The sequence below is a fragment of the Phascolarctos cinereus genome, unplaced genomic scaffold, assembly GCF_003287225.1.
Source record: "Phascolarctos cinereus isolate Bilbo 61053 unplaced genomic scaffold, phaCin_HiC Scaffold_4;HRSCAF=312, whole genome shotgun sequence".
In the NCBI taxonomy this organism is placed as follows: domain Eukaryota; kingdom Metazoa; phylum Chordata; class Mammalia; order Diprotodontia; family Phascolarctidae; genus Phascolarctos; species Phascolarctos cinereus.
The window spans coordinates 622,301,514-622,436,509 of record NW_027555847.1 but is presented as its reverse complement, the minus strand read 5'-3'; the positions used below and the strand labels follow the sequence as shown (position 1 = coordinate 622,436,509).

At 40.6% G+C, this 134,996-nt stretch overlaps 1 protein-coding gene, 1 non-coding gene and 1 pseudogene across 6 annotated transcripts; 2 read left to right on the top strand and 1 right to left on the bottom strand.

The window, feature by feature from the left end:
* The first annotated feature begins 15,605 nt into the window (after positions 1-15,605).
* Positions 15,606-15,678, top strand: TRNAM-CAU (transfer RNA methionine (anticodon CAU)). The gene has a single exon. It is a non-coding gene; the product is annotated as a tRNA-Met (tRNA).
* Positions 15,679-20,517: 4,839 nt separating this feature from the next.
* On the bottom strand, positions 20,518-93,660 carry TBC1D31 (TBC1 domain family member 31). Of its 5 annotated transcripts, none has more exons than XM_020964940.2 (22): positions 93,454-93,657; positions 81,951-82,097; positions 81,045-81,160; positions 76,999-77,177; positions 69,784-69,935; positions 69,203-69,362; positions 68,444-68,644; positions 65,081-65,254; positions 64,682-64,761; positions 64,456-64,602; positions 62,431-62,564; positions 56,020-56,153; positions 55,373-55,552; positions 53,680-53,912; positions 50,108-50,260; positions 48,888-49,023; positions 45,897-45,989; positions 40,730-40,867; positions 35,287-35,481; positions 28,942-29,068; positions 26,716-26,823; positions 20,518-20,877 (listed from the first exon to the last, which is right to left on the bottom strand). In XM_020964940.2, exons 1-22 carry the CDS (start codon positions 93,528-93,530, stop codon positions 20,720-20,722), a joined length of 3,222 nt encoding a protein of 1,073 aa, XP_020820599.1. In that variant the 5' UTR covers positions 93,531-93,657; the 3' UTR covers positions 20,518-20,719. The 5 variants fall into 5 exon arrangements, 4 of the variants coding, with proteins under 4 accessions (XP_020820599.1, XP_020820598.1, XP_020820600.1 ...); XM_020964939.2 differs by having other exon boundaries at positions 40,730-40,870; positions 93,454-93,655; XM_020964941.2 differs by lacking the exon at positions 45,897-45,989 and having other exon boundaries at positions 40,730-40,870.
* LOC110193272 (actin, cytoplasmic 2 pseudogene) lies at positions 50,935-52,640 on the top strand (annotated as a pseudogene).
* Positions 93,661-134,996: the final 41,336 nt, after the last annotated feature.

Sequence of the window (134,996 nt, the reverse complement as noted above, 5' to 3'; positions counted from 1 at the left end):
GGCCGAAAAATTGCGTGTGTGTGTGTGCATGCGTGCGTGCGTGTAGAGGGAAATGAGGCTGGAAAAGTAAATTGATGCCAGATTGTAGAGGGCCTTGAATGACAGGATCAGGCATTTCCCTCTTGTGTGTACCTGCGCAGTCTGGTACTTTCTCTGCACCTTCTAAGTCTGAGAGAACTGCCTTGGGTTAGAGTGACTTGCCTGGAGTCACACAGCTACTGAGTGGCTCAAGGCAGATCTGAAGCCAGACCTTCCCCGCTTTGAGTCTAGTACTTTATTTATCATGCTGCACAGCCTTTCCTGTATATAGGATGAATTTCTTGTATGTGGAATTCTCCACTGACATACATATGATACACACGAAATGTATGGCTCCCATTCCAAGAAGAATTAAGGAACAAATTGTGTTTTTCAAGTTCACTCAATGAGGACTGCGGGGCTAATAGAATACTATGATGACAAGCCATTCCCCTTCTCCATCTGCAGCTTAGGGGCAGTGCTTGGAAGCTGGAGCTCTGGGCTGCACTTGAATATAAGGGAGGACAGCCCTCTCTTGCCCTCTCTCCTGGCTCCTATAGGGATTCCCACTGGTTTTGTCTCTTCTCTTCAACCATCTGCCACCTCAGCCCTGGCTAGGTTGCTAAGCAATGGGGTTAAGTGACTTGCCCAGTGTCACACAACTAGTAAGTGTTATGTGTCTGAGGCTGGATTTGAACTCAGGTAGTCCTGAATTCAGGGCTGGTGCTCTATCCACTGCGCCACCTAGCTGCCCCTAAGGGCTCATTATTCTTGTCATAGCCACCACCTAAGTCAACTTGGGACATTAATATAGCATTTACTATGTGCCTTATGTGGTTTGTCCTTCATTCTTAAAGAGGACCGTGACATTAGGAAGGTGATGCTATGACTTGCAAGTGAATTAGATTTAAGTGAGGGAGGGCTTGCAAAATCACCAGCCTCGCTTTCCCCTCTGGAGCCATCTGGGTCCAATGGCAAGATATGGATCAAGACAACTGGAGATGGCCCAGGTTGTAGTAGGAGACCTTGGCCTTTTTAAACTAAGGTCTTTCCTAGGTCTCCCTTTGAGTGAGGCAATGCCCATTCAGCGAACTGGCCTGTTTAAGAAGTGAGTCAAGGGACAGTCCGTGTGCTAAGCTCTTTACAAATATCTCATCTGGTCCTCAAAACTAACATGCAAGGTAGATGCTATTATCCCCATTTCATAGTTGAGGGAACTGAGGCAAACAAAGGTTAAGTGACTTGCAATCCCACCTGGGATCGCCCTTCCTGTTCAGGGAAGCCTAGGAAGAAGCCAGCTAAGTTTATGGAATAATAGCCTCTGCCTCACAGGGTGATTTTAGGACCAAATGAGATATTTGTAAAAAGCTTAGTTACCACAGTGCCTGGCACGCTACACAAATATTCCAAGTGGACTTAGGGACTATTACATTACCTTTTAGGTTTAAGATGAGCTAATTATTATTTTTAAAGTGTTACAAATAAAATCAGCGAAATGGAATTTTGGGTTTTCTCAAGATTTCCTTTGTCTAAGCCACACAGTGAATAAAGTGCTGACTTATAGTCAGGAGAGAACTGACTTCAAATCCAGGTTCTGACCCCAAGTTAGCCGCATGACTTTTTTGTTGTTATTGTTGTTCAGTCATTTCAGTCGTGTCCGACACTTTGTGACCCCATTTGGGGTTTTCTTGGCAAAGATACTGGAGTGGTTTGCCATTTCCTTCTCCTGCTCATTTTACAGATGAAGAAACTGAGGTCAACAGGGTTCAGTGACTTGCCCAGGGCCACACAGCTAATAAGTGTCTGAGGTCAGATTTGAACTCAGGAGAGGAGTCTTCCCAACTCTGGGCCTGGCGCTCTATCCACTGTACCACCTGGCTGCCCATGACTTCCATGAGCCTCAATTTCCTCATCTTCAAAATGGGTATTATAAGCTCTCCTTGCATGTTTTTCCCCTTGGGCTTACAGAATGGAATGCAGTGAAGGGAGTGTGAGCAAGGCCTTATTATTCCCATGACCACCCAAACAAGGAGCAGTATGGGTGACCCAGATGGAGAAGCAAATGATGGTCTATGGTTGTCCAGATGTCTGGAGAGGAGAATTTATGTATTTTGAGCTCCTAGCTGTCTTCTGCTTTTTCTTTTTTCTTTTCTGAGCACAGGTCAGAGACTAGAGTTCCTTTGAAAGGATGTTTCCACTCTTGGAGTGTTATCTTTTGGATTCTCTTTTTTAAAATAAAATTTTATTTTTTGCCAAATTACATGTAAAAACAATTTTTAACATTTTTTTTTGTTTTGAGCTCCAAATACTCTCCCTCCTTCCTCACCCTTCCTCCCTGAGATGATGAGCAATTTGATATAGGTTATACATGTACAATCATGCAAAACATATTTCCATATTAGTCATGTTGTGAAAGAAAACAGACCAAAAAGTCCACAAAAAATAAAGTTAAAAAAAAAGTATGCTTCGATCTGCATTGAGACTCCATCAGTTCTTTCTCTGGAGGTGCACAGCATTTTCCATCATGAATTCTTCAGAACTGTCTTGGATCACTGTATTGCTGAGAAGAGCGAAGTCTTTCACAGCTGATCATCCTTACCATGTTGCTATTACTGTGTACAATGTTCTCCTGGTTCTGCTCCCTTCACTTTGCGTCAGTTGTCTTGGATTCTCTTGAATTTGAGAGTTCCCAAATTCCAGAGTTCCTCAGTTGGAGCATAGCCTCTGCTTTTGGAAGCTCAGGTTTCCAGAATGCATGGCACTAGATGTTCTGGGAGAAGACTTCACAGGCTGCCTACCCATGAATGTGCAGCACTGGGGTTGGTTCACAGAGATTTCTGTGAAGAAGCTGGAGGAGGAGGATGTGCGGAGTTTGAATGTTCATCTTGAGAAGGGGACTTGTAGGTTGTATCCATGCCTCTGACAAGTCCCCCCAGCCCCTGCCTCCAGAAAGATTATAAGAACAATTGCTAGCAGAATGGATGCTGTGCTCCAAATGTCAAACTCTAACTAACTGAGCAAGACATGATCACTTCTCCCACCAGACTACCACACAGAAAGGAAGGATTGATTGTCTTTCTTTCTGAGCAGTAATCTTTCCTGTTCTGGAAGTCAGAAAGCCTCTGGCTCACATACTTCAGTGTCTTCATGGGTTAACTTTTTTTCCTTGTGATCTTGCTTGCTTGCCTTCTACAGATACATAGACCCGTACGTACATACATATGGGTGTATGTATGTATGTATGTTTAATGGCTTTAGCACACAAACCACCTGGTAACTGTGCAGCATCTGAGGTAGAGAGGCAGAGCAGTAGTGGGATCAAAAGAATCTTACCAAGCTGTGCTAAGGGGATAGAGGAGCTAGAGCCCTCGTGCTTTGTAGAAGGACAACGAGCAGTCTCACAGAACAATGGAACCACCCACTATGTTTTTTAAGCAGGCTAAGGAAGAAGTGGGAGAAAGAGGAAGAACAGAGACAGCGACTTAGTATACAACCCAACCATTAACCCCCAGACATAACATGAGTCCAACTTAATAAACATGGCAGGATAAGGAGGGAAAAGGTCACCATGAGGAGCCATGCTTCTCCATCAGTACACAGATTCCTTGCTTCCCCACTTGAAATTGTGGTCCTTGATCTAGAGTGCTACAGGATAGATTCCCAGCTGCTTTGCCTACGCTTCTGCTTCCTTTGGGAAGCCATCTCCTCTAATCTCTGCACACAAGGCTAGGTAATCTATCCTCCTCTTTCTTTATGTAAGATATGTATGGCACCATGTGAGGTGGGTCAACATGGGTTGTCTAAATGTATAGAAATGGCTTTCAGGTGGCATGGATAGTTATCTCTGGAATCTGGCTCACTCCTCTCCAAGGAAGACAGTGATTTCTGCCTTGAAGAGAATGTCTGGTTTCCTTCTCTTTCCTTTTCCCTTACCCTTCCCTTTCTTCTCTTTCCCTTCCGTTTCCTTTTCTCTTCCCTTCCCTTCTTTTTCCTTCCCTTCTCTTTCTTTCTCTTGACTATCTCCAAGAGGTGGTGTCTGACTACAATTATATCTATCTGCTTCCTCCCTCCACCCCAAATATTGCTGGTCTAGGAATACGAAAGTTTCAAAACAAAAGTCACTTCGCTGGGCATCCTTAAATGAAGAGTAGCCCTTAGCTTATACTTGCCAGCTTAGCTCCTTCCAACCAAATTACACAAAAGACCATCACATGTAGTGAATAGAGCATAAACCCATTTATCCAAGCCTGCAGCAAACAGAAATTGGAGAAATTATATAGATTAGAATAGACTAGAAAATGTGCAAAAGCAAGGTCTTTAGCTGGGAGGGAGATGACTTCTCAGCTCAAAACAATCTTACCCAGAGAGTTCATTTTGGCAGTCTATAGGGAGGCAAGGAGGAAATCAGGAACATGTTGAAGAATCAGCTTCCTCTACATGTTTACTTCATTCTCTATGCGTCTTATCCAAAGAGTTTCTAGAACCACTTTTGTTTTTATATGTCTTTCTCAGGAAGGAACATGTTTAACATGCTTTGCCAACTCAAAGTGCCACTTAAATACTAGCTATTATTATCCCCTCATGCCATGCTCACTCTTACTGACTAGTGAGATTCCAAAATATTATGTCTCCTCATGGCTCAAGAGATGTAGCCCTGAGTTGTTTCAGGGATGTCTTATGTAGCCCTAAAAAACTCATGAGCCCCCATCAGTGTGCTTCCTAACATGATGATAGGTTGGTTATCATTTAGGCGGTCCTTAGCATGCTGCCTGTAGAAGGTACTTGATTAATTTTATTTACTGATTGATTTTTGAATAATTTAGTTATCCAAACTTAGTTAACTTTTAGAAAGGGATATTTAGCAAGGTGGTGTAATTGGTACAAAACATCCCTCCCAAAAGTCTGTGACACATTCTCCCACTAGTATATACAGAATAGAGGGGAAAGTGGGCTCAAGCTTAGAAAGCAAAGAGAAAACTGTCATATTCTAATTGTTGAGAATTCCTTTCTCTCCTTTGTGGTACATTTAAGAAGTACCTTTAAGGCATGATGTAGCTTCTTTGCTGCACTCTTTATAAATCTGCAAATCCATGACCAGTCTGTTCATTGTTACCAATGCAGACACTATTGCCATCCATTGCTATGGGAGCAGGGGAAGAGAACAATGCTAGGGTGCTGATGGAATATCCAAAATCCTCTGAACTCTTTGAAGCTTGCAAGGTGTTCCTTTGGCCAGGGAGTGGGAAGGGGGAAGGAGACCAAGGCCAAAATTGAAGTGCTCTCCTCCCTCCAAATCACTGCTTCTCACAGGGCTTGGCTAGGATGCTCTCTCCAAATCTGTTTCACAATATTCTTCTATTTTATAGATAACCCAAGAGCATGACTAAAGTGCTTCAGCCAGTCTAAACACTGTTCACGTTAACATCATTCCAGTTTATCCAGTGGCTCATCTGAGACATCTAAATTGATCAGGCCTTATCACACTTAGTTAGAATGCCTTTCAATTGATTTTATTGAATGAAATGCTGGTTAAGTTACCAGGCCAACGCATTTTATCACTTACTTTAGGTGAGACAATTTAACTGATTTACTCAGCTGGACCCTACTCTTACATATTTTGCAAAATAGATAGAACAGGGGACAGCTAGGTGGCTCAGTGGATAGAGCACCAGACTTGGATTAAAGAGGACCTGAATTCAAATCCGGCCTCAGACACATAACACTTACTAGCTGTGTGACCCTGGGCAAGTCACTTAACCCCATTGCCTAGCCCCCCCCCCAAAAAAAAAATAATAGATAGAACAGGCACCCAAAGTCAGAGTTCAAATAAGGCCTCAGACATTTACTAGCTGTATGATCCTAGGCAAGTCACTAAACCTATCTGCTTCAATTTCCTCATCTGTAGAATTGGGATAAGTTTTTACCTCCCTCCCAGAGTTGTTGTGAGGATAAAATGAAATAATATTTGTAAAGTACTATATAAATGTTGGTTATTATCATTATTATTTTATATCTCTAGCATGTAACACAACTCCTTGTGCACAGTACACACTTAATAAATGCGTACTTGCTATCACCTCCTTATTCCCAAAAGCTATGACTCTCTTCATTCAGCCCAAGGTCATATTAGCTTTGTTAGCTGTGATATCGCCTGTTTACTTACAATGAGAGTTTGTAATTCACTAACCTCTCCCCCAACCCCAAATCTTTTTCAGACAAATTGCTAACTGATGACTCCTTCATCTTCATCTGATCCATTTGTTCCCAAGTGAAAGACTTGACATTTTGCATTTCATCTCATCAAATTTGAGATGACCTAACTCCCTGACCCCTATTCACACTTTCTCATCTCTGTAAAATATTTAGGAAAATAATCTATTCATATGTCCTTCGTGGGAACGTGAAAAGACAGACTTTCAAAAATTATTTTATACAGTAAGCGACATCTTCACTGTCATACAATTGTAACTGAAAGCTGCAGAGAATGCAAGATTGCCACCTTCTGCAGGAGACCTTAACCACTTCCCTGCCCCATGACACCCTTAGCCACTAGAGTCTTCCCCTTGCAGGTCATATTCTGGCTACTTAGTGTATTTATCTTGTATATACCTACTTATGTACAATGTTGTCTCCTCAGTGAGGATGTAAGCACCTCGATGGCAGAAACTGATTTTGCCTTTTGTTTATCCCTGGTACTTAGCACAATGCATGGCACACAGTAAGCACTTAATAAATAAGTGAGGTTGTTGCATCTGCCAGGCAAAATTCAGCCTCAAAAGCTCTCCCCTAACAGAGGGTCTCTCACACAAATGTTAAAATCATACAAGCCCAGCCACAAAGAAAATTTGGTTCCAGTTCGAGTTTGATTAGGGTTCTAATCATCAACATTAAGGGAGGTGGCCCTGGGCTGAGCTGTAGCAGAGGCTATGGATGCCCAGAGGAAGGGGAGGAGGAATCCCCTTCCAGGCATAGAGAATGGTCTAAGCAAAGGTGGGAGGGCTGAGAGTGGAAAAGTCAAGCTCGAGGAATAAGTTGGCCAGGTTGGCTGAACATATAGAGTATGTGAAGGACAGTAATGTGAAATAAGTCTTGAAAGATATCACGAAGCCAGATTGTGAAGGGCTTTACATGTCAATTGAGAAATGCACTTTTTCCCCTAACATGAATAAGAGACCCACTAAAAATTCCTAGGCATGGAGTGATGTGATCAGACCTGTGCTATAGGATAATGATCTTAGCAGCAGAATAATTGGAGAGGGAAAGAGACTGGAAACAGGGAGACCAATTAGAAGGCCACTGTGATAATCCAGACAAGAATGATGCCATGCAAGAAAATGAAAATTGGGGGGATGCCCATCAATTAGGGAATGGGCTGAACAAGTCCTACTATATGATTGTGATGAAATACTACTGTGATGTAAGAAATGCCAAGCAGGATGATTTCAGAAAAACCTGGAAAGACTTACATGAACTGATACAAAATGAAGTGAGCAGAAGCAGAACACCGTACACAGTAACAGAAATACTGTGATGATCAATGATGAATGACTATTCTCAGCAATACAATGATCCAAGGCAATTCTGAAGGGCTTACGATGAAAAAATGCTCTCCAACTTCAGAGAAAGAACTGAAGGAGTCTGAATGCAGATCAAAGCTTACATCTTCTTTCACTTTTCTTTTTCATTTTTTTTTGGTCTGTATTTTCTTTCACAACATAACCAATATGGAAATGTTTTGCATGACTGCACATGCATAATCCATATCAAACTGCTTATCTTCTTTGGGAGGGAGGAGGAGATGGAGGGAAGAAGAGAACTTGGAACTCAAAATTTAAAAAAACAAATTTTCTTATATGTAATTGGAAAAAAATAAAATATTAAAAATAATGTTGCCATTATCTGGGGTATTGGTGAGGGGATTCTTGTTCAGGGACAAATTGAAGCCAATGAGCTCAGAGGTCTCTTGCTGCTCTGATATGCTCTCAGTCTATGATTCTAATGGCATCCTATTTGGGCATGTTCCATGAGCAGCTCCACAAAGTGGGAAATCCAAGATCAAGGGGACTCATGCATGTGTTTGCCTTGTCTTCCAATACCTACCTGTGTGACTTTGAGGAAGTCACTTTATCTCTGAGGGCCTTTGTTTCTCTCTCTGTAAAATGAGGGGGTTGGCTTAGATCTTAATTAACCTGGATCCATCAACTTGTTTTTTTTACATTTTGATAGCAGGGTAGGTAGGTGGTAAAGCGGATAGAAGGCTGGGCCTGGAGTCAGGAAGACCTGAGTTCAAATCTGGCCCCAGACATTTACTAGCTGTGTGACCCTAGGCAAGTCACCTAGCCCTGTTTGCCTCAGTTTCCTTATCTGTAAAAATGAGCTGGAGTAGGAAATGGCTAAATCATTCCAGTATCTTTGCCAAGAAAACCCCAAAATGGGCTCACTAAGAGTCGGAAATGATTCAACAACAAACTATGTTTCAATATAATTAATTTCCTTTCTAATCTTGAGTATTTTATTTTATGCATTTAGAAACATTCTTCTGAGAAGAGTAGTTCAGAGGCTTTATGAGGGCACCAAAGGGTCCGCGATACAAGAAAAAAGGCCTGGTCTCAATAACTTCCAAGGACCTTCCTGAGCAATGAGTTCAATGATCTGAACTAGGGACCTGTTTGACCTTTATAAATGACTTTTCCCTCCAGTAAAGGAATCAAAAGATGCACAAATTAATTATCCAGCAACCTGCTAAGTGCAATTAAGTTGAAAATTCATTGACATAATTAATTAGACAGGTAAATAACTCCCTGTCAACCTCAATAAATCCAGTTTACATAAAATCAACTCGGCTCTGACAGGTAGAGACTGCTCCCGCTGGTTTCCTCTTGATGGGGTAGTGAGAGGAAGAAGGTGGGGTTAGGCACCTCACTGGGTCATTTTTAAAAGCTTTAGAGAATTTCTGAAATGAGCTCCCCGTTTCTGCAGAGCTCCCTAGTTTCAGGGGCTAGGGAGCTTGATTCGAGAGAAATAAATTAAGTTGGGGTGAGAGGTATCCATTTATTTTCTTGCTTCCTCCTTTTTTTCTAACCCCAAGTACACAGCCCCAGGAGGGAGTGCATTCCAAGTGTGGTCTGTGGACTGTGTGAAGGGAGAGGCCTGTTAAGCTCAGTGAATGACCAATCATTCAGTTTAAGTGGAACATTTGAGTACATGAAAAGAAATGAGAAATTAGATTGGAAAATTAGGTAAGAGTCAGATCTGGGAGTTTCTTAAAAGCCAAGTTAAGAAGGTCATATTTTATCCCCAAGGCAACAGAAAGCCACTGAAGATTTTTGAGCAGAGGAATCATATGGTTAGATCTGTGCCTTAGGAAGACTATTTATTTTGGCTAAATACAGGAAAGTGGGTTAGAATCATCAGGGAAGTTGAACAAAGCTTTTAATGACCTCAGGTTTTTCCCTGAAACAAAGGTCCATCTTTTCATCATCTTACAGAGATGCCGTATGACTACAAAATACCAGTCTCTGAAGCGGCAATTCAGAGGTCACCCAAATGGCAGTGGCATGGTGGGTGCAAGACTGAGCCATAGAAATAGCATAAGAAATATCAGAGAAAAAAAATTATCCCTTGGAAAGGAGAGAGAATGAGCAAGAGAATGTAGAATGAGCAAGAACTAATTCATTAACGGTTTGTAGGCTCCATTGCTATCCATACAATGTCAAGAGAGCCAGAGGGAGGTCTCCAGAACTTAGGGTAGAACCTCTTTGGAGAATCTGCAGAAGGATATGGATAGGACAGAGACTGTGGGTGGGCTCTGAGCTGTCCAATTGGAATAAGTACCCTCATCACTGAGATGTACAGATGCTTGGGGAAGGAAGAGAACAGAGGCAGGGAAGCCAAGTAGGAGGCTATTACCATGACCAAACATTGAGCTAATGGCGGTGGCGGTCATTTATTAACTGCCTACTGTGTGCTAAGCACTGTGCTAAGTGCTGTGAACACAAAAAGAAGCAAAAGGCAGTGCCTGCCCTCAAGGAGCTCACAATCTAATGGGGGAGACAACAAGCAAACAAAAATGTACAAACAAAGCTATAATCAGGATAAATAGGAAATAATGAACAGAACAAGGCACTAAAATCAATTATGAATGGAGGGCCAGAGAAGCCAGATTAGATTAGTTATATGTGACTCCAGATTGCAAAACTAGGACCAAAGGGCGGAATTTAAGGGAAAGAAGAACTTTCTAACAGAACTATCCAGAAATAGGAAGCGCCACCTTATAGGAGTAGTGAGTTCCCTGTCACTGGAAGTATCCAAGATGGGGCTAGATGACCAACTGTCCAAAATACAGTGGAGGGGATTACTTCCCAGGATGGGAGGTTAATCAAGGCTGCCTTCCTCCTCTAACACTGTCTGAAGCAGACACTCCATTCTAACTTGTGAAACTTAGAGAACGTTTCTAACTAGGAATTCTAGAGAAATTTTCTCCAGGATTGAACTGGGAGTGGAGGCGAAATTGGCCATTTCCCTGTGTGAAAAATGAGGGGGTTGGACGGAATGGCTGCTGAAAGTCCCTTCCCTGTCTCCATCCAAGCCTTCGTGGGTAGGTGGGTGGGGCTGGTTTGCTCACATTCCAGCAGCCCCCACTCGGAGCAGCAGCAGCAGTTGGCTATCTCAGCATTTGGCCGATGCCTGCTGACGGGCGAAGGGGGTGGACAGAGCAGCTGCACAGGTCGGGAGTGGGGAGGCTGAGGGCACAGGCACTAACATGCACAGTCTGACTGTGAGATGTAGGATGCCTTCCTCCCGCCCAGTGTGTACCAGAGGGCAGAGAGCAGCCAGGCTCTGGAGAGTTGAGGCTAACACCCTACTTTGGTTACAGTGGCCCAGCTGTTCTGAGAGCTTGATAATCAGCTTAAAATCTTTTGGTATATAGCTTCCTTTGAGCTAGTGGAGGGGTGTGTGTGTGTGTGTGTGTGTGTGTGTGTGTGTGTTGGGAAAAGTGAGAGGAGAGAGGTGGGGCCAAAAGAATGGTTTAGGGTATGCGAAATAGGAGCAGGGCCCCATATTCCCAAAAGATACGGAGAGAAAGCAAGACTGCCCCTGTCAAGCACTGGGCTGGGGTCAGGAGACCTGAGCTCCACCATCAGTAAGGATGGCTCTCATGTCTAAAGCCCTTAACATACTTTGCTCACAACTACTCAGGACCAACTCAGGATCATAGAACATCAGAGATGGAAAGACCCCAGAACTCACCCAATGCAGTCCCTTTTTACAAAGAACAGCATGAAGGTTGGAGGAGGGAACCCAGTGATGTGCCCAATGAAGCGTGGGTAGAATGAAGAGCCAGGCCCTTACTCTTTCCACTGCACCTCAGCCCCATCCGTCCTGGCCTTGATTCTGTTGCTAATTCACTGCTCGACTTTGCACAAGAACCTTCCAGTCTCTAAGGCCCTTCCTCCTTTGTAAACTGAGGGGGTCAGACTTCATGACCGCTGAGCTGGAAAGGCTGAAGATTCAATTTCTGCTTATCCGAATGAAGAAGGGGCGGGTCACTGAAGAGTTAAAATGCTCTTTGTCTTTGTCTTCCTTCTCTTTGCCAGCTGCTCACAAAGGATTCTTTGCTAAGTCCAAGAACAACAATTTGACTCATGGCCGTGTAAGCCCTGCTGAGTCAGAAATCAGAAAGGGGAGGGCGGCTCTTGGAGCCCTTGTACAGACGACCCCTCACCACAGGGGTTTTGCAGAGGTCAGGGCCCAGGGAGAAACGGGACATCCCAGCAAACAAGCGTCTTGGCCCCAGGGGTCTCGGCAGAGACTGGCACCCCATGCCCCTCAAGGGTCGGAGATTCGGACAGGAAGCGTATCCCTGAAGCAGGGATGCCAAATCGGAGATGCTAATGCTATAAACGTGGCCTCTTTGCTAAGGTCCAGGGGCTCCTCACAGCAGAAATAATGACATTAGACACCTCGGCCCCTCCCACCCCCTCTGAGACCAAGGGCTGGTAAAAATGCTGAAGTTTTTACATATTTATTAGTGAAACGGGAAAATCTGCTCGACAGATAGTGTGATGAAGTGGAAAGAATGCTAGAATTAGGAGTTAGCGGATCCGGGTTCAGTTTCCAGCTGTGCTACCTATTTACTACTAGGTGACCTTGAGCAAGTCATGTCTCTCAAGACTTTATATTCTCCCCTAAAAAAATCAGGTCCGACTGGAACATCTCAAAGGTTTCTTCAGCTCTAAATCTTCTTTTTTGTTTGTTTGTTTTTTGCTAGGCAATGGGGTTAAGTGACCTGCCCCAGGGCACACAGCTAATAAGTGTCAAAAGGCAGATTTGAACTCAGGTCTTCCTGACTCCAGGGCCAGTGCTCCGCCCACCGTCTAGCTGCCCCCTTCACCTCTAAATCTTGTGGCAAAAATCCTCTCCTCCCTCACTAGGCAAAATAAAGCAGTTCAGGCTTTGATGAGATATTCAAAAGTATGAGTTTTCTGAGTTATCTTTCTAATTTTCCAAGTAACTAGGGTTAGGAAGAGACCCTGAAGGTGGGCTACTTTAATGCCCCTCATTTGACAGAAAAATAAACAGGTCATTGAGTCCTAGACTCACCCCTTATTTTACAGAGGACACAGACACCCAGAAACTAGCACAGTGACTTCCCAAGGCCACACAGCCATTTAATGACAGAGCTGGGATAAGACACCTGGTCTTCAGACTCCTGTCCCAGTGTGCTCTGCACTGCCGCCAATTTTCTCCCCCTTCTAGAGGTTCTTAACCTGGTACCCATGTTTAGATTTGAAGAGGTACATGGACTTGGATGGGAAAAATGTTTATTTTCATTAACTTCTTAATGAAATTTGGCATTTCCTTTTATTACGAATTTTAAAAAATTATCGTGAGGACTCCACAAACTTCACCAGGCTGCAAAGGGTCCGTGATGAAAAAAAAGGTTAAGAATGTTTGCCTTATTTTGAAAGCCACCTAATGGGAGTTTGAGTACTCTCCACCCCGAGCTCATGGGTGTAACCTGGAAAAAAGCAATAACCAACACTAGAGGATCTGAGACTTATTAGGTTCATGGCCTTGGAGAAATTGTTTAGCCTGTCTGAGCCTCAGTTTCCTCATTTGAAAAAGCCTCTGAGGTCCCTTCTTGCTCTTGATCCATGTTAATCTTAATTTTCAATTTCCTTAGAAGGAAGGAGGAAACAATCAACCAATTTCCTTCCCTATTGAAGCAAATTCCCAAGCTGTCCTGGAAAGGAATGTTAACAGGCCCAGTCCCTCCTGGTCTCTTTTCTACTTGGAGAGGTGACTGGAGAGCACTGTTGTTAGAAACAGCCGGGGCTGCACATGGTGGCCAGATCAGATGGGACCTACTCACACTGTCCTAGTTTCGGACATCAAAAATCTGGTTTTAATATGTACAAATATGTACAGAGAAGTGAGCCATGGGTGGGATGGGAGAGCAGGCAGAGGTCAGAAGTGGAAAAGGACAAGACATAGCTGGCAAAGTGAAAAGAGAAGTGGGGATGTTTATAAACTTTAAAGTGACATAAACTTCTTGGCTTGACATTCAAGGCCCCTCTATTATTCTTCTCTGTGTACATGCTGTAGCCACCCCCAGGAGAATAGAAGGGCCCCCCCCCACAAGGGTACACGCTGTTTTAATTTTGCCTGTAAATCTGCAAGAGCAAATGAGATAATATTTATAAAGTACTTGGCACAGTGCTTGGCACCTGGTATCCACTTAATAAATACTTCTCTTCCCCTTGCCTTCCCTTCCCTTCTCTCAATACTTGGTGCCTTGCATACAGTAGGGGCTTAATAAGTCTTTGTTGAATTGAATTGAATTATCTTCATTTCACAGAGGATGACCTGAGGCTGAGTCAAAGCAACTTGTCCATGGTACTCAAACTCAGGACCCTTGACTCTAAATCTAGGGCTTCTCCCACTATACCATGCTGTGAGCTCATCTTTGCTTTCCATTGAAAATGATTAAAATGCTGAAGTGATTAGACAGTGTGTGTTTATGTATATTTCAATGACATTAAAGATGATCCAGGACTGGGACTGGCCAGGCAAGACCCGGCAGGAGAGAAATGTTTAGGATGTTTGGGCAGTCGGGTGGCAGGGGATCTGAGGGTCCAGGGTCCTGAGGATCAAATGAGATCATCACTGTCAAGGGTCTGGCACATAAGTGCCATATGTTTTTGTTGTTGTTGTTCAGTTTATATATGATTCTTCATGACTCCATTTGGGGTTTTCTTGGCAAAGATACTGGAGTGGTTTGCCGTTTCCTTCTCCCACTCATTGTAAAGATGAGGAAACCGAGACAAAAAGGGTGAAATGACTTGTCCAGGGTCACACAGCTAGGAAGTATCTGAGGCTGTATTTGAACTCAGGTCTTCCTGACTCCAGGCCCAGGGCTCTATGTAGCTTACTACTACTGTTACTACTACTACTACTACTACTACCACCACCACTATTACTACCGCTACCACCGCTGCCACCACCACTACCACTACTACTACTACCACTACCACTACCACCACTACTACTATTACTACTACTACTACCATTGCTATCACCACCACTAATACCACTACTACTACCACTACTAGTGCTACTACTACTACCATTACTATTATTACTCTACTACTTCTACTACTACTACTACTACTACTTCTACTACTACTACTACTACTACTACTACCACTACCACCATTGCTATCACTACCACTACTACCACCACTACCACCACACAAGTCTGCCTCCTTGGTTCCTCATCTGTAAAAGGAGGGTAACAATAACACTGCCCGGGGTGGTTGTGAGGATATAATGAGATAATCCTGGTCATGTGGGACATAGTAAGAGCTGTATAAATGTCAGCTATCATCATTATTATGACCACTACTTAACCTATATCTGCCTCAGCTTCCTCATCTGTAAAATGTGGGTAATAGTAGCACCCACCTCCCAGGGTTATTGTGAAGATCTACTTTATAAAGCTCTTGGCAAAACCTTGAAGAGCTTTATCACCATCACCATCATCACCATCATCATCACCATCATCATCATCACCATCACCATCATCACCATCATCACCACCATCATCACTACCATCATCATCATCATCATTTCCGGTCAAGGCACTGCTAGCCTATTGCCTATAGCCTCCTGCACTACGAAGCGCGCTCCAGCCAACCAGGATGCTACCCCGCTGCCCTGCCTTTTTTTGGTACGCCTCCCCTCCTTCAAAGCCCAACTCAAACATCTCCTCCTCCAGGAAGCCTTCCATGATTGTCCTCCCCCTGCCCGCGATTTGCATGCCCCTCTCGCCTTTACCGAGGCCTGGCTGTCTCTGGGTCGCGCTCTTTAATCCCGGTACTGGAGTATAAGCCTCGAGAAGTCAAAGGCAGCACGCGCATGGGCTGCGGGCGCGCATGCTCCTGGCCCAGACAAGGGAGACTTAGTTTCTATCCCGGAGGCGGGGAGAAAAACCGGATGGAACGGAATGTCTTTCCTTGACTGAGCATGCGCTAAAGTTCCGTAGTCTCCATTCAATACCCTGAAGCCGGAAGAAGCCGTCAGGTGCCTCGTTAGCGCAGTAGGTAGCGCGTCAGTCTCATAATCTGAAGGTCGTGAGTTCGATCCTCACACGGGGCACAATACTTTTGTCCGTGACACAGACTCCCGGGATTCGTAAGAAAGTAGTTTTTACGCTTCTACAGGCTTTGCAGATCCTGCAAACCGAGGCCAAGATCCTGGCCTGCCTTTGCTGTAGGCAAAGAGGGGACTGCACCCCAGCCCGGGGCGTCTCCTTGAACTCTTTCCTCCCACCGGAAAATGCTGGATCTGAATCAGCTGAAAGGGACCTCCGAGGCTGAGGAGACCCACCACTCATTTCACAGAGGAGGCAACTGAGGCCCAAGGAAGCTGGCTTTTCATTTCAATCACTTCAGTTTCAGACATTTCAATCAGCAGACATTCAGTAAAGCCCCTTCTACGTGAGCAAAGCTCTGTATTAGGCGCTCGGAACTCAGAAAAGAAGCTGAGCTGCTTTCAAGAGGCTTACATTCTACTGGGGGACGCAGACAAGAATATCTTATTCTTATAAGGAATATATTATAATATTAATTATATTATTTTAATTATTTAATTAATCATATATAATCAGTAATTTAATTATATATTGATAATATGTAATTATATAATATATAAGAAATTCTTATAAGAGGAGACAGAGAAAGAGACAGAGACAGAGAGACAGAGAGACAAAGACAGAGAGCTCGTATTCCAGGCAAAGGCACGGAGGCAGGAGATTCATTGAGTTGATTGCGTATTTGGCTAATACAGAAATATGTTCTGCATGACTTCACATGTATAATGGATATCGTCATATTGCTCGCCTATTCAAAATGGGGCTGGAGGGAGGGGGAGAATTTGGAACTCGATAAAAAAATGAATGGGAAGGAAGAAGGGAGGAAGGGAGAGAGGAAGGAAGAAAGGGAGGGAAAATTTATTGCCTGCTACATAATACTATGTTAGTCGCTGGGTGTACTAAGTCAAAAGTAAACAGTCCCTAGCCTCCAGGAGCGTCCATTCTACTGGAAGGGAATAAAGATGTTTGCAGAAAAGTAGAGCAATAGAGATGTAAAATAAATTCAAAGCGAGATCCGGTGCCGAGGAGGAGAGCACCGAATACCTGTCCCCGGGTGCGAGGCTGGGGCTGAATGCACCGATGCCGTAAATTCACAAACACCCAAGAGAGGCCCAGCCTGCCCGGGAGGCTGGTGTGCAGAGCGTCTCGAGGGCGGGGTCGAAGGGTCCGCAGAGCCCACCTCCTGCCCCCCACCCCCACCGCCACCAGACTTGGCCCACACCGCCGGGCAGTGAGATACCGTGACCTCATTTGATCGTCCCCACCCTTTTGTGGGGTAAGCGCTGCGGGAATATTTATTCCAACTTTACCGATGAAGAAGCCGAGGCTCAGACAGGTTAAGTGACTTGTCCACAGTCCCACAGCCAGAATGAGAGGGGAGAGGCGAAGCCCAGACGTCCCCCACGTCTCAGGAGCAGGTCCTGGCCTTCAGAGCTAGCTCTCGGCTCTTTAGCAGGGAGATCAGGTCAGATCAGGTGGAAGGATTAGAAGAGGAGAGGTGGGGTGTGGCGAGGTCCGGCACGGTCCGGCACGGTCCGGCACGGTCCGACAGGGAGAGCTGGCTAGCTGGCCGGCAGGGGATCAGGCGCGGAGGTGGCAGGTAGGTCGGGTTAAATCCAGGCTGATGGTTTGCAAGCAAAGGAAGGCAACCTCTTGCCCAGTTTGCGAACTGAGGAGCAAACAGAACTCAGTATTTTCCCAACAGAAATCATTCTGATTTTTTAAAACATGTTTCCACATTACTTGTGTTGTGAAAGAAGAATTAGAACAAAAGGGAAAAACCACGAGAAAGGAAAAAAAAGCGAAAATAATATGCTTTGACCTGCATTCAGACGCCACGGTTCTTTTCTCTGGATGTGGATAGCGTTTTCCATCATGAGTCTTTTGGAATTATCCTGGATCCTTGTACTGGTGAGAAGAGCTAAGTGTATCAGAGTCAGTCATCACACAACCTGGTTGTTACTGTGTACAACCTTCTCTTGGTTCTGCTCACTTCACTCAGCATCAGTCCATATAAGTCTTTGCAGGTTTTTCAGAAATCCGCCCCCTCATCATTTCTTATACAACAATAGTATTCCATTACATTCACGTACCACAACTTGTTCAGTCATTCTCCAATTGATGGTAATTTTTTTCCTAACCCCTCCCTTCCACTCTTCCTCCACCCTTATATCTGCTGAGCACACCACCACCATCCCCTCCGGTCTCCCAGGTTCCCAATCTAGGAATCCTCCATCCTTCCCGTCCCCTCATCCCCTACAGCCAATCAGTTTCCAAGTTTAGTGGTACCTACCACTGTGACCCAGCTCATCTCTACACTGCTCTCTTCTCTTGGGTCCCCTGCCCCTTTATGGTATCACTATTGTTCCCACCATGATGCTTTTGCTCCTAATACTTGTACCGCTGAAATGAAGGTGGAGAAATTCATGCCTCTGCTCTGATGGGGTCCTCTATAATTTTTTGTTTTAGAGCCTCCACAGGGCCCTCGCTGCTGCTAGGCAATCCTTCTATACCTCCTTTATCAACTTACTGTCCCATTCTCCACAGGGATTCTTCCAAAAAGTTTTGTCCCTCTAAATCTCCCCATTCTCTCAACTAAGGCGCTTGTCTTACATTTTACAGGAAAAAAAATTGAGACCATTTGCTGTAACTTCCCTTCCTTTCTTACCTCATATCACTCTGATATCTTCTGCCCTTCTCTCTTCCTTCATCCCTGTCTTGAGTGAAGAGGTGACCCTTTTCCTTGTCAGGACAGACTGTCTGCCCTCCCAATTAATCCCATTCCATCCCTTCTCCTCTAAGTGATTGCTACGCCCACCCCAACCATCTCCACTCTCTTCTCTTCAATCTCTCCCTCTCTATTGGCTCATTTCCTACTGCCTTCAAACATGTCTGTCTCCCTCATCCTCAAAAAACCTCACTTGTTCCACCCATCCTCACTATCTGTCATCCCATGGAAAGACTTGTATGGACTGATGCAGAGTGAAGTGAGCAGTATAAGAACAATTTATGCTCTGACATCGATATAAAAAAATGAAAAAATTTGTGGACTTTTAGAAATAAAAAATGAAATAAGCAAACGAGAGAAATTTATACAACAATTAAAAAAAACCCCACAACTTTGTTTTTGGGCAATTGGGGTCAAGTGACTTGCTCAGGGTCACACAGCTAGTAAGTGTCAAGTGTTTGGTCTGAGGTCACATTTGAACTCAAGTCTTCCTGACTTGAGGGCTGGTGCTTTATCCACTGCACCACCTAGCTGCCCAAAACCACAACTTTAAAAGCTGTAAGAACTATGATTAATGATCATCCATGATTCTGAAGGACTGATGACGAAGCATTGAAGTGATGGACACAGAGGGAAGAATGAGACATATGTATATATGGGTGTCTGTGTATATGTAGGTATGTATGTACGTAGTCATTGAGGGAATTTTTTATGTTTGACTCCATAGGTATTACAAGGAATTTGTTTTTCTTTTTTTCCCCTCAGTGGTACTGGGGTGAGGGGGAGAAAAAATTTTCTGTTAATTAAGAAAAATAGAGGAGGGAACTACAGATGTGGAAAGTTTCCTGCAGTTTCAGATGAGATCCCTTCATTAATAATTTTACTTGTTTTACTTTGATATTAGAGACCTCTCATCAAGTGGAGATAATCTGCAAATTCTGTTATAGAAAAACAACACATCAATAATTTTTTAAAGATCTATGTTGTATCCCTCTCCCAATAGAATGTAAGCTCCATAAGGGTGGGGAATTCTTTTTTGTCTTTGTATATCTAGCTCATGGCATAGTGCCTTGCACATAGTAGGTGCCTCAGAAATATTTTTTAACTTTATTGATTTATATTATTATATATTATATATTATATATATATTATATATAAATTTATATTAATTTATTTACCTCTGCTTTTGGCAATGATGTCTCTTAGTAAAAGTCCTGACAATTCAAATTCCTCATAACTACCCTATTATATTTTTCTTTCAGCTGGTCTGTGGTATGCTACTTTCACACTGTGGGGGCAGGAAGGGGTGTGACTGGGGTGGTAAGGCACAGAGCCAGTAGCAGCAGCATAGTACAGATGGCTCTAATGTCAGAGGAAGTAGGGATGGGGCATCCAGGTGGTGCAGTGGATAGAGTAGTAGCCCTGAAGTCAGAGGGACCCAAGTTCAAATTCAGTCTTAACACTTACTAGCTGTGTGACCCTTGGCAAGTCACTTAACCTGGATTGCCTAAGGGGGCAAAAAAAATTAACTGCTTTAAAGTGAATTTGACCTTCTTGATTTACCATCAAGACCAGGCCTTGTGAGGATGGGTAAAAAAGTAAAATAAAAGAAACAGAAGAACTTATTAATAAAGCCAAATTTTATCTAAAAAATTTCATCTAGGGGCAGTTAGGTGGCGCAGCAGATAGAGCACTGGCCCTGGGGTCAGGAGGACCTGAGTTCAAATCTGGCCTCAGACACTTAACAGTTACTAGCTGTGTGACCCTGGGCAGGTCACTTAACCCCAACTACCTCATAAAAAAAAAAAGGTCATCTAAAAGGAGCCCAGGTGGGAAGGTATGTGGCATAATGGGTAGAACACTAGCTCTGGGGTTAGGAACCTGGGTTTCTTTCCTGACTGTGACAGGTGCTATTAGATTCATGTGACCTTGAGCAGGTCTATAACCTCCCTGGGCTTCATTTCCTCCTCTGTAAAAGGGCTTCGGATAGAGGGCTAAGAGGTGCCTTCCAGCTCCTGATCTGAGATCTTGTCATCCTGCTTTTATGAAGATTAAATTTTTTTTTGTTAGAGATTTTTAAGGAGAAGTAAAATAATTAAACCAACGGCAACTTAAATGGTTTCAAAATAAAAAAGATGATTTTATTTCAAAAAGCACAAGAAACTATTTACAAATAAACCGTCAGAGCTTACACAAAGCATACATTATTTTTCTTGGACACCACATTTCTATATACAAAACGGTTAATTTAAGCAGAATTTAAAATGATCTAAAATCAGTTTCTTTGATTGCAAAATAAGCAGGGATCTCCGTCTAGTTCAGGTAATTAGAAGGTCTGCATCATCAGGCTGGCGGAAAGGAGGGATGCGGTATCTCTGACGAGCCTGCTGGGCATGCTTGTATCGAAGTCTCCTTATTTCTGACATTAGTTCATGTTCTTTCTTTTCTAGCTCTTCTCGTTTTCGATCCAAAGAAACTTGCAAAAAAAATTTAAAATAAAAAATCAGGCTGACTTACACATACTAGCAATATGGGTACCTTTATTTTCAGGGACTGATGTGTTGTAAAATCAATAAGGCGGGCAGCTAGGTGGCGCAGTGGATAGAGCACCGGCCCTGAAGTCATCAGGAGGACCTGAGTTCAAATCCCGCCTCAGACCAAACACTTGACACTTCCTAGTTGGGTGACCCTGGGTAAGTCACTTAACCCAATTGACTTAAAAATTTTTTTTAAAAAAAAATAAATAAAATCAATAAGGCAAAGCATACTTTAAAAAAAAATCACCTTTTACTGAACAATGATGGAGAATGGCATTCTAATCGTAGTTATTCGGAATGTCTAGAATTCAAGGATTTTCCATTCTACAAATTGGCAATCAGGTCTGTTGAGGAGAGATTTTAGGCCCATTCTACATAACAGGTAACTAGGAGGATTCTTCAGCCTCCCCATTTTACTTATCTTTCCCCTATACCCAGACCGCCTTCAGGGTAGCTGGGCAGGAAAAGCAATATAGTTACCCATACCACTTGAATGAGTTAGAAGTCATCAATTATAATCCTCCCAGTAAATCAGCAGCCCACCAGGCTTTCCTTTCTGCTCTGCTGTCATGTACTTCAAACCCCTGGGCCTTATCATCCATCCCCTGAAAGTGCAGCTGAACCTTTTTTCTATATATTGTCTTCCCAAATTAGAATGTGAAGTCCTCGAGGGCAGGCACCCTCTCATTTTCTTGATATTTGCATCCCAAGACCTTTGCACAGTGTTAGATACATAGTAAATGTGTAATCGATGCTTTTTTAGCCCTTCCCAGCTCTGGCTATAGCCGAACTCAAGGCACCTTAATCTCCTGTTCCTTGCTCCCATGACCATTTTTCTTCTCTCCTTCACTGTTTAACTTCTAGAAAGATGAGTGTACATTCTATTCTCAATATACTGCAATCTGGCTTCTATCCTCACCACAGGCTGCTCTTTCTACCATTACCAATCAGGACTGGCAAATCAAATGGCCTTCCCCTTCCCTCCCTGCCCCCACCCTAGTCCTCACCCACCCAACCCATTCCTTTGCAAAAATAAATCAGATTCCTTGAATCTGGACCTTCAATTTGCACACCAGCTCCCTCTCTGCAATGAATACTACAACTGCTTTGCTTGCCAGCTATGTTTACTTTTATGTCGATACTTTTTAACAATTCCAAATAATTGGGTGGGAGGGAGCTGGGGGCAGCATTCCAAATTAAGAGAATCCCTGAAATTCATCCCCTCACGTAGTCAGCCACATATGAATCCTCAGAGCCTTCTGGTACCCCAGAACAACCTCTCTGCCTGTTTTCTGCTTCTCAGTGGAACCAATGCATGTGTCTTCTTATGGGGGGGGGGGGAGACAGGGTGATGCAGTGGGGACAATTGTGAATCTGGATTCTGGAGCTCCAGACTTAAATGCTAGGTCTGCCAGCCCATGCCAGTGTGAGCACCTGTTTTGGGCAGGGCATCCTTCTCCTCCAATTAATCACAGCACTATGCCTGGGCCACTCCTACGCATTTATCACCTTCCTGGTCTAACACTTGTGTCCAAATTTTATTCCCCCTAATTATGTAGGGGCAGCTAGATGATGCAGTGGATAGAGCACTGGGCCTGGAGTCAGGATCTGAGTTCAAATACATCCTCAGACACTTCTAGCTGTGAGACCCTGGGCAGGTCATTTCACTCTGTTTGCCTCAATTCCTCATTTGTAAAATGGGGACACACTGGAGAAGGAAATGGCAAACCATTCCAGGATTTCTGCCAAGAAAACCCTATGGGCAAAGTCCATGGGCTCACGCAGAGTGAGGCACAGCTGACAACCGAACAACAAATCATATATAATCTCCTTGAGCCTGAGATTGTGCTGCCTTTTATTTTTGTAAACCATTGAACCTCTTCGGGTCTCTGTTTCCTCATCTATAAAACAAAGGGGTAGAACTAGGTGACCACTCAATAATATTAACTAATGATGGGAAACATTTATATAGCACTTACTATGTGCCAGGCACTATGCTTTACAATTTTTATATTGTTTGGTTCTCACAACAATCCTGGGAGGACGATGCTACAGGAAAACCCCATTTTCCTGGTAAGAAGACTGAGGCAGAGAGTAAGTGACCTGCCCAAGATCACATAGTTAGCTTCTGAGGTGGGATTTGACCTCAGATCTTCCTGACTCCACGCACACAGCCAGCTGCTCTAGATAGCCGCCCCTTTACAGAGCACCCAGCCTGCGTCTCCATCTTCGCCTGGATGGCCTATCAGTGGCACCCCAAATTCACCGTGCCCACACCTGAACTCAGCTCTCTGCCAAACATGTCCTGACTTTTCATTTCTACAGATACTTTTATTCCTGACTCTCATCCACCCTGAACTTGCCACATCCTAAGTGCTCAGTTAAGTTCCTGTTATTTCTCTCTCCTACATTTTAAACCATCCCACTACTCCCCTTTCCGTTACTCGTGCCACGGTGCCTTATAGGCCCTTAAACCCTCTGTTATGGCCTCCTACCCTCTAGTCTTTTTCTCTTCTTCACCCTACCCTTCAAGCTGATGTTCAGAGGGAGCTAGTTGCTTAACCGATATAGTACTGGACTTGGATTCAAGAAGGCCCAAGTTCAAACCCTACCTCAGACACTTACTAGCTATCTGCCCCAGGCAAGTCACTTAACCTGTCTGCCTTAGTTTCCTCACCTGTAGAATAGCACCTACCTCCCAGCACTGGTGTGAGGATCAAATAAGGTAATATTTGTAAAGGGTTTTTAGCACAGTACCTGGCACACAGCAGGAATTTAATAAATGCTTGTCCCCTCAGGTCCTTACCCCTACCTCCCAATAACCTTCCTAATGCACTCCTCTGGTCATACTACTGCTCTCCTCAAAAGCCTTCAGAGGCTCTCCAATGCTTAATGAATAATGTAAAACTTCCTGATCCTAGCATTCAAGGCCCCTCCATAATCCTTCTTCAGTTTCCCTTCCCAGATTTATCTTATAGTAGTTCCCTTTATGCACTTTACATTCTAGACAAACTAGACTATTATCATGCTGATCCCTGCTGTGCCAGCCACAAGCTGAAATCCTCCTTTCCTCACCTTGGGTAGCAATTCTTCCAGGAAACTCCTTCTTTCTGGTGCTCCGAACCAAGGGGGAGCTTTCACAATTTGGTCTAGCAAACATTTAGTAAGTGCCTACTATGTGCAGGGGGCCCTTGGCACAACTGATCACACACAAGGGTACTGCCCCTGAGGCCGAGGCCGAGTGGCCATCTGACCCCATGCCTCCAGGGCCAGGGGCAGAGCTCCTGTAAGGCTTCTGAGCCATGGGCACAACCAGAGAGGGTCACCCCTCCTGTCACTGGCTGGGAACGCACATACTTTTAAAGCTTCCCAAGGGGCCACAATCACTCCTACGGCATACGCCCTTGCACATGCACCCAAGCAGTTAGCTACTAAACTGGGGAATGCCTGAAGGGTATGCCTAGAGACAGCCACGGTGGCTGTAGTATGTGCTAGAGTTAGCAGAATGAGGATTTTCCAAGATTCCCAGATGAAAAGTCTGTAAAGATGCACAGGGCAGCCAAAGTGAAAAGTGCGGAGGTGAAATCTCTGTAAAGCTGTGTTTGCCTGTCATAGGAATTTCCCCCTCGTTCATCTCATCGCTTCTCCCCTGGACCAGTGCAACAGCCTGACTGGTCAAGTCTCCCCACTCTAGACCATCCCCTGCTCAGACGCCAAGCACAGGCCTGACTATGTCACCCTCATGTAAAGCCCTCTGGCATTTAAAACTCCTCATGGGCCCTTCTGATTTCCAGTCCTGTGACACTGACATAGTACCTGCCTCTGCACACACTTCAATACAGAAAAACGAGTCAGCTTGCTGTTCCTAACACACATCACTCAATATCCCATCTTCGTGCCTCTGCCGTGGCCGTGGCTGTCATCCTCCAGGCTCACCTCTGCCTCTCACAATCCTGGGTTTCCTTCAATACTCAGCTTAGATTCCAGCACCTTCCACCAGAGGCCTTTTGTCATCGTCCAACCTCCTCCACTCCCCAAGCTGCTAATATCTTCTCTTCTAACGTTACCTTCTACCTGCTCTGCTCTGGAGGTATCTGGTACGTACCTGGACGCACACATGTCGTCTCCCCCATTACAGCGTAGGGTCCTTGAAGGCAGGGCCTGTTTTTTGTGTTTTCTTTGTTATCTCTAGCACTTGGTACAATTTATAGCATGTAGTAAGCACTTAATAAATGCCCGCTGATTCCCTACACGACATGCCATCTCACATCTGGGCCTTTGCTCAGGCTGTCCCCCCCATGCCTGGAATGCTCTCCCTCTTCACCCTCACCTCTTTGAATCCTTTTTCTCCTTTAAAACTCAGCTAAAATATCACCCTCTACATGACGCCCTTTCTGATCTTCCCAGTCACTAAGGCTCTTTTCTACAAATGACCTTGTTGCTCTCTGTGGATGTCATTTCCTCCAAAAGAATGCGAGCTCCTCAAGGAAGTGATTATAGTTTACTTTTGCCTTTATCACACTGCATACACTGGCACATAGTAGGTGCTTAATACAAGCTCTAACATTATGATAGAGCAGACAGTTAAGAATGTCAGTTATCATTCCCTTTAAACTTATCCCTCGCTGTGTTCAACTCTGGCTGATAGCTAACTTGGGGGAGCATGCAGCTGCCTGGTGATGAAGCCCTGAGCATCACAGAAACATTTCTACCTGACTGATCGACTGACTGATCACAGAGGCTGTGAAAGGGCTGATTCCATGGCTGGGATGTATTCTCTCCTCCTTCTGTCTGGTACTTCATGTGAAAGGAAGCTTGCTTTGATCCCTCAACTACCTTATATTTATTCTTCTTGTACATATTTGTTTTCTCCCCCAACAGTGAGCAGGGAGTGCCCATGCATCGTTGTAACCTCCATGCCAAGCACTGGGCCTGGCACAGGTAGGCCCTGAAGAAAAGCCATCTGGTGAGCGGTCCCCCAAAGTACTACTCATGCACGTGTCTCTCAGGCCCACAGATGGAGTTAAGAGGAAGCACGTCCAGAAAGGTTTGCATCTGTTTCATCCATCAAAAGAATTTCAGTTAGAAGGCATCAGGGCAGGGGGAAGAGCCATTCCTTTCTTAGGCTCCTGCTTTTCCCCCATGACCACAAAAGGCCGCTTCCTCATTTTGATAACAAGGAAACAAGTAGAAGCACTTGTCCCCAGGGAACAAAGTCAGTGGATCAAATGTCGACCAATCAGCAGGAAGCTGCTTTCCTTTCAGAAGGCCATCTTAGCTGTCCCAGAGGTCCACCAGAGAGCTTAGAGCAAACAAATGGGGGTTGAAGCGCCCAGTGCCGACAGACAGATTGAGAAAACAAAGTAAAGAAAGGAGAGACCATAACATGTCTGAAAAGCAACGCTGAGGCTGTTTTCCACCAAGCGGTCAAAACGCTTTCATTAACATCCGACCATAATTTTGATAAACTGCAAGTGTGTGATAGACTGACAGCCTGGCTGGCCTGAGGAACAGAAAGTGAGCCTGGGGAATAATGTAATTAGTGTTTGGCAAACAGTCTCCCCTCCAGTTTTTAAGGCTGTAACGAGTTTCTGGACATTTCAGAGAATGCCACTATCTCCATTTTAAGACTTCTGCCCTTCAGACCTGCAGCTGATGGGACACAAATTCAAAGTCAAGTCTTGCTGAAACACCAATCCACTATGATGCTCATACCCAGTACTGCAAAATTAAAACTCATGATAAGAGGACTCTCTCTCCTCCATGTGACAACTTACAATGTGTTTCAGGATCAATCCCAGGAATATAATTGAGATGGCCTTCAGGAAGGACTGCTGAAGGAACAAGTTTCAGTGGACTCTTGGCCTTTAACTCCTGAAGCCTCTCTGTTACAAAAGGGAGAAGGGAAAAAAAGAGGGCGTGTGTTTGAGTGGGTATGAACCAAATATTAACACTGAGAATCATAAAACACAGTCTTGTGGATTTCAAGGAGAAGGCTGACACCTTCTTGGAGGCAAGAAAAGGACAGTTCAAAGGAATACAACTTAGTCTTAAAAAATGGACCAAGAACGCAGATCAAAGCATATCTTTTTTCTACTTTACTTTTTCTTTTTTTTTTTTTAAATCTGTTTCTTCTTTCACAGCTGTGACTAACATGGAAATATTTTTACATGATAGCACATGTATAAACTCTGTATCAAACTAGCTACCATTTTAGGAAGAGGGGACAGGATGGAGGGAGAAAAATTTGGAACTCAAAATCTTATAAAAATGAATGCTAAAAATTTTCTTGACATGTAACTGGGGACAAATAAAATACTATTAAAAAAGTAAAAAACTAAAAACTAGACTGCCACAGCTCCACTGGGCTTGGCTTCAAGCTATCGTGACAGATGTCAAACTCTTTAAACTGACCGCCCACCCAAACAAGCTGCAGCTTCCCAAGTTCTCTTAGAGGCTGCTCCAACACCATCAACTGCAGCTGGCGTCCCTGACTGGCCTACAAGGCTCCATGTACCTGACGATGTGATACACTGAGCGGGGGGCTCTGAAGAAGAAGGGGGAGAGAAGAAAAGCATACAGCCTCCAAGGGAGGAGGAAGGCTTTCTAGATACAGAGCCGGCTTGAGGTAAAGCTTCAAAACAGGTTTTTGGAAGCACCCCACCTCCCTTTCTCTCTCTCTCACTGCCTGATAACTCTTGTTCCAGGACTCAAGGGCCCTCTTCCTGCCCACTGAAGCATGCCTACTCTGAAAAATTAGACCATAGCCCTGAAAATAACATGTTGAATTTGTTATACAGTTGAAAAGCAGACTGCATGCAATACAGATTTGCTGGTTCTCATGACTCTTCCTGTTCTCCTTTGCTCATTTTCTTTGTTGTTAAGTGCAGAAGAAAAGAAAATTAGTGGAAAAATAGGCCTGTCCAGTGCCTCAAAGCGCAACATGAATTAAATTAAATTTCCCATTTGCCCCAAACCCCCTTTGGGCTGGAGCAAGAGGAGGAAAAACATGGGTAGGAGAGGGAGGGGGCACATGGGGAAAAGAGGAGAATAAGGTCAGGCCGGGAGTAAGGCCATACTTGGCCCATTTCCCCACATGAAACAGAAGGATACCTTGACAGAAAGAGCCAGTGATTAGTGAAGTGCAAAAACCATCCTATGGTGAGCCCATACATACAGCAGGCCTACTATTGAAAGATGTCCCCGGTTAGTTAGTGCATGGGGACTTTTTTACCCTAGATGGCTGTATTTGTAAAGGGCACCAGCTACTTGTTTACATCTGGTTATACACAAGTCCCAGAGTTCAAGGGTCATTCGTAATTGGTCTGCAGTCTTGGCAGAACTGGCCAGCTCCAGACTGGACCATGCATGGGCTGTGGCAAAAAGAAGACCTCTCTCCACACTCCCCACAAGGCTATGACACAGGCTGAGACAGGGCCCTCATCCCAGGCTTTGTTTTAATACCAGTAAAGTGTGAGCTGCTTCTCCCTCCTGTGAAGCAGAACTGGACGAGTTGGCCAGAGGTTCTGCCCCTGCGGACTCAACCAAGTTGTTTCTGTACTTTAGCTTCTTCCCTTCTGCCCCTGCTGAGCCCACAGAGTCTCCATACGTCCCAAATTTTCTTCTCCCTCTAATGGAAACATCAAAAGGGGCCCTGGATGAGGGACACTAAAAGCTGGGCATGGCAGGGGGGCCTGTTTCTAAATACTGGCCATTTCCAGGTCAGGGAACTGCTGCTTTACAGGAGGAAAGAGCTTTTAATATTCAACTGATACACCCTGTCATGGAGCCTTTACTGTTTTTGTTTCACTTACTAATAAAATGGTGGTGTAAACAAGTAAGGCTGTTCGGATGCTGCTTGGAACCAGCTGCAATCTGAAAGGACTATGGGACAACAGGAGGCTACTAGGGGGCTGTGCTTTTAAAAGCGGGCTCCTTCATCTGGCCAGGGAGCAGCAGTGATGGGCAGTGCAGAGAACAGAGAAGAATGGGAGTGTGCTCACCAAAGTGTTCATCCTGGTTTTGCTGGTAATCATCTGTGTCAAAATTAAAACATTTCCTTCTGATGCGATTACATAAAGCAGCAACTGAATGTGATGACTGCAAAGGGTCCTCTTCATCTTCTTTCCCCTAAAGAGAAATGAGAGGACCAAGCAGGACCAAGTAGGGGTGAGCAGAAGGTATGGCCGGTGCCCAACTGAGCTTAAGACAAGCTAATAATACTTACTCCCATGGTCACCATAAGCCCTCTATCCCTGCTATCTGAAAATACATTTCAGAAAAAGTTTATACTCTGTGATCTAGGAACATTTTAGAAATGGTGAGGAGGATTTTAGAACTGGAAGGGACCTCAGAGCTTATCTGTTCCAGCCTCTTCACTTTCTAGATGAGGAATTTGAAAACCTGAGCACTGAAGTGACGGGAAGGTCACACGACTGAGATTCCAGCCCAAGTCCTGATTTCAAAATCCTGTGCATTTTAAGATGAACATATGCTTTGACAGTTAACAATAGTACCACCATCATCATATAAATAGAAATATTCTGGAATATATGGAAAACCATGATACCACAGACTTGACTGATTTTTTTACGAAGACAAATTATCTTTTTAAATCTGTGCCTGGATAGATGTAAGGTATATCAGGGACAGGCCTCTGATTTAATTGACATTTCAGTGAATTCTAAGCTGAGGAAACTCCCTCTACCAATATAGGTCAGCACCTTTTCTGCAATCTGCAGTCTGAGAGAGTTGGTGGGGGCCCTAAAAGGTTAAGGGACTTGCTTTAGGTCACACAGTGCCAGAATCTGTCCCAAGTGGGCGTGAGTCTTTCTGTCTCCAAGGCCAGCTTTACCCATGACCCCTCATTGCCTCTAGGCAAGGTATTCCACCTAACATTTGGATCAGGGCTTGTAAGAAAAAATTTCTCCTTAACAAGTACTTTAGGTGCTTAATAAATCTCTAGTATAGTATACTTTCAACATACTTTACTGTCACACACAAAATGGAAATAAACTGTACTGGATTTAGAGTTGATATTTATTGTTTGGGATTACCGTACATAAAGAAAATTACAAACATGTAAGAAAATACCTTAGTTTAACCAATATGCAAAAACAGCTATGAACTAGGGCTACATACAAACTATACTCTCCCCCACAGGCCTCCCAAAAATGACAATCAAAAAATGTGAAGCATGTAGGAGATCAGATAGAAAAAAGCATATGTTTCATGTGAAATTTAACAAAAAGGTAAAATGAGGCAATTCTCCATGCAAGATATAATTTATTAACAGAGGCATGTGACCTGATAATAAAGGATGAGTCAAATGGCATTGCCTCTGACCAGAAGTCTCTAAATTAAAGATGCAACTCATTTTTATAATCGCAGAAATCATATCATTGGTTACAAGACTGGTAGTATCACAGGGCCGGGGAATCATGACTGGTTACATCAAAGAAAGCAGGCACAGTCCCCATGTGGGGTGAAGACCACCTTTTTCCACCTTTAAGGAATGCTTTTGGGAATTGATGGGTCATGGCTATAGCCTGAGATTACTCACAGAGACTCAGGTACACAGACTCGCTGGTGCCTGGGGAATCAGAATCAGAAAAGACCACCTTAACTGCTAAAGATGGGACAAGGTCAGTTAGTCCAGCTTCTCAAGGATACCACACAAACCTTGCAGGAAATGTTGAGATAATGTTTTATGAGAGTATTGAAAATAAGAGTTTTTCTTTAACCAACACCAACTGGGGGAAAGCTTAGCCTTGAAATCTAACTTCAGAGAGGAGGCAGCTGAACTTTAGCACACATGAGCTTCTTCAACAGAAACAGAGAAGAGGAATATGGTAACAGAATAAAATCACTTACAGAGTAAAATCAAATATAAAATACAGGAGCAGAAATTCTCTCACATGTGAGTAGCCCCCGAGATGCAGATAGCAGCTAAAACTTCTAAATTTCAGCAAAGTGTGATGTCCTAGACTGAATTTGATTAAGAACTAGATTATTTTTGGAAAAGCATGGAACTTGGTAGTTAGAATCCCAGTGGTCTTGGGCAATTCACCTAATCTCTCTAGATTTCTTTCCTCGTCAACCAAATGGAGATACAAATGCCCTCCACCTACCTCAGGGAGCAGTAGTGAGGAAAGCGTTTTTTTATAAGCAAGGGCGGGGGGGCTATTAAAACAGATCTTCTTGACTCCTTGGCAGCCCACAGATAACTCAGGAAGACCATGAAAAAACAAGTTTTATCATAACAAGTAAAATCATCTGTATTACAGGATGTCTGAGCTGGAAGGGATCTCTGTACTTGTCTTAGAGCACTGTGTGGCTGAGAAGAGCTGAGTCATTCATAGCTGATCATCACACAGTGTTGCTGATACTGTGTTACAGCACTTTCCTAGTTCTGCTCTTTTCACTTTCTGGAGGATCTTTTAAGGCCTGCTGTAGAGGGGATTTCCATTTGAATGTGGATGAGATCAGATGGCATCTAAGGACTCATGAAGGAAACCACTTACCCACATCCAGATAAAGAACTGATGGATGCTGAATGCAGACCAAAGCATATGTTTTTCACTTACTTTATTCTTGTTCATGGTTTTTATCCTTTGGATCGGTTTCTTCTTTCACAACTGTGACTAATATGAAAATATGTTTTACATGATAGCACATGTATAACCTATATCAAATTGCTTAATATTGTTGGAAGAGGGGAGGGGAGGAAGAAAAATGTGGAACTCAAAATCTTATAAAAATGAATGCTAAAAATTGTCTCGACATGTAATTGGGAAGAAAAATAAAATACTATTAAAAAAATATAAAAGATCCTCCAGCCTCCACTTGAAGACATCTAGTAGTAGGACTGCTGCCATATGCAGCAGCTCATTCCATTTTTGGATAAGGACAGCTTTAACTGTCAGAAAATTTTTATTTCCTGCAAGCCAAAATCTGCCCCTGCAAGTTCAAATGCTGCTCTTAAAACACCATGCCCACCATTTCTTAATGCATAACATTCCATAGCATCCACACATCACAGTTTTCTCACCATTCTTGCATCGATGGGCATCCACTTTGCTTCCGGTTATCTGCTACTACAAAGAATGCTAGGGATAATGTGGTACATATTGGTCCTTTATGGTCTCTGACTTCCTTGAGCTATGTGTCCAGGACTGAAATTGCTAAGTCAAAGGGTATGGCAGATTAAGTTACTTTTCTTATATAATTACAGAGAAAACACCAGCAGAGTCAGGCCCCTTCAGAGCTTTGCCAACAGAGCATCAAGGTACCTTGTCCACAGTTTCTCCATCACTGGCTGTTCTCATTTTCTGTCATCTATGCCAAACTACGTGATGTAAAGTAAAACCTCAGAGTTATAGTAATTTGTGTCTCTTCTTATTTGTGATTTAGAGCACGTTTTCATGTGAGTCTTTCCAGTTTGCAATTACTTTTCTGAACATTGTTCATATCCTTGACCATTTATAAAAAGATTTTTTTAAAGGTATACTGGGATAGAGGGGAGTGTGCTCCGAGTGGATAAAAGATCTGAGAGAAAGAAGAGTTGATCTCCTCTTTGCTTCTGTGTTTTTGTTGTTAGGTTTTGTTTGGTTCTTTGTTTGTTTTTTTGCCAAGGAGAATGGTCTTAGGATGGGAAAGGGCAGAAGGAAAATAGCTAATAGAGAGTCGATACACGAGACAAGTAAGTTATCCCATTATCTAAGTTCCCCTGACAAATCCAAGGCATCGAGCTCAGATGAACTACATCCTTGGGTACTCAAAGAATTAGCAGATGGAATCGCTGAGCCAAAGATATCTGAAAGCCTGTGACTAACACTGGGGTCACCCCAAGGCTCTGGCCTGGCCCTCTCTCTTCTCATGCTATACTCTTTCTTGGTGACCTCACTGGCTCCCATGTTTCAATGTATCTAGCTCCAGCTGGCTCCTGAGCTCCATTCAAACACTCCTAACTACCAACTGGACGTTTCCCACCAAATGCTTCATTGGCATCTCACACTCAGCCCAATTACGCTTCCCCTAAAAGCCACCCCTCTTCTAAACTTCCTTGCTTCTGTGGAGGGCACCTCCATCCTTCCAGTCATTCAGGTTCATTCCTGACTCCCCTTTCACCCCATATATCTAATCAGCTGCCAAATCTTGTTTTTCTGCCACGTCTCTTATCTCTGTCCCCTTTTCTCTACTCACACAGATATCTGCTGAATTCAGGCCCTCATAACCTCTAGCTTTATGAGGTCATAGACTACAGCAACAACCTCTGAATTAGTCTCTCTACCTAAAATGTCTTTCCTTTTCTGTTTACTTCCTACATAGCTGCTAAAACACAGGTCTGACCTAGTCATCGTCCCCTCACCCACCACTCTAACTCCAGTGGCTTCCTATTGCATCTAAGATCAAATTATAAACTCCTTTGTCTGACATTTAAAGTCCTTTCTGATTTGACTTCAACTTACTCTTCCAATCTTATTACATTTTACCGTCTTTTACCACTCTACAGACCAACCCAACAGACCTTCTTGCTGTTCCTCACAAACATTAACACTGCCCCTTAAAATAGGCTAGGGCTTGCTAGGTGATATAGTGGATACAGTGCTGGGCCTGGAATCAGAAAGACTCATTTTCCCGAGTTAAATCCAACCTCAGAGACGTTAATGCTGGGTGACCCGGATTAAGTCACTTAACCCTGTTTGCCTCAGTTTCTTCATCCATCAAATGAGCTGGCAAAAGAAATGGCAAACCATTTCAGTATCTTTGCTAAGAAAACCCCAAAAAGGGTTACGAAAAGTTGGACATGACTGAAGAATGACAACAAAACTGCACAGGCTATCCCCCTAATGCCCCACAGAACTCCCTCCTTACCTCTGTCTTTTAGAATCCTTAGTTTTCTTCTATGGTCAGTTCAAGGGCTACTTCTTACATGAAGTACCAACTGCTTCTATCAGCCTACAAAGCACTAAAGCACTGCTTCTAAAGCAGCACAGAAATGTGAACTGTTATTACAAATTGGAGGAAAGAATACTTTTTTAAAAAAATCACCTAGACAAGTTGCTGAAGCTGAAGAAATTGGAGAAGAGAAAAGGACAAATAAGATATTGCAGATTAAAAATTGGTGGGATCTAACTGTTTTTTTTTTCCTGACCTCCCCCTCCCCACCCCCTCCTCAAGCTGCTAGGAGTTGCACTGCTGACCCCCACTCCCAAACTAACATACCTATTTTTTTATACACTAAGGATCATAGGACCACAGATTTTGAGCTGCAAAAAGACCTTAGTGGCCATATCTGGTATAGCCACTCCAGCTTACAGATGAAGACCCTTAGGCCTGGAGAAGTAAAGTGATCTGTCCAATATCAAATGGGTTCAAACCTAGGGCCTCAGACTCCAAACTCCAGTACACTTTCCACCATACCAGGCTGTCCATGTTGATTTTCCCCAAAAGAAAGTAAAACGCTTAAGGGAAAGAAATGAATCGTTTCTGTCTTTATAGCTCTAGTTCAGCCAGGTGGGGGAGATGAGTAGGTGTTTAATAAATGCTTACTGATTGCCAGGGTGCAACAGTTTAGAAAACACAGCAAAGCATGGAGAAATCAGCCAGGATGGTGCAGAGCCTTTGGTTCATGTCATCTGAGAAGTGGCTGAAGGAATAGAGGATGTTTAGCCTGCAGAAAATATTTGAGGGGCTGCCACCTGGAAGAGGGATGACATTTACTAGGGGCAGAACAAGGGGCAGTGGGTGGGAGGTGCGAAGTGGGAAGTTTGGCCTTGTTGTCAGGAAGTTTCTTCTTCATGAGAGCTCATCCCAGAGTGGAATGGGCTACCTTAGATAGTTGTAGATTTTCCTTCCGGAGAGGCTTTAAGGAAAGATTGTATGACCACTTGTTGAGTGATGCAGAGAACTCTTTGGGTGTACAGACTGAACTTGAGGGCCACTGAGGTCCTTCCCAACGTTAAGACCGTGAGATTCTCTGACATCATTGCAATATTGGTCAGACACACTATCAGAGCTCTAGAGCTGGAAGGGAACTTAGAGACACTTAGTTCTACTCCCAGGTTCAACAGGGAGGCACTGCTGGTGAGATGTGAACCAGAGCCAGTGTGCTTCCTTCCCACTGTTTCAAGGTGCCGCTGCTCAATTTCGTCCCCAAAACCACAGGTGAGCCGCATGGCCCTTTGTATGACCACAAAGTCACCAGTGAGCCTGGATACACTACAGCTAACAAGAAAAAGGTTTACTAAATAAATAAGGAATACCATCTAACTCTTAAGCACCATTTCAAAATTTAAATAATTTTAGGAAAACATGTAACAATGCTCAACAAATCAAGTCCTTACCTTTTTTATTTCTAACCCCTTCAATGCATTTAATGCATCCAATTCTCTAGCTCTGTTGTCCCGAAGAAGCTTTGCTATCTCCTCATAATGCTCTTTGCGTTCTGCCTCATCAAACTGTCGTTTAAGTAAAACCTGGATTTGCCAGTCGGTATCAATGCATGCTTGTTCAGCGTTTGCCAAAGTTTCTTCAACCAACTAAAAGTAGGAAATACAGAAACGCAGTCAATATTTTGAACTAAGTAGAAATCCCTAATATGAGAGGAAGCCACAGCCAAGTTAAGCTGTTTTCAAAATATTTCATGAATAACATATCACTATACAAAGAGAATTATGTGAAGTGCTTCGCAGAACTTAAAGTACTACGTAAAAGTTATCGTGTAGTGTTTGAAGGTTGGCAACGTGCGATGTTCCTCATAACAACCGGGTAAGATAAATGACAGTGATCGCTCCCATTTTCCAGATGACAAACTGCGGCTCAGAATTATTTGTGGTCATGAAGCTATTTCGGAAACATTATAAAGTATCATCAATTCTGTAATTTCTTTTTGGTAATTTCTTTTCTTCCTTACATTTTAAGTTCCAGACTGTCTCTCTACTCTGCACTAGAGAAGGCCACCATCTGACACAGATACACAGATACACACACACACACACACACACGAATATATATCTAATATATATATATATATATATAAGATACACACACACACACACACACACACGAATATATATCTTATATATATATATATATATATATATATATATATATATATATATGAAAGTGTGTGTAAATATACATATATATATCACACATACTATGCATACTTCTATTTATCAGTTCTTTCTCTGGAGATGGATAACATCTTCCTTCATAGGTTTTCTATAGTTGATTTGAGTATTTATAATGCTCAGAATAACTTAGTCCAATTATTCTTTGAACAATACTGATGTTACTGCATACAATGTTCTCGTCATTCTGCTCATTTCGCTCTTCATTATTTCATGTCTTTCCATGTTTTTCTAAAATCAATTTGCTCATCATTTCTTACAATTTTGTTATTTTAGAAAATACACACTCACACACACCTCTCATTTACTGTGTTTGAATATGTATAGTCATGCACACCTCAGAGTCAAATCTATGGAAAATAAAAGTTAATCTACTTAATGACTTCCCCAATATACTCCAAAGGACGTTGCCTAAAAATTAAAGTCTACACTAACCATAGATATGCTGCAGACTACCTAACACAGAGCTATCTGGCCTAAAGATCTTATCCATTTAAAAATTTCATTCCTAAATAGTCTCTAGTTAAAAATAAAATAAAAGGCGATAGTTTCCAAATTAAAAATGTTTAAAATTAAATGTGTTTAAACATAGCAAATGTTTTTGTTCATTGAAATACTACTGGAAAGATCTGGTTGGCTTCTTTATTAGGTAATGAAATAGCACAATCAATCATTCCAAAGTTGGTTCTGAATGTGCTAGCTACAGCCCAGAAGTATAAAAGGATGTCATTACTAACAAAGAAAGTTTGGTTTCCTTTATGTTTAGAGAATCTGTATTATAAGACTGTGTCCCAGATTAGACCCAGATGGGCTATACTGTCAGGTACTAAGACAACTGGTAGACGTGACTGCTAAGCCACAGCTGGGGATCCCTGAGAGACTGTGAAGAATGACAGAGGACTGAAGAAGGGCACACAGTGTTCTGGGTTTCAAAAAAAGAGCATGGAATCCGTAAACTATAGGCCCAAGTACTTGGCTTTGACACATGGCAAAATTCTAGAACATATCTGTTAAAGGGATGGTTAATGCACTTCTAGAGAAGGGGCAATCACAAAGAGCCTGCCCGGCTTCATCTAGCACAAGACATGCCAGACGAACCCCATTTCCTTTCAAAGCGGGTTACCTGATAGAGAGATCAGAGAAATGCTGAAGATACAGTTTATCACATCTTAGCAAAGCATCTTATTAAGGCTTTCTTATTATTCTTGTGAAAAGAGATATATGGGCCAGACAACAGTACCCATAGATGGGTTCGAAGGTGGTTGAATATTTTACCCAAAGAGCAGTCATGAGCAGCTACAAGTCTCCAGCAGTAGACCAGCATTTGAGCTTGGCTCTGTGCTACTAAACATATTTATATTTTGTTGGATAAAGGCACAGAGGACACAGATCAGATCTGCAGGTAACACAAAGCTAGAAGAGACAGATGACAGACCAAAGGGCAGTGTGTATTTAAAATGATCCTGACAAGCCAGAACACGAAGCCAAATTAAGATAAAAATTTAACACGAATTCTTTTTGTGGTGGAAAAGAATTGGAAATTCAAGGGATACCTACCAATTAGGGAATGGCTGAACAAGTTGTACTATACGATTGTGATTTCAGAACATCTTGGGAAAACTTTCATAAACCGACACAAAGTGAAATGAGCAGAACTAGGAGAACATTGTAACAGTAACAGCAATATTGTAAGGATGACAACTGTGAATGACTTAGCTATTTTTAGCAATACAAAGATCCAAGACAATTCCAAAGGAGCTATGATAAAAGGCACTATCCACCTCCAGAGAAAGAACTGATGGTGTCTGAATGCAGGTTGAAGTACACTTTCTTAGCTATTTTTGGCCTGCATTTCCTTTTGCAGTACAGAATTAACATGGTTATGGAAATGTTTTGCATTACTGTACATGTATAATCTATATTAAATTACTTGCCTTCTCAAGGAAGGGGGAGGGAGAGAATTTGGAACTCAAAATTTAAAAAAAGGAATGTTAAATTTTTTTTTGTTTACGTGTAACTGGGAAAAAATAAAATTTTTTAAAATAAACTGCAAAAAAAAAATTATACAAAAATTAATGTACAGCCAGGGTTTTGATCAATTTTTGTGTCATGGACCCCTTCGGCAGGCTGACGGAGCTTCTTCTCCAAATCATATTCTTAAGCGAATATGATGAAACACATAAAATTGCAAAAGAAAATCATTAAAAAAAAAAAACAACTTCACAGATCCCAGGTAAAAAAATCCCCAATGTAAAGTTTTACATTCAGGTTAAAAAGACACCACAACTTCACAAGTGTAAGAAGGTGGAGACATGACTGTGAGCAGACTGTCTAAAAAAGACCTGGAAGTTTTAGTTAACTATGAGTCAATAAGTCAAAAGTGTGTGATATGGCAACCAATAATAGCTAGAATTTATACAACGCTTTAAGGTTTGTAAAGCATTTTACAAATACTACTATCTCATTTGATCCTCACAACAACCCTAGGAGATAGGTATTATTACTATCATTCTCATTTTACAGTTGAGAAAACTGAGGCAGAAAGAGGTTAAGTGACTTGCTCCGGATCACACAGCTAGTAAGTATCCAAGGCCAGATTTTAACTCAAGTCTTTCAGACTCCAGGCCCAGCACTTTATCCACGGCACCACCTGGTGCCTCGAAAGAAGCCAAGAAAGCTAATAGGATCTTAGGCTAAATAAGAAAGACAGTGCATCTAGAGAAGTGGTGGTTAGACTATACTCTTCCCTGCTCAGAACAACTGTCAGAATTGTGTGCAGTTCTTGAGACTATATTTTAGGCAGGACAATGATAAACGAAAGTGTCTGAAAGATGGTGACCAGGACAGGGAGAAGCATCAAGTTCAAGCCATATGAGGACCACTGGAAGGAAATGGAGGTATTTATCCTGGAGAAGAGAATGTTTGGGAGGGGAGGCCCATGACAACTGTCTTCAAACATCCAAAGGATAAAGGTATTAGATTTGTTCTGTTTGGTTCTAAAGATCAAAACAAGAGCAGTGGGGTGGTTGCAAAGAGACAAATTTAGGGTTAACATAAGGGAAAACTCCTTCACAACTAGAGCTAGCTAAAGTGGAAAGGGCTTCCAGCTTCCTCCAGAGGTAGTGAGTGTTCCATCAGCTAGGTCTTTAAGCAAGGCTGATGACCATTTGTGGGATATGTCATAATAATAGATCTTCTTCAAGTATACATTGGTTAAGATGACCAACAAAGCCCCTTCTTACTCTGAAATTCTGTGATTCTAACTTCTTTTAGCAATTTGAAAAAGATCTGAAGGGCCATCATGTGGGAGTCTCATGATGGTGGAGCCTCGCTTCCTAGAGGGCTCTGAATCCCAGCGATTTCCTCATTCACCACCAGCTGTTCTGCCTGGTCGCCACTCCACTGGCATTATCACAACTCTGTTGCAAGTACCCTCTGGTGTACACCCCGTTCCACTCCGAGCTTTTGTGTTTTATCTCCCCCCATTAGACTGTCTTTCTCCCTTTCTTATTGGTATCCCCAGTGCTTGGTACAGCTCCTGGCATATAACAGATGCTTAAGAAATGTTTACTGTATTGTAGCTTTAAGAAAGCAAATAATCACTATTAAATTGGGAGGGAGCTCATAATGGCTGCTGGTTACAAAGGGACAGGCACACTAAGGGGCCATGAAATAACATGATGGAGAACTGCAACTTCTTCCGTAAGGGCTGGAATTGTATCTCCATGATGCCACCAGCTTGCCATCAGCTTTCCCACTGCATATGTTCCTCCCCACTACACTTTTCACCTCTTAGCTTGGGCATAATAATCACATCAATACAACCACTGCTTCTGGAAAAGGCGCATCTGCTGGTCCATGGATCGACTCACCATCCCTGTGACTGACCAGACAAAAGCTCCCTTCCTTGGCCTCCAGGCCCCTACATATGTTGCCTCTTCCTATTATACAGTGTAAGCCCTTTGGAGCAGACCGTCTCATTTGTATGTAGCTATTCCTGGTGCCTACTGTAATTCCTGGCACGTTACTGATGTTGATGAACCATTCCAATCGTGTTCGACTCTCCATGACCCCATTTTTGGGGGTTTTCTTAACAAAGATATCTGAGTGGTTTGCCATTTCCTTCTCCAGTTCATTTTACTGATGAGGAACTGAGCCCAACAGGGTTAGGTGACTTGCCCAGAGTCACAGAGCTAGTAAGTATCAGAGGTTCTCCTGACTCCAGGGCTGGCACTCTATCCACTGCACCACCTAGCTGCCCTAGTAAGCACCTAATAAATGATTATCTATCCATTCATTCAACCCTAAAATCTGGAGAAAATGAGAATAGCGACAAATAATCTCGCCGTTCCACAAATAAGACTCTCCCATCCACCCTCTCTCTGCCTCTGCACAGGACATTGCCCGTGCCTGGAATGCCCTCCTTCTTCACCTCCATTCTTCCTTTCTTTGAAAGCCTTGCTCAAGCATCACCTTCAGCATGAGGCCTTTCCTACTGCCTTCCCCCACAAATCACTCTGTCTCTAAGGCAGGGACAATTTCTGTTTTTTTTTTATCTTTGTACGCCCAGGATCCAGCCCAGTGCCTAGCTCTTTAACTGCTGTGTAATAAATGCTTCATGGCTGAAAGAATGGCACAGAAGAAACATTCTTACCTTTTGCGTTTCCAGGCTGTGACACTCATTCCTTTCTACAGCTTTATGAAACCTGCGCTCTTCCAGGTCAATCTTTCTTCTATAGTTATTGAGATCTTCCTTCATTTCTTGTGTAGCAATCTCTTCATTTTTGGCAAGCTGCTGCAAAGGGTTTGAATAATCAATCAATCTTTTTAAGATACATCTGGTAATCAACTCACGTGCATGACTTTTATTGTACTTATGGGACTTCAATATACACGGCAGAATACAAAAATGTGACCCAAACTATCCCTACTTACCCTCCAATGGATCTGTGAGTTAAGTAATGTGGCTTGTCCTTCCCCACCTGTGATGTCACAGTTCATCCCTGCTTTCTCATCCTATGCAATTTTTGTAACGTTCTCCCAGAGACCCTCTACATTCTATCCAATGTGACAGACCTTCTGTCTAGGTCTTTTTCCATTTTGAGAGCATTAGAGCACCATTAAGGCTGTCCATCTGCTGTCCCTTGAAATAGCTACATAACTGGCCCATCTCCTTATCCAATCATACATCTGATTGCTGACAAGTTGTCAGTAGTGCTGAACTCAAACAGAACTGGATCCCTGCTGGCCTTATGTTGACTCAGAAAACCTCAAATTAACACAATCAGTGTTGTACTGTATTTTTAAAATTTTGTTAAACATTTCCCAATTACATTTTAATCTGGCTCAAGCGGCCCTCTGCACTGGGAGTTTTGCCACTTCTGTAGAGTAGGTCACTGCTAGAAAAATGCTAGAAAAGTGTACCTTTCCACTGCCCTTCGGGTTACCCATAATTTCAATTACTTTGGAGTCTTCAGTATTCCAAGTTTTACAACCGTAATGTATTATGGGAAGAATGTGCTAAGAAGATGAATTTGATGTGCCAAGGGGGAGTGCCTAGGTCAGAGCCTGGAATCTGGTAGTCAATCTGTCAACAAGCACTTATTAACTGCCTCCTCTGTTCCAGGCACTCAATGATGCTTCTTGATTGACCAGGATTGCTGAAAGCACTGCACAATTTCCCAAATGCAATGCAGCACTTGCAATTCCTTACTCCTATTCAATTAGAAGCTCAATTTACTATCTACCAGCAGTCCCTGTTCCAGATAAATGTAATGATGTATTGCACAGTACCTCTCACATAGTAAACACTTAATAAACGCTTGTTGACTATTAACTTAATGGAAAGGCCATGCAACTGGATATCAAAGTTATTTTATTCATAGGAACCAAAGGAGCTTTTCATTCATTTAGTTTTTCTTGATTAAATAATTGTTGGTCTAACCTCTTGAATATTCGTGATAACACTGTGCACAATACTATCCATGAAAAAGATAATCTGGAGAATCACACCATTAACAGGAAATACTTCCTCTCTTCCATTTGGACCCTGCATAGGACACCCTTCCTGAAAGTGGTAAACACCTTTAGTGAACACACACCTCCATCTTGTGCCTCATTTGAAGTTAATGACTGGAAAGCCATTGAGCAGTTATTTCTGTGATCCATTCACCAAGTAATTTTGTATGAACTTAGCATATACACATGATCCTTGTTTAGAAAGCCTTCCCTTGTACTTTGCTTTAAGTAAAATGCAGCTTTGTAATCAACAAAATAATAGAACCCCAGGGATCTTCTACTCTTCACCTTTCAGTCAACTGTGTCTGTAAAAATGTGTTCTATGGCAGAAAATGATACAGGCTGCACTGCTGACTCACCTCCATAAGACTGTCTACCATGTCACAGAAACCTCTTCACTATGGAAGTTCACTTCGCCCCTGGACTACTTCTCACATGTAAGTACTCGCTGCCTTCTGATTGGCTGATTCCTTCTAGAATGTCCAATTTAAAGAGGTGTCTATCCTAGGCCAATAATGTCTTCATTTCTCTCCAGGCTGCACTGCTGATTCTACTCCTGGACTTTTTCTACAATGCCACCACTCCAGGTACCTTCACCACTGTTCTCTCCCTTTTCAGCTCCCTTTGTTGTTGTTTTTTTTTTTGGGGGGGGGTTGCCTTTTTTTTTGGTGAGGCAATCGAGGTGTGCCCAGGGTCACACAGCTAGTAAGTGTTATGTGTCTGAGACTGGATTTGAACTCATGTCCTCCTGACTTCAAGGCCAGAGCTCTATCCACTGTACCACCTAGCAACCCCTTTCAGTTCCCTTTTATGTGCTGTCTTCCCTCTTTAGAATATAAGCTCCTTGAGGGCAGAGGTGATCTTTCTTTTTGCTTAGATTTATATTCCCAGCACTTAACACAGTGCCTGGCACACAGTCCACATTTAATAAATGTTTGTTGACTGCTTGGCCCCTTCTTTTTCGCCTCCATTCAGAATACCTTCATATATACGAGTCATTCTCAGAGATTTCATAAAAATGAGAACACAGGCACCTCAGTGAGAAATGAGTTATCTTCAGCTCTTTTTTGGGTATTAAAATCAGCTATGACTTTTTCCATTCTTTTAGTTTCTTCCCCTCCCTGAACTATCTTAGAAAACTAATGCTCAATTCTTTCAAGATCATATTGTCTCCAGGACAATTTTCTCCAAGTGTACTTAGCTGGGTTCAGCCTCTTTTCCATACTTCAGTGCATCAGGGATTGAGTTACTGGGTCCAAATGTCATAAATAAAATAGATTTGTTGTAGAAACATTAACATATTTTTTCCATTTTCTCTGTTTGCTGTCTTGCTGCCAGTTTTCATCTTGGGATGTTCTTGGGATGATGTGGCTCAGTTCAATTCAATCCAACAAGCGTTAAGGGCTCGCTATGTGCAGGGGACTGCACTAGACACTTGGTCTCATGCCACGCTTTCTGGGGAATTCTGTTCATAATCTTCTTGCCATCTTCCTCCAGCATGCTTTATGGATGCACAGGCAATCTACACTAGGGTTGCCACATCTCTCTAACTGGCTAGGAGAACAAGCATTTGGCGGCCCTGACAATTTCTGGGCTCTTTCTTCCTCAGTGTCACAACTGCTTCATGTTGGTTAAACTTTTGCAACAAACGGCGACAATCAAGGTCAATGCCTTTGTTTTTCATCTCCCATTTTCCCAGCATCAATGCCTCACTGGACTAAGTGAGGATGAAAGCTGTGATGATTGAATGCAGGGCTGTCTTCTCACTTTCCTCTCACTCGTACCCTGGTTTTGACTCTGGCTCTCCCTAGTCATAGACAGACTACGCAGACAGTCAATGCTGCACTGTGATGGTATTTGGTGCTAGCTGTGTCCAGCACCTTTTCACTCTCTTCAGGAAAAAATATCTGGAATATGCAGACGTGAAGCTTCTGAATAACCGACCTGAATAAAGCCTTTGGCCTTTCATTTCTCACACCTGAGTCATATCTTCCAAGATGCTTTTCAATAACACCCTCCCCTGTATCCACCTTCACATTACAGTCACTGAGTATCAAAGTCTATGTCAAATTGATTTGAAGGATCTCTTCAAGTACTTTGCAGAATTTCTTGACCCCTTTATCCTCTGTGACAGAGGCTGGTATATTAAACTGCAGCTATATTCATGGAGGCCTTTTTACTTATACAAGTGAAAAGACTAAGTGTCTCATGAAATGATGGGCCCATAACAGCTCTACCAATTTTTTTTGTTTTTCTCTCCAAGGAAAGCCTGGAAAACATCCTTCCACTTAGCTGCAATTTCTCTTTGTCTTCTGATTTTATATAAAAAAAAAATCATTTATTACCATTCAGTTGTTCTAACAATTATGTCAATTTGTTGGTCACAGGACAAAGCTCCCAAACTTGGAATACCAACAGCTAAACAGTATCTACAGACCACTACAAACTTTGTGAGCTTTTGCACCCTTTCCACCACTCTGCCACCATCTTTGTGGAAGCAGAAAGAGGTCAGTCACACAGAGCCAAAAGCCAGTTTTTATTTTTCTTTGTTTTCTGGGTAGTTATGAGTAAAACAGTTCATTACCTCATTGTCAACTGATGGTGATAAGATTTGGCACTTAGCTAGACTGGTTCTCAGACAGAAGAAGACTTAAGTCTGTCAGAGATGTACCTTTTAAAAATAAAAATTTCTTTTTTTTTTAAAAGGGAAAAATTCAGGTAAAGATTTAGATCTATGAAGACAAAGAATACAACAGAATTTATAAAAGGATGATAAGCTAACTCTTGTTAAAGGGGAGATATACAGAATGAGACAAAAAAATTTTCACATAGAGAATGTATGCATTTTTGACTTGATCATGCTTGTTACATGGATAATCCCTTATTATGTGAGGGAGGGCACGGGTAACTAATGCTGATGATAATGTCAAAAGCAAAAGAAGAATATAGATAAAGAGGTGACAAACACCTTTAAAAATGGACAGAAGAAAGGGCAGCTAGGTGGCACAGTGGACAGAGCACCAGTCCTGAAGTCAGGAGAACCTGAGTTCAAGTCCAGTCCCAGACCAAACATTTGACACTTACTAGCTCTGTGACCCTGGGCAAGTCACTTAACCCTAAATGCCTTAAAAAAAAAAAAGACGGAAAAAAAATGGACAGAAGAGAATAAAAAGGAATTTGGAGAACAAGTTAGGACAAGCTTTGAAAGTAACATCTTGAATTTATAATATAGTTAAAAAAAAGAATAAAAAGCAACTGCATGAGATGGAAATTCATGGTTTCATGTATAATCCTTTTTTCTGTACTACTCTGTATATGGAAATGTTCCCTTTTTCTAATGTTCATTAAATTCATGATAAAAAAAATTTAAATGAAAATACAACAAAAACAAAATAAAACCACTCTTACTTTCCATTCATTAATCTGAACTAGAGAGGTTTTATTATAGTAATATTTAATAAGGAGACTATTTTGTGAGCTTCATTTGCATGAAATTCATGTGTTAAACTCCTAAAAAATGAGTTCTTTCAATAATCATACCATTAATTTTCTTATGACATACTTTTCTTTCACAGAAAGCATAAAGATAAACTTCAACCTACCTTCCAACACCATGAATTCCAAATCAATGGACTAAAAATTTAAGCAGCCACATACCCACTGCTGGGCCCCAACATGAATTAAAAATCTAATTCATTGTCAGTGTGAAATTAAAATGCTGCAACCAATGGTGAACTGATCTAGACTAATATAAGATTTCTCAAAGCCAGATTTTTATCATATTTGTAAGAGTTAATTTATACCTGTTCTAAGAGTCTTCTTTGGACTTCAATTTCCAACCTTTGTAATTCTACTTCTTTGGCTGTAGTTGCAACTTCTTCATCCCTCAAAGATATCTACAGCAGAATAACACACAGTGTTAAATAACAAATTTGCAAAATACTGCCATCTTAGGGCTAAGCATTCTTAAATAATTTGATACACACTATGAAAGTGGGTACAATGATAGTAAATAGGTGCCTGAATGAGACATTAAAAATATTACTCCTAGATTCCACTGTGAATAATCTTTCATTGAAAGTTGTCTCTTAAATTAAAAAAGAAAACACTATTACCATATGTTCATTTCTGACGCTCACAAGAACAGATGGTAATTCTTATCATTTCTGTAACTATCATTACAAGTTGGGGAAAGTGGAACAATCTGAAATCCCAGCTGCTATAACCTAAGCTGTCTAATCTGACTGATTAAACGTAATATTCACTTAATGGTTTTATCTATGGAAACTTTTAAAGCCAATATATCCTAATGTTTGGTATATATAACTCCAGGTTTGAATTTCTTGTACCCAGTCATGATCATTTCACCAGCTTTTATAGTATATCTGTCAAATTAACCTAAAGATCTCAGCACTGCTCATGTTGTTACCACAGATGTCATTTTTCTCTCTGTATCCCAGAAATCTTGAGTAAAGTTTTAAGCTTTAATAACTTCAGAAGTAAAAGTGCTACAAACTTACCAATAATACTGAAAGTTTAATTGTTTGATTTTTGTTTATGCTTAGTTTCATAAGTTTTCAATGACTTTTTTTTTTTTAACAAGACAGGGCACCCTGTGCGTGCAGTGGTTTCTGGATGACACTTTTTGAGACCAATGGGCCAGTACAGTAGGTCTCTTGCTTGGCCATCTTGGTCACCTGATCATTCTCCACTAGACTATTTCTTGTGGGGTACTGTCAAAACTGTACTGTACTGCAGGGTATCAAATACTTAGTCTTGGAATAATCTTAAGGCTAAGATTATAAATGTGGTCTTTTCAGTCACTGGGCAGAGCTGATGAGCTCTTACAAGGTTTGAAAATAGATTAGCGTGATATATAGCAAAAGATGGCGGTTATGTTGAATTTTAACAAGAAACATCAATATTCTAAAATTTAAAATAATTACCCTGTCAAACTTGTTTGCTAAGTTTGTAGCATTTATTCTTCTGAAGTAATTAAAGCTAAAAACTGTACTAAGACTCATAGGGAACTCTCTATCCTATTCTATCAGTAACGCGACAAGCCTAAGTCACAAAGGACACAAAGAAAAGCAAAAGGACAGTCCTTGCTCTCAAGGAGCTCACAGTGTAACTAGGGAACACAACATGCAAACCACTATGTACAACCCAGACACATACAAGATAAACTGGAGATAATCAACAGAGGCAAGACACTAGCATTAAGGGGAATCAGAAAAGGCTTCTTGTAGAAGGTGGAATTTTAGCTGAGACTTGAAGGAAGCCAGGGAAGTGACATGGCAGAGATGAGGGAGGAGAGTGTCAGGCCTGGGGAACAGCCAGGAAAACTGTCCCAAAGAGAGAGATGCAGAACCTCGTGGGAGGGAGAGCAAGGCAGCCAATGTCAATGGACTGCAAAGTACACAGCAGGGGAGGGGTGGGGTGTATTTAAGGAGTGAGAAGACTGGAAAGATAGGAAGGAGCCCAGGGTACAGAAGGCTTTAAAAGTAAGAGTATATTATCTTTGATCCCAGGGGCCAATAGAGTTCACCGAATCAGGGGAAGACATAGTCAAACTTGGTTTTTAAAAAGAAGATCAATTTGACAGTTGAATGGAGGATGGAATGGAGAAAGGAAGACCAACAGCAGACTATTTCATTAGTACAGGTATAAGGTGATGAGGGCCTGCACTGGGGTGGTGGGAGCATTTGAGGACAGAAAGGAGAATATACAGGAGATGTTATAAAGGTAAAACTGTCATGGGAGGTTGTGGGAATGAGAGTGAGGCATTGAGGATGACATCTAGGTTGTAAGCTTTGGTGACCGGGAAGATGGTGGCATCCAACAGTAAACGGCAAGTTAGGAAGAGGGAGGATTGGCAGGGGGGGTGAGGGGAGGGAGTAATAAATTCATTTGGACATGTTGAGTTTAAATGTCTACAAGACATTTTATAAATTTGAGATGCCCAACAGACATCTGAAGACGGGAGATGGGAGGTCAAGAGAGAGGTCAGGTGAATCAGATCACACACCAGATTCCTGAAATTAGATCAAGAATTAAGTTCCTATAATTGGTCCCCATATGAGCACACTGAAGAGGAAAGATAAGACATTCCATGAAGTACCTTTGGAATTGCTTTATATCCTTAGTATCCCTAAAAATCCTAATGGCCTGGTCTTGGGGACACAGTACAAGATACAACTTTTCTATATGGCTTATATAAGATAGCAGAATGTTTTCTTGTTATTTGGAAATCTGTTGGTTTGTACATACATTTTCCCCAAAATAGGAAATGGGAATATTTTTAGAAATGAAAAGAAACAAACCAATCTCTAGCAGCAACTATTCTGTGGATGAGAAAAATCAAGACCTAAATTCTCAGTCTTTGGGTTATTAATATTAGAGAGAAGATACACATTATTCCACACTTCAAAGAAATGGGAAAAAAAATTACTTTTAAAACTCACAAAATAATTCAGATAAATTAATAATTAACCTAATAATTTTACTGTTTATATCAAAGTAAATGATATCCAAGTGTACTGGATATTGAAATAGAACTTGTTTTACCTTAGAAATGGCAAAAGGAAAATATTCAAAGATCAGGACAAAAGAAGTCAGAAAATAAGGGTTACTGTTTGGCTGTATAAGGTATCCTAGTAGAGATGGACATTTTCCACACATAATTTTAAAAAAAGGAATTATTGTCTTGCTCCAATTCTCTTGAGAGAATGTGTCAGGCATCTGATGCACGTAACAATTTCTCAGGAAAAAGTACTTAAATAAGAATAACAAACCTTTCTATGAATTTCATCATCTAGTCTTCTCAGTTCCATTTCACGCTGGTCCAGCTGATTCCACAGAAAACGCTTTCTCGAAGCATTCAGGAGCTGTATTTCTTTTAATTTCAGATCTCTTTTCACTGCAAGTAGTCTTTAAATCCAAAATGCAACAAGAATAAATAAAACCTTCCCCAATATAGCTCTAAATTGAAAAATATTAAGTTTTGCAACAACAGCTGGCCTTCACCTATTCTCATCTACTTTCTGTTTAATGGGGTTCCACTGTCCCACAGCTGTGTTTACAACAGGGAAATGAAAGCTTCAGAATGACAAAACAAGCCTGAATTCACCAGGACTGGAAAAATTGCCCATGTGCCATTGACCATCTCTTTCATACTCAAAAGTTCCTCTGTTAAGTCTGTTACCCTAATTGTTTTAAACAAATAAAAACCCATTTCTAACTTTTGTTCAAAAAAATAACGTGACATTTTGTGCCCGGCTAGCTTCAGCAGCATTGGGTTTTGTTTTCAGGTTTTATGAAAAGGAAGCCAATGGCTCAACTCAATGGTTATTTTTTAAAAAAATTCATATTGCAAATAAACTTAAGCCACCACTACAGAATAGGAATCAAAGCATACTTCACAACTCCAATTAACCCACTCTCAACAATTTTAATTAACAGATATTTTGAATTTCAAATTTGTGTGTACAAAGAGGCAGTTTACTAAAAGGAGGCCTTTTTCAAAAGACAAATTCTGAATAGTATAATGGAAGGCATTACATAGTCAAGAAAAAATTTTTAAGACACATATGTGCTATTATAAAACAAAACCAACAAGATGGTGTTACACAGAATTTGAATGAAATAAACCAGTGAGAGCTGGTTTATCTAGAATTCTATTAACCAGAACTTTTGTGATTTGTCAATAAAGCCACAGATGTTCATGATGATGAATGGCTCTGTGGCCACACAAAAACAGCACTGTCTTTCAAATAATCAAAGAAAAATTAATTTATATTCACAGTAGTTCTAGTATAAAATGGGCTTTATTACATCCTACTTATCTGACACTGGGCCAAACTCTGCATGATATAAATGTATATGGAAATCAAATACTTAACCAGAATGCTCCTAAGCTAAATGGTGTTGAATTTCTAGTTCAAGAGCAAAAAAAGTAAAAGATAATGAAACCTGCTCTTGTATAGGTAACAAGAAACAGTGTCCTATCACGTACCTATCTCTTTGTTCTATGAGCTTCTTCTCCTCTTCCAGAAGAATATCCCTCCTCTTGTTCTCAGCCTCACGCAGCAGCTGCTGTTTCTGGTACCAAACTTCATCTTCATCTTTCTGTCTCCTTATTTCAGCTTCCATTTCATGGACTGCTTGCCTGAGTTAAAACAATTCCATATACGGTTATAAAAAATGAAATCAAAAGATCAAGATCAACCAAAAGGCCCTTTGCTCTTAAAAATTTATATAATGAATGTCAAAATTTACTATTTTACCATGAGAGAGGCCTGATTTGGTTAGACACTAAGGTTATGTTCAGAACAAAATAAAAATTTTTAAATGCTTCAGAAAATGCTTTCTCAAATCATTAAGAAGTAGTAGTATATTTTTAAAATTTCAGATCTCTTTTCACTGCAAGTGGAATTTAAATCAAAAGTGCAACAAGAACAAATAAAAATCTTTCCTGATAAACACTAAACTGAAAAATATTTTTCTACTTAATGGTATTTTATTTTTTCAAATTACATGTAAAGATAGTTTTCAACATTCACTTTCATACGATTTTGAGTTCCCTCCCTCCCCTATCCCCTTCCCAAGATGGCAAGCAATCTGATACAGGTTATAGATGTACGATCATATTAAACATATTTCCACATTAGTCATGTTGTGAAAGAAGAACAAAAGGGAAAAACCATGAAAAAGAAAAAAAGAAAAAACCCCTTGAAAACAGTATGCTTCTGTCTCACTCAGTGGTAGCCAGCAGCACTTGTAGGCTACTTTGTACGTACCCCCTTTCTTTGCCCCATCCCTTCCCCTGGCTCTAAATTCTTAGAGTAGGACAGTGAGCAGCCTCAGATTAAACAAAAATGGAAGAAGAAATTGCTGTTCTTGTCATTGACAATGGCTCTGGCATGTGCAAAGCTGGTTTTGCGGGGATGATGCTCTTCGAGCTGTGTTCCCCTCCACTGTTGGATGCCCAAGACACCAGGGTGTCATGGTGGGAATGGGGCAGAAGGACAGTTATGTTGGTGATGAGGCCCAGAGCAAGAGAGGTATCCTGACTCTGAAATATCCTACTGAACATGGCATTGTTACTAACTGGGATGACATGGAGAAAATCTGGCATCATACCTTCTACAACGAGCTTCATGTAGCCCCTGAGGAACACCCTGTTCTGCTTACAGAAGCTCCCTTAAACCCTAAGGCCAACAGAGAGAAGATGACACAGATCATGTCTGAGACCTTCAACACCCCAGCCATGTATGTTGCTATTCAGGCTGTGTTGTCTCTGTATGCCTCTGGTCGTACCACTGGTATTGTTATGGACTCTGGTGATGGTGTCACCCACACTGTGCCCATCTATGAGGGTTATGCCCTTCCCCATGCCATCCTTCATCTAGATTTGGCTGGCCATGACCTGACAGACTACCTCATGAAGATACTGACAGAAAGAGCGTACAGCTTCACTACCACAGCTGAAAGGGAAATTGTTCCTGACATCCAGGAGAAGCTGTGCTATGTTGCCCTGAACTTCGAGCAGGAGATGGCCACTGCTGCTTCCTCCTCTTCCCTGGAGAAGAGCTATGAGCTTCCTGATGGCCACGTGATCACCATTGGCAATGAGAGGTTCAGGTGTCCAGAAGCCCTCTTCCAGCCATCCTTCCTGGGTATGGAATCCTGTGGCATTCATAAGACCACTTTCAATTCTATCATGAAGTGTGATGTTGATATCCAAGAGGATCTATATGCCAACACAGTATTGTCTGGTGGTACTACCATGTACCCTGGAATTGCTGAAAGAATGCAGAAAGAAATCACAGCCCTGGCACCTAGCACAATGAAAATTAAGATCATTGCTCCCCCTGAACGTAAGTATTCCATCTGGATTGGTGGCTCTATTCTGGCTTCTCTTTCCACCTTCCAGCAGATGTGGATCAGCAAGAAGGAATATGATGAGTCTGGCCCATCCACTGTCCATCGCAAATCCTTCTAAATGGACTGCTAGCAGATGAGTAGCATTTGCTGCAGGAGTATTCACAAAGTAAAAATTTGCCCTGGCAAATACACACCTCATGTTAGCCTCATGAAACTGGAATAAGCCTTCTTTGAAAACAAACATGTCCTTGGGGAAGTTTGTATCTGATATTAGACAAATATCAGCACTTTTCAGATTGTTGAACCGTTACTGATTTGACCTCGTATTCAAGTTAACAGTTGTTCCCTTGGTGTACATTTTAGCATACCTTGTACATATCTTTGATCTAAAACCTGATACAGGTCGCTTCATTTTGACAGGTAAGGCTAAGAGTTAACTTCCATAGAAAATTGACCTGATAATATGGCAATATAGTGTCTGGCTGACTGACAGCTCAACAGCTGTACAGTTTAGTTCTGTAAAGCATCAGATCTGTACAGGGCATCTAAAGGTCAGATTTCCAGCATCTAAAAGAGCTGACTTGCAGAATTTCTTTCCTAAGGCTGGCAAGAGTTTATTAAATGTGTGTTGCGTCTTGCCACCATCCTAGCAGGAATACATATTCAAGCCTTAGGAACCAGGTTTTGTTTTGTTTTTTTCCTTAACCCACTGTTTCTCCCCAATGCCATGGGGCTAAGTTACTCAACCTTGAGTTGCAAAAAAGTCTGCATTTACAACCTGTAAATTTGTGCATCTAGTTAATTTATGTAAGATTTTTGTACATTGCCTTAATGTTCTCACATGACAGTAGAATTCCAAAATTTGTAAGTCATCCTAAGAGTTGAGAATTGTAATGCCCAACACATCACTGTGTAAGGAAAAATAGAAGTGCTGCAAGTAAACTGAAAAAAAAAAAAGTATGCTTCTATCTGCATTCAGACTCCACAGTTCTTTCTCTGGATGTGGATGGCATTTTTATGAGTCTTTTGGAAATGTCTTAAATCACTACATTGCTGAGAAGAGCTAAGTCTATCATAGTTGATCACTGCACAATATTGCTGTTACCATGTACAATGTTCTCCTGGTTCTGCTCACTTCACTCAGCATCAGTCCATATACGTCTCTCCAGTTTTTCTGAAATCCTCCTGCTCATCATTTCTTATAGCACAACAGTATTCCATTACATTCATATAACACAACTTGTTCAGCCATTCCCCACCCCAATGGATGGGCATCCTCTCCATTTCCAATTCTTTGCCACCACAAAAAGAGTTGCTATAAATCTTTTTGTACATGTGGGTCCTTTTCCATTTTTTATGAGCTCTTTGGGATACAGACCTAGTAGTGGTATTGCTGGATCAAAAGGTGTGCACAGTTTTATAGCCCTTTGGGCATTAAACTGAAAAATATTAAGATCTGCAACAACAGATGGCCTTCGCCAGCTTTAAAAAAAGGGTTAAAAAATCTGTTTCTAAATGTGTTCTTATGAATAACCCTTGTTTATATTCATAACATATTCAACTTACAAAAGACAAGTTACCATGATTTTCCCTTCACAACCAATGAGATGACATATGTAATGAAGAGCTTTGCAAACCTTAAAAGGGTTATTAAAATGTTTTAAGTTATTATTATTACTGTTGTTATTATTCCATGATTACCTTTCTTTTAAGTATTCCAGTTCATCATTCCTTATCCTTTCTAGTTCTTGAGTCTGATAGTTCACGATGAATTTGGGATACTTATTAAAGACTGGGTATTGGCTTTTTGTCAGAGGGACAAAGTCATCAAGCATGGTCTCCGGATGAATATCCACTGGAGTACAAAGCATGAGGCGATAGGCTTCTTGAATCACAACCATTATATCCAGGTTATTACGATGGTGGAAAAAATACTGTAAGAAAAATTTCTCTTAAATATACGGTTATCTTGTGAATATAGTTATAGAGTATGATATACACTATTGTTAAAAAAAAAAAAGAACCAAGTTATAAAGTACCCAGCAGAGAACAAAAGAAAACTTACAAGGAAGCAAAGAAAAGATGGACAGCTCTGAACACAATGTGTAGTATTTATTATAGAGGCTTTCTTGAAACGGATATTTATTGCTGTATATTATGAATCCTCTCTTACTTTCTGCTGGGCACATGGCAATGCTTTTTTTCTTTTCTTATTCTGTATTTAAGTTTATAATCTGTTTCTTTTTCTTTTCTTATTGTATATTTAAGTTTAAAATAAATTAACAAAAAAAAATCAAACAAGTTTATTTTCAATAGGAAATTTTTCCAGCAAGGACAATGCTTTTCTTAATATCTCGTGGGTTCCAAACTAATACTTTAAATGATATTTCCATAAGGCAAGACCATTCCTAACCAAAAATATTAGCTTGAGGAAAATAATTTTTATGATTAAAATGAAAAAATTTCTTGTACCCACAGAGAATGAATGACCTGACAGCAATTATAATCTTTTCTGTCACATAAAAGTCCCTATTGCCTTTGAGGATTAGTTCTTTAAAGGTCTCAGAAGTCTTTCCACGTTTTGCTAGTCTTTCTAGCAGACAACCGTCTGCTTTAATTTCATAAGTGTGACTGACATAAATGTCTAGAACAGATGATCACATTTTGTCATGGAAACTTCATTCAGGCAGTTTAACCAAAAACCTCTTCGACTCCCAACAACAATCTCTACTGCTTACAAGACATTTCTTCATGCAGAGTGAAATGAGCAGAACCAGAACAATGATTTAAAAATAATGTAAAAATGAACAATTTTGAAAGACTGAAACTCTGATCAATGCAATGATCACTCATGACTCTACATGACTGAAGAGGAAGCACATTCTCTACTTCTTGATAAAGAGGCAATGCATCCAGAGTGTTGAATGAGATATCTTTTTTGAAAATGGCCAATGTGGAACTTTGTTTTACTTGACCATGAGTATTTATTATAAGTGTTCTTTTTTCTTTCTGTTTTTTTCAGGGGTGGAGGTTGGTAGGAGAGCAAGAAAATAAATGCTTGTTATATGAAAAAAAATTAATTGAAAAAAGGAATATTAAAAAGCGAAAAGAGGGATATTTCTTGAGGCTATTTCTCCGACACGCCTTAAAGTTTTAAGGTATTATATAATGATTATTATGCTCAGTTGGGTTACAAGCACTTTCAATTTAAAAAATTAAACATTATATGCTGTATCTATCAAGAAATAGAGAGAGTTTCTGTTAGGATAAATAGTATAAGTGATATTCAATTGTAAAAAAGTAAAAACCATAAAAACCAACGTTATCCTGACTATTTTTGGCAAGTGATGCAGACATATGGAGAGCTTCAATTTAGAAAACCACAGATTTGTACCTCAAAGTCATCTTTAAGATTACAGTTGAGTAAAGGTGCCTTGCAGCAGATGTTGTAGGCCACAACGATCATGAGGAGGAATGAAGGGTGGTTAGAAAAGACACTGTCGAATACTCTAAGCCATTCTTCTCTTGTAAGAACCTCGGAGAACACTGTTTCTAGAAGGGGCCATGCATATAACTAAAATAAATAAGAAAAAGCTTATCAGTTTGATAGGTACCTTTCAAAACGAATGCACTGGCAGGGGCAGCTAGGTGGCGCAGTGGATGGAGCACCGGCCCTGGATTCAGGAGGACCTGAGTTCAAATCCGGCCTCAGACACATAACACTTACTACCCGTGTGACCCTGGACAAGTCATTTAACCCCACTGCCTCGCCAAAAACAAAAACAAAAAAATGAATGCACTGGTAATGCTGAGTAATTTCGGTTTGACATTCTAGTGAACAGTTATCAAAAGAATTTCTGTAATTTTTACCCTTTAGGTTTTGGAGACTGACAGGATTTTTGATGTCCCAGGACAAGTGTGGAAAACAAAGTATTAAGTGACATCTGTGTAAGGTTTGCAATGCGTTTTATGAAAGTGCAGCACAAGCAAAGGCCAACTACAAAGGGCAGCTCTGGTCCTTAGAAGCAGAGAGCATCTTACCTGGGCAGTCACTCCACAGTTCATATAGTGCTGCAGTAGTTCCTTGTCATGATGGGCCAAAAGGTTTTCTATCATACTGAGTATGTTGACAGGTGGATTAGGAAAATATTCAAACCAATGTTGACACCAATTAACTATGAAGGAAGAAAAGGGCAACGATCATATTCATGCAGCTGTGAAAGCACTCTGCAATCATGGGGTAGCGTGTGATACTGGAGAGAGGGCGGGGCCTAGAGTCAGGAAAGTCTGGGTCCAACACGAAGTTATGAATTGTGATCTGCTTGGTGAACAACGCTCCTCACACCAATGAAATCACAGACCCTTCATGTACTGGGTGATTCTAGCTGACTGAGACATGTCCTTTTAAAGTGTTATCATTCATGTGCACAGAAAGCAAAAGACATAGACTTCTGCATTAGAACAATGGACTAAACAGCTTCTCATTCATCAGAAATTTCGCAAATTCACTCAACTTCTAAAAGGCAATGGGTAAGAAAGGAGCAAAAAATAAGATACAGTAGCACTCATAAACCTAGGCAAAAAACCCATAAATTTCCAAATGATATTTGATTAAAAAAAAAAAACAACCAGCCCTTTCGCTAATTAAAAAATGAAGAAGAAATTCTTATAAAAGGTAGCTAGAAGACATATAAACCATGCCCTCACGCTGACACTGCTGGTCACAGTCAGGCACTACTCTGAAGCCTCCCCCTGGTGGGGAAGAGCGTGGGCCCTGGTTCCTGAAAGGCCTATGCCACTGATCAGATCCTGCCCTAATGGAAAGCTCCTGATGTGCATATATATGATTTTCCAAGGACCAGTTTAGCAAAGTTCCTAGAGGTTCATCAACCAGCTTGGCTGGCAAGGTGATGAATTTTTTGGACACAGCCATTCTTGAGGACTACCTACCAATGGACAGAAGGACTGGCAAACAGTATCAGTGGAAAGAATACCCACACTGAAAAAAAAATAATAATAATGAATTAAATTAAAAAATAAATAAAAGGGTTCTGAAGTACTGAATTAAGAAGTAATCAAAATCATAGAATCATAGCATCTCAAAGCTGGAAGGCACCTCGGAGATTGTCTAGTCCAAGCTATACCTCAAGCACAAATTCCCCCATCTACAAAACCCCTAGTTAAGTGGTTATTTAGCCCCTAATTCAAAACCTTCTTTGATGAGCAACTCTACTGGACAAGAAAGACAAAATCTAATGGTATAGAAAAATTTCCAAATATTGAACTTAAATCTGGCTCTCTGTAATTTCCACCTACTAGTCCTACTATTGGTCTCTGGGCCCAAACAAGGTGAATCAAACTTCTCTTGCATGTGACAGTCTATCAAATTAATAAATCATTCAACAAGCATTTTTTAATGCTTACTATGTATTAGACACCGACTAAATGCTGGGATACAAAGACAAAAATGAAATTTCTTGCCCTCAAGGAGCTTACATTTTAATAGAGGCACTAAAATGTAGATAAAACAGGCATATATACAGACAGAGTAGATAAAAAGTTATCTAAGAGGAGAAAGCACTAGCAGCTGAGCAGCCTGGAAAAGGCCTTTTGCAAAAAGCAGCATTTGAATGGGAGTCTTAAAGGAAGCCAGGGATTCTAAAAGGCAAAGGTGAAGAGAGAGTTCATTCAAGGCCAGGGAGACAGAAAGTGAAAAGGCATGGAAGCAGGATATTAAGTGTCCTTGTATTGTTAAGAAGTGGTATGTGTGGAGGAGATTCATGTATTAAGAAGCCAAGAGGAAAGGGCCAGATGGTAAAGACCTTTAAACGCCAAACAGAGGAGTTTCTATTTGATCTGAGAAGTAGCAACACGGATTGGACAGAGATAGTGGAGGACAGAAGGGCCTGGCATGCTAAGGTCCATGGGGTCAGAGAGTCAGACATGACTGAGTAACTGAACAACAGAAGTAACAGACAGCAGCTGGAGTTTACTGAGTAGGAAAGGCGATGTGCTTAGGTCTACACTTTAGGAAAATCACTTTGGCAACATCCTCTAGGATGTATGGGGCAGGGGATGCATAAAACTAGAGGCAGGAAGACCAAGTAGGAGGCTACTGCAATAGTCCAGATGAGAGGTAAAAAGGTCTGAGCTAGAGTGTGGCAATGCAAGTGGAAAGGAAGGGGTGTATTATGAGATGGTGTGGCAAAAGAAATGATAAGCTTTGGCAAATGACTGGATATGGGGGAGAAGTGAGAGTGAGGAGTTGAAGAGAAGACCAAGATTTTGAACCTGAATGTCTGGTATGACAGTGGTGTCCTTGATAGTAATAGGGAAGCTTATTATCGGGAAGGATGTGTTTGTATCTGTATGTGTACGTCTGCTGGCAGGGGCGGAGGGGATTATGAAATCTGTTTTGGATACATTGTATTGAGATGTCTATGGGGCATCCTACTGAAAATGTCCAACGGGAGTTGGTGATGTGAGTCTAGAGCTCAAGAGAACCAGGATTAGATATATCAATATGGGAGTCATCTGCATAGATAACTGAATCTGAGAGAGCTGAGCTGATGATATCACCAAATGAGAATACAGAAATGATAAAAAAAAAAGGGGGGGGAGGGCAGGGCACAATAAGTATGATATGGACGAAAATCAAGCAGAGAGACCCAAAGAGTAGTCAAGACAGGTAGAAAAGGGAGAGAGAGAGAGAGAAAAGTGAGATGAAAACTCAGAGAGGAGAAAATATCCAGGAGGAGGCAGTGAACAGTGTTAAATGATACAAAGAGGTCAAGATGGACAGAGGAATAAGAAAATGTCTTTAGATCTGGCAAGGAAGAGATCCTTGTAAACTTTGGAGATGACAGTTTGCATTGAATAATGAGGTCTAAAGGCAAATTATAGAGGGTTTAGAAGAGAGCAAGGGGAGAAGCAGAAGAATCATGTGTGACGGATTTGTCTAGAACTTCAGCTGAGAAGGGAACAGAGATATAGGATGACAGCTAGCTAGAAAACTAGGAGCTAGTGAGGGTTGTTAAGGATGAAAGAGATCTGGGTACATTTATGGGAAGCATAGAAGGAAGTAAGGCAGCTAGGGAGAGATTGAAGATGAAAGAGAGACAGAGGGAGAGAGAGAAGGAAAGGTGACAACAGCTTACACAATCTGCTGGAGAAGATGAAATGGGATGAGATCAAAGGTACATGCAGAGGAGCTGGCCTTAGCAAGAAGGAACATAACTCTATCAGAGACGGTGGAGAGGAGAGTGGGAGATGAATTAAAGGGGATTTGAGGGGAGGAGAAGCAGAGAACAGGGAGTTGCAGTGAATGGCCTCAACATTTTCCAGTGATATATGAGAGGCCCTCAGCTAAAAAAGGATGGGGACAGGGAGTGCTGTGGAGGGCTTGAGGACAGAAGAGGAGGTTTGGAATAGGTGCTGTGGTGAGCAGGGCAGAGAACCAACTAGAGACTAGTAGAAGGACTGGCTTGCTGCAGTGAGGCTTCAGGTGAGATCAGATAACACACACTGTAATGGACCTCTGAGCATGGGTGCGAGACATCTTCAGCTCCATTCAGCAGATGAGGAGAAGGATCCAGAGTTAAGGTTTGGCAAGAAGCGATCAGGACTAGGAGGCTCAGGATTCAAGAGGAGAGCTGAGCGAGAGACTGGAGGTCACAGTGAAGTCCAAGAACATGTTCAGGAACAGGACCACAGAGAGAAAGGCGGAATGATACAAGATGTTTCAAGTTAATTTTCACATCATTTCCTCCTAAACCCTTAAGCTCCTTCTTCTACAACCTAAATATCCCCAGTTCTTCAAACAATTCTCACATGACATGGCCTTGAGTCTTTATACCGTCCTGGATGCTGCCCCCGCCTCAACACTGTGTTGTCAGTGTCCTAATACCTAGTGGTCAGAACCAAACACAATCTCAAGACGGCAGTCTAAGATTTTAAATGAAAATAGGTAGCTTTGAAAGCCACCTATTTCCTTATAACCTTTAGTTGTTATATTACTAAGATTAATAAAAAGCACCAAATGTATCTTTAATTAGATTTTTTCCCTTTTGTTATATACAGAAGGGTCCATTTAAAATAGTTCCTATTTAAAGCCTATACTCTAAATAGGCCTGGTAGATCAATATGTCAACAGGCCTACTAAATTTTACGGATGGTCCAAAACAGAGGAGAAAATAAAGGGACATAATTTGGGCAAGTTCTCAAAACTACATACCCAAATAAGTAAGCATATACTTACCATTTCCCATTTTTTTTTAAATGTGAAAAAAAGGGGGGTTGGGTAGTACTTTGAGATAAAATATGCTTGCAAAGACAAGGATCTACTGAAGGTATTTATGTCAGCTTTTTAAAAAACACATGAACTTTGAAAGGAAAATCCACTTGAACCAGGGGTTCTTTACCCTTTTTTGTGTATGTCTTGGCAGTAAGTCTGGTAAAGCCTATGGATCCTTTCTCAGAATCGTGCTTTTAAATGCATAAAATACATAGGATTACAAGGGAAACCAATTAGATTGAAATACAGTTATCGAAACATAAAAAAAAAAGTTTAGACATCCCAGGTTATGCAACCCTGACTAAATGAATGTTGTTTAACTAAAGGAGAACCCTGATACACACTGAGTCAATTTCCTATAGTTTAAGCTGTGGCTTGTGTAGTGACCCTGAATTCTAGGCCAGGACTCCCTTCTCTATATTTACTGGAACATTTTTTTCTTCTGGTCTGATTATAATGGTTGTAGCAGAAGTCAGAGCTCAACAGAGGGAAGGAAGACCTGTGGGGAGAAAGGGCTGACAGGAGAAAAGGGAATAAAAGACTGTGTGGGGGCCAAAGCACCATTGTCCATCCCCCCCCCCCACCCCCCAGATAGATGGGATTTTCCTCTTGGCAGTGATATATTCTGTGAAGATGGTTAGGAGGTTATTATTAAGCTGACAACCTATTCCACAGGGTCCCCTTTGTTCTTTGGGGTAACTACAAAGTAATGAGATTAAATAAAGATCAGCATGGGGAAGAGGGATATTGGAGGACTATACCATGAGTACAAACTTAGATGTTCAAGTGAATGTTGTCTTTCAAAGCAGTCTCACTTGGGAGACTGGTGTTTATCCCTATGACACCATACGTTCAAAAGATCTTGGAAACTCCTCTTTGGGAACTTCCTTCAGACACTTACTAGCTGTGTGATCCTGGGAAAGTTATTTAACCTTGTTTGCCTCAGTTTCCTCATCTGTAAAATGAGCTGGAGAAGTAAACTGCAAACCACTTTAGTATTTTTGCCAAGAAAGTCCCAGATAGGGTCACAAAGAGTCAGATGTGACTGAAATGACTAAACAAAATGCAATAATCACAGCTTGCTTTCTTTCAAAGGGACCATCACATAACTTATTCATCAAACTTGGCTTTGGAAATAACTACAAATCACTTTCGTCCTCAAACGATAGACAATTTCCCATTATTAAAGCTAGTAAACTCCCTAAGACAAAAAAGTAAGAGGTGCCAATTTGCATGAGGGACGGTGTTTCCACTCAAGAGGATGAAATCGGCTCTAAAGGCAATTATGAAACAGGAGCTCCCAAAATACTCTGAGCAACAGGCTACATCAGTGGGCTAAGGGTCTAGCATCCCAAAGTGAGAGCAGTCATGTGGGTCATCTGTGTAAAACAAACCAACAAGCTCTGCCTCATCGTGTCACACTCACACAGCAGTTCTACACGGGGAAATCACGCTTTTTATTCCTACCAAAACCACATAAATCATAATCGCAATTTTTTTCACTTCTATAAGTAACATCTAGTATTTCCAGCGACTTGAGCAGTAATATAGACCAGATCTGGTTGATCCGATTCTGCCAGTGGGAAAGAAAATGCTTCCTTATTAGAGATGCATTACTTAAGGTCACAGAGATTTCATGCCATGAAGGACAATTCAATTTTGTATCTAAAAAAGCAAAGAGCTAATGCAACTTATAGGGAAAAGCAAGATAGGCCTACTCTTTCTATTCAACTGCATGTAGCCATCCAGACTGTTAAGATTTGTTTCTCGGGGCAGCTGGGTGACGCAGTAGATAGAGCACCAGCCCTGAAGTCAGGAGGACCTGAGTTCAAATCCAGTCTCAGACTAAACACTTAACACTCACTAGCTATGTGACCCTGGGCAAGTCACTTAACCCCAGTTGCCTAAAAATTAAAAAAAAAAAGATTTGTTTCTCTTTGCAAACAGGTTTCAGATGTCCACAGCTAAAATCTCCAAGTCATTCTCTACAAACTCCTAACTCAAACTAATCGGATTGAAAGTTTATAGGTCTAACTACTAGAGTAGTCTTTTTCTTCTACCTTCGTTGTTAATATGTTCATGGCTACAGGAAAAGACACTTCAGAAAATGTACGAGAATTCACTCTTTAATTGTAATCACTTGAAAAATTTTTACTTACTTAGGAGAGTGGCAATAACTTCAAAACAGACGAGTTGGTTGTTCTGGAATAATTTTACGAATGGAAATGCTAACAGAGGAAGATATGGAGTATCACCAAAGATAGCAGACCAGTGAGCTAACGCAGACATGGTCCTGTGAATGAAATAATGCCCAAGAGGCTAGAAAATATTTACAGGAATAAAAAAAAAAAGCATGCTTGACATTGGTTGAAGTAGATTTTTTTTTTATGCAAAAAATTTACTCTGAAGTATTCTCTCAAATGATTACTATAATCTGAAGATTCATAAACATACGTATGACCTAGCACTTCCATAGCAGAAGTGAAGGTTTTCCTATTTTTCCAACAGGCTGTCGGGTCCTAAATAAAAGTTAACACTCACAAAACTATCACAAATTAGAAAGATGTGGATCTGTCCTGCCACATTAGAATAATCTAATGATAAATAAGTCTTAAGAACCATTAACAGTATCCTAATTGGAAGAACAGCTTTAGTCCCAAGATTCTAAGTTTTAAATCATTCATTGCTTCTTTAAAACAAAATGCGGCAGCACAGCAATTCAGTATTTAATTTTCCCAGAAAAGTAAGAAAATATGAAAATGAGTCTAAAAGATGACAATCTTTTAGGTTCCCTTCCAGGTCTAGAGCCTCTGACCCTATTTCGGATGGTACTTCTGTTAATGGAAACGCAGCAATGCTACTCATTGATGGGCTTACAACTGGGGAGATTTAAAGTAAGTTTCATAAAGCTTCAAAAAGCACAAACCAAAAGAATAGTAAAATAAGGTCTTCTGCTACAAATGTTGTTTTGAACATCAATTTTTGCCTATCACTGTGCGTATTACAAGTCAGCTTGGTTACCCAACTGTGAGGTGGATCATTTCTAAGAGCTCAAGGTTACCTCCTCTCCACTGTGCAACTGGACCTAGGACCCAGCTAATGGAATGCTTCTGCAAAAGGCCACGATTCAGAAAGAATTTGGAAGCAGTGGGTGTCAGTAAGTTTATACTCCAAAAGGCCAGCATTCTAGATTATTGGCAACTCTTCTCCCCTCTACTAATTTGGTTCCTGAGAAGTGAATAGACCAGGAGTGGGGAACCTGTGGCCTCAAGGCTACATGTGGCCCTCTAGGTCCTCAAGTGCAGTCCTCTGACTGAATCCAAACTTTACAGAATAAACTTTAGCTCTATGTTGTATATTATATTGTTGTGGAGATAGGGATAAGGACAGAGCCTGAACCTGTGATTTTCACTGATGAAGAAACTCTATCAATGCAGACTGGCACCTTCTCTGCAATTTCTAGTCACAGAGAGTGGCCCTGACAGGTGAAGTATCTGTCTAGAGTCACACAGAAAAACTGTGTCAGCGGTGGGACTTGAACCCAGGTCTTCCTGGCTCCAAGGCCAACTCTATTCACATCATCACACTACCACTCCATTTTAAAATAACTTAAAGCTATTAATAATACACAAGGAAACTTTAAGCAGGTTTAAAAATATGTGGAGAAACAATCCCCTATTTTGTCTTTTACTTCTTCTGTGACCTGACGTATAATTAGGACTTTTTCAAACTAAAACACTTTAATCCAAAGTATGAACAACAAATTCAGAGGTAACACACAGAACGATACAAGCTGGCTTTCACCACATGAATGAAATGTGATGCTTTCTCAAGCACAGAACAGGAGTAAGGAGGAGTTCTAATCATGAGATATCATGGGGCATCTGAACAAGGTTCTAGCTCCTACTGAATTACAACTTAAGTGTGGTCGTATTGGCTTGTTTGAAGTATCCTGGGCTCCTAGAGCATTAGACACATTCACATTTTTAAATGATTATGAAAACCTTCCGAAGTCAGATATAAACTTTTCCTAGATTACACATATCATCCCACTAATGTGGATAACTGAGAACTGATTAAGGGAACATTTTATCAATTAATCAATTAATATTTATTATAACAATGGATTTTCAAAAATATACTATCTGTTCATCACAGTCATTATAGAATATTATTGTACATACCTCTGTAAAATTCTCAGTAATTTCCTACTCTTGATGGGGTATTTTTCATGAATGTTGAGAAATGCATAGTGAGTACCCTTATCTAGTAGGCTATTAAACGCTGAATAGTTTTCCGGCAATTGTAGCAGAGAGCGCCAAATGAACATTCTGAAATTAAGACATAATTTTACAAACAAGTTTCTCTCCATAAACCAGGAATGGCATTAAGGAATTTTTTCCTTCTTACCTATACTTTGTTGGATATTCCCCATAGCCTCTCAATAAGGTTTGTAGGCTTTTTTTGCATAATCCTTTGGGTAGGTCATTCTACAAACAGGAAGATGGAAACTCAGATTAACCATCTATCTGATGTGACCTATTTCCTTACAACTTGACTTACTTTTCTTTTTTGTATAAACCTGTATCTATCTTTTAAGTAACATTAGTTTCACCAATCTATATCTAAGAATATTTTTAGCATTTAAAAAAATGTTTCTGTTAGGCCTTTTGTTACTGCCCTATAACATTCAAGTTTCGATTAAATATTGGGCAAGGGAAAGTTATCTGTGGAAGCCAGACTCCAGGGTCATCTCTTTGGAATATCTTCGGCAAAACTATGGCAAATAAACTAAAGCTTCTATCTCACCTCTTTATTTTCAAGGTCAGCATCCATCATGTTTCTTAATATTGTGGTTGTTGTTTTGCAATCCTTTGCTTTCCGTGGTCGTTGTACCTTTCCTCCTATCACTCTTACTTTAAGATGACCTGGTCCTGTCTTCTTGGACAAGTCTTCAATTACTTTCACTAGAGGAGGAGGTGGCTAAAAGAGAAGTAATCTAGTGGTTACCTTAGAGGAAATAAGACTGCTCTGCTAATTCAGTTTTGCTGTCTGTGGTCATTATTTAGGCAAAAGTTCATGGGAAATTTCTGAATAAAAAAACTATACAGGATGAAATTGATTTTCCTTCCCCCCAACTTGCTTCCTTTCTTCCTTACTCCCTTCCTTTTTTTAAGCCTGGATCTCCCTATCTCTCCCAGACTGGCACAAGAGCTCCTATCTGCTGTTTCTAACCTGGGATGGTTCCTGCCTCTCTAGGCAGTCTGGTGGGCCCTTGCCTCTGAAGGCTCACATTTAATGCCAGACATAGTATGGATACCTGACTGTCTTAGCCCATTGTGGCTCGCAATCCCCAAGCTCAAGAGATCTGCCAGCCTCAACCTCCTTAGTAGCAGGGATTTCAGGCATGCGCCCCCACACGCAGCCTTTTCTTTTTGAGTAACATTTCAAAATACCTTTTTGATGAAGAACCATTAAAACACATAAGGTACTTGAATCAGATGGCAGTTATAAATGCTGTGAACAGCAATTCATTATCTCTTGAGGATGGGCCTTAAATCAGATAATAATGAGGCAGCGGCAGTAGCAGCAGTGGCAGAGCAGAAGTATTGGCTGTTGGGCCAGAGCTTGAGGTTTCCTGGACTAAGGTATGGCCTGTGAGGAATCGCAGTCACCTGGCTGGACAGTGCTTGCAAACAGCAATCAGGTGAGCAAGGCAAGACTCCAAAGGGAAGACAAAGGTAAGGAGGACCAGGAGGCTGGGAAAGGGTGTCAATGCCTTCATCAAATGAGCTTCAACTCCACCTGCTGCAGCGACTTCCCTATTGATGTCATGAGTTTGTTCTTGCCACTGAACTTGGGTTCAAGTTTTATTTATGTTTTTATCTGATTTTATAATTAAAAGATTTACACCCCTCCCCCCCAAAATTAAATAATATTAAACCATTTCTGACCCATATCATGCAAAAGCCAGACTTCACAACGGAAAAATCCCGATTCCAGCTTCGAGGCTCTTTGGACTCTTGGGAAGAATGTTTTTCCAACTCTGTTAAAACCTCTTTAGGAAAAGGGCTGTCCGTCCACATGCCATCAGCACTTAAAATCACAGTAGCCCTCCCTCTCTGTTTCTGATTGCATCTTTGACCTCACACGGGAACTATGTTATACCACTATACTATTAGACAATTTAAGGCAGATTTCAAATTATAAAATCTAAATACAGATGTCTAAGGGACCTAGCAAACACCAAAACAAAGCTCAATTTACTAAAGATAAAGTGACTTCAAAAACCACCTACCTCTTTGTATAGCTAGCTATAGCTACCTAATCTTCCATGCTGATGCTCAATAGTACCTCTGCCCAGAGCAAATAAATAAAAATTAAGATTCTGAATCCTAGACTTAAACTTATGATACTATAGTAGTCACCCTATGACCCAAATTCTTCATCTCTAAAATGGGAAAAAAAATTGATCTGTATCCTGATGACGTGAGAAAGATATCTAATTAAATAACTATTTAAATGATAAATGTTCAAATGATAAGGTAACAAAAGAGTTATTTAGGATCACAGATTTATGCTGCACGGGATCTTAGAGACAGCAAAGTCCAATCCTCTCATTTTACAGATAAGGAAACTGAGGCCATCAGAGAAGTTAAGTAAATGACCCTGGGTCACAATAGCTGGAGTCAAACTTGGGTCTTCCTGACATGAAGCCCAGCATTTTATCCACTATAATTAATAGAATAAAATCTATTTAAATCGACCCAACAATTATGTGCTGAGTGTTTGCTATGGGCTCAGCATCAGTAATTAGGTAATGTGGGCTATATAAAAGCAATATAGTACATAGCCAATCTTACAATGTAATTGTGAACACCAATGAAATCATGATAGAACAAGTAAGAACTAAATGGTGTGCTCAACAGTTCAGAGGAAGGAAGGGATAGCTTATTAATTGAGAAAATATGACTCGTCAACTCCTCTACTTCCCAGGGAACCTACTGGGTTAAGATCCTGTATTAAATTATTTGAGGAGTCATTGCAATTCTTAAAGGTGTGTATGTGCCTTGTTCACCCCCAACACTGTTAGAGGCAAAGGTGAAAATCAGGTTAAAATGGAAATCAAGGGTAGCCTTGATCAGTAGAATTAAGAGCTCAGACATCAGGGAAGCAAGAGTGTTGGGGAGAAAAAGAGGCTTCTGAGAGGCGTGATGAATACAATCAGCACGGAGCCCAGCGAGCAACAAGACAGGTAAGAGAAGGGGAAGTGAGAAACCTTACAGTACAAAGTGACATGGACATCATGCAGGTGCTGAGGGCAGCCTCACGGAATGAATAAAGCTGGGGAAAAGATGGGTAAGGTGTGGATGGCTGAAAAAGTGGTTGAAGAGCAGAAGTGAGTGTTAAAGACTCCTTCCCAGAGATGGGGAAGAGAGGATTCCCTTCCCACAGGAGTAGCACAGCAGAGAGAGAGCTGGGCCCAGAGTTCAGGAGAGCCAAGTTCAAATCCAGCCTCAGATACTTACTAGCTGTGTGACTCTGGGCAAGGTGATCAACCTCTGCCTGCCTGTTTCCCCCACTATAAAATAGAGAAAATAACAGCATCTACTTTCCAGGACTGTTGTGAGATCAAATGAGATCATATTTATAAAGTGCTTAGTCCAGTGCCTGGCACACACAGTAGGGCTTGATAAATGCTTATTTCTTTCCTTCCATAGGGAAAGAAGCAGGAAGACAGAACTTTTAATGAAAGGGAAGGCAGACTCATGAGACTCATGAGAAAAGATCAGCAGGGTGCTAGTGCTAGAGAAAGAAGGGTCTGAGGCCTTCCTATGTGTTTGGTCTAGAAGCCTATCCGGACAAAACACAGAAACAGGGATGATGGGAAACAGAGCCTTTGGGGACAGACAATGAGTTTATTTTTAGACATGCTGAGTTTCAGAAATGGAGGCGTCATTTAAAAATACACAATTACAGTAAAAGTGAGAGACATAGTTATGGACGTCAACAGTCCAGAGGAGAAAGCAGAAGCTAGTCAGGTAGGTGAGAGAGGGGGCATATAAAAAAGAAGGCAAAAGGCACAAGTACACAGAGAAATACATTAAGCTTACTTCGAATGATACATTATTTTAACGAGTCTTTGATGATTTAGTGTGCTTCATGTCTTACCTTATTTAATTCTTGGGTTAAAACCTGAACAGAATATACATTTAGGCTCCCATTTTCCATTATCGAAGTAATATATCGCCCATTTGGACTAATTACAGATGTGCAGATGCCTTCATCAAGGGTCCCAATATCAAAAAGAAGTTTACAATTCTGTATATTGATAAACCTCATAATGCCATCCTGACCCAACACTCCAAGGATCTAAAAATAAAGAGACAATATCTAAATACAGAAATATGATTTTAAACATTTCTCAGCAGAGTAAAACCTGTTAGGCCTGAAAACATTTATTAGGAAAACCCTAAGTATGAGCACTAATATAGGTTCTTAAAACAATAAATAAGTAAACAATACCAAGACAGGATAGGGATAGGATCTGTGATTTCACTAGCACAGGAATCTCCCAAATGAGGAAACTGCCCCTTACCAATTCAGGCTGGCAGCTTCTAGTCTTAAGAGAGTTGCTCAGAGGCCTGAGAAATTAAAGTGACTTGCCCAGGGTCACACAACCTGTATATTTGAGATTCAAGACTTGGACCCAAGTATTCCTGGTTTTGAGGCCAGCTCTCAATTCTTATCTCCATGCTGCCTCACAAATAACACCACAAATCTATCACCAACATGTAGCATACAATTTGAATTATATAAAATTGCTAAATTATATAAAAATGCTAAAAATTATAGCATTCAATCAGTCCCTTCAGGAAATACTATACAGCTCAGAAAACATATGCACTCCTTTAAAGGTATAAAACTGACCTGATTAGAACCAGCATCAAAACTGTCAGGAATAAATTCTATGTGGCGAATGGAACGGATTTTTGTAGGCAACTGGATTATTCTGAATAGCTGTTGAGTCTCCAAACACCACAAGTGAAGATGGTTCGATTTACCTCCAGCAGCCAAGATTCGACCATCTCTACATAAGACAGAGGTTAGAAATTTTTCCCTATCAGCTAAATCAGGGTGAAAATTACACTTACAATGACTATCATGAGTTACTATTGCATTACTCCTTGAAAAAATGTTTTCTATTCAGAGAAAATAATCATGTTTATGAATATAAAATTGTATGTTCATATACAGCATTTTACATTTACACATGATATCCCTACCTACACATACACATGCATATATAAACATACATGATCAGAAAGTAGCTGTCATGATATGTAGAAGAATGGAGCGTTGTGCTCCAAGATAGTGAGACCTAAGAAGTGCTCCGTTTCCCTCTACCCATTTTTGTTTTAAGGGATGGTTCACTGGGAAATGTAGGTGATGTAAAAATAAAAGATGTCAATAAAATTTATTTAAAAAAACAACACACCTTTACAACATACCTGGTAACAGCAAAAACTTTGTACTTCAAATCAGACTCAACAGGTGGTGGTGGCAATTGATATTTACAAACAAGGGCATCGCATTCCCAGGCAAAGATGGAATTGTCTTTAAAACAGCTAAGGATGGTGTTGCTGAATGGAAGAAAGAATACCTGAATGGAAAGAACACATACATTTTTTCCAGTAAGAACAATAAACAAAGTTCTTTAACCACAACATTTTGCAACAGGGTCAATTTTTCCTAATTTAATCATTAAAAACAAACACGCAAATACAATTTCCAACAGTATTCTTCGCTTACCAGATTCACTCTAAAAGTTTCCATATTTCTAAAGTTAGTCAAAGTTAACACAAAGTGCAACCATTCTAGTTAGTTCTCAGAAGAAAAACACTTTTAAGTTTCAACTTTATCAGTATTTTTCAAGTAAAAAAGATGTACCATTTGAAAATATCTGTAAATTGTTATATTTCACTATAATTGTTCCTTATCCATGTGAATGAATGAGAACATAAGACTCACTTAATAACATTATATCAATATACTTACACTGGCCTTACTGGAAGGGTCTCAAAGTGCTTCCTTCATTTTAACGATGGGCCAACGGGGGCACTAAAGGCTAAATGAACCAGTGACAACATTAAAAATAACATCACTAGGTGGCGCAGTGGATAAAGCACTGGCCCTGGAGTCAGGAGGACCTGAGTTTAAATCCAGCCTCGGACACATAACACTCACTAGCTGTGTGACCCTGGGCAAGTCACTTAACTTCAATTGCCTCACAAACAAAATACACAACAACAACATCCTAGCCACATAATTTCCATTCTTCTATTATGCTTTCACTTGAAAACACAGTGGTATTTTCAATGGTTTGAGATAATCAAAATTTTTCGAAAAGCATTTATTAAGCACCTACTATATACCAGGCACTGTGCTAGGCACTAGCAATCCTGATAGAGTACTGACTCAAAGCACTCACTTACAAAGAGCACTGGATTTGAAGTCAGAGGATGATCTATGTTTGAATCCTAGGACCCTGGACCAGTGATATGACCCTTCTGGGGCTTAGGCTCCTTATTTGTAAAATGCAGGCATTGAACTAGGTGATTAAATAGGTTCTTTTTAACTCTAAGTTTATGATCTTGAGATCACAATGTCATTAACGAGCTCTACATATAATAAACATACTAAAAATACAATACGGTATATGCTGGCTAACTAAAGCATGTTCTATATGCATAGGAATAACTCAAATGCAGCTGAATTAGGATAGCACAGGGATAGAATAGGGCCCTCCCTGTCTTTTTCCTTTTCCCTTTGGCCCCTCCTTCCCAAAGACAGGCTCTGGTAACACTATATATTAACTGGTCTGTTATATAAGAAATTCTTTTAATGAGAAGGTCTAGGGGTAGCTAGATGGTGCAGTGGACAGAACACCAGCCCTGGAGTCAGGAGGACCTGAGTTCAAATCCGGCCTCAGAGACATAACACTCACTAGCTGCGTGACTCTGAGCAAGTCACTTATCCCCAATTGCCTCACCAAAAAAAGAAAAGAAAAGAAAAGTCTATAATAGGATCTATTTGACAGTAGATATTTTAAAACATGCCATGCAGGGTTTTATGTCATAAGAAAGAAATCTGAGAGAATCCTTGTTAAAAAGGAAACTATGTCTATAGAAAAGTAATAAAGGTTATTCCTTCTGATGGAAGCAAAGGCTTATAAATAAATGAGCAGAAACTATTTTACAGGGTTAGCTTTGATACATTAAGGACTAGGTGACTTTATTAGTAGGATTAAGATTTTAACAGAGATTATCCTCAATGGAAACACCATTATTATATAAAGCAAGTGCTTTAACAGCTTAAGGAATCCTCAACCAAGTTCACTTCTGAGTGACAACTTCTTTATAAACAACAATGAAAAGGGTCTGATGTTCTGTGGGAAGAGAAGACCAGTCTTTTGGGGGAGCTGGCCTTGCCTTAGCTCTCTCAGGACTGTGAAGTTCTAGTCACTAATATTGGCAAGTTAAGGGAAAAATGTTCAATTCAAGAATCGTTTACCGAACACCTGCTAAGGGCAGAGTCCCGCTCAGTGGCACTTCTTTCAGCATCCCTGTGGTGCAATATATTCTTTCACATGCATCACAGCGACTTTTCAGAATATGAGAGTGATTTCCCAGGGATTCCAGTCATTAGAGGCGTAGAGATAGCAATGCCAGAATTGCTCCCTACAGAGACTGGCAGGAGTAACAATAACAACTCTAACTACTAACATTTATCTGGCACTCGATGATTTCCTAAGTGCTTAACATATATTATCTCATTCAATCTTTACCAAATCCCTGTGAAGCAAGCACCAGAGGTATTATTCTCATTTTAAGGAGGAGGAAAAGCAAGGCTGAGACAGGTTAAGTGACTTCCCCATGCTTGTACTAATACGTGAATAGGCAGGATTTGAACTCAGGCCTGCTTTAACTCTCATTCTGCTGATCTCTGCACAATACCTCACTGCCTCTCATCAATCTCTCACTGAAACTGCCAGAACTCTATTTTAGCAAGAGACACAGAATTAAAATGTGATTTCTGCCTCTACAGAAGTTAGCTGCTGCTGGACACAACAATTCCTAGATGCTCAGGGAGAAGAATTTGTGCTGGTGAGACTATTTTTGAAATTATAACGTAATTCAAAGGAAAGATGATTTAAATCCCAATTTTCCAGGAAAGCATTCAATTGCATAAAGCAAGCCGATTCAGTACACATGAGAATTAGTGATACAAGGGGATCAGAAAGCTGAACCAGAACCTCAAAGTAACCCCCTTTATTCTCCAGGGTGTGAGGACTCTCATCCTAGACTCCTCACTCTCTCACCCTCCATATCCAAGCTATTGCCAAGGCCTGTTGATTTTTAATTTCAATAACATCTCTCATTTGGAACCCAAAGTTTTAAAAACAAATGTTAAAAATTATTTTTACATGCAACTGGGAAATAAGATACAGGCAACAGGGTATAGAAATCTATCCTGTCCTACAGAAAAATAAAAGGGGAAGTGGACGGAGAGGGTGTGATAGAAAGAAGGGCAGATTGGGGGAAGGGGTATTCAGAATGCATGCCATCTTGGGGTGAGGAGAGGGGAGAGATGGGGAGAAAATCTGAAACTCAAAATCTTGTGGAAGTGAATGTTGAAAACTAAAAATAAATAAATTAATTAAAAACTTAAAAAAAAATTTCTTGAATATCTCCCTTCTCTCTTCTGACACTGCTCCAACTTTAGTATAGGCCCCCATTACCTCATGCCTGGACTACTGCAATAGCTGCTGGTGAGTCAGCCTACCACAAGTCTCTCTCCACTCGAAACCATCCCCCATTCAGTTGTCAAAATGATTTTCCTAAAGCATAGGTCTGACCATGTCACTCCCCTACTCAATGAACTTCAGTGACTCCCTATTACCTCCAGAAGCAAATACAAAATGCTCTGTTTGGCATTCAAAGCCCTTTATAACCTAGGCCCTTCCTACCTTTCCAAGTCTTCTTATACCTTACTCCCCAACACATAATCTTCGACCCAGTGATACTGGCCTTCTGGCTATTCCACAAACAAGACACTTCATTTCTTGGCTTTGGGTATTTTCTCTAGCTGTCCCCCATTCCTGGAACATTCTCCCTCTTCCACTCTTGACTAATGACCTCCCTGGCTTCCTTTAAGTCCTAATTAAAATCCCATCTTTTACTGGAAGATTTCCCCATCCCTCTTAATTCTAGTACCGGCCCACTCTTAATTACTTCCTATTTATCTTGTACATAGCTTGTTTGTATATATTTGTTTACATGTTGTCTCCCCTAACAGATTTCAGATCCTTGAGAGTGGGGAATGTCTTTTGCCTCTTTTTGTATTCCCAGTATTTAGCACAGTGCCTGGCACATAGCAGGAACCTGATAAATGTTAACTGACTGATTGTAAAGAATTAAGAATGAAACTGGGCTCCATTCTGTAACCTATGCAAAGGAACTTGGAACTGCGGAAAACTGGATGAACTGATGCAAAGTGAAGTCAGCAGAACTAGGAAAACAATACAGACAATGACTACAACAATGCAAACAGAATGAACTACAACAAAATGAAAGTCAACAGTGAGTAACCAAGAAAGGACAAAAATGCACCTCCTGTCCTCTGCAGAGGTGGCAGACTACGGACACAGAAAACACAAAGGCCGTCACATTCAGATGATATGACGCTTGGTTTTGTTGAACTGCTGGTTTTCCCTGCTCTTACTTTAAAGAATCATAAAGCCACAAGGGATGACTCTCTGGAGAGAAGATGAAGGAAAGATACATTCGGAAACAAAAGCAACTTTGTAATTATATATGAATAAAAACTGTTTTCAATAAAAAAATCAGAGCTAGCAGGGCTGCAAAATCATCTCATAGAGTCCCTAACTTGTCTAGACAAGAAACTGAAAACTGGAGAGGTTAATTCACTGAAAGACCCTGTTAAACAGTGGTCCCAGGAAACCAGTGCCCAGGAACAATGTCACCAGGAGGGGCTCTAGTAGAAGAGTCTCCTCCAACAAAATCACAAAGGTGATACTCAAAATCTTCAAATAGGGCCCATACGTATTGGGATGACATCCTGAAGTTTACAAAAAATCAAACCTTTATTTTAAGACTTAGTTACTATAATTTCTTCTTTTCCATACTAGATTTATTTTATTATTATTATTTTTTTTAATAAAACTCTGATCCTTCACCACTCTACAACTTGATTCCAATCTACCAAAGGTGCCTGAAATGTCTATATGTGGTTCTCATTCATAAGCCACCAGAGCCTTAGCACAGCAATCCTATAAGTCAGGTACATCTTTTTATAATTTAAATGTCCACAAAGGTTAGAACTGGCAGCTCTCCAGCACTGGCAGCCCGTGTATAAACCTGGCGTCTGTCCCATGGAGACTGACTGCAGTCTCGTGGCAAGGAGAACAGATGGTTTCTGTGACTTTGTTTTGTAATGTGGGTTCTGCAGCAGAATCAAGTCCCAACGGAGGCAGAGAACGATCTCTTCTCTTGGATTTAAAATTCAATTTAAAAACTAAGGCAATTAGTGAAGGAAAAGACTACTAGGTAGTTAGGTCAAATCTGTAATGAATAAGCTTGCTACAACTTTTATCTCTCTCTATTTAAACTAAAGGACCCTGGGATTTCTGTTGAAATGAATTTTTGTCATTAACATGAAATAGCCATACCTAAAAATTAAAAGTAATATTACGTATACAATGTAACATATGCAGATATGAAATACTCATATGAATTTGACTTTGGTAGGGAGATGTAAAAAAAACTACATAAGCTGCTACTCTTTGAAAAATACTACATAGTCCCATGGTTGTATTAAGAAAATGTACACTATAAGAACTCATTATTTGACAAAAACTGCTGGGAAAACTGGAAAAGAGTATGACAGAAACTAGGCATAGACCAAAATCTTACACCATATACCAAAATAAAATCAAAATGGGTTCATGATTTAGATACAAAGGCTGATACTACAAGCAAATTGGGAGAGCAAGGAATAGTTCACCTGTCAGATTTATGGAGAACAAAAGAATTTATGACCAAACAGGAGATAAAGAACATTATTAAATGCAAAATGGATAATTTTGATTATATTAAATGGAAAGTTTTTGCACCAAGCCAATGCAACCAAGATTAGGAGGGAAGCAGAAAACTGGGAAAGAATTTTTACAACCAGTATCTCTGATAAGGGCCTCATTTCTAAAATACATATAAAACTGAGTCAAATTTATAAGAATACAAGCCACTGCCTAACTGATAAATGGTCAAAGGATATGAACAGGCAGTTTTCAGATGAAGAAATCAAAGGTATCTATAATCATATGAAAAAAATGCTCTAAATCACTATTGATTAGAGAAACGCAAATCAAAACAACTCTGAGGTACCACATCACACCTATCAGGTTGGCTAACATGACAAAACAGGAAAAATGATAAATGTTGGAGAAGATGTGGGAAAATTGGAATATTAATACATTGTTAGTAGAGTTGCAAACTGATCCAACCATTCTGGAGAGCAATTTGGAACTATAGCCAAAGCACTATAACACTATGCATATTCTTTATCCCAAAGACGTGATAAAAATGGGAAAAAGACCCACATGTACAAAAATATTCATAGCAGCTCTTTCTGTGGTGGCCAAGAATTGGAAATTAAGAGGATGCCCATCAATTGGGGAATGACTGAGCAAGTTGTGGTATATGAATGTAATGGAATATTATTGTGCTATAAGAAATGATGAGCAGGCTGACTTCAGAAAAACCCAGAAAGACTTGTAGGACTGATGCTGAGTGAAGTGAGCAGAACCAGGAGAATGTTGTATACAGTAACAGCCACGTTGCGTAATGATTAACTTTGACAGACTTCGCCCTTTTCAGCAATAACAAGGATCTACGACATCTCTAAAAGTCTCATGATGGAAAATGCTATCCATATCCAAAGAAAGAACTATGGAGTTTGAATGCAGATTGAAGCACACTATTTGCTCTTTTTTAAAATTCTGTTTTGTTTTGTTTCCTCTTTCTTGTGGTTCCTCCTATTGGTTCTAATTCTTCCTTACAACATGACTAATGTGAAAATATATTTAATAGGAATGTATATGAGGGGCAGCTAGGTAGCACAGTGGATAGAGCACCAGTCCTGAAGTTAGGAGGGTCTGAGTTCAAATCCAGCCTCAGACCAAACACTTGACACTTAACTAGCTGTGTGACCCTAGGCAAGTCACTTGATCCCAACTGCCTAAAAAACAAAATAAAACAAAAATAGGAATGTATATGTACAGCCTACATCAGATTGCACACCATCTTGGGGAGGGAGGGCAAAAAAATTTAAAACTCAAAAGAATATGGAAGTGATTGTTGAACACTAAAAATAAATTAATAATAATTTTTTTAAAATGCACACTAAAAATACAGTTTGTGGCTATGGATGGCACCTGAAACTCTGCCGGTTATTTTACTTGATTGTCTAAGTTAGAAGAACATAGATGATACAATGGTATGATACCAAGAGTCCCTTTGATAAACAAAGGCAGAGCCTAACATTGACCAGAAAATCCTTGAAAAATACAATTACGTAAATGCATTCACCAGAATCTAGAACTCAAATGAATTATTTCTTACCATGAACTTCCTCTCTTTACTAACCTTTTGTATGCCCACAGACTGGCTGATATTCAGCTTCCGTTTTCTCTGAAAAGTATCCAGGTCCCAGAGCTGGGCCGTATCAGAAGATGTGGTGATGGCATACCTCCCCGATGCATGGACAGAGATGGAAAATATTGAAGATTCATGTCCGCTCATCCAGCTAACCAGTTCCTTGGTGACTGTAATACAAACTTTAAATCTGAAGAGCTCTATTTGAAATCTGCTGAATATTCAGTACATCAGGCTAGGTTTTATAACAAAGAAATATCTTTACAGCAGACTAAGAATTGTGCTGCATGATGAGTACACTCAAGGCAAAAAGACATTCTGGCACAACCCATTCCCTCAGCAGAACTAGTACAACTGCCTCTGTTATAGTTACAAAGGTAAGCTGAGCCTATCTAAAGCAGAAATGTGGTTTTTTAAGAAGGTAAAAACTACACTAAAGGAAGAAGTTTTTGAGTCTGAGAAAATGTTTCATGTCATTTCGAAATTCTGCATAAATGGGCATTTTGTATAACTTGCTTCTTTTCTTGTCTCTGATGACTGAAGTTCAAAGTTCGAGTAAATGTCTTGAGATCAGTCAATCTCCCAATCTGCTGCTGTGAACACTGTTGAAAAAGTGTATTCAATAACATTCAAAACACTAAAATTCTTCAAGTATCTGGCTTTAATTGTAATAAAAGGCTTAATGTCAGCAGTAGCTATGCATATGGAAATTTAAAAAAGGAAAAGAAGAACAGGAAAACCTGCTCATTGAGTCTGAAGAGAATAAGATTATTTTTGAGCCAAGTGTGCTATCTGTTTGAATTGGCAGTGACTTGTTTATTTCTTCTATAACTTTTGAAAGGGTTGAGTTTTACCAGACAGGATCCATTTAATTTAGAAATCAGATTCATAAATCATGACTCAGTGACCACATCTCGAAACCAAATTGTGGCCAAGAAGTCTTTAAATGGCGGCCCACAAAGTCTTAGAGGCAGCTCGGTGGCTCAGTGGATAGAGAGCTGGGCCTTGAGTCAAGAAGACCTCAATTCAAATCCAGCCTCAGATACTCTGTAGCTGTGTGACCCTCGGCAAGTCACTTAACCGTGTTTGCCTCAGTTTCCTCAAATTTAAACTGGGGATAATAACAGCACCTACCTCCCAGGACTATAGAAAGAATAAAATGAGATAATACTTGTAAAGCACTTTTGCAAACGTTAGAGCACTTTATGAATGCTATTATTATTCAGGTGGGTAGACCTTTATTAAATAAATTTAAATAAAATGTCTATAAATATATATCTAAATTAAAAGATCATAGATTTAGAATTGGAAGTGGCCTTAAAGGTCCACAGATTCCAAACCCCTCATTTTATAGATAAGAAAACCAAGGCTATACAGGTAAAGTGATTAGTCCCCATCACACAGGTGGTGAGTGACAGAGCAGGAATTTGTATGCAGGTCCTCTGACTTTAAATTCATTGACTTTTCACGGTACTACACTGCCTCCCCCTTCCTGAAAGGTAAATTACTTTCAAGGAAAACTAATCCAATCCATACTCTCAAAAGAAAAACAATAAAATACATACGGCATAAAATAGTTCACTTGTTCACACTGGTCACTTTGCAATGTGTCAATGTGTGTGACTATACCAAATGAGGTCTATACTTCCCAGAATCATTTAACTCACCAAAGTCTGACAGGTGACCTTTCACCTTCTCTTTCCCAGAACCAGGTTACCACCCCACTTCTGGGCCAGCTCCAACACATGCCAACATGCACATAAAGTCTTTTTCACATGTATATGCTTGGATGCCCAGTAAAAAGTAAGTTTGGGTGTATGCTCCTAGTGACCAAAACAATTTTGTAGGGTTACTAAGTCAACGCTTTTATATTTGAAAATCAGCACATATCATGGGGCAGCTAGGTAGTGCAGCTGACAGAGTGCTGGGCTTGGAGACAGGAAGACTCATCTTTCTGAGTTTAAATCCAGCCTCAGACACATACTAGCTGTGTGACCCTGGGCAAGCCACTTAACCCTGTTTGCCTCAGTTCCCTCATCTGTAAAATAAGCTGCAGAAGGAAATGACAAACCACTCCAGTATCTTTGCCAAGGAAACCCCAATGGGGTCACCAAGAGTCAAACATGATTGAAAAATGACTGAACAACCACTTATGTCACGGCATAGGTAAGGAGGGGGATGATAAATTGCTGAATATAGGTTGCAAGCAAAACTTTTTTCAGTCCAACATCTAACTCGATGGTTCGGGGCCCATCTGTTTGGCATTACAAAAATCATGAAACATACAGAGTAGTCTCAGAACTTTGATCTTATATAGGATTGCATAATTAATATAATTATAGTCCGTGATAGCTCTGATAGCTCTCCATTGAGGAGTGTGCCAAAGATAACATCACTGTGTCTGCCTTGGTGTTAAACACCAAAGCTGCACTTAGACATTGGAGCATAACAAGTACAAAGTTTTGCATGACTTGCTCAACTAGCATCGCGGGACAGATGTCACAAATGGAGAAGGATCTCATGTAAGCCACAATCCTGGAATTAACAGTAATAGCATACACATTTTGTATGTTATGAATTAATGTTATCAGTATTTACTGAGTGCCTACCATACATTAAGCTCTGTCTTCAGTGCTTGGAACACAAAAACCAAGAGTGAAACAATCCCTGCTTCACCTAGGGCTAGAGTGAAATAAGAACCTGGGAAACAATGCACATGATGACTGCTACCACAGAAATGGAACCACAAAATGACACTGAGTGCTGAAGGCTTATACTGAGCAAGCTCAGTCTCGAAGAAAGGTGGAGAAAATGTACCTCCCTCTCTTCTTTGAAGAGAGGTAGTCAGATACAGGTGCAGAGCAGTATATACACCATCAGTCACAGGTGATGTTGGTTGGTTTTGCTGAACTGCTCCCCCCCCCCAAAAAAAAAATTTCTTGTTTTAATACTTTTGAGTAATTGGGGGAAAAGAGGAAAGAAAGAATACATCAGCTATCATATGCCAGTCATTGTGCTAAGCATTTTAAAATTATTTCATTTGATCCTCACAACAACCCTGGGAGGTAGATGCATTATCCCCATTTACAGCTGAGGCAAACAGACTTGCCCAAGGTCATACATACAGTGTTGGAAGTCACATTTGAACTCAGGTCTTCCTGACTCTAGGCCCAGCTACCAGCTCTATCCACTGGGCCAGCAGCTGGGATATATTTGTCAATGAATGTGATATAACAAGAAAAAATATCAACAAAACTCCAAAGGGAAAAACCTCTCGTGTTGATCACCTAATCCGAGGATTTCCAATGAGTTAATTACAACAGCCCAATTCATCTTTATGACCAACTCCACTGATTACCCACAGGCCTGCAGTTGCCACCATGCTTTCTTTCCATATACGATTCTTTTGGTGGGGGTGGGGAGTAGAAACCATTCCAAAAGCAGCTGACTTGGCCCCTTCCCCTTGGTCAGCTAGGCTAAAGGGCCAAATGGTAGTTAGTGGGCATTTATGCCTGTTGACACCATCCCTAGCACCTTAGGAATCTTTTCAATTCAAGAAAATAAAAACTAGGTATCTCACAAAAAACACAGGGAAGCCCTGGTCTACTGAATACTGTTTCCTTTGTTAGTATACCTCATTTTTACAATAGGTCTATTGCTGAAATGGCATCGAGTTTAAGAAATTTTAGTAAATTAAACTGCATTTAAATTTATTAGGCAAGCTTAACCTTCAAAGAAATACTAAGGTGAGTCTTCTGTAAATGGAATAATTATGGCTTAGTTGATCTTTCATATAAATCTGGATTTACATGCATTTTTATCTCCTTAAGGCACACGCATAAGTGTCATTTACTTCTACTACTGATAAAAGGCTAAAAGTGATTTGGGGGCCCCCAGAAAGACTCTAGAATCTCCCACCAAGTATGGCACAGTTCTAAATCTATAGAGTAGAACAAAGGAGAGTATTTGCATGTCTTGCTTTTGAATCACCTTGTATCTTATCATCTTACAAAAAGATGGGCAGGAAGGATTTTTACCTGTATCAAAACACTTAATGGAATAATCTGCCAAAGCCACAAGGAATTCAGACTTCCTGTGAAGATTAAAGGCCAGAGCTGTGGAAGCTTGATTTGTTCGCTGAACAAGCGTAAACCTATTTTTCAAAAAATTAATCAATTAGTATAGACTACTCATTTCACCTGGTTTGCACTAAGATAATTAGCTCTTCACAACCTACACCTATCTTAATTTCCCAGTCTATTATCCATCTCTTCTATGCTTTTTATGTTACAGCAGATGGGCCTTCTGGTTGTTCCTCACAAAGAGCGATCCTTCTCTCCTTGCTGTTCTTTGCACTGGCACCCCTCTTGGGAGAGATGTTCTTCCTCCTCTCCACTGCCTCTCAGAATTCATCCTTCCCTTTAAGACTCAGTTTACCCACCACCTTGGGCAAGAAAGCTTTTCCTGGTCCCTCTAGTGGCCAGGGCTCTCCTCTTCCCCTTCCCAGATTACTCTGTATATACTCTCTACGTATTTTGTATATACTTATTTGTGTGTGTCTTCACCACTTTTAAAATGGTATGTCTTTGAAGGCAAGCACCATTTCATTGTTGTCTTTGTATCTACCACATACTTGGCCCTCAACAAATGCCTGAGGTTCAAAGATAGTTAATTAATCTACCTAGAAGCAAATGAAATACTCTTTCTAATGCCTAAGTCATTTCCTGGGAAAAACTCTCGTCAAAACTCACTAATGATCACAAGGAAGCTTTGCCCTGCTCTGTTCCTGACCTGGACAGTTAGCTCCCCTTGAGGCAGCCTGCACTAATTCACCGCAGCTCAGAACTCCTGAGCTCAGCAACCCGCCCCTTAGCAATGATAGGTGTGTTATGCCACACTCAGCCTCTTTGAATCTGATGTTGCCAACTGAAGAATCTGCTTACTTGTTTCCAATTAGGTCAAAAACATAGATATTTCCTTGGTGGTCTCCAGCAATGAAGGCATCTCCTGTAGAATCAAAAGCCACGTTCAAAAACCTCAGGGATTTCGGCTGGTACTCTGCAGCAGTATGAACAATATTCACTATGAGTCTGTTTTGAAAGAAAAACAACATTCATCAAAGTGCACGTCAGGCATTGCTGGGCATTAAAAAATATGGCTTGGGTACACTTTTTTTGAAGAAATGGTGTTTTCAAAATAAATACTCCCCTACACCTCAAGGAACAATTTTTAAATAATTTCTCAGAGGAAACAGAATAATAAGTCTAGGGATTGTTTTCTTGGGGTAAGTGAGGTGCTGGCCCAGAGCTGTGATTCTACTGATTTGGAAAGCTCCCAAGGAGGAAACCCACAATCGATGGAGCTCAGCACCTCATCTGCAACTCAGGCAACTGCCTAGGGCAGTGAGACAGGACACAGGGTCACACAGCCAGTACAAGCCAAGGTTATACTTGAACCCAGATCTTCCTGCCTCCAAACCTGCTCTCTACCCACTCCATCATACATTCAGCCAGTCATTGTTAAAGAATTAATGTAAGAGATATATTGTAATGGCACTTGGTGGAAATAACTAACTTATGAAAAGTATAGATTCCATCAATTAGAAATTATCAGTAAGTGAAAACTGCCTAATGTCAAACAGCAGTTAAGATGGGCAGATGAGGCTCCACTGACAGGTAACTAAATTCTACAAGGCATAGTAGCTATGAAAGATTTCTTTTAATTTCTACCCTATCAAATATAACACCAATACTCATAACATTTAAGGCTTTTTAAATTCATAGTTAACACATCTTTGTTTAATGTTCATTTATTTATTTATTTATTTTCAGGCAATTGGGGTTAAGTGACTTGCCCAGGGTCACACAGCTAGTAAGTGTCAAGTGTTTGGTCTGAGGCTGCATTTGAACTCAGGTCCTCCTGACTTCAGGGCCGGTGCTCTATCCACTGTGCCACCTAGCTGCCCCATTTAATGTTTTTTAAAAACAAGCTGATATTTAAATATTTCATTCTTATTATAAAGTAGTTAGAAATGCATAGGCATAAACAATGACAAGTCAAATATTATTGTACCCTTCAAATTCCAAATAGATATTTTTCTAGGGTTACTCCTATGACAAGAATAACAAATACTGTCTGTTTACTAAAATTTCCAACAAAACTAGACCGCAAAAGAATGTACAGAAGCCCACATGAGAGAATAATATAACTTCAGGCTCAGCATGGTCCACAGTGGTTTCCAACCCGTGGAAGAAGGACCCCTGGAGGGCTGCAGCCTGACTGCAAGGGATCCATAAACTTGACAGTGCAGAGGGTGGCCTTTTGCTCCTCATTTAGTGCCAACAAAATGAGCAGCGTGGTTCAGTCTTCTCTAGCCCGAATTAATATTTCACATGTATGTACTTGCTATTTTTCATACAATTCATTTAAAACCATTACTGACCTCATGGTAGCCTCTTATCATCTATTTTCTCAGATATTATCAGCACTATTACCATTATCATATGAAAATATATGAAATATTTTATGTTAAAAGGGGTCCTCATCCTTGCTTAAAGAAAAACATACTGGTCTTAGAGTAGTGCTATCGAGAGGCTGCACCGTACATCTGAAAGAACACTAGCTTTAGAGTCAAAGGACCTGGGTTCAAATTCTGCCTGCGTAACCTTGGGCAGGGCAGGTCACTTAACCTTTCTGACCCTCAGTTTCCTTATGAGTTGGACTAGATGACCTCTAAGGTCTTTTCCAATTCCAAATCTATGATCCTATGAAATCATAGGTGAAGACCTAATTGTCACAACAGCTAGCGTTTCTATGGAGCTTTAAGGCTTCCATTATCTCACAGGGTCCTGACACTCATACATGGGGTAGGTATCAACCTCTGTTTTCAGATGAGGAGATGACCACTCAGACAGGTTAGGTGGTGTTTAGTCCTGGGTCACAGATGTTAAGTATAAGGAGCAGATTCAAGGCCGAGCTTCTGACGCCACATCTGGCACTCTGCCCACTCAGAGACACAGCAAGCACGCCACAGGGGAAAGCAATCTGGACCCAGGATCAGGATGCCTGAGCACGGATACTGCCTTAGACACTTACTATACACGAGCACAGGCAAGTCCACTTAACTTCTCTAACATTTTGCACTATTTACCTCAGGCTTAGAGTAAAGTGCTATGGAAACAGCTGTTGTTTTGGTGTGTGTGTGCGTGCATGCGTGCACATGTGTGTCTATACTTGTGGTATCTTAAGCAGAGGGCACTCTTTTACCCACAGGCTACTTCTACCCATGGAGACCAGAGACCATTCCGTAACTTAAGAGTCTTAAGAGCTGCATGTGACACTGAGGGCCCAGGGCCACAGCTCCAATATGTCAGAGGCAGGGCTTGAACCCAGGCCTTTCTGATTTGAAAGCCAGCTCTCATATCTCTTCTTTCACTAATTCTATTCTGACAATCTTGATCTCTACTTCCTTTTGTTCTTTTTTTATCTTAATCTAATTGAATTTGTGTGGCTTTCTAAACCATCTAACCAGAAATTTTCTTTATTCTCACTTTTCACTAATGCACATTAAATCCAGTTAGGGAACAGCATCAGATTTTTCAGGATTACGTTTGAGGAACAACAAAATTCACATAACTATTAATTCCCAAGAGAAGGAAAACAATTTGAAGCCAAGTTTCTGGGATGGCAAATAAACAGCTCAAAAATCTATTTCTGATGGTTATTAAATTAAGAGGAAAACACTTTGTACAATTACTAATGCTAGCAACTACTACATAAGATGGTTAACTTTAAAGAGATTGTGGAAAATTCAGAGCAATATCAGGAACAAACCCTGGATTGTATGAACAGGAAATCTGTCTTTTTACACTCGAGGACCATTTGTACTCCGCTTTCTGATATTCTGTAGTGAAAAGAGAACGTCAATTTTTATGTTCTGGGCGGGGGAGGAAGGAGACGACACCTTGGCCACACAATCACAAGTCTAGAAGAAAATACGCTCTCACAACAAGTAGATGCCACGCGCTGCCTAGACCACAGTGCTGTGTCGGGGGGCTGATGACAGCAAGATAACAAATGGATGGCTACAGAAAAAGTTCACACACCAGCCCACTACACCGACCTTGAATGTAGCAAGAAACATGCAATGTTGCTCCAGATGAACAATGATCGAGCTCAGAACTGATAATAACAGCTAACATTTACATAGTGCCCACTATGTGCCAGGTATTTTGCCATTATTATCTCATTTCATCCTCACAAAAACCTTCAGAGGGAAGTGCTACTATTATCCCCGTTTCATAGATGAGGAAACTGAGGCAAATAGAGGTGAAGTAACTTAAGTGTCTGAGGCTGGCTTTAGAGGCAGGCCCAGTGCTCTATCCACTGTGCCACCCAGCTGCCTATGATCAGACTGGATCATGGTTAGAAAACCACTGAACACTTTTAAAGACTCTAACATGCTAAATGTTATAAAAGCCACTAAAAAAGAAAGGATGAAAAACAATATTCTCCCAGTGATACTATGGATGGCTCTGGATCATGGAATACCATGAAAAAAGCTGCAGGAGACCCAAAAGGCAAGGAGAAACTTCACGGTGAGAATAAGGAGGTGACAGCATGGTACCAATTATGATGGGAAATGAGGGAGACAGGTCATGCAGGCAGCTTGCAGAGTAAGAGAGAGAGCTGACGGGTCACACTGGCAGCCACAAAATACAAAAAAAAAAAAACAGGAAAGTCTGCAGTGCATCAGGTGAAGCACCAAACCAGTGAGATGGGACTGAGACGTCAATGGATTTGTGAAGAGGTACACCCAGGGATAAGGAGACGTGGCAGACGCTACAGCAACACGACTTCAAGGAAGATAGCTCGGAGGAATACAGATCGAAGGAATGCTGGGGAAACAGTGGTAGTCAGACCCAAGAGGCCACATTTTGAACAAAGACGTCCTACAGCCCTTCAAGTATGGTAGTAAACATTACTAATCAAGTAGTTACAGTAGCAAAGAATATGCCCACGCAGACAGAGACTGTCTTGCCTCTCTGACCCGCCATCCATAAACTGAAAATCCTTATCAATGGGAAATGCTCATGATCCAACTTTCTCCGTTCCTGCTTCCAGGATGCAACATGTCATTCAATCCAACAACTTACTGAGCACCAAAACAAAGGATATAGGTGAGGGTGGGGAATAAATTATATACACAGGCAAGTAAATTTGAGGTAAAAGCGGCTCCTAAACCAGATCACAGATTTAGGAGTTGGAAGGTTCCTTAGATATCATCTAGGGCAAATCCTCATTTTACAGATAAGAAAACCATGGGCTCCGAGGGGTGGGTTACATGACTTGCCTAAGGTCACTTGGGTAGCATATGATGGAAACTAGTTTTTAATTCAGGTCCTTGGACTAGGAAACAGCACTGAGAAAGATGATAAGGATTCCAAGAAGTAGAAGAGAAGAGAGAACATATTCCAGGCTCAGGAACAGTCTATGAGAAATAGATATCCATTTCCCAAAAGATAAATGATCAAAGGATATGAACAGACAATTCTCAAAAAAATTACAAGCTATCAATCATATGAAAACATGCTCCAAATAACTAATAAGAAGAATGCAAATTAAAACAGCTTTGTGGCTCCATGCTTACATAAATTAGATCAGCAAAGACTAAAACATTTTAAAAAATAAAAAGGAAAATGACAATTGCTGGTGGGGCTATGGAAGCACAGGCACACTCACGAACTCTTGGCAGAGCCATGTGGTGGTTTAACAAGTCTGGAAAACAATTCAGAAGTCTATTCCAAAAATCACTGAATTGTGCCTTTGACTCAGCAATGCCACTATCAAGCTTCAACCTCAAAGAGATCAAAGAAAGGACTAGTGTGAAAAAACAATCCACAGCAGCTATTTTTGTCATAGCAAAGAAGGGGATATGTATCAGTTAGGAAACGGCTAAGCAAATGACGGTATGTGAACAGAGTGGAGTATTATTCCGCCTAAGAGGCAGTGAAACAGATGGATTCAGGGAAACTTGGGGAGACAAACACAAACTCTGCAGAGAGAACTAATCAGAGCCAGGAAAAAATACACACATACACTAACCACAACACTATGGAAGCTGATGCCTCATGCTTTTTACCTCTTGCCAGAGTGGTGACAGCCGGGAAGTAAAGAGTGAGATATACATTTTTGGACACGGCCCATGTATAGATCTGTTTTGCTTGATTACACTTGTTACAAGGGAGGGTTTTTTTGGGGGGGAGGTTAGGGTGGGGAAAATGTTAGTAGTGATACCAAAAAAAAAAGGCATTAATGAAACAGTGATAAAATACACAGAACAGAGCAGAAGTTCAGTAAAAGACAAAACAGGACAGATTTGGAATTACCATATTGAAATTATTATATATTTTTAACATAAAACCCAAACATAATTGAGATTCATGATTTCCAGGGGCAGCTAGGTGGCACAGTGGATAGAGCACCAGCCCTGAAGTCAGGAGTACCTGAGTTCAAATCTGGCCTCAGACCAAACATTTAACACTTACTAGCTATGTGACCCTGGGCAAGTCACTTAATCCCAATTCCCTTTAAAAAACAAACAAACAAACAAACAAAAAAACATGTCCCAGGTTTGTGGGCAAAAAGTTTCATTGGGCAGCTAGGTGGCGCAGTGGATAGAGCACCAGCCTTGAAGTCAGGAGGACTTGAGTTCAACTTTGGACTCAGATCAAACAATTGATACCTCCTAGCTGTGTGACCCTGGGCAAGTCACTTAACCCCAACTGCCTAAAAATGCAAAAAAAATTAAAAAAAAAACGAGATTCATGATTTCCTATTTTTTGTTTTTGTACAGGAAAATGATTATGTTGATGTCTATCAATTTTTTTTTTTAAGTACACAGACAGGAGGGGGGACAAGCTTGTAGGCCAGTGTTGGATACAAAGTAGTTTTGAATGCATCCAACAATAAGCATTTATCAAGAGCCAATTCTAGGCACTGTGCTAAACGCTGGGGATAAAAAAAAATCAAACATTTAAGTTTTTCTGTTTGTTTAGTTTTTTGGCTAGGCAATGGGGTTAAGTGACTTGCCCAGGGTCACACAGCTAGTAAATGTTATATGTCTGAGGCCTCATTTGAACTCAGGTCCTCCTGAATCCAGGGCTGGTGCTCTATCCACTGCGCCACCTCGCTGCCCCAAAGAAATCAAACATTTAATAGTCCTGGCAGTTAAGGAGCACACATTCTATTGGTGGAAACAAGATGTACAACACATATGTACAAAATATATACAAGGTAAACAAAAGGTAATTTTGATGGAAAGCCGCTGGGGAAGCAGGACAGGCACTGTTGTACTCAAAGAGTTAAGTGAGAACATGGAGTGAAGGATAACCCTGAGGTCACAAACCTAGGTGACTTTCTAGAAGGATGGCAGTGCCGCCCCCCCCCCCCCATGACTCGGAGGGTTGGAAGAAGAGGTGGGCTTGCGGGACAAGAAGAGGAGTTGTTTTGGACATGCTGTCAGAATATCCCCACTCTGTCTGCTCTTCTCTAAGCTAAATACACCCAGTTCCTTCAACTGATCTTGATACAGCATGATCCTGAGGTCCTTCACTATCCTTGTCACCCTTCTCTGGATGATCTCCCATTTGTCCATATTCTACTAAAACATGGCACCCTGAAATGACGCTGTTTATCTGGGGCAGGGGAGAAGATACTTCCCAGTCATGGACACTACACTTTCCTGGCTATCTTATCACACTGTGTTAATGTCTACTGAGCTTGTGGTCTACTACAAGAGCTGCACTTGAGGACCTAGAGGGCCACATGTGGCCACAGGTTCCCCACCCATGCAACACTACTTTCACTCTCCCCTTTTTGCAATTTACCCATACTGCTGCCAGAACAATTTTCCTTATGCATAGATCTAAACCTGTTGCCCAGTTCAAAAATCTTCAGGACTCCCTACTACATAATGACTATATTCAAACTCCTTTGTCTAGTCCCATCTCAGAGACCAAACTACCCTCCTCTCTGTGCCTTGGCGGATAAGTGGTTTTCTATGGCTGAACTATCTTTGCCTACTAAATTCCTACCCAGCTTTTAGGGCCTAGATCAAATGTCACCCCTTTCACAACACCTTTCTTGATTCTCCATTAGGGACCTTTTCCTCAGACTTCACATAACTGTTTCATAACTTTTGGTGCGCTTATTAAATATGCACTAGAGTTATCTGTGTTTGTATATTATCCTTCTATTAGACTATAAGCACAATAAAGGCAGGGAAATCCGTCTTCTCTAAATTTTCTCTTCTTCAGCACTAGTATAATCTTCTATGTCCTTTAATGTTTGTTGGAGGAATAAATGAGCATTGCCCTCTGGGCATTTCACAATCACCTATCTGACTCTGGATTGCATAGCTAAATTAGCTTTGAAGGGGCAGCTAGGTGGCGCAGTGGATAGAGCACCGGCTCTGGATTCAGGAGGACCTGAGTTCAAATCCGACATGAGACACATAACACTTACTAGCTGTGTGACCCTAGGCAAGTCACTTAATCCCACTGCCTAAAAAACAACAAAAACCAAAATAAATAAATAAATTAGCTTTGAAGACTACAGAAATAGGTAAATTAAGATCTTAGAACAAATTAGGTGTATTAATTCTTTCAGGCCAAGGCACAATTTCATATTCTGGATGAGGGAATTAGCTATTTAAAAAGCTCAGCAGTGTGCCTTTTCCAACTGAGTAATTAGCTTACTCAAAAGTAAGGAATTGTGTATCTTTAGGTCGGTCACAGCTATGTGATATAACATTAGAATCAACATTATAAAGTAAATGGACCAGAACTAGCCCCACTAAATCAGATATTCTTAACCTGGGTGTGAATTTTTTAAAAAGTATTTGATACAGCTAACAGAATATAAATAGTTGTCTTTTTAATATGCGCATTTTGTTTTATGCATTAAGTGCACCAGAAGTTGCTTTACGCATTCGAAGAAGTGGCTCATAGGTGTACCCATACTGCATGCTTTTTTTTTTTGCTTTTTGGTGAGGCAGTTTGGGTTAAGTGACTTGCCCAGGATCACACAGCAAATATGTGTCAAGTGTCTGAGATCACATTTGAACTGAGGTCCTCCTGACTCCAAAGCCAGTGCTCTATCCACCGCCCCACCTAGCCGCCCCCACACTGCACACTTTTGTCCAGGACTTGCCTAAATACAAGTAGTTTTTAGCAGATCCAACTCTAGAACCCAGGGCTCCTGACTCTGGGTCATGTGCTCTTCCACCTTACTAGGATAAATGCCTGTGAGCAAGGTTCTCTGATAAAGGTCTTATTTCTCAAATATATAGAGAACTGAGACAAATGTATAAAAATAAGAGCCATTCCCCAGTTGATAAATGGTCAAAGGATATGAACACAAAGTTTTAAGAGGAAGAAATCAAAAGCTCCCAGTAGTCACGTAAGAAAAAAAAAACCACTCAATCACTAGCAGTTAGAGAAATGCAAATTAAAACTGAGATTCCAACTCACATTTATTAGATTGGCTAACATGACAGAAAAGGAAAAGGACAAATGCTGGAAGGGATATGGCAAAATCAGGACACTAATGCACTGTTGGTGGAGCTGTGAACTGGTCCAACCATTCTGGAGTGCAATTTCAAACTAGGCCCAAAGGGCTATAAAACTGTGAGCCTTTGACCCAGCAATACCACCCCCAGGTCTGTATCCCAAAGAAAGCAAAGAAAAGGGAAAATGACACATTTGTACAAAAAATATTTATTGCGGCTCTTTTTGTGGCGGCAAAGAATTGGAAATTGAGGGTATGCCCATCAACTGGGGAATGGCTTAACAACTTGTGGTATGTGATTGTGATGGAAAACTACTGTGCTATGAGAAATGACGAGCAGGATGGTTTCAGAAAAATCTGGGAAGACGTATGAACTGATGCAAAATGAAGTGAGCAGCACTAGGACTACATTGTACACAGTCACAGCAATATTGGAAGGATGATTAACTGTGGAAAACTTGGCTATTGTAATCAATACAATGATCCAAAACAATTCCAAAGGACCCATGATGAAAAATGCTATCCACTTCCAGAGAGAGACTTAATGAACTCTGAATGTAAATTAAAACATACCTTTTTTAAAAACTTTTTTATTGTTTTATTTTGTTTGTGTTTTCTTTTGCAACATGGGTAATATGGAAATGTTTTGCATGACTTTACATCAACATCAAACTGCTTGCTTTCTCAAGGATAGGGAAGAATTTGGAACTCAAAATTTTTTGAAAGTGATTGTTAAAAAAACTTTACATGTAAATGGGAAATATTTAACAAAATAAATTATTTTAAAAGATAAATGCCTGTGAGATGATAGACTCAATTTTCAGGATTTGACATACATTTCTGAAAAAATACAGTTAATGTGAGAATTTGGGGTTTTTTTGACTATGCATAATTTTTCACAAGAGTTTTATTTTTCTTTTTTTTCAAACGAGGAGAAAAGGTAGAAGGGAAAGAAAATAATTATTAAAATAAATTTTATTTTATTAAATGCTTATTAGTTAAAATAAAAAAATTTGTGAGAATTATAAATATTTGTTCTTAGATCACAGCAAAGATTACCTTAAGAGAGAACACTTTATTTTCCCACATCAAAGGTTTGCTGTTAATTAACACACCTTTGGGTTAGAGCCTGAATCTCACAGTTCTTGGAAAAATTCTCTCCACCGTCATCTCCTAACCTCCCCTCCACATACTCTCTCCTTTCTTCTTAACCTACCTACCCTCTCCATATTTTTTCCACTTCTAACCTATGGCTAATTGTCCATTTGGGGCAGCTAGGTGTCACAGTGCATAGAGTGCCAGTCCTGGAATCAAGAAGATTCATCTTCCTGAGTTCAAATTTGGCCTCAGACACTTACTAACTGGGTGATGCTGGGCAAGTCACTTAACAGCGTCTGACTCAGTTTCCTCATATGTAAAATGAGCTAGAGAAGGCAACAGCCAACCACGCCAGTGTCTTTGCCAAGAAAACCCCAAATGGGGTCATGAGGAACTAGACAGCACTAAATAGCAACTGTCCATTTACTCAACAAACACTAACTGACCACCCACTGAGCCCAGAGCCAGGCCCTGTGTTAACAGCTGGAGGGTGGTAGGGTACATAAATGGACAAATATGGTCTCTACCTTCCTAAGACTATTTGTAAGTCCCAATCCTCTGTGTCTACAGTTCCTCCTTCCCTCATATCACTACTCTGCCAGACACAACAGGGGAGAACGTGGGACAGAATCTGGATAGATCAGGAAGCCAATCTCCTTCCCATCACATAATAGGCTCTTAATAAATATTTCCTGAGGGGGCAACTAGGTGGTGCAGTGGATAGAGAACTGGCCCTAGAGTCAGGAGGACCTGAGTTCAAATCTAGCCTCAGACACTTGGCACTTACTACCTGTGTGACCCTAGGCCATTCACTTAACCCCCACTGCCTAGCCAAAAAAAAAAAATGTTTACTTACTGACATCCAAGAGTGCAAGCATGTCACGGCCTATGAATCACAGGAAGAAATAATGGCCATGCACCTGGGAAAGCTAAACAGGTACTGGAAAAAGATGTTTCCTTAAATAAAAAGCAAGAGGTAGTACAATAATGCCAGTTGACCTCGAAGTTGGAGGACCTGGGTTCAATTCTGACTCTGATATTTATTTCCCCATTTGTAAAATAAAACTAGAGTTCTCAGCTCAGAGCTGGAAGGAAAGGCAGGTACCACCTAATCCATTACAAAGAAGGAAACTAATGTCAGGGAGAACATAGAAGCCATCTAATCCAACAAAGGGGGAAACTGATGCCCTTATTTTTACAAAGGAGTAAACTAATGCCAAAAGGAGAATGCCGAGGCTAAAGGCTGTTTTTGTTTTTACAAAGGGGGAAACTGATGCCCAGACACTACCAAATTCAAACCCCCTTGTTTTTACAAGGGAGAAACAGATGCCCTCATTTTTACAAAAGAGGACACTGATGCCACGTAGAATGCAGAGGCCATTTAACTCAAGCCAGTTTTTTTCCGTTTGTTTTTCACAAAGGAGGAAACTGAGGCCCTCATTTTTACAAAAAAAGAAACTGATGTCCAAATGAGCACGCAGGGAGCATCTAATTCAAACCCTGTCTTTTTTGTTTTTTAAAAGCAAGGGAAACTGACGCCCAAAGACCATCAAAGCCAAACTCCCTCGTTTTTTACTACGTAGGACAGCTGAAGTCCCTCACGTAACTCGCCCAAGGTCACATGGGATTCGAACCCAGGTCCCCCGCATCCCCTACGCCTGCGCTCTCGCCACTGCTCCAGCAGGCCGCTGACCGCGCGGCGTCTAGGATCCAAAGGGATGGTTGAACGTGCCGGCTCAGCCGCCTCACCCCCCTCTCCCCCGAGCCCGCCGCGTTTACCCGTCCCGCGTCGCCGGGCAGGGCTTCCGAATCCAGATCTTGCCGGACTCCTTGTTGCCCACGTCGGATTTCTGCATGGCGGCGGCGCTGGTGTCCGCAGCAATCCGATGCGGGCCGCGGGAGCTGCGGTTAGTTAACTGTCCTCCGCACCTTTCCCAGCCGCCACCACGCTCTGCCCGCCCGCGCCGCGGGAGGCTCAAGTCAGTGCCGCAGGTCGAAGAAACACCGCTGCCGCGGGCCGCACCAACAAACACGGGGGCGGCCGCTCAGGGTTGGACTCTATGGCCGTGGAGGCCTCTTCCAACTCCGAGATTTTGAGATTCCAGTCTATCTGTATAAGGAAACGGAAATTTTATTTTTAACTGTTCACAACTGATTTTCCCTTAAAACAGCCGAGTTCCAGCAGTCGAGGGGCCCATCCTCCCCTGTCGATCTCAAGAATGGAAAGTTCTCTATTGTAAACTCCGTGGGCCCCGCCCCTCCTTTCAGGGATTGTCCTCGGAGAACGCTAAGGCTTCTGGGAAGGGTAGTTTGCTAGCGTTGTAAAGCTCTTAACAAAAAGGGTTGAAGGGGCCTTCGAGCGTAGGATCGTAGAGTTGGAGCTGGAAGAACCCTTTAGAGGTCTTCGAGCCCAACCCCCTCATTGTACAGAGGCGAAAACTGAGGCACAGAAGAATAAAGGACTTGCCTGCGGTGCTAACTCAACAAGAATCTCCGACCATGACATAAAGGACAATCCTCCTCCTGAAGACCCTATTATCTCCATCCTACTTTTGGAGAACCCTAACCAATCAAACAGTCCGTCAGCAGGCATTGTGCTAAGCCTTGGGGTTAAAAATCAAGTCAAGAATCATTTATTAAGCGCCAAAGGAAGGCAAAAAACCATCTTTGCTGTCCAGGAGCTTCACAGTCTGTTGGGGGGACAACATGCAAACAACCATGTACACACAATACAAATGCAAAAGTGAGACAGTTCTTGCCCTCAGGGAGCTTATAGTCGAAAAGAAGCTTACAACAGATACAGAAGAGGCCCAGGGCAGAGAGTTTTATTCTAGACAGTAATAATGTTCATAATGATTTGATTATGATTCCCCCATTGAAAACAAGAGGTGGAAAAGCAGGTGAGGGTGGGGTGGGAGACAGTAGTTCTGCATATGGAGGCAGCATATATGGCAAAATGCCCATGAATTATAGTGAATGGTTAGAAGAAAGGGGGCGTTAGGCGTGTCAGGCATAATGTATTTGAATTTTCTTTTGTCAGCCTGGAGCTCAGCTCCAAGAGGGTGTCTCCCTGAGATTTCTAAAAATCCTGGAGGGACCTAGTGCGGAAAGGAGTAGAGGACAGGGGAAGAGCAGCAACAGGTTAAATGATAAGAAGCTTGTGCCTGATTAGCCCTCATAGAAGGCTGGAGGGGGATGGGAAGCAAGGTTCCGGGCCAACTAGCTCCTATATTTACCTAAATCTGGCAGGGACCTGAAAGGTCATTTAATCTAACTTCCTCATTTTATAGATAAGGAAAGTGAGGCCCAAGGAAGTTAACTGATTTGCTTAAGATTTCACAAGTAGTAACTATAGGTAGGGGTTGAACCCAGAACCTCTGACTTCAGAGCAAGTCTCTTTTCCACTGTCCCGCACTGTTTTCTGTATATTATGCTATGTGAGTTTTTGGCGCTAGGCAAGACAAAAAATGTCATTTACTACCTTCAGCCTAAATCTACTTTGTTAGCAGTTTTTTCCCATTAAGCCTCATTCTGCCCTCTAGAGCAGAAGTTCTAAGCCTTGTTGTATCGTGGACCCCTTTGACAGTATGGTGGATACTATGGACCCCTGCTCAGAAGGAAGTTCTTAAATTCATAAAATACATAAGATCACAAAGAAAACAAATTATATTGAAATATAGTTATAGAGAGAGAGTCACCAGCTTGGTAAAAGAAGCACAAAAAATACTGATGAAAATAATACCTTAAAAAACAGAATTAGCCTAATTGTAAAAGAGGCACAAAAATTCACTGAAGAAAAGAACTCCTTAAAAAACAGAACTGGCCAAATGGAAGAAGAGATACAAAATCTCACTGAAGAAAATAATTCCTTAAAACTTAGATTTGGGCAAGTGGAAGCTAATGACTCCATGAGACATCAAAAAGTCAAAAGATATCAAAAGTGAAAAGAATGAAAAAAAGAAAAGAAAATGTGAAACATCTATTCAGAAAAAGAACTGACCTGGGAATTGAAAGAATCCATCAATCATCTCCTGAAAGAGATCCCAAGAAGGGAAGGATAGAATTTGGACTTCAAAACTTCAAAAAAAAAAGTTTAAAATTCCTTTTACATGTAATTGGGGAAAAAATAAAATATTATTAGAAAAAAGGGAAAAAAGAGAAGCATAAAAGAGTAATCTTAAGGGTCTCAATAAAGTTAAACTGTTTACATTCCTAGATGGGAAGATGATACATGCAACTCCTAAGAACTTTACCATTATTAGTGTAGGTAAAAGGAATCTATATAGATATAGAGTACATGGATGTGAGTCAATTATTTTAGAATGATCTCCAAAAAAAGGAAGGGGTGAGACAGAGATGTACTGAAAGAAAGGGAGAGAGGTAGAATGGGGAAATTTTTTTCACATAAAAGAGGCATTCAAAGTAGAGCTTTTACAGTGGAGGGGGAAATGGAGGTGGGGTGGCAGGCGATGCTCGAACCTCACTCTCACCAGAATTGGTACAAAGAAGGAAGACATATTATATATATACATATATGTATGTATGTATGTATGTATGTATGTATGTATGTATGTACATACACTCAGTTGTATATAGAAATGTAACTTATCCAATAGGGAAATAGGAAGGAAAGGGGATAAGAAAAAGGAGAGGATGATAAAAGGGAGAACGGATTATACAGACCTGGTAGTGATATTGCTGTATCTTAAAGAGATCAAAGAAAAAAGACAAGGACCTATATGTACAAAAATATTTGTAGCAACTCTTTTTTGTGGTGGCAAAGAACTAGAAATTGAAGGGATGCCCATCAACAATTGGGGAATGGCTAAACAAATTGTGGCTTATGATTGTGATAGAGTACCATTGTGCCATGGGAAATTACAAGGGGGGTAGTTTCAGAAAAACATGGCAAGATCTTTATGAATGGATGCAATGTGAAGTGAGAAGAACCAGGATATCATTGTGCACAGTGACAGCAATGTTGTAATGATCAACATTGAAAGACTTAGCTATTCTCAGCAATACAATGATCCAAGACAGTCTCAAAGGACTCATAATGAAAAAATGCTATCCATCTCCAGAGGGAGAACCAATGAATTCTGAGTGCCAACTGAAATATTATTTTCTCACTTTATATTTCTTGCTTTTAAAAATATATATACAGCTAACATGGAAATATGTTTTACATGATTCCACATGTATAATTGATTTATTGCTTGCCTTCTCAGTGGGTGGGGGAGGTTGTCGGGGAGAGGGAGAGAGAGAGAGAATTTGAAACGCAAAATTTAAGAAGGAGAGAATGCTTAAATAAATAAATAAATAATGAAATTTAAAAACAGGGAAAAAAAGGAATAGTTATAGAAATTAAAGGAAAAAACCCAACAAGTTCATGGCCCTCAGGTTAAGAAACCGTGTTGTAGATGAAGTCTGACCAAAACAAAATAGAATAGGGTAGTCACTTCTAGTGTATAGAACACTGGGCCTAGAGTCAGAAAGACCTGAGTTCAAATCCTGCCTCAAGTATTTATTAGCTGTATGACTCTGGGCAAGAAACTTAACCTCCCTCAGCCTAATTTTTTTTTTTTATCTCTTAAATGGAGAGGGATGGACTTAATGCCTTTTAGGGTCCCTTCCAACTCTAAATCTATTGTCTTGTGATCCTTTATTCTGCCTAACTTAATGAAATCTTTAAAAAAAAAGCTGATTGTTTTCATAGCATTTTCAGGTTTTCAGACGCTTAACTGATAATATCATATCTGATCCTCACAATAGCCCTGTGAGGTGGGCAGTACTAGTATTATCCCTATTTATTACTGATAAAACTGTAGATTTCAGAGGTTCAGTGACTTGTTCAGGACTTCTAGCTTAGATGGAAGCTTGGAAGGACCAGGAGGAGCCACGACTGAACAAGTCGGGTTTTTTTTTGAATTTTATTAATTTATTTTGATTTATCAACAATCACTTCCATATGTTTTTGAGTTTAAAATTTTTCTACCCCTTCCTCCCCACCACCCTCCCCAAGACGGCACACAATCTGATACAGGCTTTACATTTACATTCCTATTAAACATATTTTCACATTAGTGGTGTTGTAAGTAAAAATTAAAACCAATAGGAGGAACCATCAGAAAGAGGAAACAAAACTCAACAGAAGAGAAAAAAATAGCAATTCAGCTTTCATAGTTCTTTCTTTGGATGTGGATAGCATTTTCCATCACAAGGCCTTTGGATCGTTGTATTGCTGGGAAGGGTTAAGTTTATCAATGTTAGTCATCACACAACATGGCTGTTATTGTGCACAAAGTTCTCTTGGTTCTGCTCACTTCACTCAGCATCAGACCATACAAGTCTTTCCAGGTTTTTTTGAAGTCAGCCTGTTCACCATTTCTTATATCACAGTAGTATTCCATTACATTCATACAACACAACTTGCTCAGCCATTCCTCAGTTGATGGGCGTCCTCTCAATTTCCAATTCTTTGCCGCCACCACAAAAAGAGCTGCTGTGAATATTTTTGTACATGTGGGTCGTTTTCCCATTTGTATGATCTCTTTGGGATATAGCCCTAGAAGTGCTATTGCGGGGTCAAAGGGTATGCACATTTTTATAGCCCTTTGGGCATAGTTCCAAATTGCTGAACAACTCTTTTATGACAGCAAGAAGGCCTTACTGGCCCTCAGTCCCTCCCAATAGTTTGGGTAAACAAGCAGAGGAGCCCTGATATCATGATCCCTATTTCTCCTCCATTCTTGCTCATTCTCCCAAATACGTAAGCTGGCTCTATCCTTGTTCATAGCTTTCCCTTCCCAATGCAAGCTCCTCCCTGTTGCGGGCTAAGAGGTTGAGAGGTTGTGACCCCTCAAAGACTGAATTACAGGATGGGTCGTCTGGAATGAATTCACTGACTCAAGCATTCTTTAAGCCAAGGTGGCAAAGTTTATTGTTACGCTTTTCAGTGGGCAAGGATTCTTAAAGGATCCTGCAGCCTTAGAGAGGTATAGTTAAAGTTTATATAGGATAAAATGCAATAAAACATGTGCCAAATATGCTAACTAGGGGATTCAGGGTGGGATTAGGGAGTGGTTAAGGAGTGGTCAGTTCTTAAAAGAACATGTACTTCTTGTACCTACTGCACAGGTGTTTTACCCAGAGTTCACTAGGAAAAGCCCACAAGGGGGGCCACATCGAGGTGTGGTTTTAGGCCTGCTACATCACTAAGTCAACTAGAGTTCAGGGTAACTGAGAGTTGTCCAGTCTGCCACCAATCAATGTCTTGTTTGACAAGATAGATGTAGGGAGTATACATGTGTCTTAAGTCTAGAATACAGTTAATGAGGAGCCCAGGATGTAGATAATAAGGTAGGGCAGTAGGATAGTATAGTAGTGGGTAAGAATGTCTTTATGACCCAGTGAAAAGCCAGTTTAAACTAATAAATCCTTCAGGCGCTGTTTGGAACTGCACCAGGGAGAGAGATAAGGGTCTTGCTGGGGTCTACTCATGAGTAATTGCTAGGCACAGGGTCCTTGGGCTGGGGAGAAACTGTCAGGAACAGTGTTTCTGAGGCTAGGGAGAAATTGCGGTTCAAGTACAAGCACCCAACTCAAGCACCCAAGCATAAGCACCCAAGCCCACATCACTCCCCAACCCTCATCTTATTGTACTGGCAGACAAATATTGGCTTCTCCATAGGCTGTTGGGTAAATGTGTGCTTTCCCTTTAATGTGGTACAACCTTGACTCCACTCATCTATCCATTAGCTCAATAATAATAATCATTAGCATTCATATAGTGCTTTACAAAAATAATCCCATTTGATCTACAACAACAGGACTGGGGGGAGGTATTATCATTATCCACGTTTCACAGATAAGAAAAGTGAGACAGGCAGAGGTGAAAAGATTTACTTAGGGGCACACAGTTAAGAATGCTAGATTTGAACTCAGGTCTTTCTGACTCCAAACCCAGTGCTCTATCCACTGTACCACTTTATTAAATACTTGGCATATGACAGGCACTCCACTTAGTACTGAAGGAGAGACAAAAATAGTCCATGCCCTATTGTAGGCCTCAATTACTCCATTTACAAATGCTTTTCCATTCATTCTCTTGTGCATTGTCTCTCTTGGGTCTAGGTAGAGGGGTGGGGAATCTGTGGCCTTGCAGGACTCTAGTCAAATGGCCACACTTGAGGACCTAGAGGCCACAGGTTCCCCACCCCTGTGCATAGTATCTTCTCCTAGGACTATTGTCTCCAGCCTGACATAAAAAAGGAGAGCTTAGGACTTATGCTGGCCTTTAAAGAAGGAACAGAATTGGACAGCTAGAAAAGGAGAAAAAGAATCCTGCTCCCATCCAATCCAGCAGGCTGTATGTTGCTGTACGTGAAGAGGAGAAAAGCATTCCAATGGATGTAGGAAAGCCGACCATGTAAAGGAAATTGTCACATTGACTTAAATAAGAGGAAATATTTGTAATGCTACTAATGAATCCAAAAGCAGGCAAAGCTCTCCCATTTACTACTGAGCTTAGCTTTTCAAGCCTGAAAACTCAAGTGAGGTGAGGGGAGGTATGGCAGGTGAAATGTGACAGAGTAGATTCCCTTTTTTCAGTGTGAGGTAAGAAAGGGAAAAAGGAAATCAAAGAAATGTGCTGCTAGCCAGTTAAATAAATATTCATGGCTAGGTGTTCTCATAAAACATACACGAAAGCAACCAGGAGCAGCAGTTCATGTATAATCAAAAGGAATCAGTGCTTCCAACAAAAACAGTACAGGGTTTGACTGAAGAAAAAGTTTGAATGTTAAGCCTCACAGGAAGGCTTTCCCACATACAAGAAGATAAATGCTAAAATGAATGATACATATGCATAAGCATCACTCAGGTAGAGAGAGATCACAGAGGTGGAGGCTCTACAGATGGGACTAAGATTGGACAGGCTCCAAGTTCCTAGGGTTGCAATCAGCTACAGTTCTCCTCCAAGGGGTGCAGAGAGCAGCAGCAGGGACCTAGCTCTTAGCAACTCGCACAGGAACCTATATAAACCATACGGCTGCCTGGAGCCCCTGACACTTTCAATCAGTGTATTCCTAATGCTCTGCTTCACCTAAGGATCTGGCTTTCTCTTTTTTCTCCTATAAGGGGATGGGGGGGCGGTGTGAGGGGAGTGGGGGTTGGGGGTTGGATGGGAACCCAGCTGTAATATTTGTGTAGTCCAGTGGTATCAAACTCAAATAGAAATAAGGATCCCTGCAAGCCACATATTGACTATGTTTTATTGTATCTTTTATTAATTTTGTTCATTTTGTTTGTTTATTTTAGTTTGGTTTGGGCCCATTTGGGGATTGTAGTGGGCCAGGATGCATGCAGCTAAAGGCATCTTTGACACCTCTGGTGTAGTACAATAGACTTTTCTTTTTTTGTGAGGCAGTTGGGATTAAGTGACTTACCCAGAGTCACGCAGCTAGTAAGTATCAAATGATCAAGTATCTGAGTCTGGATTTGAACTCAGATCTTCCTGCCTCCAGAGCTGGTGCTCTATCCACTGTGCCATCCAGCTGCCCCATACAATTGACTTTGAGTAAGTGGTCAGGGGCAGCGAGGGTGTCACAATGGACAAAGTGCTGGGCCTGCAGTCAGGAAGACTCATCTTCCTGAGTCCAAGTCTGACCTCAGACATTTGCTAAGCTGTGAGACTTTGAGCATGCCGCTTCATCCTGTTTGCCTCAGTTTCCACATCTGCGAAATGAGCTGGAAAAGTAAATGGCTCACCACAAAATCTTTGCCAGGAAAACCCCAAAAGTAGCCATGAAGAGTTGGATAGGACTAAACACCAAAAGTCACGACCAGAGCACTCACAGTGTCAGGTGCTGAGGGGAACACCAATACGACGTGGTCCTTTGAAATGAGAATTGACATTCACATAGCAATTCAATGCTTACAAAGCGCTTTACATACATCAACTCGCGGCGTCTTCAGAACAGTCCTATGGGAGATAATGAAGGCATGATAATACCCCCACTTTACAGAAAAGGAAACAGGCACAGCGGTAATTAGGTGATTTGTCTACCTGCACACCACAAATCTAAGTGGTGAAGAAGACCTTACAACTTTTTTGAAATGCTTTTGCCCCTCCTCCAAAGGGGCTTGGGGAGCTATGTCTGTGCAAACCGCCAATTCACTTCCAATGAGACTTCAGAAATAACTTCCTGGTATTTCCCAACCTCTATAAAGTCCTTAAGCTTTCCAAGTTCAACATCCTCTAGGCATAGTGAATAGAGCACTAGCCTTGAAGTTAGGAAGACCTAGATTCAAATCCTATTTTAGATGCATACTAGCTGTATGATGCTAGGCAAGTCGCTTAACCTCTTTTTTTTCTCAGTTAATAGCACCTACATTGTAAGGTTGTTGTGATAATTAAATGAAATAACAATTGTAAAGCACTTAGCACAGTGCCTAGCACGTGGTAAGCTCTATATAAATGTTAAGTATTATTGTTGTTGTTTTGGGGGATGTGGAATAATTCCAAGAACTCGTAGCTCTTTTGATTCATGTGTTCTTACCCACTTGGATTCCTACCCTTCTCAGAATAGCTCTCAAATAATTTGCCCAACTGTCATATAGGTTAAAATGCATTTGAATTTTCATTATTGAAAAGGGTAATGTAAGCTCCAAAGTGGTAAGCCATAACTCCTGATGAAGTTGAATTTTTTTTTGGGGGGGGGCGCTAGGCAGTGGGGTTAAGTGACTTGCCCAGGGTCACACAGCTAGTCAGTGTTATGTGTTTGAGCTGGATTTGAACTCAGGTCCTCCTGAATCCAGGGCTGGTGCTCTATCCACTGCACCACCTAGCTGCCCCTTAGAGTTGAATTTTTAACAAACACTCCTCACCCTTTTCTCTGTCATGCCTCTTTGTTTGAATACAGGAGAGAAAGAAACACCCAAAGGCCTTTATAGAAAAATTCTATCAAGCACTTTCTATTTCAAAATCACAGGGGAAAGAGGAAGGTATTGCACCATCTGGTAGCTTGCATAGTTGGTAGACACAGTCAGTTGATGATGTAAGGCTAGAAGAAACCTGCTGTCTAATATTTTAGCCCTGGAAAATCTCCCTGGGCTATCCATTAAGCCCAGATGCAACCAGAGTAACCAAGAGAGTGTAAACAGCTAGAAACAGTGAAGCTAGAAAAAAATGAGGTCTGTAAGACAACCAAGTCCCTTTTTATAAAAGTCTCACCAGATTGAAAGACCTAATAATTCTAATCTATGCAATAATCAACCATGATTCCAAAGGACCAATAATGAAGCATGCTACCCACCTCCTGACAAAGAAGAGAAGGACTAGATAGGCAGAATGTGACACATTTTGGGAAGGAATTTGTTTTGCTTGATTATACATATTTGTTTTGAAGTTTGTTTGCTTCCTTCTTCCTCCCCCTTCCTCCCCCATCCTGCCCTTACTGGGGTGAGGAGGAGATGGGAGGGAGAAGAAATATATGCTTGTTAATTTTTAAAAATTAATTTGTAAAAGTTCCACCAGAACATGAGATCAGCATGACCTCTGACCCCTAACCTTTATGGTAGCCCTCCCTCCTGCCCAGTGGCCGGAGCTATTTGGCTTTCTTTAACCCTTAAAGAGCAGGGAAACATTCAGAGGAAGAAGAGATATAGGCTGAAGCAGAAAGATGCTTTAGACTGTGATTTTACCTCTTTAAAAATTATGAAAAGATGACAATGCTGTATGAGCAGACATCCCTGCTCCGGGAACTATTGAGAGCAAGCAGCTTCGAGCAGAGTTTTGTTAGTGATTGAGAGGACAGATCTGCTATGCTAGTGGCCCAGCCATCACATCAAAGTCCATCTCCCAAGAGGCAAAGTCCTGCTCTGATAGGGCCCATTCAGGGCAGGACTAAGGCAGAAGATCATTTTCCCATGGTTGAGTCCTTGCCTCATGTTAAGTCTAGGCATCATCTTTGGCAATAGCCTGGGAAAAGAATGACCTGGGGCCGTTATTACTGCATGAGTCATAACTATAGTAACCATACTTTCCAAACCAAAAATTGGGATATATGGTCATAGGATCAAAGTATTAACCATTTTAGAGTTGGAAGAGATCTCTGAGGCCATATGGTCCAGTCTTGATTTTACAGATCAGGAAACTGAGGCCCAGACAGGTTGAGTGCTATGCCTAAAATCACACAAATGGTGGAAGATATTTAAACACCGGCAGTCTGACTCTAGAGCCAGTTGCTTTTCCTACTACATCATTCTGCCTTCCCAAACAAAAATTGGGACACGTGGTTCAGCAATTTTCCTTGTTACTGCAATTTCTTGAGCTTTTAATATTAACATAGTATATATATCATATAACATAATAACAATATATTAATATATTTAGTTTGTAGGCTTTATAAATTAAGCTAATATAGTAATAATTCAAGAGTCCCTATAGTTACCCATCTACTAAAGTCAGAGTTCATAAGCCCCTACTCATATATGAATCATTAATAGTCAGACAGAAGACAAAATTAGTCCAAAGCAAAGTCATTTTTTAAAAATGGCATAGCAATACAAGTAGCAATAAAACATTTCCCCTATAAACCTGGGGCATGCTCTCCCACAAATATGCTCATTTTCAGTTCTGAGAGTAGACATATGTGCAGAACAATCCCGGGGTATAGGCACAGAGGTGTACTCACTGTGAGAGACATATGTAGTAAGAACACATACCCAGAGAGCCAAATCACACCTCCACCATTGTTCAGCTGCTATATTTTCTAGTGATATCATCACACTGCTGTGTCCTAGTCTTGAGCCCCACGTAGGGGTGTTCTGGTAAATGTTTACTGATCAGCTCTACAGAAAACAATTGTACACAACACTATTGCTACTTTCTCCATCATTTTCTTAAGTTTAAAAAGTCAACAAAGCAAGGAATCTAAGCACTCATATATAGTATTTACTGATTTTAGAGGTATAAATGGTCACACTGAAAATTTTGAGATGGCTCCCAGACATCCCTATCTGTAAGTCTCCCCCAGGGGTATATTCTCTGCCAAATACTATTCTGCAAAATGCTGTAATTCTAGACTCATATTCTTGTGACTGAGTTGTTTAGCATAAGTCATTTTTCTACAAGTTGTTTTTCAATACAAAGATAAAGTACCTGTGTGGCATGATATAGTAAATGTATATGTGTATATTTGTGTGTGTGTGTGTGTGTGTGTGCATATGTGTGTGTATGTGTGTGTGTGCATATGTGTGTGTATGTGTTCTTAAAGAACTGATAAACACATGTGGACCTTCCAAGAAGATTGCAGATTGAGGTTATTGCACCCTGGGAGGTGGGTACTATTATTATCCCCATTTTACCTGAGGAACCTGAGGCAAACTGAGATTAAGTGACTTGTCTGGGGTCACACAGCTAACAAGTGTCTGAGGCTGAATTTGAACTCAGGTCTTCCTGACTCCAGGTCCAGCCATCTAACTACTGTGTCGTTTAGCTGCCTTTGTGTTGAGCATCACATGAATACATGGGGAATTTATCAACTAACTTATTTTAGACTAGACCTATGGAGCTTCTCTCTGCTTTGTGGAGGCAAAGAAAGAGGAGCTTTGTCTTTTCCATCTCTTGACATGAAACACTCCATTTTAGATCTAGCTCTGTTTGGTGTAGATTGAGCAATCTCCTGTGTTTGAGTTTACTCCTGTTTCCCTTTGTTCTGAAAGACTGTGCGTGGAGAGACAACTGCGGAAGAAACATATTTTTCTGCTTCTCTCAAGGAGGCTGACTTTAGAGAAAATGATCACTTTGTCCTGCCTGAAAAGACAGTAATAGACAGCTTTCAACAGTAAATTATTCCCTTTGAATATAAAAAGTTTGTTATCTCCTTAGGCTGTAAGATGCTTTCCTGTGTCTGTGCAGGGACCATGCTGTAGATTGCACACCATAGCTATATCTTGGGTTGGGAGCTGGGGTGGGGAGGTAAGGAAATACCTTTGTTTAGTGTCCTTCCTATAGCTTTATGTCTCTGAATAAACTTCTCAGGACTTGTTGTTCCAAATTGTTTTCTTGTACTGTTTGTTTTTACTAAAACAACTTCTGGCCTCAGTTAAAATCCTTGGGTATTGAAATGTCACTCTGACAAGAGGATGTGCCACGGTCTTTTAATTCTAAAGTCAGAGGGTTTTTGTTTGTTCATTTGTTTTTTAGTTCTCTTAGAAATGAAGCTGGATATAGTGCTGAGCCTGGAATCAAGAAGACTCATCTTCCTGAGTTCAAATGTGGCCTCAGATGCTTGCTAACTGTATGACCCTGGGCAAATAACTTAAACCTGGTTTTCTCATCTGTAAAATGACCCAGAGAAGGAAATGGCAAACCACTCTAGTATCTGAGCCAAGAAAACCTCAAATGGGGTCACAAAGTTAGACATGACTGAAACGTCTGAGCAACACTTTTATTTGAGCTTGTAGTGAAAATAAATTTTATTACCTTAATAAGATAGTAGAAATAAGTTTGTTGACTTAATATAATTGATTTCATTTTGTTGTAAGCCTTCATTTTGTGATTGAGCTGTTTCAAAAAAGTTTTTCAGTACTAAGATATGCAGTTGTGTGGAATGATGCAGCAAACAATTTGTATTCTCAAACATATCTGCCCCCTTTGATGAGACAGATTACCAATGGAAAAAATATTATAAACAGCTTTATCAGTAAGTTGTACAGTAAACTACAAATCAATTATGTAGCAAACAATTTAGGAACACCCATTCCGCAAAGTATGAAAGACCACCTGCGGTCCTGTTTTTATCTCAACCTGTTTTCTAGGTGGATCTAGGACTGGCTCCTGCATTCTTCACCCTTGATACTCAAGCAGCCTGTGTTCCTCTGAGGGCAACGCTGACCAATAGAGACATGCCAGATGACCATTTTGGAGGGAGAAACATATGGCCTCTGGCTAGGCAGAGAGGAAACCTGGACTTGAGTCTGGTATGAAATAGGCTTAACAGAACCTCTAAGGTGCAGGTTGGTGGTCTGTCTTCTTGGAAGGTCCACATATGTTTATCAGTTGTTTAAGAACACACACACACACACACACACACACACACTATATCATGTTTACTATATCATGGCACACAGGTACTTATCTTAGTATTGAGAAACAACTTATAGAAAAATGACTTACTCTAAACAACTCAATAACAAAATGCAGGCTTAAAACAAAATAGAAACATTATTCCTTATTCCTGATATCTTATTAAAGGGATAAAACTTATTCTCACTACATAGCTCTAGAATCAACATCAGCCTTCGGTGGGGAAGGCAGTAGGAAACTCTTTTAGCATTTTTCCTTTATGGAGTGTCCTATCTGTTTCTTTCTAGAGTCTAAACTAGAATGTATTCTATGTCCAGGATGGGAGCCATTGCCCCAGACATCAAACTAGTTAGGACAAAGAACAGAGTCCTCCAACTAGTTAACATTCCCAGACATAATCATTTCTTTAGACTAAATTTACTGGTTGCTGGGTTTGGGTGTCAGTGGGCAATCTTGTTCTAGCTTAAAGCGAGCATTCGATACGCCTCTGAAATGTAGTCTTTGCTTAAATTGAAAGCTAGAATTCTGGCTTGTGTCTCTGATGCAGTAACTTTGATCTGTAGGAACCTTGATCTTGTTCTTGCCTATATGCTATGCTGCTCATTTACATTGGTGCTGCTCACTCACGGACAGGAAGGGACACTCACAGCTCTTTTCTAGTTCATGGGAACAACCCTCTCTACTTTACCTCTCCGTCTCTCAATTCCACTTTGAATGACCATGAGCCTAGTGAGGGCATAGCCATATGTTGTTATCAAGAAATCATTTTGGCCTCAAAGCTTTCTGAGAGATGTATTCCACTGGAAACGATCCCTTAATTCAACAGACAGGTCAGACAGACAATAGACAGATGGAAACATTTACTAAGTGCCTTCTATGTGCCAGGTACTGTGCTAAGCTTTTGGCAAAAGATAGCAGAGGCAAAAGATAGTCTCTGCCCTCAAAGAAGCTCATGATCTAATGGGTCAGTTACACAAGAATTGAGTAGTCCTTTTTTCTTTCCATTGTTAATTAATATCATCCCATCCACACTGAGTAATTGTCTTCTTTGAGCCTTCTCTTTTCTTCAACATAGCTTAAAAAAAAATGAAACCTGTTTTGTCCTTCATTCCTCATGAACCTCAGTTCCTTCTGAGTTTCCTTCCTCCTCGTGCCTTTATACTGTTTCCTTCTCTTGCTTCCTCCTATACTGTATCAGTCAGTCAGCAAGGTCAGTCACCTGGCACTTACTATATACCAGGGGTGTATAGGATGTTCAAACAGGACTAGCACCTCTGGTGTGAGGGCTTGCTGAGTCCTTCTCAGGGCTGCTCATCCACCTTTGATGTACATCTTTCAGCCAACTCTCACCTATGGCTCCAAAAAACTATAGCATGAGCATGGCCACAACCTGGCAAACCACCTTAGCAGGTGGGCTAAACCAGGTTGAGGGTCACCCACAGGCTTCAAACTCATTGGTGAGTTAGTTGTCTACCCCAAGCATGGGAAGATTTACCCTGGTGCAATGGGGGCTGAAGTAGATGCTGTGGAGCGTTTAGAGCATGGTCAGACATCAAAGATGCCAAAGTCATCTACTGCATCTTTTCTCCTGCCACTGGTCTTTGATGACTCTGGAAGAGAGTGAGACTGATGACTTTATGCAAACTCTATCTCACTTAAATCCAATTCATGGGCAAGTCAAGATATCACCCTCTGATGAAACTAGTATTTTTCAAAAATGAAGGACAAACAACTATGTGCCAGGCACTGTATTAGATACTGGAAATAAAAAGAGGAAAATGAAATAGTTCTTGCCCCCAAGGAGCTTATAGTCTATTGAGGGAGTCCATACGTCTTTTCAAAGTTTAAGCTATGGGGCAGCTAGGTGGCGCAATGGATAGAGAACCGGCCCTGGATTCAGCAGGACCTGAGTTCAAATCAGGCCTCAGACACATAACACTTACTAGCTGTGTGACCTTATGCAAGTCACTTGACCCCACTGACTAACCAAAAAAAAAAAAGTTTAAGCTAATTGGTTAAAGGAAGCATGCCATAGTGGATAGAAAGCTAACCAAGTCAGGAAGATCTGGAGTCAAGACCTGTAAAACATAACTGAATATGTGATTCTAAGTAAGCCACTTAACTTCTCAGTGATCTAGGAAACAATTGTTAAGACTATGAGTTATAGAACAGGTGCTGATTTGCACTGGTGGGAGATCCCTCACTGGGAGTTCTTTATACTAAGGAAATGACAGGTCTCAAATAAGTTAGTTGATAAATTCCCTATGTACTCATATCATGTTCAGTACAAGGACAGCTAAATGGCACAGTGGATAGATGGCTGGACCTGAAGTCAGGAAGACCTGAGTTCAAATCACTTAATCTCTGTTTGCCCCAGGTTCCTCAACTATAAGATGTAGATAATAATAGCATCCACCTCCCAGGATTGTTGTGAAGATCAAATTAGATAATATTTGTAAAACACTTAGCATAGTGCCTGGCACACAGTAAACACCTTTAGGTTAGCTATTGTTATTATTATTACATAATTCCCCATTATGTCTTCACTGGAGTTGCGTCCCATGTACTAAAATTCTTCAGAGTAAGTTGGCCCATGAAGGAGAGGGGAGTTTTTGACAAGGAAACTTGATGGACACAAAACAATTCCAGTGAGGGGGGAAAAAAAGAGGGAACTGTCAAATTACCTGCTGTGGATGTGCAAGGAATTTATTGAACATAGATTTTTATTTTAAAACCCAGAATGAGCTGAACCTGTCAATGAATAAACAGTTTCCAGATACTGTCTCTCTGATAGCACCTTGGACTTCTCTCTTTTTTTTTTCTTTTTAAAAAAGTTTTACTGCTGCCTTTTATTTTTATATCTGGAAATACTTTTCTTTATCATCCCTCTCCAGTTAAACCCTCCCTTGCTACAAAGATAAACACACACAGATTTCCCTCTTGTGTATAATCTATCTATCCACACACAGAGCTCCCTCTTGCACGCACACACACACACACACACACACACACACACACACACACAGAGTCTTTTCTCAATCCTCACTCTCCTTGACCTCTCTGAAGCCTTTGACACTGTTGATTACCTTCCTCCTTTTATGTTTTTGAGACATCACTCTCCCCTGGTGGTCCTACTACCTATCTGACCATTCCTCGGTCTTCTATGTTGGATCCTCATGAATATCATGTCCACTAACCCTGTGTGTCCCATAGGGCTGCCCTGGATCCTCTTTTCTTCTCCCTCTATACTACTTCACTTAGTGATTTCATCCACTCCCATGAATTTAATTACCATATCTATGCTGATGACTCTCAAATCTAGCTATCCAGCCCTAATTTCTCTTCTGACCTCCAGTCTCACATCTTCAACTGCCTTTCAGATGTCCTGAAGTGGATATCTAGCAGACATTTTAAATTCAACATGTCTAAAACAGAATCCATTCTATTTCTCCCTAAACCCTCCTCCTACCTTTCCCATTACTGTAGAGGGCAACACCATTCTCCCAGTCTCTCAGGCTTGCAACTTAGGTGTCTTCCTCAATGCCTCACTATCTTATACTCTCTATATCCAATCTATTGCCAAGGTCTAGTGATTTCACCTTTGCAATATCTCTCAAATAAGCCCCCTTCTCTCCTCTGACAGTGTTACCGCCCTAATGCAGGCCCCCATCACCTCATACCTGGACTAGCCTGCTAGTGAGTCTGCTTGTTTCAAGTTTCTCCCTACTCCAATCCATCCTTCATTTAGCCACCAATGTGATTTTTCCTAAATCGTAGATCCAACCATGTCAGTCCCCTCCTCACTTAACTCCATTGGCTCCCTATCACCATTTAAAGCCCTTTAAGACCTAATCCCCTCCTATTTTTCTAGTTTTCTTAGACATTACTCCCCACTACATACCCTTCATCAGTGACTGGCTTCCTTGCTATCCCACAAACAAGACACTCCAAATCTCAGCTGAGGGCATTTTCTCTGGCTGTCCTCCATACCTGGAATGCTCGCTCTCTCTCTCTCTCTCTCTCTCTCTCTCTCTCTCTCTCTCTCTCTCTCTCTCTCTCTCTCTCTCTCTCTCTCTCTGTCTCTCTCTGTCTCTCTCTCTCTCTGTCTCTCTCTCTCCCTGTCTCCTCATCTCTGCCTCCTGGCTTCCCTGGCTTCCCTGGCTTCTTCCTAGTCACAACTAAAATCCCACCTTCTACAGGAAGCCTTTCCATACCCCTCTAAATTATCGTGCCTTCCTGTTCTCATTCACTTTCTATTTATCCTGTATATATTTGTTTGCTTGTTGTCTTCCCTCCCAAATCGTGAGCTCCTGGTAGGGAATATTTTTGTCTTTCTTTGTGGCCCTAGATTGGCACAATGCCTGTCACTTAGTAGATGCTTAATAAATGCTTTTGATTTGATTGTTAAAGCAAAAGATTTTCCTGTAAGAATAGTTTCAGGAGTGTTTAAGTCCTGAATGAGCTGAGGCTGGCAATAAGTAGCCTCTGGTTAGTTATTGTCTTTCTGATGTCACACCTTAAATCCCCATCCCCCTTTTTAAAAAAAGTTTTATTGTTGCCTTCTGTTTTTATATCTGGAAATACTCCCTTTTATCATCTTCACACCACTCCCCATTAAACCCCTTCTTGTAACAAAGATTTTTGTTAACTTGTTAACTTAAGAAAAAATATCTGCTACAGTGACAATATAGATGATAGATACAATATTCTTTCCTAGTAGTTCCCCACCTCTCTTCTGAGATGGGGAAGGTATATTTCATTATTTGTTCTCTTGTAACCTTAGTATTTTTTTTCCTTCCCAATTACTTAGCAATCTTTTCATTTACATTGTTTTAATCATTGCCTACCATACCTTTTTTCCCAGTGCAGCTATGGCCTGAAACCCCATTGACTGCCTCTAATCAATATATTGGCCCCATTCAACTAGTATCTGATGATTCCCTGAACTTGGGGTCCTTAAAGAACTTCTAATGGTTAGTTTTTCTGCTAAAGTCTGAAAACCTATTTCATAATTACAGATTTAGAGCTAGAGGAGACCTTGAAGGCCACTGAATCCAATCCCATCATTTGCAGACGAGGTAACTAAGGTACAGAGAGGTGCAGATTCAGGGAACAGCTAGTATGTAGTCTATTTTTGGCAAGATTATAGAGTTTATGAAGATTAATAATATGAAATAAAGAAGTAAAGGCAGATTGGAGTCAAATTTTGGGAGGCCTTTATTGTCAGCAAGGGAATTTGTATTTATCCTGTTCTTAACATTTGTGGTATGCGTGTGTGTGTGTGTGTGTGTGTGTGTGAGAGAGAGAGAGAGAGAGAGAGAGAGAGAGAGAGAGAGAGAGAGAGAGAGAGAGAGAGAGAGATAGGGAGACAGAGAGAGACAGAGACAGAGAGACAGACCTTTTTGGCAGCCTGGTGAAGCCTATTGAATCCTTTTCACAATAACATTTTTAAGTAAATACAATAAAATACATAGAATTACAAAGTAAACCATTTATATTTGAATAGAGTTATCAAAATATTAAAAAAAATTCATGCACCCTAGGTTAGTAATCCCTGTCTAGAAGAAAGAGAGGAGAGCCACTGATGTTTTTTGACTGGAGAACCAGTGTGGTCAGATGTGTTCCTGAAAGATTATTTGAGAAGAGAGACAATAGATTTAGGAGACCAATTATCAGGCTTTACCATTAGTCCAAGTGATAGTGAGAGAAATTATTATTTCTCTCTTATATTAATAACCAATTATTAATTGAGATTGAGTTTTTTCTTTCTATTTCCTCATTCAGAAATCAACCCTTGTAGGTTAATACAGATGGTCTTTGAAGTATATCACTGACCTTGCCCCAAAATTAACCCAACTACACCAGCTTATCTAGGTGGAATTGTTATCCCAGCCAACTAGAAGAACCTTACAAAGAGAATCTAATATAAGTGAATTCCAGCCCATTGTGTTTTCAGGTTTGGATTGCCTGAGGCTGGAGGTGGTCTGGGAATAAATGACATAATCAAAGTCTTGTCCCCCAATTTCTCATTAGAATAGAGCCATCTCTCATTATAATATTAGTTCTCTCAGTAATTGTTAACCAATAAGAGTTGATTACCACCTGTCAGGAACATCTACTCTTCCAACGGCATGGAAGCATTGAGAGGCCCTCTCCATGATTGGTTTTTAGTTTACAAGAGAAGGCCAAATGACTATCCTTTTATTAATTATTTGCTAGCCATAATTAATTAAATAATTAATTATCCAAAAACTAAGTCTCTCAAACTTTTCATTCATCGCATGGGTGATGAAATCTTGTATAAGAATGGAGAGAAGGCAACAAGTCAGGGGGATACTGTGGAGGTAAAATTGGCCGTCCCTGCTTATATCAGGAAAATAAAATTGGCCGTCTCCTCCCATTGCTATGGTGACAAATGATGAATTTCAAAGAGATCATCCATTGGGTGGGAGAGGAGGAGATATCATGGATATAACATCATATGCCAGGGCAGCTAGGTGGCGCAGTGGATACAGCACTGGACCTGAGTTCAAATCCGACCTCAGACCAAACACTTAGCACTTACTAGCTGTGTGACCCCGGGCAAGTCACTTAACCCCAATTGCCTAAAAGTAAAAAAAATTAAAAAAAAATAATAGCATATGCCAGCAGGTAGGTTATTGTCATCTAATATTATATTATCTAAACTGTTTAGGAAACATACTTGTCCTTTACTAACTTTATCAGCCTGCATTTGGCAGATGTGTAATGGACATACTTAGATAGCTTTGAGATTGCTAAATACTCATTCAGTCTACTTGGATTAGTTTCAAATGAACATGTCTGACATAGTCATTGAAGCTTAGAGTACTTGGCCCACCAAAACTATCCCTGTGCACATATCAGTCTTACGGTAACAGAAATAATATTCCATGACAGAAATGGGCCAAATGTCCCACTTTCCCTGAAAAATATGAAATTGCTTTCCTTCTTAGCATTCATGCTCTTAGTTCCCATAAATACTACTATTTATCTGTTCTGCAAATAAGTTCTTTGTGTAAAATAGTCCCTCCTAAGCTTTTTGGAAGCTCTGTAAGCCCTGGTATTGTCCTCTCCCTTCACTGGGGACACAGTAATAGCACTGAGTCCCTTCTCTTGTTTTTGATGGAAATTCTAATATTATTATTATTATAGATCTAAAGTAATTTTGACATTGTCATACTGGTGCAATAGGGTTCTGAAATGTCACTCCCCTTGGGAGGGGAGAGGTGTAGACTGAGGCATTCTAGTTGAACTCAGAAATTGTCAGTCACATCTGCTCTGCAAATGAAGTGAGAATAAGATGTGTCCCTCAGATTATTATCATCTCATCTCATAGCAGTACAACAGATTGCCCGTGACAAAGGGCTGCTGGCCCACGTTAGTGCCACTAATGACTGGGGCAAGGGAGCTGTTGTTCACTATGGGAAGCCTGAGGACATCGGAATCCCATGACACTGGGGCCTGGATTTGAGGATTGCATCAAGAGGCTCATGCTGGTTTGAAGAACAGGAGCAGAGTTCCAGGGAAGAGGCATGATGACAATGGAGAAGCTGTGGGATACTGGCACTCAACAAGGGATGGTGGTATTGCAATTTACACTTGCCATTCTCAGACTTTAGAAACTGTAGAAGAAGACAACCCCAGTGGATTGACTACATGTGGAAAGGATTGGCAACCCAGTGCCAGAAGCTAGGCAAATCCTTTCATCTGAGGGGTATCTGCAGATTTCCATACTAGCTAGCAAGAGACCAAACTGAAAAGAGACAGAAGAACTGAATCTTTTTCAGTCTGACCACTCACATGCAGGAGGGATTGTTATCTACCTCCACATGATAATAATAATAACTAGAATTTATATGGCACTTTAAGGTTTGCAAAGCACTTTACAAATATTATCTCATTTGATCCTTACAACAGCCCTGGGAGGTAGGTGCTATTATTATCCATATTTTACAGTTGAAGAAACTGAGGCAAACAGAAGTTAAGTGACTTGCTCAGGGTCACACAGCTATTAAGTGTCTAAGGTTAGATTTGAACTCAGGTCTTCCTGACTCTAGGCCCAGTGCTCTATTCAGCTCTAATGAGATAATACATGTAAAGTGCTTTGCAAATTTATTAAATGTATTATATAAATATTAGGTATCATCATCATCATCATCTTTCTTATTCTTTTTCCTTTTTTGAAGATTGGGTCTTTCTATCTCAGGGTGGAAGTGCAGCAGCTACTCACAGACCTGATACAGCTGCTGGTCAGCACAGGAACTCTGACTTGATCCATATATGACTTGGACTAATTTGTTCCTCCTTAGTCACTTTGGTGGCTTACCATGTTGGGGCTGAACTGCTGAACTTAGTGAAGTCACTCCATCATCTTTAGCCCCACCGCTTTAGCTCAGAAATCCTAAAAGGACCCCTCAGGCTCTGCACCCTCCAGGAATATGAATTATAGGCATGTGGTACCATGTCTAGTTTGTTCTGTATTAATTAAATACTTCTAAAATTTCATTATGTTATTTCATTTATTTCATTTGTGATCTTGTAGGATATGTGAATCTTATACTGGAATAGGGATTCAAATCATATTTATATATAATTAGTATTACTCAAAATACTGAATACTGTATCTAGGGGTAAGTAGGGGTCCCAAAGTCAGTTGGCGATAGAGGAACATGCTTGGTTTATGGTGGCATAAGTAGTATTACTCTCATTTTAGAGATGAGGCTAAAATAAGTCAAATGACTTATGTAATGTTACATAGTTGGTAAGTAGTAGGAAGAGTCAAAGCAGTTGGATTTAGGCTATTAGAAGAAACTGGTAAAATATAAACTGGGATCCAGGGATTCTTGGTTTATATCCCTGAGGCCATATGGCAATAAGGTAGTACAGGCTCAGATGCTAACTTAGGAAAGGTCAAGGATCTATGTTTTACCTGAGGGTGGAACCAACCTTAAAAACTAACTCATGAATATGTTTTAGATATACTAAATAGGATAAAGAGAAATGGAACCATGACAAAGGTAGGACTTTAAGGAGCCAGTCATAAAGACTTTTAGGAGAAGGTTTCTGCGATCAGAGAATTAAAACTAGAAGGGACCTCAGACATCATCTGACACCCAAAGAGGTAAATGACTTTGTGGCCCGGTGGTGACCCAGGGTTCTCAAAGGTTATGTCGCTACAATATAAGCTCTGGCAAGTTGGAAACATTTCAAGAATGGTCATGCTTCTGGGGATGGGTTCTATATGCTGTTCAAAGACCAGCCTAGTAAAGATTGAGAGGTTTTGTCGTTGTTCAGTTCTGTCTGACTCTTCTTGACCCCATGGACCATACTCTCCATGAAGTTCTCTTGACAAGGAACTGGGGTGGTTTGCCATTTCCCTCGCAAGTGGATTAAATCCAGTAGATTAAACAGAGATTAAATGACTTGCCCAGGGTCACACAGCTAATAAGTGTCTGAGGTTGCATTTGAATTCAGTCTTCCTGTCTGTAGGCCCAGCACTCTAATCACTAAGCCATCTAACTGCCCCAGAAGATTAGCTACTTGGTGATGAATCCCTGGGCCACAGTAACTCATGAATAAAAACTACTAAAGCCTTGAGGCCTTGAAATCTGTGTCACTTGGGTGCAAAATGATAATAACATCCATATAACCATTGATTCTTTAAGTATTAAAGAAATTCTGGTACAGGGAGACATCCATGCAAAGAGGCTAGTTTATACACAACTGATTTATTCACATGTATACACAGTTCATAGTTACCAGACTTGTAGAGTATGGTAGGAGCCTTAGTGATATCTAAGAGATTCAGGGGAATTGCCAAGTGTGCTTACCAACTTCTGGTGGGTATAGTACGGAGTCTTCAAGAGAATTTCATTTCACTGCATTCTCTTATACTAAAAAATTCCACTTGGTGTTACTCAAAGTTCCTTTATGTCACTTCACTCCCTGTTGTCCACTTAGTTCCTTCTCAGACTTACCAAAGGCCTTGCTAAGAAGCAGGAAGAGACCATGCTCTACAAGAACATATGTCCTGGAGTACCACTATCTTGGTTGGTGATGGGTTCTCTAAGATCAAAATCTTCAGGAAAATTTTGACCCTCGTGCTTCACTTCATCACTATTCTGTGCCAGGCACTTATCCCTGCTCTCAAGGAGCTTACAATTTAATAGGAAGACAACACACAAAGGAATATATGCAAACAAACTATATACAGGATAAATAAGAAATAATTAACAGAGGGAAGGCATCTCTGCTACAACCTCACCAAATAGCTGCCTAGACTTCCTCTTCTCATCCTTTTCAGTTCTGGAACCATAATCAAATCAACCTATTTGTCTCCCTTGATCCCTATCACCATCAGGTTTCATAAAGGGAATCCAATTAGACAAGGCTAGGTAGTAGTTCTGTTATGTCTTGATGACCGTAAGAAAAGAATGGGAAGAGAGGGGAATTGGGGGGGATTGGGAAGGGAAAGGAAGGTTAGGGGAAATTACCCTACATAAATAGCGTATACAAGTAGACATCTATACAAACAATAAGGGAGGGGGGAACAGCTGACACTTGAACCTCAATCTCATCTGAACTGGTCAAAAGAAGAAAGAACACACATACAGAATTGGGTACAGAAATATATTTCATTCAACAGGGAAATAGGAAAGAAAGGGGAGAAGGAGGAAGAGGGGGAATTAGAAGGAGGGTAGATTAAAGGAAAGATTAGTCCTTAGCAAAACAAATTCTAAGGATGTACAAAAATATAACTCTTTCTGAGGTGGCAAACAATGTAAATCTGAGGGAGTGCCCAAAAATTGGGGAATGGTTATGGTATATAAAAATGAATACTATTGTGCTTACATTCAAATATGGTGAGATGATACATGAGTCCCCTTTGGAATAGTATTGTGTTGAACACTTTATCAGTGTAATGACCAACCAGAATTTCAAGAAGATTAATGATGAAACATGCTACCCACCTCCTGATAGAGAAGTGAAGGACTCAGAATGAAGAATGAACCAAATATTTTTTAGGACATGGACAATGTGGAAATTGTTTTAATTGATTATTTGTGTTTATAATAGGGGGGAAAGTACTGGTTTATTTAGTAAACCTGTGTTTACTAGATAGTGTACTTATCTAAAGAAGCAAGGCATCTTGAGGAAGAGACAGGAGGGGGAATATGGCCAGAAAGTTAAACTGCTGCCACCACCTTGACTATCACCTCCTTTACACTTTGGGCCTGGTTGAAATAGTCCAGCATGCTGAGCCCAAGAGCACAGGGAATAGAAATGTACCCCCACATAAGAGGCCCTGCTTTCAGCTCAGCCTGGAGTCACCATAAAGGTGAGTAACCCCTGTGGAGGAGGGCCTACTGTGTGAATTCCCCCCCCCACTATCACCATCACCAACTGTCAATCCAACTGCCACCCACTAGCAAGAAAACCCAAGAGCCCCAGGAACAGCAGTGCCCACAATCCCCATTCCACCTTAATAGCCCTACAGCTATTGTCTATTTAAGCAACTCTTACAGAAATTTGACCTGTTAACTACCTCTGTAGGTACAGGAGACATACAATGACCCTCAGCAGTTGCTGAAAACCTGGAAGAGAAAGTTCTCAACACTACAGTCCTTGGTACTGCTAAATGGTTCAAAAGCAGATAGGGTTTTATGGGTGGAAATGACACTACAGAAGATTCATTAACATCTACTTTCTGCTGTAGTCTATGGGCCACTAGGCTTTCCTATCTGACTTGCAGCTGAAACCTCCTATCTGGGTTGTCTCTCCTATGAGAGAGCAGATATTATCTTGTTTTTCTGTTTGCATCCCCAATGCTTAATACAGTCCTTTTGCACATGGTAAATACTTGATAAATGCCTTTTCATGCATTCATTTATTCTCCATTATACTTAATAGAAATTTGAATATTAGGATCCTAACTATATACTTTATTAGACCAATTATTCAATACTAAAAGAAAAAGCAACAAAATAAAGTATTATAAAATTCTGTACCTCCTGTTTATAGATCTACCCTCTTCCCCCCCACCCCAAACCTAGTGTCACAATTTGAATAGTTTTAGTCTCACAGGGTACCTGTGGTAGTCACTGGGTTAGCTCTGTTCTGTTTTTAAGTAAGACTGTGGCAAATTAGCAACCTAGTCTCAGTGCTTCATCTGTAAAATGGGAAGACAAAGCTGCCTGCTTAGCTGACTCAAGGGATTATTTAATTATAGGTTTGGGATGTGCTTTGAACTTTTTTTTTTATTAATTTATTTTTAGTTTTCAACATTCACTTCCATAAGCTTTTGAGTTTTAAATTTTCTCTCCCTCCCTCCCTGAGATGGTATGCAAACTGATATAGGCTCTACATATACATTCCTATTAAACATATTTTCACATTAGTTTTGTTGTAAAGAAGAATTAGAACCAATAAGAGGAACCACAAGAAAGAAGAGACAAAACAAAACAAAAGGGAAAAAAAAAGAGCAAATAGTGTGCTTCTATCTGCATTCAAACTCCATAGTTCTTTCTCTGGATGTGGATAATATTTTCCATCATGAGGCTTTTGGAGATGTCTTAGATCCTTGCATTGCTGAAAAGAGCTAAGTCTATCAAAGTTAGTCATCACACAGTGTGGCTATTACTGTGTACAACGTTCTGATTCTGCTCATGCTTTGAACTTCTTAAAAATACCAAGCTATTAGAAAGTAACACTACGAGGATGCTGTTTTATGTGGGCTTTGCAGCAGATAAAATCCGAGTAGTCAATTAAGCTTGCAGACGACTGAAGTTGAAATGGACTGTTACTATGTTGGCTCTCAGAGTAAGGATCCAGAAGGATCCTGACAAACTAGAATGTTGGGTTAAACCTGAAATTATGAAATTTAAAAAAAAATTAATGTAAATGATTAACCCTTGAGTTTAAAAAAAATCAAATTCTTGAACCTTGGATGGAAAAGGTAAGGCTAGGTAGCAGTCTGAAAAGATTTACAAGTTTCTATAGATAGAAATTCAATATGAATCAATAATGTGGTATAAGGTAGCTACTGTTGCAGTGACTAGAGTGGTGGGCTTGGAGTCAGGAAGATTTGAGTTCAAATACAAACTCAGATACTTATTAACTCTGTGACCTTGAGCAAGTCATTTCACTTTAGTCTGTGTCAGTTTCCTTAACAGTAAGATGGGGATAATAATAGCATCTATCTCCAAGGGTTGTTGTGAGTATCAAATGAGATATTTGTAAAGTGCTTTTGTTGAGGTTCATGGGCAATAAAATGTTGGAGTGCAAGGTCACCTCAAAAGAATTCACTTAAGCCACCTCCAAATCAAGTAAAGGGGTCTATCACAGGTAACACAATACACCAAGCAGGCTCCTCCACCCCTTAAGACAGACACAGCTTAAAGGATACTCCAGCTTAAGGGGAGGAGTGGCAGCCCCCAAGGGAGGCAGCACCCCAAGGAAGAGGGGGATGCCAATTAAAAGAGATGCCCCCTGGCCAGAAGAGGCTAGGGATTCTTATGAGGAAAACTTGCCATGGGCTGGGGATATGAGGTAATCAGGGATATGTTGGCAAGGGGGAGAGGGTAGTTCACAGTTTTTTGAATATCTAGGCATAACATTATTCCATTGTTCAGCCCTGGGACGTAGGGGCCCCTGTTTTGGTAGTTCATTGACCAACCTAACTTGAATCTCATTGTCTCCTAAAGTGGCTTTAAGTGGTACTTGATATAATGGGCTTCCCATTCCCAGTCTATTCAAATCTCATCACTTTCTTAGCACAGTACCTAGAATAAGGTGGATGCTAGTTATTATTATTATATGATAGTTGAAAAAGCTAACAGGATCTTAGGTTTCATTAAGAGAGCCTTCGTATCCTGGATTATGGAGATGACAGTACCATCAGATCACTTCTGGGAAATTATGTTCAGAATTAAATGCTACATTTGGAGCAGGACATTGATAAAATGTAAGGATATTTCTTAGCCAGATGAGGGAAGCTGGGTAGGTGAAGGGCTCTTTGAGGACTGTTTTAAGGAACAAAGTATGTTTAGTTTGGAAAAGAGAAGACATAAGAAGCACATAAAGAGCTGTCTTTAAGTTTTTAAAGAAGTATCAGGTTCAAGTCCTATTCCAAAGTTTCATCATGGCATGGAGGTGACCTTGAGGCTTTTTCAGCTGAACAAAAGACCTCACAGGTTCTACCGCATTAGAAAAGGCTCTGAGTCTGTTCCCAGGAATACACTAGGTCTGCTTTTTAAGGTCACATCTAGCTGAGTATGTTTGTTTTTTATTGTTTTAGGCAATGGGGTTAAATGACTTGACCAGGGTCACACAGCTAGTAAGTGTTATGTGTCTGAGGCCATATTTGAACTCAGGTTCTTCTGACTCCAAGGCCAGAGCTCTATCCACTGCACCACCTAGCTGCCCCTCTAGCTAAGTTTGGAGAAGCTCATCACCAGTAGGTTGGCCATTGATGAAATCTTTGGCCATGGTGACCACAATAAATACAAAATAATCCTTGGGCCTGTGTACCTCCTACTTCAGTAATGATGATAGATTGGAGGAAAAGTGAGAAGAGGTTGCTAAGAATTACTGTTTCAGGAAAATCTATAAACGAACTTAATTGTTGGTGTTCTATATGTGAGATCCTTGTCCAATGACCAAAGAGTTGACATGTTACTTAGAAGAAAGGAATGAGGTCCTACAGCCTTTCCCAGGAATCATATCAATCTTGACACTTTCACTATGAATTGTGAGAATTGAAAATTTCTCTTTTATATTTAACAATGAATTGTTGTATTAGGACCAAGGTCTTTCTTCTTTTCTACTTCCTCATGTAGAAACCAACCAGTGTGGGAGATTTCTCTTAGAGATTTACCCAGGCCAAGATCTAATCAGACAGTTTGTACTAATGGGCGTAGTCCTGCTCATTGTGTTTGCCCAGTTAGATCCGGGGAAAATGCTGATTCTCCCCCTTATCAAGACAGGTAATATGGAAATTGATGTCTCTTTGACCTAAGTCTCATACTCCAAGATCACCCACCTCTCATCTGATTAACCAATCAGAATTGAGTAGGCTCCCCTCAGGAACACCTCCTCTTCGAAGGGCATATGAACTGTGACCCCACTGCAGTTAGGGATCTTTGGTCTGATGGAGATGGCCAAATAACCATCCTTTTATTAATAACTTGCTGGCCTTATTAATAAAATGATTAAATTACCCAGAAACTATGTCTCTTGAAACTTTTTAATCGTCACAGAATGAAACCCAGAGAAAGAAGGAAGTGGAAGCTAAATGGAAGGATGGTCCTCCGATTTTGAAGAGGAAACTATTGACTTGGTTTTATTGCATATCTCGAAGTACCTAGAAACATTATTTCAAGTGACATATGGTCATCTTATATTACAGTGTTCATGTTAAATATTTGGGAGGAAAAGGCCACCATGACAATAATTGCAACTTATGTAGCAGCATGTGTTGTAGAGGGTGAAGAGATAAATTCCATTAGAACATGATACTGAGTAAAATTAATATTATGTTGTATCATTTGATATTTAATATTAATTTGTAATACACCCTTTTCTGTCAAAATCTCCACCTTTTAGCCTGTCTTATAACTGACTTCTCCCTAGCTGGCTGAGGAATGTAATAGTAATTACATTGGGTCCCAGCCCCCAAGGCATCTGCCTGGGCAGGTACCTCACTTTCATTTACCCAGTAAACAGAAGCCAGCCAGAGCTAGGTCCTTCCCCAGGGCCATGTTCCTTACTCCTTGCTTTTGGTAACCTGTAAACCATCTCCTCAAAAAGAAAAAAAAAAGAAAGAAAGAAAGAAAAAGGAGGAAGTAATTGATAGGAGCTGTGAACTCTTAGCCAAAGAGTTTCTCATTAAAATGTCCACCAATCAGGGTTGCCTTATGTCTGCCAGGGAAGGTCCAGGTGATGCACTATTAGGCCAATCAGAAGAAAGATAAACTTGGGTACGAAAGATACTGTTAGCCCTCACTCTGGATCTTTTGGTACAAATGGAGGCTAGCCAATAAGATCCCTTGGTTAACAGATTGCATGCCTCTGCTAACAAAGGATATCTTGATCACAGTCTACCTTTTGTTAAATTCTAGCCATTACATTGATATCTTCTAGACATGAAGAAAGTGAGGGAAGCTTGGAAGGTGGGAATAGGGGAGGACAGCAAGAAGTATAAACTTATATTGGAAAATATGGGTCAGGAATAAGGAATGAGGAAGGCCATAAACTTCCAGTCTAGACAAAGCTTCATACCTATACCATGCCTACTTTAGTGAGTACAGGAAAACATCACAAAAAAAAAAAGATTACATTTTAACAGAAGGGAAATGACTCATTACAGATGTAAGAATATTCTCGCTTCAATTTTCTGAAGACCCTCAGCCAGGGGTGGGAACCTGTGGCCTTAAGTACAGCCCTTCGACTGAATCCAAACTTCACAGAACAAATCTCTTTGGACTCAGTCAAAAGGCTGCACCCAAGGACCTAGAAGGCCATATGTGGCCTCAAAGTCACAGGTTCCCCACCCTCACCCTCAATTCAAGGACTTGTTAGAGCAAAGACCAAAATTAGTCTAAAAAAACAAAAAAAAGATATGATGACCAATGAAAACAACTACATACTTATTTAAACAAGTTATTGACGATGAAAAATGGGATATATACCAAAGGAAGGACTCAGAGACTACAATGAATATATAGAAATTTAGCCAATATAGAAACCCTGAAATACAGGGTGGCTCTGCCTTGAAAGAATTCAACCACTCAAGCCTTCTTTCAGTCCAAAGAGCAAGTTTATTATGTTAACCAGTTTGAGTGGGCAAGAATCCTAGTAAGTCTGTGGCTATTTGAGACATTAATACAAGAGGGCCAGATTTTAAGAATATGGGTATTTGATGAGAATAAAATTGGTAGTTTTAAACAGAAAAACTGTAGGAAGATCTGGATGGGATTAAGGAGTGGCAAGAAGCCTAGAGTGGGCCAGGTGCAGACAAGGGAAGGAATTAAGTGGTGGGAGAGCCCCAGTGAAAGAGCAGTTAAAAGGATTATTAACTGGGATTGGCTGGGTGCCTCAAGCAAATGCCAAAGATCTGGGTTCAGGGGCTTTGGGTAGGGGTACAGACGCCATCCCCATCACTAAAAGGGTGACCAATACAGTATAAAAAGTGCTTCAATCAACACTTGACCCACTAGTCAAGTAAAAAGATGTGGCAATACCATATTAGAATATAAACTTGTTTGTAAAATCATATGGAAGAGGATTAAGGAAGATTATGATTAGTACTACCTCATAAAACAGAATCAGGAAAGGGTAAAACCAAGGTAAAGAAAGCTTGCTGAGAAACTCATTAAGCAAAGTCATCCCAAGGGTGCTTACGGCTTAAGCCTGGAAGGATTGCAAGAAAAAAGGAAAAGGTTTGCAAAGATTTTGATGTGTGTGTGTGTGTGTGTGTGTGTGTGTGTGTGTGTGTGTGTTTGTGTTTTGCCATTAAGGACAGTAGAGTCTTGAACTCTGCCATCAAAGTCGAGCATATACTTACATAGGAAGTAGAAATAAAGAGGAAAAAAAGACAGGAAATGGAGTTGGATTAGACCAAGTATACATAGAGAGGACATGTGCTGTAGGCAAAATAGTAATGAGAACTCTGGAGGATTGATTCATATGGTGTAACTGAGACAGAAAGATACCAAAGATGTGGAAAAAATTTTGTACTTGATTATTACAGGAAAAAAAGATGATGAAAGAACATGAATGATTACTGATCTAATAGAGACAAGCTAAGAGAGGTGGAAGCCATAGTGCCTGGGCAGCCCACTCCAGAGCCACAGAAACAGATAGGAAAATGTAGCATTGAGGCAGTGAAGTACACAGCAGCCCATACCAGAGTCAACCAGAGACAGAGTTGGTGAAATACCTGGGATCTTGCAGGAAGCCTGGTACCAGTGCAATCAGAAACATCTGATTGGGGCCTGTCAGGCCCATAGCAAGGGATGGAGCCAATTTCTGGTAAGGTCCTATACAATGAGAAGAAAACTACAACTGGGCTGAGACCACTAGGATACTGAACCAGCAACTGGAGATACCTGCAAGGGGGAGTAAAGGAGGTGTCCTAGTCATAGAGTCCAGCACGGCACAGAAAATATCATCCAGACTACATGGGGGATAGGACCAAGGAAAGCCTTACCACTCTATCTCAGAATACAAGAGGGAACAGTCTGGCCCAAGTGAAATTGAGAATCTGAGGCCAGTTATATCAGTCAACAGAAGAAAATACCAAACACAATTTGAAAAAATATAATTGGTTGAGAGAAGTTCAAGAGGCAAACTCAGAAAGACAGTAATTCACAATGAGTTCAAGTACAGTCTCAGAGAAAAGAATGGCTGGGCCACAAGGGCTCTAAGAATACGTGGAAGTTATTAAAACAAGAGATAAAAAATGAAATAAGGATTGACTCAAGAGCTCTGGAAGAAAAAAAAATTGAAAAGGAATAAATAGTTTAGAAAAGAAGGTGGAAAACCTTACTGAAGCAGTAGACTACCTGAAAAATAGAATGGATCAGTTGGAACTCAATAACTGCATGGGAAAATAAGTATTAGAATAAAATAAAAAGTTAGAAAAATAGAAGAAAATATGAGCTATCTACTATCAAAAACCAACTAACCTGGAAAATAAGTGAAATAATGTAAGAATCACCAATTTCCTTGAAAACCAGGACCACACAAAAAACCTTGCACATTTTTTTTTTAAAGATTATGCTTTATTTTGACATTCATTTTATAAAATGTTGAGTTCCAAATTCGGTTCCTCCGGCTCCTCCACCCATTGAGAAGACAAGCATGTCAATTATGCATGTGAAGTATGCAAAGCATATTTTTATATTAGCTATGTTGCTCCCCCCCCCAAAAAAGAGGAAATAACGTAAGTGAAAAAAACATGCATCAATTTATGTTCAGAGTTCATCAGTTTTCTCTCTGGAGGTGGATATCGTTTTTCATCGTGAGTCTTTTGGAATTGTCTTGGATCACTGTATTGATTAGAATAATTCTTTCACAGTTGATAATTGTTACAATATTGCTGTTACTGTGTATACCTTACTTTAAGAAACCATAAAACAGGGGAAGCTAGGTGGCATAGTGAATAAAGCACCAGCCCTGAAGTCAGGAGTACCTGAGTTCAAATCTGACCTCAGACCAAACACCTGACCTTACTAACTGTGTGACCTTGGGTAAGTCACTTAACCCCATTGGCCTAAAAAAAAATCATAAAAGGAAACTACCCAAATCTTTTAGAACCAGGGGGATATGGCTCGTCCTATGGCTCTGCAGGTATAAGGACTATCTGAAAAACAGAATGGATCCCTTTTTAAGAAATTCCTTATAAGATTTCTGAACAGTACCTTCTTTGAAATTATAGTCCCAGAGAGCTTAGAGCACTGAGAAGTTAAGGCATGCTTAGGGTTACACAGCCAGTATGTGTCAGAGGCAGATCTTGAAGCATTACTTTGAGACTGAATTTAATCCGTTATGCCATACTGCCTCTCTAGGACCAGAGGACAAAGCAAAAACACAAAGAATCCAGGGATTAACTCCTGAAGAAAGCCCTAAATTGAAATCATGTAGAAATGTCTTAGTCAAAGCCAGAATCAAAGAAAAAACATTATAAGCAGCCAGAAAGAAAGAGTTCAAGTACCAGAGAACCATAGTTAGGATCATACATGACTAAATTGCAACTACTTATAAAGGAGAAAAAAATCTTGGAACATGATATACCAAAAAGTTGTTGTTATTTTTTTTAAGGCTTACAACCAAGAATATTGCATTGCAAAACTGAGTACAATCTATAGAGTTAAAAAAGTAGATCTTTAACAGAATAGAGGACTTTCTTGATATTAATACAAAAGTTACCACCAGGATAGAATCTTTATTTTTTTTTTTTGGTGAGACAATAGGGGTTAAGTGACTTGCCCAGGGTGACAAAGCTAGTGTCAAGTATTTGGTCTGAGGCCAGATTTGAACTCAGGTCCTTCTGACTTCAGGGCTGATGCTCTATCCACTGTATCACCTAGCTGCCCCCAGAGGCAGAATCTTTGAATACAAAAGCCGGGGGGGGGGGGGGGGGGGAGACACAAAAATAACAACAATAACAACAACAAAAACAAACAAACCCAAAGAAAGGTAAATATGTTTGAGTAATGGGAGGAGGCTATATGATGATGGAGTGTTAACATTACAATGGGGGAGAAGACATACTTGGCCCTTCAGAATCCAAACGGCTAGTTAGGTCACTGAAGGAGTAAAGAAAGATAAACATAAGACCTGGGAGTGGCTTGATTTCATATTTTTTATTTTAAAAGCAGAAAGAAAAGGGAAATAAAATGGAATACACTAGGGAAGAAAGGCTGAAGGAGAAGAAACCTATTTCTTATAATTGGGGTGCTCTACAATAGTGGTGTAAAAATCAAATAGAAACAGATCCCCTCTGCTGTATACTGACTTAGAAAACCACAAATCAACACTATCTATGTTGTACTATATCTTTATTTATTTTGCTAAACATTTCCTAATCACATTTTAATTTGGTTTTTGCCTATTCTTGAGTTGCGCCTGAAGTTTATGGCACATGGGTCGTGAGTTTGACACTTTGCAAAATTGGGGGTGCAGGAAAGGACATCTCATGAACCACATTCTTATCTGAACTAGGAAAAAACAAGAGCTAAAAACATAAACAAAAATAGTTTGGTGTTAACATATATTAAATTCAACATGGAAATAGGTAGGAACAGGGAGATTGTAGAGTTGGAGAAGGAATAAGCACAAATAAAACAAATTTTAACTTCAGAGGGTGGGTCATAAAGCAGGGAATCACAAGGTACAAAAGAAAATTTAAGAATCAGATCTAGACTAGGCAAAGAGTGGTATCAGACCACTTCAATTATAATTTGCTTGTGTTGTTTAGTCATTTCCAGTTGTGTACAACTCTTCATGTCCCTATTTGGGGTTTTCTTGGCAAAGATACTGGAGTGGTTTGCCATTTCCTTCTCCAGTTCATTTTTAGAGGAGGAAACTGAGGTTAACAGGGTTAAGTGACTAGTAAGTGTCTGAGGCCTGATTTGAACTCAGGAAGATGAATCTTCCTGACTCCAGGCCCAACACTCTATTGTGCCACCTAACTGCTAATGCTGATCATATTTTGTTTCTTTTTTCACTACCTTCTTTATTGCAAATAGTGGAGTGGGGCAAAGAGAGGGAAAGGTATGAGGATATGACGGAAGAAAAAAATGTAATTATCCATCATAACCATGAATATAATTAAATCACCAGTATGCAGAGAAGAGAAAGCAGAATGGATTATAAAGTAGAATCCAACTATATGCTGTTTACAAGAGCACACTTGAAACACAGAGATTGAAACAGCTGTAATAAGTGGCTTAGGGAAGAATGTATTATGCCTCAAGCAAATTATAAAAAAGCTGGAGTGGCAAGGCAATAATACATGGTTAAAAGGGTTAAGCAGGGAAAATACATTGTGCTGAAAGTACCATCTCTCTCAACATATGTACCGAAAATGATACAGTATTAAAATACTTAAAGGAAAAAATCCAGTTACCGAAAGAAATAGATAGTAAAATTATAATAGTGAGGGACCCCAATGTGACCCTGTCAGACCTAGATAAATCTAACTAAAGGATAAACAATTAAGAAATTAAGGACCTGAATAAATTTTAGAAAATATGATAGACTTCTGCCAGTTACTGAATGGCAGTTGAAAAGTTCATACTTATTTCTCAGTTGTACATCGAATCATTACAACATTTATCCATGTACTAGGGCAAAAAACAACAACAAAAATGATAATAACAAACAAAACCTTGATAAATGTAGAAAAACAGACAAATTAAGTACTTCCTTTACTAACCATAATTTAATAAAAATTATAATCGGTAAAGGATCTTTGAGGAAAGAGTTTAAACTCTGATGGTGACAAAATAGTTTGATTCTAAAGAGTTGGAGGCTCAAAGAAAAAACAAATCATAGAAACCATAGATAATTTCATCAAAGAAAATGCCAACAATGAAACAAAATACCAAAACTCTTGAGATGCAATCAAAATAGTCCCCAGGGGAAAATTTTTATTTTAAATACTTTCATCACCAAAAAAGAGAATGAACATATCAATGATTTGGGAACATACCTAAAAACCTTGAAAAACAACAAATCAAAAAATCCCAAATAAACTCCAAAATACAAATTCTGAAAATTAAATAAGAGATAAAACTGAAATCAAAATCACGACTGAATTGATAAATAAAACTAGGCATTGTTTCTTAAACAAACAAACAAAAATTTTAAAAAACCTGACAAACCATTAATTAATTTGACCAACAAAAGAGTAAAACCAAATTGCCATAATAAAAAATGAAAAAGGAGAATTAATAACAGATTAAGAGAAAATAGAGGAAATCATTAGAAACCATTTTACCCAATTACATGACCACATAACTGATAACTTAAATGAAATGGATGAACATTTATAAAAATATAAAATACTCAGAGTAACAAAACAAAAAAAATAGAGACTTTAATAACCCAATTTCAGAAAAAATAAATTGAACAAGCCATAAAGGAATTCCAAGAGGAAAAAAAAATCCAGAAACAGATTTAGAAGTAAATTCTGTCAAAAATTTAAAAACAATTAACTTCAATTCTGTGTAAACTATTTGTAAAAAGTGGAAAAGACACCATCCTACCAAACCATATTTGTCTCATACTTTCTATGAGACAAATATGGTCTTTATCACCAAACCAGAGAGATATCATAAAAGAAACTGTAGCCCTATAACTTTAATAAATATCAGTGTAAAGATATTGAAAAATATATTAGCAAAGGAGGCTCAGCAACATATGACCAGGCTGCATTCATACTAGGAATGCAGAGTTGAGTCAATAGTAGGAAAACTATGAGTATAGTAGCCATAATAACAAAACAATTAAAATCACATCATTATGTCAACATCTTTTGACAAAATACAATACCCTTTTGTGTTAAAAACACTAGAAAACATAGAAATAAATGAACTTTTTTTTAGTCTGTTACAATATCTATCTAAAAACCAAAAGCTAGCACTATTTATAATGGAAAAATGCTAGAGGCCTTTCCATTAAGGTTGAGGGTAAAGCAATATTGTCACTACTATTATTTAATATAATTCTAGAAATTATAGCAGTGGGAATAAAAGAAGAAAAAGAGGAATGAACATTATTGGTTTTTGCCAAAGATATGATGGTTTACTTAGTGAAACCTAGAAATTAAACTAAAAGTTAACTGAGATAATTAACAACTTCAGAAAAGTAGTAGAATATAAAATGAATCTATAAAAATCAGAAACCTTTTTGTATATTATATATAAAACCCTACAGGAGAATATAAATTAATTCCATTCAAATAATTACAGAATGTATAAATTATTTGAGAGTTCACTACCAAGACAAACATGAGTTATATTAATATAATTACAAAACACTCTTTATAAAAATAGAGACTTAACTAAAGACATGCTAATTGCTCATAGTTGGGTCACATAAATGTAATAAAAATGGCAATACTTGCTGTGGACCAATGAAAATTGGTTTGACTTGTATGGTCCCAGTCCTCAGGATACAAGCAGTCTAAGGCCAATAAACCCAGAGACTGGACATTACCTGGTCTCTTGCTGGATGGAACAGTTTGAGTTAACTTCCTTGAGTGCCTGTTCCTTATGCCTCATGTTTTATTAGCCAATTTTTAAAAATGTCCTCTTTTTACTGTTCCCAGCTATATTGTTATCTTTCCCTATGGATTACAGGGTGGTCTTTGATATCATGCTGTCTCTTTATATAAAATGATATTAAAGTTTGTGCTCTAAGGCTCTGGGCCTTTGACCAGTAGGCAAAACCATTACATGTTTCCACATTCAGAAGCTACCCCACCGTGTTCTGCACACACTGAGATTATCCTCTTTTGGCATGTGTTTTTCTTCCTTCCTTGTGAGAAGTAACAAAATTTTGTTAACTTCTAAACCTGTGTGGCTCTGCTGCTCTTTATCTGAACTCTTCTGTACTACATTGCCTAAGTTAATTTGCTGATTCAGGCTTATATTTATAAAACTAAGATTTCTGTCTTTTGCCTTTCTTTATATTTCTTCCCTCCCCATCTTCTACCCTATCCCGCTAACCCAGTGTTTACCAGTGTTTGACACATAGTAGACACTTAATAAATATTTATTGGCTGTCCATAAGATCTATGATCTGACTATAAAATCATAGATCTAGATCAAATGAGATATTTGTAAAGTGCTTAGCACAGTTCCTGGCACATAGTAGGTGCTATATAAATGTTTATTCCCTTCCCCCCTTTCCCCTAGATCAGCAAGAGACCCAAGAGGCCCTCTAGTCCAACTTTTTCTTTTTCTTTTTCTTTTTTTTTGGCTGGGCAATGGGGTTAAGTGACTTGTCCAGGTTCACACAGCTAATAAGTGTTATGTGGCTGAGGCCACATTTGAATTCGGGTCCTCCTGAATCCAGGGCTGGTGCTCTATCCATTGTGCCACCTAGCTGCCCCCTAGTCCAACTTTTTTAGCAGATGAGAAAACCATATTACAGAGAGGTTGTTACGTGCCTAAGGTCACATAAACAAAGGCTGGATTTGAACCCCAGTTCTCTGGCCTCAGAGACTGCTCTTTCCACTAGAGCATAATTACTCTTGTAAAGAGCAAGTCAATGGGATGATCAACTACAACTCCAGAATAATGATGATGAATCGTGGTCTTGATAGAGAAGTGATGGATTAGAGGTAAGGAATGAGATATGCATTTTTCAGATTTGGGCAACACTTGGTATTTTGCTTTACTTTGCTTTTCTGTTACAAAGGAGGGCTTTTATTTCTTTGTGGGGATGGGGGTAGGTAGAGTAGGGAGGGGTAGAGGAAAGTGATGGGGATAACAATGGCAACCAAATATACTCAAGATGAGTGGGGAGAAGGGACATAAACAGAAGTCAAATGGGGAACACGCATGGCTAGACACACAGGGAGGGAAGTGTTGTCAAAGAATGTATGTGGAGAGGTCACTTACACTCTCCATGCTGCAAGGCCCCTGATGCCCTCCTGAGACGTCCCCAAGCTTCTCAGTAATGGGTAGGCTATCTTGCCCGGGCATCTTGCTCTGCTAGTTAGCTATAGTTTCCAATGCCTTCGACTTCTGGATAAGCCGAAATCCATGCCTATAGGACTACTAGGCTCTTTCAGAAAGAACCAGATCCCTTCCTGGAATCAGCAGAAAGCCCTCCCACTTCTATCTGCTTGGCTTCTTAGCTGTGAGGTGTAATGTGTCCTATCAGCAGGACTTTAGCTCCAGGTGTCAGGCTCCATTTCTTCAAAACCTCTTGTCATAGAGGACGCTAGGGTTCAGGAAGTAATATCCTCACAGGGGCATGAAAGCACATGTCTTCTATAGTGATGTGCTTCTGCAAAAGGATGCCATTGCCAGTGGTGAGAATAGAGAATTCCTCTCCTAGGGGGGAGAGTCCCATCCCTCCAAATACCAGGGAAAAAGTGATAAGTAAACACCTTAGAACTTACTGATTCCACAGCTGACAGGACCACTTTCTAAAGACTATGAGTCTCGGGGGCAGCTAGGTGGCACAGTGGATAGAACACCGGCCTTGAAGTCAGGAGGACCTGAGTTCAGATCTGGCCTCAGACCAAACACTTGACACTTACTAGCTGTGTGACCCTGGGCAAGTCACTTAACCCCAATTACCTACCGAAAAAAAAAAAGACTATGAGTCTTTATATCATAAAGATCAGTCTGTAGCTAATTTTTGGCTGTTACCAAATTATTTTTTGTTGTTTAGTAGGGTCCTACTCTTTGTGACCCCATTTGGGGTTTTCTTGGCAGAGATATTGGAGTGGTTTGCTATTTCCTTCTCCAGCTCATTTTACAGATGAGGAAACAGAAGCAACTTGGATTAAGTGACTTCCCCAGGGTCACACAGCTGTTGTTATTGTTTGTCCTTCATTCTCAAAGAGGACCAATGACATCAGGAGGGGGATGTCTTGACTTGTAGGTGAGTTGGATTTGAGTGAGGCAGTGCTGGGCAAAGTCATCAGCTCCACTCCCTCCTCCAGAGTCATGGCCCAGGGTATGTTGGGTGACCTTGGCTTTTCTAAATTAAGGTCTTTCCCAGGTCTCAGTTTGTCTGAGGCCACACCCATTCAATGACTAGGGCTAGGTAAGAAGTGAAACCAAAGATGTTGCGTAGAAGAGGAGGAGGAAGTTCATTCCCACAAGTACACACACACACACACACACACACACACACACACACACACACACACACACACACACACACGCACACAGCATCCATGGGAGTTGTAGCCTTAAACCTAGACTATAATAGTAGTGAGGCTCAGGGGTAAGACAGAGGGTCACACAGCTAGTAAGTGTGTAAGTCCAGATTTGAATTCAAGAAGAATCTTCCTGACTCCAGACCCAGCACTCAATTTGCTGTGCCACCTAGCTGCTATGAGGTTATTTAGGTAACTCCTTTATACTTCAGTATCTAGTTGCTAAAAAACAATTCTTTAATTTGATCAGAGACTCCCTTGATCGACCTTCTTCAACCTGCTTATCAAAGGGATCATGGGAAATATTTCAATTGGAAATGATAGGGTGCTTGCGCTTGTACTTGGACCCCACCTTCTCCCTAGTCTCAGAAACACTGTCTCTGACAACCACTCCCCAGCCCGACACTATGCCTAGCAGTTGTTCATGCATGGGCCTCAGCATGACCCTTATCTCTCTTCCTAGTCCAGCTACACAAAGCTGGGTGAGAGAGTGCTGGGCTGCTCAGGCCCCAGACCTCAGAGCATGTTTCTGGAAGCCTCCCACTTCCTTAGTAAGTTCCCATCTTGTGAGAAAACTTTCCCTTGTTACAGAGCACTCTCTCATCAAGACAGAGGGAGAGGGGTGTCTTGCCCGGCCCAAAGAGTTTTGTCCTTGGCCAGCCCAAGGACTCTTCCTCCTGCCAGACTCCCAAGATCCATACCTCTGTCATCTCCTTCCCCGTCTGGTATACTCCCTGTACTTTCCCATCCATAGCTTTCAAAGACACCTGGCTTTACATTACCTCATCAGTGTCCCTGGCATTCCTTTTCCATGCCCTTTTCCATATAAACCCCAGCTCCATCCTCAGTCTCTCACAGGTTCCTTAAGAATCCTTGCCCGCTGAAAAGCATAACAATAAATCTTTGCCATCTTGACTTGAAGAATGCTTGTCTGTGAATTCATTCCAGATGACCCGGCCTGTACTCCGGTTTCTGAGGGGTCTCCATTTCTCAAAACACAACAGAAAAAGAAAGTTTTGTCTTAGGCATTAACTCCATCAACCAGTAGAAATCATCTCTTAAGCTTCTGACATTGAAGGTTATCACTATTTGTTCTCCTTTCAACTTTTGAATTGTACTCTACCGTCGCATAACTTAATGATAGCAGGTAGCATCTTAATAAATACTTCTGAGGATGACAAGGATATAAGAAGAATTTCCTTATAAGAAAGGACTGTTAAATTCCAGAACAAGCTATTGGAAAAGACTGGAGAATTTCCTTTTCTGGATAGCTAACAATAGAAAACGGTAGCACCTGTTCGTCATTACAGTGAGACAAACAGGTGGGTTTTCATAGAAACATAGGGGCAGAAGAGGATTATGAAGGCATCATCTAATCCTAATGGACAGGACTAGAGGATGAGATGAAATGAGATGAAATTTTGTCTTGTTTTTAAAGATACACATTCAATAATTATTTATTGAATACTCTGTATTCAGAAGATCCAGGTACAAATTGTATTTCTGAGACTTCATGCCTGGGTGACTTTGGGCAAGTCATTTAACCTGCTTAGGCCTCAATTTCCTCATCTATAAAATGAGAGGGTTGGGCTAGATGGCCTCTATGGTTCCACTTAGCTTTAGAGCTAGGATCCATTATTCTGTCAATGTAAGGGACAAGAACATGTGATCCTTGACCTCAAGGAATGTACAATCCGGTGGGGTGGACAGGAGAAAATCACAAAAAGTTAAAGACTGTTTATGGAAGGAGGAAATTCTCCTGTAGTTCACTAGAATCCATCATATATTACTGATGAAACTCCT

Bases quoted from the DNA above. Each gene is read 5' to 3' on its own strand.
- TBC1D31 (XM_020964939.2), bottom strand. From the start codon at position 93,530: ATGCAGAAATCCGACGTGGGCAACAAGGAGTCCGGCAAGATCTGGATT. The intron at 29,069-35,286 runs GTAAGGACTTGA...ATTTCTCTTTAG, and splicing joins AGGGGTTAGAAATAAAAAAG to GGGAAAGAAGATGAAGAGGA. The intron at 26,824-28,941 runs GTGAGCACACTC...CTTTTGTAACAG, and splicing joins AAACCAGGATGAACACTTTG to AGAGGCTTCAGGAGTTAAAG.